This window comes from Coturnix japonica, chromosome 10 (assembly GCF_001577835.2).
Source record: "Coturnix japonica isolate 7356 chromosome 10, Coturnix japonica 2.1, whole genome shotgun sequence".
Classification (NCBI taxonomy): domain Eukaryota; kingdom Metazoa; phylum Chordata; class Aves; order Galliformes; family Phasianidae; genus Coturnix; species Coturnix japonica.
In genome coordinates this window covers 511,098-650,599 of record NC_029525.1, presented here as the reverse complement: position 1 = coordinate 650,599, position 139,502 = coordinate 511,098, and the positions used below count along the sequence as shown (strand labels likewise).

At 51.9% G+C, this 139,502-nt stretch overlaps 5 protein-coding genes across 15 annotated transcripts in view; 3 read left to right on the top strand and 2 right to left on the bottom strand.

The window, feature by feature from the left end:
• Positions 1-21,651, bottom strand: part of CSNK1G1 (casein kinase 1 gamma 1) — an 82,455-nt gene extending 60,804 nt beyond the window's left edge. For 2 of the 6 annotated variants that reach the window (XM_015872326.2, XM_015872329.2), the window contains exons 1-2: positions 21,518-21,650; positions 4,947-5,054 (exon numbers count right to left, since the gene is read on the bottom strand). The gene's annotated coding sequence lies outside the window, so the exon portion shown is untranslated. Of the gene's footprint in view, positions 1-4,946; positions 5,055-21,517 lie in introns of all 6 variants that reach the window. The other 4 variants (XM_015872331.2, XM_015872332.2, XM_015872330.2 and 1 more) reach the window with 3 other exon arrangements.
• A 2,981-nt stretch (positions 21,652-24,632) lies between these two features.
• TRIP4 (thyroid hormone receptor interactor 4) lies at positions 24,633-51,673 on the top strand. 4 transcript variants are annotated; one of them, XM_015872322.2, is made up of 13 exons: positions 24,633-24,766; positions 25,468-25,634; positions 25,863-25,999; positions 27,624-27,851; positions 28,724-28,802; positions 30,592-30,721; positions 30,916-31,131; positions 31,589-31,715; positions 32,482-32,669; positions 33,571-33,695; positions 34,441-34,532; positions 47,313-47,415; positions 51,481-51,673. In XM_015872322.2, the coding sequence occupies exons 1-13, from the start codon at positions 24,681-24,683 to the stop codon at positions 51,546-51,548; spliced, it is 1,746 nt and encodes a 581-aa protein (XP_015727808.1). In that variant the 5' UTR covers positions 24,633-24,680; the 3' UTR covers positions 51,549-51,673. The 4 variants fall into 4 exon arrangements, with proteins under 4 accessions (XP_015727808.1, XP_015727809.1, XP_015727810.1 ...); XM_032446957.1 differs by having other exon boundaries at positions 24,652-24,709; XM_015872323.2 differs by lacking the exon at positions 47,313-47,415.
• A 389-nt stretch (positions 51,674-52,062) lies between these two features.
• Positions 52,063-87,708, top strand: ZNF609 (zinc finger protein 609). 3 transcript variants are annotated; one of them, XM_032446956.1, is made up of 10 exons: positions 52,063-52,196; positions 59,868-60,734; positions 76,504-76,729; positions 81,767-81,854; positions 82,005-84,360; positions 84,633-84,999; positions 85,220-85,395; positions 85,867-86,083; positions 86,168-86,237; positions 86,311-87,708. In XM_032446956.1, exons 2-10 carry the CDS (start codon positions 59,985-59,987, stop codon positions 86,315-86,317), a joined length of 4,257 nt encoding a protein of 1,418 aa, XP_032302847.1. In that variant the 5' UTR covers positions 52,063-52,196; positions 59,868-59,984; the 3' UTR covers positions 86,318-87,708. The 3 variants fall into 3 exon arrangements, with proteins under 3 accessions (XP_032302847.1, XP_015727802.1, XP_015727801.1); XM_015872315.2 differs by having other exon boundaries at positions 52,084-52,196; positions 59,871-60,734; XM_015872316.2 differs by having other exon boundaries at positions 86,168-87,708.
• An 887-nt stretch (positions 87,709-88,595) lies between these two features.
• On the bottom strand, positions 88,596-98,154 carry OAZ2 (ornithine decarboxylase antizyme 2). The gene is given in 6 exon segments (XM_015872341.2): positions 88,596-89,398; positions 90,404-90,489; positions 91,910-92,085; positions 95,512-95,592; positions 95,594-95,669; positions 98,071-98,154. Coding segments are annotated over 6 exon segments (573 nt in total). The 5' UTR covers positions 98,091-98,154; the 3' UTR covers positions 88,596-89,264.
• An 18,027-nt stretch (positions 98,155-116,181) lies between these two features.
• Positions 116,182-136,852, top strand: RBPMS2 (RNA binding protein, mRNA processing factor 2). Its single transcript, XM_015872339.2, has 8 exons — positions 116,182-116,483; positions 123,897-123,974; positions 124,631-124,669; positions 125,193-125,255; positions 125,692-125,842; positions 126,023-126,171; positions 135,342-135,411; positions 135,636-136,852. Exons 1-7 carry the CDS (start codon positions 116,424-116,426, stop codon positions 135,402-135,404), a joined length of 603 nt encoding a protein of 200 aa, XP_015727825.1. The 5' UTR covers positions 116,182-116,423; the 3' UTR covers positions 135,405-135,411; positions 135,636-136,852.
• The last annotated feature ends 2,650 nt before the right edge of the window (positions 136,853-139,502 follow it).

Below are 139,502 nucleotides of genomic sequence, written 5' to 3'. Positions count from 1 at the left end.
TCTGCTGAGCAGATACATATTGTATCAGTTAATTAGCTTCACTTTTCCCAGTAGCTTTTCCCCCTCCCAACACAAGCAAAATCAGCAAGACCAAGTATCCCTGCACTGTCTGAAAACAGCTTTCACAGATCTATTTATGCCAGCACAACTACTGAGTTTGGGTGCGAGTCAAAGCTCCATATGCACCATTTCTGGTTTTGTTCTTATAGTAGCTCAGATACACAGTAACATGTTTAATATTCAGCAAGCTGCAAGTTCTGGAGCACAGTGGGAAGGTTCAAGGTGATGAGAAAAACTTCTGAAGCCTCCCAAGTGAAATAATGAAGCATTCACCTCCAGGTAAATGTTTTCCACAACCGCTCTCAGACAGACATCAGTTTACATCCATAACGCTTTCTGTTTGGTTCATACTGTTCCTAGTGACTAACTGCAGGTGAATCCCCAAGCAGCTCCCCAAAATCTCTTAAGCCTGAAACATGTCTCCAAATCAGAGCACCTCTAGAATGCTCCATCCCCAAGCACACAGCAGCCCAGAGTGCAACAACCTCAGCATTTTAACAGCAAAGTCAGAAGCTGGAATTAAGCAGAAGGCAGTAAGTCCAGCCCTGAACAGCCACGGGTTGAGGTCAGGACTGTTCAATTAGAAGCTGAGCTGCAACACCCTGCCCATGAGCAGGACAGACAGACAGACAGCTTCCCAAGCAATGGGCAGCACCGAGGGCCAACATTCCCAAGTTTGGTGGCGGCTTTCCATCAGGCTCCTGCTGAACCCCACTGAGAGGATAAAAACAAACAGCAGAGTTGCAGGGGGCTGCTATCATTCTGTCCAGCAAACTATCAGACTGCTGTTCCACTAAATAAACGGTTGGGAAGCTTGCAGACAATTGGACATGATGATTCCTCTAACAGCTCAAAACAAACGCACGTTCTCAAGGTTTGCTTCCCTGTTTGCTAATTTTCAGTACCTCTCTTTGTATCCTGTATAACAGCAGCATGCCAAGAACATAAAGGCTTTCATTTGTGTTAACTGTAGCACCAATAGCTCTCACTAAAACTGTAGCCACATCTTCCACACTCACTTGTTTTTGAAACACCAGGATGTAGCACAGCCTCCCTCCCCTTCCCACCAGGACAGGAAACTCTCAACTTCAATTATTTAGTTGATATTTCAATTCAACATAGTATTTCAATTATGAAAGCTTCAGTTAGTAAGCAAACCCCTCATCCTGTCGTTATCACCCATAACACACTGGGACATTCTCTTCACCCACCAAAGAAAGTGAGGCAGGATTTAGTTTCCCATACAAGTGGATCTGCCTCCTGCTGGGTTGACCACAATTACGTACGAAGTCACGGTTACATACAGCTGACAACAACCATTCACAGCAGGATCAGCACAGCAGATCAACCAGACTCAGCCCACACGGTGCTAATTGCCCAAGTGATGTTAATCTTCATTAGATAGCTTGATGCCCCTCCTCCAGCCTTAAAACAGCACATTTATGGAAGCATTAGCAACCACAGAAAAGGCAGCATAGCACAGAAAAATAAGGATCCATCCTTGCTCAAATGAAGCAGCAAGGCTTGCACCAGATTCTTAGCGCACAAATGGAAACCATGCTGACATACAATTGTTCCACCCCCATGTTCGCCTTCACACATTTCTTACAGGTCAGTTTGAAAGAATTAAGTCTTGTTTGGCTCAACATCCGGTGGCTGTTGCTAGAGGAAACAGACTGCAACACTTGAGCAAAAATAATGAGTTACATAAAACCCAGACTGCACGAGCAAGAGCAAGGGTTCTGCCAGCCTATGAATTTCAAATGTTACAGAAAACAGAGCTTAATTTCTGGGTTGGAATACAATGAAGTTAACCGGCCTGCATTACAACATAAAAATTCAAAAGCAACAAACGTTCAAGTTTTTATGAGTTGATGGAAATACAATCATGCTGTAATTAACCTTCTAGCCAGTAGCTGCTCCAATGATGTTCCATAAGCAGCTCTGCTAGGGACAGGTGAACTGCAGCTGCAGAGAGCACCAGCTCAGCTCCAGGCATTTCAAGACACAGATTATGCCTGATTAAGACTCTGATCAACTCAGACCCCAGAAGAGTTAAAAATGTTGTTAAATATGTCATTAAAAATTTAAGATTAGCCACCTCCATATGTAGCAGAAGAATATTTTACCTGTACCACTCCAAGCATCTTTTTGGTCACTGTTCCTCTTTCCTCTGGGTTTATCAGATCCTGCACCCAGCACCCAACAGATCAACTGCACACTGCTCAACTGCTGGCTCACTGCTGAGAAGGAACCCTAATGGCAGCGCTATTCGAGTACCCAAGACCAACCCAAAGCCTCCTATGATTACAGACCTTTAGTACAGACCTCACATATCAGAGAGTCCCACAACAGTAGATGCAGCATTCCTGAGAACATCTCAAACAGCGTAACTCTAATATACTCTAATATACTGGAATAGCACTTCACACGATGTACCTTTCTACAAATAGATACTGCTGTTCTTTGAGGAAAGTTTCAGCACTTAAATAATCCAGAAGCTTGATGGATGACTAATATAACTAGAAAGCTTCTTGTACAGAAGGATATTTTAGCTACCACACATCATCAGGACAACTCCATGTGCAGCCATAGAACAGCAGAGGCACCCAGAGCTTTCACTGCCATCTCCCAAGGTAAGACTGGGAGGGTAACATCAAGGGTAAGATTTTGGATCCAGATGGATTTTTGAATGGAGATGTGTGCTCTACAATCCACACTGAATGCTCAGACAGTACAGTATGTCCAGCACTGCTCCATCACATACCAGCACATGCTGGATCTACTGCCATGCAGAAAAGCACTCACTGAGTAGAGCAGAGATTAAACATTAACAACCCTTTAATCCAGGAACTTCCCCATTAAAACGGCTTCTGCTGCTCTTGTTCATCCATGCCATCCAGGAAAGATGTGCTCCTGAAGCCAGACTTCCCAAACGGGACATGGCAGGTTTGCTCAGAACACTGGGGGAAAACACAGTAGATTCAGTGGCTGCTCTCTTGTATGGCTTAGTAAGCCTGTTTTCATAGTACAGATGAGCAAGCAGAAGAGCCTGGCATAGTTTTCACAGGGACTGGGAAGAAGTCAGGCTGCTTTGGGATTCTGAGACAGAGATCTTACAGATGAAGACACAAGTACAGTGCTGGCTTGCAAAGGAATATGGGGGAATGGAGTCATGAAATGGGAAAACCAGAGGTAGCTTAAAAGTTAAAGTACACAAAAAAGATGGGATGCAGGAAAGGAACACAAGTGTAGGCAGCTTGGGAGCAAAATCGTGGCTGAGGTCAGCAGCACTTAATGTCTTGGAACTGCTAAGGCTGGAGCTTGACCCTTGAGGTCCCTTCCAACCCAAACCATTCTTTGATTCTATGATAAGGAGTTTCAGTAATACATCAGCAACTAAAAAAACCATGCACTTGGATCACCTTGCTGACTGATTTAGTGCTCCCATTGTCTAGCAGTCTATGTCAGAAATATGCATCTTTGTGCCAGTGGTGAAATAGAAAGCAAGTAAGGGAGAAAAAAGTTAAGCACTGTGAGCTGGGCAGAAGCTTCTGTCAAGTGGAAACACACGATATGATCCCAAACCCATGGAAATAGTTTCATCTGATAGAAACCTTCCCAAGATCCCAGTCTTCATACAGACAGAGAAGAAAAAGAAGGCAGTGACTTGTCACGGCAGCAACCTTCATCAGCACCACATCAAAAAAGTCTGCTTCAGACTTCAACAGCTTATCTTCAAGACAAAACAATACAAAAAGAATGAAGCGAAGTCAGATGCCTACAATCTCTGCTGCATCCATATTAAGATGATAGAGAGCAGTTCAGGCTGATGCTTAACCGAACACTTTTCACACTACTAACAGCATACTTACTACTGGCACAAAAAAAAAAATAAAATAATCAAACAAAACTGAAAACCAATTCTTCCTCTGGTCTGGAAGTTACCAACAGCAAACTGCCATCCTTCCATTGTTTCTTCCACTCTCCCACTGAAACTACCAAAAGTCAAAGGTTCACAGGGCTGCGTACAAAATTTAAAATGCAAATTACAATTCAGAGCATTTGTTTTCTGAAGTCATTCTGTCCAGGAGTAGAAACAGCACTCCAAAAGGATGAGACAAAACTCTAAACAGAAGCAAACTGTGTGCCACCCCTGCAGTACTCCTTACCAACATCCCTGGAAACATGTGCCAAGCAGAGTGACCTGCACTGCTCTCTCCAAGTCATCACCTTCATCCACCTAAATGTGCCTTTTGGTTTGGTTTATTTTGGTCACTAATGCCTGGTTAATGAAATCAAGGCATCTGTCCATGCCAAAGCCAAACACAAACCTTTGCTTTCTCTTCTCTCTTCAGGAGAGGAAAATTCTCAACACCTTCAGTTTTGAGTTTTCTGCTTGTCTCAGAGGCGAGCCCTAACAGAACAGGCAACCCACTTCATATCCTACTTGTCACACTGGAACAAATGCTCCCTTACAGAGCACATCAGCCTGATACCCCATTACTAAAGTTAAAGCACATTTTGAGAAGCTTCATCTCTTCATGAAAACTTTGGGACGACTTATCCTGCCCAGTTTCCTTGCTGAAGACACTCATATTTGGCACCATGGCAAATACCCAATGTTTCAGCTCAACACACACTTCCAAAAATGAAGCCAGGTAAAGTAGATCAGAGATACAAGCTCACAGATATTTCAGGTTAAAAAAAAAATGCTGGCAAAACTGAGAGAAAAATATAACAGAAATAAAAATGGAACAACTTGCAACTTGAATGCAACAACAGTCTCCTGGCATCTCTCCATAGACTCACCAGATACTTTTTAGGAGCAAAGATAAGAACGGCACACTAAGACCCCCCAGAATACAAAGCCCTGTGGTACTCACCACACGTTTTGTGACTCACTTCTTGTGTTTGTTATCTGACATCACAGGGTAGTGAGTGCTGGGGCATAGGAGCAGCACAGCAGCTAGCCAGTCATATCTGTAGCGAAACTGGAAGGCAAGAGAAAGCATTTTAGAAAGTTGAAATGTGACACTAAAACTAAATGTAACAGCTACAACTCAAACTTCTAACCAGACAAAAGAGCCAGCACCACTGCATTTTCACAACTACTAAAGCAGGGGTAGAAGATTAAGGGTACACACTGCCCTCTCCAACTGTTTGTTCTTCAACTACTGACCCCTGTCTCACAGCCACAGCAGAAGATACCTATCACTTGTCCCAGCACATCAGCCAGGAGAGTATTTTTTGCTGTCTCCATTGTGAAGAACAAATACGCCAAAGTCATCACTGAGCACCCAAGAGGCACTGCTTTGACTCGAGCACACTAGATTTTGCTCTACCTCTTATAAACTTCTTGTCAGTTCAGCCCAAGTCACACACACATTCTTCCAGTGTCACTCCTCAATTCTATACAAGAAGCTATGAGGATTGCTCAACGGCAAAGTCTCACAGCATGCACCATTAGTAATCCTCACCTACAATTACCAGTACCAATTGTGAATGAAGCCAGGCACCTGCTCTACAGCTTCTGCACTCAGTCATTCCATTCTTCTAATATGAAAAGGCATCATGTTAAGCATGACTCCTAATATGATGCTTATTAGGAAGCACTTCAGGGAAACTTCAGTTCTACCCCACGTTCAAGTTTTAAGAGCTTTGACCAGGTCAAACGTTAGAGCAAGGAAGAACTGGCCAAACTTGTCCCAAAACAAGCCCTACGAGAACTAGAAAACTGCCAAGTTCTCTGTATAGAGCAAGAAGGGACTGCAGCTTCAGTGAGTACTTGGGTAAAGGGTAGGAGCATCCCATTCACAAGGCAGCCCCTGTTTTTCAATGCCAGGCACACAGGGAAGCTTGCTCCTCTGCCACCCTGAACGTAGTTTAGTTAAACTTCAGAGGAAGACAGAAATACACATACAAATTCCTGTGAGGGATCTCTGACCAAAGACTGATTTGACAACTTCACCTTAATGCCAACTTTCATTAAGAAAGAAAAAGGAAGCCGGTCTGTTCCTAGAGTAAATAGATCATTTCACACTCTGCTAATCTAGAGGTTAGCTATTACCCATGTTCTGCTGAAAAACAACATTGGCACATATGAAAGAGTCAAAGTGTAACACAAGAAAATCCCCAGAGTATCTCTGCAACTTCCTGCAGGCAAGGGCCTATCCCAAGAACCCATCCCCACCTTGTGCAAGACATTTGCTGCCAGACCTTTCAACCAGCACAGCAAACACCACTCCTCCCAACCTCACACAGCAGCACCTCACCAGAGGCGCTCCAGCCTCATAAGAGCATCCCAAGCTCACAAGGCAGAGCCCATTGTCCAACCTGGCAGCTGACGATGCTGGGCTGCTCACCCAGAAATCCCACCTGGCAGCAAGGCAGCTCCAGCAAAGCAGAGGGAAACTCAAGGTAAGAGAAGGACCCAGTGCATGACTGCAGCATGTGGCAGATTTGGACTAGAAACCAGGAACCCTGTTTGGCATGGTATGAAATACCTACCACTTGTGGGACAAACAGCAATGGTTACAAGTGAGAATATGCGGTCAGCCCGGTTGGAGCACAAGTTTATCGTGGTAGCCACATTCAGAAAGCCTCAAATTATGCAGAACGCAGTGCAGCACACCTGCTACAGAAAGAAGGGATGAGGATGAAAGAGGCTGTCCTAAGCCACAAGACAGACCCCTTCCAGTTTTTGACAGGTAATTAAGCTTTTGTATGTTTAATTAGTACCTCCAGACACTTGGTGAGTTTCCTGTGACATCTTGATGGCACTCACTGGGCTTGGAGATGTACACATTGAACTCCAAACCTCGGGTTTACAGGATCATGCAGGGGGAAATAGTCTACAAGGATGCCCCAGTTCCCACTGTGCCACCCTGCTCAGGAATATCTCTATTTTACAGTGCCAAAAACAGAAGGACTGGAATACAGAAGCTGTCAGCCTTGCAAGGCATTCTTCCCCATTACTTTACAAGAGAAGTGCAGCTGAGAAGCCAGCCTTCCTGTTTCAGGTTCCCAGGCAGGACCAACATCCCTAAAGGCACCTCAGCAATGGATATTTGTATCTTAACACAGAGCCAGATCCTTCCTTTCCTTATTGGGTCTTGGGGAACTGAGGCAGTGGGAACCAAGAGAGATGATTTCAAAAGCTTTGCATTAGAAAATTCACAGGTGCTGCTCAGCTCCCAGAGGACACCACTTCCATCACAGCATGAAGGTGATGCTACAAAACCTTTCCCTATGGGGCTCACAGGTGATACGCACATAGTTTTGGGATCTTTGTACTTCATCTCATTGCTATTTTATTACCAGTTAGCAGCATAAGCCTCTGGATAATGCTGGAGGAAAAAAAAAAAAAAAAAAAAAAAAAAAAAGAAAAAAAAGAACTTAAGGTTTGAGCTTTATGTGTTTAATGTACGGGAGCAATATAAAAATTCCAAACTAATGGATGCTATCCCACTTTGAAGTCTTTGAGCCAGCCAATACTCAAAGAGGGGTCAAAAAGCTTACATTGGTATTAGATGATGGAACAAACCTTAAGAGCAAGAACAACATTCACATCAAGCTTCAGTGGGGAGAAATTGGACTGGGGGCACACACAGCCAGACCTGAAAAATCACCCATCAGACCTGGAGCAATGTGCATTTGGGTCAGCACATTTTCATTCAAAATGAGGTCTCTGCAGATCAGTTCTGGTGAGCAGGGAGGTCTTTGCAGGAGACATCAACACTACTGAGCAGCTTTGGCATAGAAACCTGCAGCACTTCTATTCCGAGCCCAACATGTTAGTGTTCACAAGTTTTATCTAGAGAAAGGCTGGCCTCCCCTCCTAGGAGACATCACGTTTCTACCAACAGAAACACATGAGCAATCTCGAGGTACACACCACGTTCTGGCTGGATTCTTTGCTTATTTGTTTTTAAAACACCACTCCGTATTCCATTCTCTTCCACTGCAGACCTTTAACCAAAGCTATTGAAGCAATTAGAACAGTGAAGATAAGTTCTCTGAACTCTAATAGTTTCAGAACTCCAGGGCAGTCTTGTCCCTAAAGACTCCACCTTCAGCAATGAGAGGAGAGCCAGCAGATGCCCAGGAAAGGGAAAGAAAAGGAAAAGCACATGTAGCATCTTTGGTTTTTATCCCTGGGTCTTTCCAAGCCAGTGTGGGCTTCTGGCCATTCAGCAGTGCTCAGTACGGCCTTCTCATGGGCTTGCCCAACTCCTCTGACCTTGCAGAAGCCTTTGGTAGCCCTAAGCTACAGCTCTGCTCCTGATCCTGCCTGCAGTTACCTCCAGCCAAAGCTCCCACCTCCATGTGGCAGCACAGCTCCCTCCTCCCACCTCCAGCCCTGAGCACCTCACCTACATGACCTGACCTAACCCAACGCTGCCCTTTAAGCTCAGTAAAGACAAACACTTCTTGTCAGAAGGGAAACCAAAGACTCAATTTGATTGCAGAGAATAAATAAGCAGCAATCAGGGAATAAACATGCAGGACTGTTTGCTAATTACCAGTAGATATTAAAACTATGCCTAGTAGCTGTAACAGCAGAAGAGACCCAAACAACACGTTGAGGCCATCTGCCCTTGAAACACGGAAAGCAGCTGCATCAGAAAGAAAAGCCTTACCTCACCAGGTAATCTGCAAGTTTTTCACCAGGAATAAATACTTACAAGCAATACCTGGAGGAGAGCTGGGCACACAGCTCAGTGCCTTAACAACTGCGCTTGCAGCAGAGCTCCTGTGTGCATTCAGTAATTTGCAAATTCCTCTCTGAATACACCCCAAAGCTGACATCTACATTTATTCTGCTCAACTGGAGAATAAAAACCCAGCTTTTATTCTGGTGCTGTACTTGGGCAGCACTCTGAACAGTATTTATTGTCTGACACCTATGAAAAAATAAGTGAAAAAAAACCCCACACTGCTGCTTGCAAAGCTTTGTAAATACCATTTAACATCTTTCAATTCCCCTAACTCGCATGAGTAGCCCACACATTGCCATACATTGTGGCAGAGCACAGCAAATGGGTCTCCATTGCAGTCTTCCCTTTATAAAAGCAGAAGAGCAACCCGAACTTTGTGCTGTACCCCAGCGTGCCAAACTGGGACCTCTGCACACAGACAGAGCCTGCAGAAAGCTCAGCCTGCACACACTCCTACCAGCCCATGCAAAAAGGAAACCAGTGTTTTGTTAGCAGCGAAGCGCTGAAGACTCCAAAAGCAATGCCAACAGTCTTTGTAATGAAAGAGAACATAATGATGCTTCAAATGAGACAAGATCCAAAAAGCTAGAAAAAAACAAGTGGACGCATTCAGATAGTGCTGCTCACGGCACAAGAATTTAACAAAATAGAATTCTTCAAACTCTGAATCATTCAGAGTCCTGCTTCTCCTAAGTTTCATTAGACAAGGTTTTCACCACCCGTACCCATGGGGTGTTCCCTAAAAGGAGCCAGGCTGCATGTTTTCAGTGGTAATGATTCACCTGGTGTTTCATGGCTCAATGACACATCAGCCCGAGTGGACAACGACATTGTAGCTTCACTGAGGACGCTCCAACATAATTGTGATTTATCCTTGGCAAAACGTAACCTGCTCAATACAGCCTCCAGAGCTGGAAGATCAAAGTGGGAAAGCTCAACCCCAGCAATTGCTGACTTCTCACTTGCAGACCATTCAGCCTTCTCCCCACACAGCTGCAGACATCACACAAGCAACAGGAGCCTGTAAGACACCGCATGGCTCAGGGAGAAACAGACACACATCCTAATGCAAAGCATTTGCTTTTTAGCTGGTGCTACAGAGACAGCTAGCTTGACAGCCCTGTTCTGATAACAGAAACATTAGAGCAACAGGTGAGAAGGTAGAACAGGGCCACCCTCGTATGTAAGGATGCAAAACGAGCACACCCTGCCTCCTCCTTTGCTTCCCCCAAGACAGGAATGGAGCTCCCCAATGTGACCATGCTGACTCCTGGCCTGGTGCAATGCAAGTTCAACGAGATGGGCTGGAACACAGCACACATCTTGATTAAACAAATTGTAGCTATGTTGGTTTATACTCATGAGTGGGATTTTAAATTTGAGTTATCAAATCAGGCGTTCAGGAACGCTGCAATGATAGTCTCAGATGCCTCTACTCACTCCACGTCATCATCTGAAACACCCAGTACCGGGATCACATTCTATACTGCACCATCATCACAATGCACTTTGCTCACCTTTTGGATTTCTTCCTCTCCAAGGGGTCCCCTTATGGTCTACACAGTTGAGACTTAAAGAGTTGAGAGCACCTGTACGAGGAACATTTTCACTCCTAGTCTCTTCTGGAAGAAGCAAAGTCCTCTGAAGTTTGAAAGAAGTTATCCCAAAAGAGATATAAAATTAAAAATTATAAATGTCCATCTCATCCAAGGAGTTTCCTTGTGAGATGCCTTCAATAGGAACCTGACAATGAGTTTCTTTAGTTCACAAGTTCTGTAATAGATAATAGTAACCAGCCATCCAAGACCAGTAAGTCATCCAACTTACTGCTGTGATAATTTGCTCAGCAATCTCACACTTGATACACAAGTTTACTGACTCCTTTATACTCCAGATGCTCATCAGCACAGGGATGCCTTGAGCCTGATCACCAGTCAGTAACCCACATACATCTATTTGGGGTCTATTTGGTTATCAGGTTCAGGCTGATAACTCTGCAGAGCAGAAAGTCTGTCACACACATCTAACACATATGGCCCTCTGCAGAGAAGGGGTGATGCTTTCCAGGAGAAGCCTCCATCCATCCGCATTTCTGCTGCTCCTCAAGAGCTCCCTTTCAACAGGCTTTAGGTGCTTCTCTTTATCCCTCCTGGTTCCCTTCCTCCCCATGTCCCAACCTTTTAGAAGATGCTAACAAGCTGGTTAACAATAACTAGCCAGAAAGATTTTACTATTAACACACACATGTTAAACTCCGTTATCTCCTGCAATAGTTGTGGTAGTTTAAAGAAAATTGCCTGAGAACGTTAAGAGTCAAGGAGAATCAATACATATGCACTCTAGAAGTTGAGAGGCGCTTGCAGGCTGAACTTGCAGAAGGATGAAATGATATCTTCCAAGAAAATCCAGAATGTGCTGTCCATGAAACACAGCAATCCCAAGCGAAAACTCCTGCTGGTTTCCCTTATCAGCCACATTTGTGAAAGTCTACCTCATTATGGCAACAGGAGAAAAACATCTCAACAATACTCGGAGAGCTGAGTGCTGGGTCAGAGGCAGAGGAGCTCACAAACAGGTTTGACAGGCAGCAGGAGCAGTGCAGGGAAAGGCAGGACCCAGACCTCACCTCCTGGCCACACACTTCCAACCACAGCCTTGCAAGCGTTTAACACTTCGCTGTGGGATATCACTGTCTAGAAAGAATGAAGCTTCTAGCTTTTGTGTTTAGGTGCAAAGCTTCAACAACAGCTGCTCACACGACCTAAAAACTCCTCTGCATGTTTTCACAGGAAAATGCATGGCTTGATAAATCAATCTCTGATTAAATCAGATCAAGATTTTTAGTAGACATGGTTCAGCAAGCTAGAAACCCATGAAAGCAGTCCTCAGTTTGACAGCCATGCCATAAACACACACAAAACCAGCACTGCTGATGCTCTGCTGGCTGGAACTCACGTAATTACTATGACAGAGGACATAACGAGGTGCATGCCTTACTCCTTATTGCACAGCCTAGGCCCTGGGCTATTAGCAGTCCAGTGCCTGCAGAGGAACTGCTGCTCACCATCCCACACAAGGAGAGCTGAAGGGAAGCATTATGATCACCTCCTCCCACTTTCTACATGGAATACAATTTTCCCATTTAAAGTGACTGAACTTAATGTTCAATTACCTTATTTGTCCCCTGTTTCTATTTTTTTCCCTACTATTTGTTTTAATTTGCCTCGTTTCAGTTTCTACTCACTCCATCTTAAAATGCCTTTACACATTAACCATTAAATGTTGTGTGACGAATCTCCTCTGACCACACGTGGCACAGCAGAGCTGGAGGTATGTGCGGCATGCTGAGCCCTCCCCTCCAGGTATCTGCAGCCCAAGCAGCCACAGTTCTGTTTAGGAAATCCCATCTCCTCAGTATTTCCAAAAGAAGAGCTCATGAGATGGAATACATGAATACCCACATCACAGAATCCTCTGCTGGTACCTTGCCACCATTCACAATGATCGCAGATGCCATAGGAACAGCTCCAGCATCTGGAACCACCGGATTAAGCATGTTAGCATGATATGCCTGCTGCATCCTAATAGCATTTGTTCTGTAGACCTGCTGACCACAGCTTTCTCTAATCGCTTACTGAAACTCATTCAGCACTATTCAGTGACTCTAGCACTTCATCAGATTCATGCTTCAGCCCCCAAAGAATTCAAACAACCACGTGTGTTACCTGTAGCAAGCAAGAGACCACCTGCAATGACCAAGTTATCTGGAGTACAGATCAATTCTTCAAGTCTGACCAGCAAGCCATGGCCATGCTATACAGTAAGGGGTTTCCCCACATCCCTATGAAGAGTTTATTCCACAAGCTAAAAGCCACCCCACTCACTGCACTCCTGAACACAAGGAAGGACAGCAGACACCCAAACGTCCCCCCATTCAGCTCCCAGCATGCTGCCAGCTGCAGGAAAGTTTGATGTTTCTGAGGGATGGCAGACAGACTCCTAAAGGTTGATAACACATTAAAGGTGTAAGTAGTGGGCTCCAGGATCCAATAAAAGCTTCTTACTGCACTCACAGGAGTATTTGTCTAATTTAAAAGCACAAAAAATGTGACCATGTAGGATAAGGCAAACAGTGCATGGAGCTGGACAGCTCTGGCATGTTTTGTCGCATGGATTTACTTCCTTGTACTCCCTGATAGCATCTGTACAAAGTAGAGTTTTTCTCCAGCTTCTAGGAGGTGAATTTAACCTCCCCTAGAAGAAAACTATTGCCATTCACACAGTTAAGAGATTACACCTGCATGAAGAAACTTTGCTTCAGCTTCCACTTTCAACCCACAGTCTTCAGTATAGCCATCACCAAGCCACGCTCACCTCCAAGCAATCCCCACTACGTACCAGGTCAGCTCCTGTCAAAGCCCCAGTACCAAGGATCGCTGCACACCAGCAGATCACTGGTAGGCCTGCTGAGCTGCAGCCAGGCCAGGAATTACTGCCAGCACAGCACTGAAAGCATCAGCCGATTATCCAACACAGAAAACCTTTCAGCGTCACTGATCCCCCAAAGCTCTGCCCATCCCAGAAATGCAGCCTTTACATTCTGATTTAGATATCTAGAGATGAGCTGGAGAAGCCCTTGTAACACAAGGTCATACCTAGCTTGCCGGAAGACTAAATTTAGCCCTGTGTGCTTCAAGTAATTCTATTAGTTATGGAAAGAAAAGATAGTAGTGTTGAGCATTGGTCCAAGGGTAAAGCCTTGGGAAGAGTTGACTCCATTTAATTGCAAATGATCCCAAAGCTACCAGCAGGGTGCCCCAACTCAATTCAGCAGAAGAGGGACAGTTAAATACTACATAAAATCAGCACTGCCGCTCTATTTAAGGCAGGTTTGCTCAAGTGGTGTAAACTATTACTACATCCAGTTTTAGCGTGTAAGACAGGAGAGCAAGGAGGTTTAACAGATGGGCTTTCAGCAGAAATGTATTTTAGAACACCTCCTTAGCAGGCATATTTCCGACTCTAACACTACAACCACAACGTGCCATGGAAGAGCTGATCTGCCAGAACACAGGGATTACTCAAACTTTTGTCAGTGTTACCAGAGAGTGACTGAACGGTTTGCAAAGACAGGCTCCAGTTTACCCAATGCTGTCACAAAAAACAGCTTTGTAACAGTTACTAATTTTCAAAGCCATAAAGATGGGGGTGACTCATTCACCAGCACGAGGTGTGTTGGGTCTCAGGATCAGAATCAGTACCGCTGCACTCAGCTGAGGTTCCAAATCCAGGATCGCTACAAGCATTCAAGAGACTCTACATGTGAAAAAGAGAATTTGGTTTGAAGATAGCACTGGGGAACATCTACAATACCTGCACCAGCCCTGCCAGCTTCACAGACCCTGCAGGACATCTGAGCATTAGCTCAATGGCACTTAACGACAAAAGCAGGATGAATGAGCACAGAGCTTCTTGCAGTAGATGCAGAGGATCCACAGTCCAACACAGACCCCAGGAGGCTCAGAAAGCAGCTGGCAGCACAGGAGGCTGCCCCAGCACCCAGCCCTCCTCTGGGCACTGCTCCTCACACCTGAGCCAGCCCCTGAGGCATCCTGGCCAGCAGGGATCCCCACAACCAGCCCTAGCTCACACTGTTCCTGTCAAAGCCCTGTATCTGCACAGACCAGAAGGAACAGAACAAGTGCTTCCAGAACAACATGCCCCAAGTCATAGATCTTGACAAGTGAAGGCATTCTGGCACATGTAGTAACTGCTAGCATTGAGAAATGATTAAGAAAAACAACCAACAGAGCAGCAGGGCTGTATCCAGTAAGTCTAGACAAAGGACTGTGTATTGGTTTCCAGCCTAAAACCAGTTTTGGATCGCAACCACTGAATAATATAAATCTCAGCACAGATACTCCTGCAGCAGCAGCAGAACGCAGCCTAACTATGATTTACCATCACTGGTGTTGCATCCATCATGAGTGAAACTGAAGCCTTGGTGCCGCCAACACTGCACAGAGCTTTTTCAGAATGAGAAACCTGTCAAAACCTTTCCAAACAGAGGACGGCTGGGAAGCACTATCAGATGCCTGAGAGGCTGCAGTCCTGATCTCAGCTGCAGAATGATCACCTAGGGAAGCCAAGGACCTGAAAGCCATCCAAACTGGCAGCAGCTATGCCAGCCAAGGTAATCCAAAATGAGACTGCAAACAAGCAGCCCTTGGTATGGGAAAGAACCTGGTGGGAGCACACTGAGCATTTTGGAAGGCACTTTGAAAGCATCCAGGCTGCTCAGGTTAAGAGCTGCCACAATCCCTCCCTTCCAATGCACACAGGCACAGTGTTACCTGCAGCTTCAGCCCTCCCATGAGCACTCTGCTGAAAAGCAACAGCAGGAACAAGCCTCCATCATCACCCCGAAGGTGAGACCTTTGAAGTCTAACAGCCTTGAAAAGAGACAGCTACAAAGTGTGCAGTCTCTGCCTCATTAAAATAAGATGTTACAGGTTAATAAGTTTCCATTTGTTCACTCAAGCTTGTTCTTTCAAGATCTAGGAAATAAAACAAAGCTGTAGAAGCAAGCCTTGTGCATTACAAGGACAGTTAGAAAGTACCTGAGGACAGCCAGAGCCGCTCCACCAGGGCTGCTGCAGCACTCGGGATGAAGGACCTGGAAACGTTCAGCTCAGTTGTTTCAGTTTATTTGCCAGAACTGTCTCTTGCAGTGGAACGACTTTATAAGCCATATTGCACAGGACTTCCTCTCATTTGTTGTTTTTAACAGACCTAAATAAGCAGAAGTCAAGCCTACACAAAGATTTTTGACTCACAAGGAACCAAACCTGAAGACCTAGCAAGGCCTGAGACCCCACGACTGCTACACTCCGGAAACTCACCCAGAAAAACCTCCCACAGGAAAACAGCTCCATTCCTGTCCCCCTCCTTGACACAAGCAAGACTAGATAGATGCAAACAGATTTCCCTTTCCCCCCCATCCTGCAGTATGAGAAAGAGAAAGAAAGAGACTGGATTAAATCAAACCCTCTGATTTATACTCGGAAATGAACATGCAGCAGCCAGCAAACAAGCAGAGCTCAGGTTGTTATTTCTGCAAACAAGATGTTACCCTAATTACAGGTGTAAGAAAGATTAGTGCTTAAGTGGAAACTCACAGTTTTCAGCCTCATAAGCTAGAAAGATTTACCTAAGATGATTTAAAACGTGATTTGAGCTCCACAGCAAGTTGCTAAGATGGAGGCTATTGTGTTTTGTAAGATGAATAGCTTCAAGAAGCACGTTTCAGGCTGGTTGGCTTCACGGAGCTCAAAAGCAGGTTTCTCCTACCACTTCCATAGCTCTGGCACTAGGAATTACAATTCCTTGTGAACCAGGGGTGGGGGGAGGGGAAGGGAGTACTCAACAAAAAGCTGCTATTCCAGAGTTTTCTTAACAAGCCTCAAACTCATCAAACTTTATCAATATACATTAAAAGACATATATGGGACAGCAACTACTCAGGATAGTTAACAAGCCATGGGCTCCTCTCTAACACAGCATGTGCTACACAACCAGCCGTGAGAAACAACAGGAATGTGACAGCCTCAGAGAAAGGACAGCAGGTTCAGGACCACAAAGAAAAGTTTGTTTCTTTGTAAACAGCTGCAGTTTTCCCAGTCTAAAGGAATGTCATAATATAATCATAAGAGGGAAAAAAGAGGAGCAGCAGGATAGTAAAGGCAGACAGAAAACAGTTTTTCTAGCTCACAACAGAATATCTCCAATTCCTGCATTAGGAACAAACCCATGTCGTTCAGTCATCTTCCACAAAGCACAAACTGACAGGCTAATCTTCTGGGTAGGACGGCTGTCAGCTCTTCAGGCTATTAAGTTATTATCCAGAAGAGATTTGCTCACAGACGAGCAAACCAAACCAGAAGACTCAGACAGGTAAGAGACACCTATCCATTCGGGAAAGTGAGCTGCTCTAAGTAGGTTTTAAAGGAATAACATAGGAAACAGCAAGAGAAAAACTGAGGTGACCTCACACTGATTTGTGCCAGTTGTGATAACTGCTTTATTTCCACAAGCAGTCTGGTTTTCTGAATCAGAAATTCAAAAGACATCTAGTAAAGACTTAGAATATCTCCTCTATCTTTAAAAGATAGGGAACTTTACGTGGAACTTTATGATTGAGGAGGAACCAAGTCTAAGATTTTACCTATCCTGCAGCCTGTGCTTTCTGCACCCCAAAGCCCTCAGTCTTCTCAGCTCTCTACAGCTCAAGCTGCCATCACTTCCACACTGCCACCAACCTCACCTGGCCCCAGAGGCTGTTTGCTCAGCCATCCCCTCCTCGTGCAGGGACACACTCCTAAGTAACACCAGGCAAGAGCTGCAGGCTGTGGTCCAAGTGAGTGCTGCTGACAGATGAGGAGGGGAAGTTTCTGGGGGCTGAGAATGAGAAGCTGATGACCAACAGCTCCGTGACAGCATTTCAAAGAGCTGCTCCCACACTCGGGCTCCAACTCATTGGGAACTGAGAATGAAGAACTGGAAGCCTGTACAAGAATGAGGGGTCTGATTCAATCAGAACAGCACTCAGAACAGGCACTTGAAATAGAGATTAAAGACTCCTCTGACACTTCAGCATGAGAGCAGGGAGAAGAACATGTGTCCCAGGATCATGTGGCTTTTGGGGGAAGAGAAGCTGATTCATAAAATCTCATCTCCTCAAGAATATCTTACATGGATGGCAAGGGGGAGAAATACAGAAACCAAAGCAAAAAGAAAGAAAATTAATATGGGTGAAATAAGATGGAAAGCCAAAACTGAGGCACATGTTCCTACATAAACGCTGGAGAAACTCTTTAAATGCCTGTTTTCTAAGCGATGATGTGGGCGTAGCACATATTCAAACCACAGGGAAGGGCAGAGGAGTAAATGGGATACTCGGTGTTCAAGCACTGAATGTCTGGAAGATCCAAGGCCCTGAAAGTTTTCAGGTGGCACCACGTGAGCAACCCAAGCCCAGTGTATTATGAAGAAGGGAATCACAACTCCAGGCTCAAACCAGAACAGCGTGGCCTCAGCCACGCCAGCAACAACAGCAGCTGACCTGTGCTGACCAGGGGTTGGACAAGCAGGGAGCGTGGCATTAAACTGAGCCTCCACTCAAACCACTGAGTGTTGTGTCAACATGCAACACCAGAACCAGTTCTTAAACATCATGAGGCAACTCCTCCCCAGCAGCACAAAGGAGCGGTTGCAGTGCCTCATTTTACTTCCAACAGCAAGAAACTGAGTACGAGCTACCACAGTGAGACCTAACCATGCTGAAGAATAAGAGAATCCAAGGCACCACATTGTACCAGAGCAGGATGAGGACGTTCCCTGCATAGCTTCTTGCTCAAAGCTGTGCTGGGTACCCAAAAGGTGCTTGCAGCAGTTTTTAAAGGAGTTATATAGAGGTATCTAAGCCAGACAGCCACATTAGGCAAGTCCTAAGGAACAGACTAAGCGAATACTGGGCTAATTCTATTTTATCAAACGAAGTCAAGTCTCAGGAGTAGTTGGAGGTTGGTTTGATTTAATTTAGTCCTTTTGAAGGAGCACATGAACGAGAGGCAGCTGATACACTCCATTGAAAACAAGAAACCAACAAGTACACTGAATAACAAGATCCTTCACCAACAGTCTGCGGGGAACAAAGCTGTCACAAGATTAAAGGAAAAATCCTTCACACACTTAAGTAACCAGTAAAAAAAAATACACGTAAGAAACAGAAGAAAAGCATCACCAGTCATCAATGTAGCAGAGGGACTCACCACTGCATTCTGCTCTGCTCCACTCTATTGAACTGTGCAATACTGAGATGACAACATTTGCTATCCTGAATAATTTAACATTATCAGTAAATAAGGGCAGTGACTCTAAGGAACTGCAGCAAAACCTCGAGACACAAGTAGGTGATACAAGCAAAGTACGGCACATCAGAAATGACAAACTCTAAACACCAGACAGAGCTCAAGCCAATGCCCATGAACAGGACTTCAGCAGTGTATGCCCCCAAAAAGGAGCTTCCTAAGACTATCAATACCATGGAAAATGCAAAGAAGCAATTGGTTCCAAATCTATTCCTTGCTACTTTCTTTTTTGGACATCCTGTTGTTTTCTGTCCCTTCCTTGTATGTGGGCTATGCAAGCAGTAGTCTCCAGGCTTAGCGTCCCTTGAGCACCATAATGATTCGAGTGAGTGGGCAGATCCCTGGAAGGGCACAGGATTTAAGCGTTATTACACCCAGCATGGGAAGGTCATAAAATGTTGGAATGAGAAAAACAGAGCAGTATTTCCTCAAAACTGCCATATTTGTGTGCTCCTACCCCAGGCATCTGTTGCTGCTTACCAGTAAGCAGGATGCTGGGCCGAATGGATCACTGTACGTCACCTGAAGGCCCTTCGTATGGCATTATATAGGAGTACACATGTAACCTGAAGACATGTGGCATCTGGTTTCTTCTGAAAAGGTGGGAATTCAGGAGACATCCACCAAAAATAAAAGGCAGTGAGTCTAAAACAGCCACAAGTTTCTGCCATCAGCCTCAACCAGCTCATAGCTCCTCCTGTAATGCTCTTCCTGTCAATCCACATCATCTTTACCAGAACATCCAGCAGCAACTTCAGCTTGAAAAGCTGAATTGGTGGCAGTACAGAGAATTGGAACAGCACAGAAACTCCCATGGAAGAGAAATACAGATGGCATGGAGCAAGGCAAGGCCATCAACTTCAGTCTTTGCAAAAAGCTGTTTGAGGAACTGGAAGCTTTTAATGCAATTGAACAAGAGACTGGATATTAGCTTTCTGCAAGCCACCAACCTGAGGGAGCAGTGAAAGGCAATGGCATGAAGGAACTCTCCATGACACTGTGCAGCATCCCCAGGAGACCTGCTTAGGTCAGTCACGTCTGGGGGGTTAGTTTAAGCAAACACGTGCACAGCAGAGATGGGCAGATAACCTGAAAAACAGCAACCATGGGGCTCAGAGAGAAGCCAAGAACAAAGCACACTCTGAAAGCACCAGAGAAGAGGTGGTGTTGGCACAAAAACAGATGGCTACATATTGGCTGCAAATAAGGTTGCAGTAAGAACCTGAAGCAAGGTCTCACTCATCAGCGTAACAGTGGCTTTCCACACAGAGCAGCACAGCAAGCAACCCCAAAGAGGGTAAAGCAGCAGGAACTTCAGGCAAACAGCTGGAAAGACACTTTTAGGGATTCCTCTTGAGCTTCTGCAGGCCTTAACACAGCAGCTCCTCCCAAAAAGAAGCGACAAGAAAAGGTTCTAAGGGGGGCTTCATTGAGTCCAGAAAATGGAATCTCATGGCAGACAGCATTGGAAGAAACATCTGTATCTAAACAGAGTAGCTACTTAATGCAAGGCACAAGTGGAAGGCAGCGATTTTATCAAGCTGATAGTGTAGTATTTCACCAGAGTCAGCAGGATTTCTGCCAAAGGTTTCTATATCACCCATACCAGGGTACCACCACACTGCGAGCAGCAACTTCAACACCAAGAACAGACATTCCTGGCTATTTCTCAGTCTTTCAAAGTACACTTTGTTTTTATGAGCCGCACTAAAACAGAATTACCTTTTCTAAGCACCACACCACTTACATTTGAGACCTTTTGCCATCAGTTTGCACTTCTCCTGGGGTCACCCTTCCTGCACAACACCTTTTGACAACCTTTCTAATCAGTGGCATTTCTGGAGGACTCCCAGCTGTTTGCACAGAGCAAATCCACAGCAAATCCAGCTACAACACCCAGACCCACTGACACCACCGGCACTCTGCTTCCAGGAGAGCCCCGCCACCAAAACACTGCATCCAGTGAGGAACCCTCTGCACGAAGGCAATCTGTCCCTGCTCACCGTTCAAAGGAGCTCTTTTTGTGTTTGGAATGTGTCTGTAGGAAAGTGCCGATAATATACGATAAGAGCTTCTACACGGGAACAATGCTCCCTCTTCTCCGCTTGCCCACCAGCCTCGGCAGGCAGCCGGAGGTACCGACAGGGGATTACAATAAAAAAGCAACTTCGGTTGCTCCAGAGATGGGAGACTGATGCAAATCGAAGGCAGCAGCTGGAGCACAGAGCGCGGAAGGACTCGAGGAGCAGCAGCTGGCTGCCCATATGCGTTAGGTCACCGATATCAGAATAATTCAGGCCTGAGCTCACACCCGCGGCACCGGTGGAAGCCGAGAACGAGGATGATGCCCCCGGCGCTGGGGGAGCAGCGCTACGGCCGAGCAAAGGGCTGAGCGCCCACAAAGCCCCGCAAAGAGGAGGAGGGGGTCGGAGCTCGGCACCGCAGGGTGGGAGCAAGTCCCCCGGGCAGCCCCGCGCCGAACGCGGCCAATTCCCCGGGCAGCGGGGGACACAAAGGAGCCGAAGCGCCGCACGGAGCCCGGGTCGCCGCTCCGCCAGGAAACGCGGCCCGGCCCCGCCCGCGAGCAGCCCTTCATCACGGGGACAACGGAGCCCCGGGGACAGCCGCCCGCGGGCCCCGCTCCCGGTGAGGCGGCTCCGAGCACGGACGCACGCACCCACCCACCCACCCACCCACACACACTCAGGGCGACTCCGCGACGAGCCCCGGCCCCAAAGCGGCCAGACGCGGCACGGCCGAACCCCGAGGCCCCGAACCCCCGGCCCCGGGCCCGGGCCCGGGCCCTACCTGGCTGCGCCGCGCTGGGCTGAGCTGAGCTGGGCTGGGCCGGGCAGGCCCCGCCGCTGCTCCTCCCTCCGCCGCGCTCGACGGGGAGGGCGCCGACCCGGAAGCGCTCGGTAAAGCCCCGCCCCTCCCCGGGCACCGCCCTATGGCGAGAGAGCGGCGCCGCCGCACGGCTGCACTTCCGGGTGGCGGCGGCGGCGGGCTCGCCTTGGCAACCGCGTTGGTTGCTATGCGGAAGCGGGGCCGGCGGCGGAGCGGGGTGTGGGAGGAGGGGACGGAGCGGAGCGCGATGACCGCTCATAGAGCCGCGTTACCGTTCGGTGCTCGCTTTTTTAAAGCACGAGGCCCCAGCGCCGCCCGTACCGGGGCTCACCGCCCTCGCACCGAATTTCCCGAGCGCCCCGACCCGCCCGTGTCACGGCCCAGCCCGGCGGCTCCGGCACAGGGCAGCGGGAACGGCCCGTTCTGGGACTGACATGACAACGTGGCACAGCGCCGTCCCACATCCCACACCCAGCACCTCTAAGGAGCTGTTATTTGTGCCGAAGCCTTTCCCTGCACGGAGGCTCCGATGACAGCAGGGCAAAGCCGGGTCAGCGGCACCGCGCAGCGCCCGGTACCTGCAAGTGCTGACACCTATTGTCAGCGGGGGGAATTTCTCCTCTTTGTCTTTGTGGGTGTTTGTAAGCGCTCTGAGGAGCTGAGACCAGTTAAAAAGGCTGCAGTGTGTTCATATGGACCACAATATGGGATTATCATCAAATCACGACTTACAGGACATGCAGATGTGGGATCAGGAAAGCCAAGGCGCAGGCAGAACTGAACTTGGCGAGGGATGTGAAAAACAATAAGAAAACCTTCTACAGGTACATTGGCCAGAAGAGACAGGCCAAAATGGGTCGTACCTACTCTGGTAAATTTAAAAGGAGAAATTGCTCAACAGATGAAGAGAAAGCTGAAGGTGCTGAATGAGTTCTTCACCTCGGTCTTCACTGGTGGCCAGGATTCTAGTCTTTTTCACGTCCCTAAGTCTTGCACCCCCATACCTCCATGTGGGGACCAAGGAGGTAAATCCCTCCCCACTGTAATGAGTGTAGAGCAAGTCCCGAGAGTGCCTCCTTAGACTGAATGAGTATAAGTCTATGGCCAGATGGTGTGCATCCCAGGGTCCTGAAGGAGCTGGCTGAGGTGGTTGCTGAGCCGCTCTCCATCATATTTGAGAAGTCGTGGCTGTCAGTGAGGTCCCGGATGATTGGAGGAAGGGTCACGTCACTCCCATTTACAAGAAGGGGAGCAGGGACGACCCGGGTAACTACAGGCCGGTGAGTCTCACCTCTGTGCCTGGAAGATTATGGAACAGATCCTCCTGACAACATGCTTGATCGCGAATAAGAGAACAAGCATGTGATCCGAGACAGCCAGCATTGGCTTCACCAGGGGAAGGTCCATGCTTAACTAATCTTGTGGCCTTCTATGATGGAGTGACGGCGTTGGTGGATGAAGGGAAGGCGACCGATGTCATTTACCTGGACCTGAGCAAAGGCTTTGATATGGTCCCCCATCACATCCTCATCTCCAAATTGGAGGGAGGTGGATTTGATGGGTGGACAACTAGATGGATAAGCAATTGGTTGAAAGGCCGCAGACAGAGGGTGGTGGTCAATGGCTCTATGTCCGGTGGAGGCCGGTAACGAGCGGCGTCCCCTCAAGGGTCTGTCTTGGACCGGTGCTCTTTAACATCTTTATTAATGACATCGATGAGGGAATGGAGTGCACCCTCAAGCAAGTTTGCTGATGACCACCAAGCTGAGTGGTGCGGTCGATATGGTGAGGAACGGATGCCATTCAGAGGGACCTTGACAGGCTGGAAAGCGGGCTTCGGGTGAACCTAATGAGGTTCAACACGGCAAAGTGCAAGGTTTTGCACTTGGGCCGGAAGAACCCCCAGGCACCTGTACAGGCTGGGAGGAGTTGGTCCTTGAGAGCAGCTCGCAGAGAAAGACTAGGGGTCCTGATAGATGAGAAACTTAACATGAGCCAGCAGTGCGCTCTGGCAGCCCGGAAAGCAAAATGGGATCCTGGGCTCCATCAGGAGAGGGGTGGTCAGCCAGGGATAGGGAGGTGATCGTCCCTCTTACTCTCTGCTCTTGAGGCCACCATCTGGAGTACTGTGTCCAGGTGTGGAGCCTGCTCCTACAAAAAAGACATGGAGATTTGGAAAGGGTCCCAGAGGAGGGCCAGCACTAAGATGATTCAGGGGCTGGAGCACCTCCCCTATAGAGAGACGAGCGCTGAGGAGCTGGTTTGTTCAGCCTGGACAGACAAGAGCAAGGGGCGGAAAGCTGACCTCATTGCGACGCCTTTCACCATACCGTGAAAAGGGAAACGTTATTCCAGAAAAGAGGGGAGTAGACTTCTCGAAAGGGCTGATTAACAGCACGACTAGGGCGAAATGGTTTGTAGACTTGAAGGGAGGGAAGATTTAGGTTGGTGTTAGGGGAAAGTTCTTTGACTAGAAGGAGCTGGTTAGGTCCTGGACAGGCCTGGCCCAATGAGGTTGTTGAGCGGCATGACCCATCGATCACTTAGGCGGTGTTCAAGACCAGGTTGGACAGGGCCCTGGGCAACCTGGTCTAGTAAATGTGTATGTTTGGTGGCCCTGCCAGGCAGGGGGGTTGGAACTACATGATCCTTGAGGTCCCTTCCAACCCGGGTAATTCTGTGAGAAGGAGCCGCAGGAACCTGAAACTGCAATGCAGCATGCTGTATGTTAGCGCTGCAGGAGCAATAACAAACCAGAGGTGAAGTTTTCAGAGCACACTGCTGCTCTCAGTGCCCACAAGGCGCAGGAGCCGCGCAGCCCCATCCCGCCGCTACTCGGCTCCTCACAGCTCGGGGCTGCACCGAGCCGTGCTGCCCTTCTCCGTTACTTCGTATAAAAGAGGATGCGTCTATGCGATGTTTGTGTACGGGATACACGTACACCGGCTGCGTTTTTCGGAACAAAGCCCTGAGGGAGTGACCCGTCCCAGAGCCGGGGAGAATCGAACCGCGAGCAGCTGTGTGAGGGCAGCGCCGCTCGGCCCTTCACCCCGCGGAACGGGAGCGCCGGGGCCGCGTTTCCGGGGGACGTTGGTGCGCCGCCATTTCCCGTCCCCGCTGGAAGATGGCGGTGCCCGTCGCGCTGCTGGACTGGTGCGTGCGGCGCCTGCGCGGAGACTTCGGGCTGGACGTTGGCGAGGAGGTCGTGCGGTGAGCCTGCCCGCCGGCACGGGCCGCCCTGCATCCCGTTCTGTCCCGGTTCCCTGGTCCTCCTGTCCCTCGTCCCTCCTGAGGGTCCCCATTCCCCTCATGGCCTCCTCACGTCCCTTCCTGTGGTTCTGACTCCTCGTTCGCATCCTCTATATGAACAGACGGGGAATCCTGCGTTTAGAGCTGTGTGACCCAGCACGGCAGCTGGCGTTAGGAAGGGTTTAGGGAACCCGACATCTGTCTCTTCTCGGGGGACTTTGATGGCTCTGTGGCACTGCTGTGCTTTGGGCTGCCCTTGATTTTGGCACTGAGCACGGTGTGTGTTAAGAAGAGCACACTGTGGGCTCTGTGGTTAAGCAGGAACTTCTCTGTTGGCTTAGGGTTAGGGATTTTTTACATAACGCAACACAAACGGCATCCTGCTGATCATTTTTTACTATTATTATGGGGCAGTGGGGTTGTCACTTAGTCCAGAGTGGAGGAAAAAAGTCAGTTTGTCTTCCTTCATTATTGGTTTAACTGAAACAGCCACAAGGGGTTTCCTCATGCATCTGTTTAAGCATTTATCTTAGAAAACCTTACTATAAACTCCACAAAAACCTGATCTGAAGAGGGGAGATAAGTTCTACTAGTTCTCTGTGTGATCAGGCCATTGGAGTCCCGACAACAAAAGCCACTTCTCTCCATCCTCCCTCCTGCAGCTACATCCTGTCAATAACCAGTGAGGATGAGATCCGTGAGTACGTGGTCGATCTCCTGCAGGGCACCGAGGGGAGGAAGGGGAGGTTTGTGGAAGAGTTGCTGTCTCGATGGCAGCAGTCGTCACAGCCAGCTGCTGAGCCCTTACCAGCCTATCAGAAAAAGGATGGTGAGTGCTATGGGGAGGGAGGAGTTAAATGTTAAGTAAACTCATCTTGATTGTTCTGCTTGTAGAAAATCATTTACCATTAGTGCCTATGGGTGGTCCTGTCTCTGTACATTGTGACTCAATGTAGCCAATTTCTATTCCCCAAGCGGATGCGGGAGTTCAGGGGCATCCCATTGATCCCATTGCTGCTTGTTCTGAGTCTTTCTTTGTGCTTACATGCTCTTGCAGAGACTTCAGAGGCACCTCGTGCTGGAGACCAAGCAAAAAAGGGGAAACGCAAAGGAAGGAATAAACAGGAAACACCTGCATATGTGGAGCCCAGCACACATGTGGAGGAAGTAAAAACACCCCTTGATTTAGCCAAGGTGGGTGCATCTGGTACATGAGCAGTGACTGCATGGTTATGTGTCGTGGTGGCTGTTTCTGTGTTGCCACTCCATTTGAAGCTGAATGCAGGCAGTTCTCACTCTGTATACAGGAGTCTTTTCCTGCCATGGGGCGAAAAATATTCTTGGGGACAGTGATAGTGAAGGTTTGAAGTCTGTGGCACTAAGGAATGTGGGCAAAGCATCGCATTGTGCTTGAAACATGTCAACTTATCCTACTCATAGTTCAGGCGGGCAGTGATGAAGTTGCTCAGAGAAGCCTAAGAACTATGAAAAGTGGTTTCAGGGGTTTAAGGCATTTAGTTGAATGAGCAGGAGCTCAAATGATTTTTTTGTTCTATACCTTCAAGGGGCGTGGGGGACATGGAGCAGGCCCTGGAAAGCACAAGCAATGAATAAATGGCTCAGAGGCTGGTGTCAAACCAGAAACTTTGGGTTCTTTGATCATGGGGCAGTTTACTCAGCCCCTGGCCTGCTGTCCATCCATGGAACCCACCTATCTCAAAGGGGGCAACAAATCCTAGCGCAGGAGCTAGCAGGGCTTATCAAAAGAGCTTTAAACTGGCTACGATGGGGAAAGGGGACGAAACAGAGCTTACAAGAGATGAGCCTGGAGTAACAGTGCTTGAGCTATGGGTGAGGCGGATGACTTGGCTAAAGTGCATGTACACACAACATGGGCAACAAGCAGGAGGAGCTGGAAGTGACAGTGAGTCAGGTGAGCTATGACCTAATTGTTGTTACTGAAACATGGTGGGACTGCTCCCATGACTGGAGTGCTGTGATAGATGGTTACAAGCTCTTCAGAAGCAATAGACAAGGAAGGAAAGGTGGTGGTTTAGCCATTTATATTATGGACTGTTTTGATATTGAAGAGCTCGGGGTTGGGAATGATAAAGTTGAGTGTCTGTGGGTAAGGATCAGGGGGAAGGCCTGCAGGGGCAACATCTTGTTGGGGGTCTGTTACAGACCTCCTAATCAGGATGAAGAGATGGATGAGGCATTCTACAAGCAGCTTGTGGAAGTTGCATGTTCACCAGCACTCGTTCTCTTGGGAGACTTCAACTTCCCTGATATATGTTGGTAATATAATACAGCGCAGAGAAAGCAGTTCAAGAGGTTTCCAGAGTGTGTGGAAGATAGCTTACTTATGCAGCTGGTACAAGATCCTACCAGGGGTGGTGCCCTGTACTCCTGTCTGGAGTCTGTTGTGCTGACTTTCAAAGCATCCGGTTTTGAGTACTGTCAGAGTAATGTTAACAGCGAAAAACTTGAACGTTCAGAACATGGAAAAGCTCTGCATGTGTGCAGGACTGACAGCGCACCTGCCATCTAGACACAAGTGATTTCAACTTGCAGAGGCAGCAAAGAGATCAAATGGGTTTGCAGCATCCTCATGTCCTTGCTCTGTTGAGATGTCTCGGGTTGTTTCTGATAGGTCTAAGCTTCTCCTTCAGTTGTTTTGATTTAGACCTGGTGAAATTTAATTCTGATTAGGTGGAATAGAGATTATCTGAGTCTTCTCAGCCTGGTCAAGTATGAGTGTTTTCCCTTTGCTGCTAGTATTACAGTGTGAACACTGTTTCTTTATTTTTTTTCTCAGGCACAGGAGAACAGCACTACAAGCAGCAGCAATTCCTATAAGAAAAAGACCAAATATGTCAGCCTGTACACCAAAGAAGGGCAAGACAGGCTGGCTGTCCTGATCCCTGGCCGTCATGCCTGCGAATGCTTGGGCCAGAAACACAAGCTTATCAACAACTGCTTGGTCTGTGGACGCATTGTGTGTGAGCAGGAAGGCTCTGGACCCTGCTTGTTTTGTGGTTCACTGGTTAGTAGTGAGGTGTTGTTTTTTTATTTGCCATTCTTACATAGAATCATATTTTGCTCGGGGCTTTAAATGTGCTGAATTAGCTTCTTGTCTCGGATCAAAGCTCCCTAAGCAAAGTGCCCCAAGAGCCAGAGCTGTGCAAGAAAAAACCTGTGGCATCTGCTGCCAGGGGAAGAACTTTTATGGCTTCAAGTCACTTTTGTGTTTTTGTGAAGAGAGCAGAGAGGTTTCCCTCATAATTTGCATCACTTTGGAGCTTACCTGCTTTATGACTGACTCTTAGGGCTGTTCCTGCATTGGATCAGTGTCCAAAATGTGTACCAGGCTTCAGCCTTGTCCTGGGCACAGCCCAGCTTGGCCTATAAGAGACAGGAGAGAGGACAGGGCCAGCATCATTTGGGATCTCCTTTTTTATGTCCTGCATTTGGTTGAAAGGGCACCTTTTGGAGAAAGGGCAAGCTAAAGACTATAGATTCAGTAAAGTTAACCTCCACAGAGAGAGGATATTGGTTGGATGTAGAAAATGTTTGAAATCAGGTTGGCTGCAGTTTTCAAAGATTTCTTTATCTCCATATGATCAGCCCAGAACAGGACTGTGAGTTAAGCATTGTTCATCTGCTCAGGAAACTTCTGAGTGCGTCTTGTCCTCTGTGAGGGCTCAGCAGTGTGTCTGCCCACAGAACCAGGCTGTACAGCTCGCACAGATTGTTGTTAGTTGAGAACAAGCTGTCAGGATTCTCCCCATGTAGATAACACAGAAGTAATAAAGGTATGGGCAATCCTGGCCATTTTAAGCAGCTCACCTTGAGCTGCTGTCCCAGGCTCTGAAGCCGGTTGGCCACACAGTGTCCTTAGCCTTTGTATCCACTTAGGTGTGCACTAAAGAAGAGCAGGACATTCTTCAGCGGGACTCAAACAAGAGCCAGAAGCTGCTGAAGAAGCTCATGGCAGGTTAGTATCATTTCATATCTTAAAGTAATAAATCCAGCCCATTTTGCTTTGTCTCACTGTGCTGCCCGTTGTGCTTGCTTTGACTTTGTGTAGAAGCAAGTGCATGCTTATCTTGCTGTATATGTTGTTTAAGTCATGATTATAATGAATTGTTGGCAAAGTCTAAGGGAAATTCTTTCTTATGAGCTGGTGTGTGAATGTTTCTCTGAGATGCAGATTGCCAGGGCAGTTGATGGATTACTTTTGCTTCAGATTTCCCTGTGACACTTGCCCTCATTGCTGCATGGTGTCTGTGGTGGGCATTACAAAGGTGGCTGAGAAGCCAGCATGCCGTATACCCTCAGCAAGCACTCAGTGACATTTCTGGACATCAGTGGTGGTGATAAGTGCAAGTGTCAAATGGCAGCTTATAATGTCCTTACCCAGAGGCCTGAGGGCCGCTTGTCAGGCATTCCTGAATCAATCATCTGAACTGGATCGCCACAGCAGTCCTTGAAAATTAGGATAAGTCCTGGGTGGAATGTGTGCTGTGAAGATGAAGGGCTGCTATCTGATTTACCGGGGCTAGAGAGGTGTTGGTTAAAATTTTCTAATGGTTTCTCTCATCTAACACTTATCTTGGGAGCTAAAAATAAGAATGGAGACAAGGAGAACACAAGGAAATAATACCCAGTCTCCCAGTGAAGACCTGTGCATTATGGGGATGTTTCTCTGAGTTGAATTGGAATATAGCCAAGGTCACAGTGTTCTTGGTTGAAAAATAAACTTTGCTGAGGAACCGGGGAAGTATTTACTCTGGGTCTTGGTGTCAACATCTGACTAGAGCTGCTGATGTGCAGGAGGTCCTGTAAGTCCTCAGGAACAATAGCTGGTCAGAGTCAGCCTGTTTATAATCTTCCTGGAGAGATCCCATTGCACTTCAGGATCCTGTTTTCTTACCTGTTTTATTGGGCTTCTGTCTCTGCTGGGTCTCGCTTTGTGTGTTGTCTGCGTAGGTGAAGGCTGAAATGTGAGTGACTGTCTCAGGAGGGGAAAAAAATGTGGATTGGCTGCTACAGGGAAATAAAGGCTTTTCTGTTTCCCTGAAATAAAGGCATTATGCTGTGTGTTGTCCTCTGTGAAATACATTGGCTCGTTCCATTGTTGCTGTGAGGCAAACATTTTCTCCTTTTGTTTCGTTGGTTGGGTTTTGGCCTCTAGCCAGAAATGGTAAGAAATAAGAGATTATTGCTGGTAATATATTTTTGTTTCTCTTTCTGTCTAACAACAGCTGGTGTCACAAACCTGCTGAGGTGTGCTGTGTGTGGGGAGATTTAGGTTGTGAGAAGCTTGTTCAGCAGCAGACACGAGGCTTGCTCTGTGCAAAACTAGCAATTGTCATCCATGGCTTGTGACTAGAGGCTCTTTGTAGTGGTGACAATGCTTAGGAGATAATTTGGCATTTAGGAGGACCCTCAAGGCCTGCACTGACAATGGGCAGAGCTTGGACTGTTCAAATGATTGCAAAAGGCCAAAGGAAAATCAAAGACCAAGACTTTGTCTCTTAAACACTGCCTAGACATTGTCACTTAAGTTTTAAATGCTTTCTCCTCCTGGGAGGAGGAACTCTGGGAAAGAGACTGGAGTTGGTCAGAAGTTGGTTTCAATAGGTGGTGATGTCGATTCAAGGTATTTCTTTTCACTCCAGGAACTGCATTTATTTTAGGGGCATGTCTGTAGCCAGCCCCACTGAGACTGGGCTTTAAACAACCAGGCTTTCCCTGAGGCTGTAATTTATTTTCTATCTCAGGTGCTGAAAGTTCAGGGAATTTGGATGCCATAAGCAAAGACCTACTGCCTCGGCAAGAAGCTAGACTGAAAGCAGGCCTGGAGATGGCTGTGAAACACAAAGACAAGCTGTTGGAGTTTGACAGGACGAGGTAAGTACCAGCTGTGAGAACTGAAGTTTGGTGTTTTCATTCATTAGAACAAGAATTAAATCCTCCAGTGTGTCCTGTTGGGATGTCCTTGCTTTGTATCCCTGAGAGCAGAAGGGAGCAGGAAGGAAGGGAAGTTTGGGGCACACGGTGCTGTTCTGGCTGAGTCTTTTACCATTGTGGTTATTTCTCACCAGCGTGCGTCGAACCCAGGTCATTGACGACGAATCGGATTATTTTGCAACGGACTCCAACCAGTGGCTCTCTAAGCAACGGAGGGAGGCCCTACAGAAGAGAGAGCAGGAACTGCAGGAGCTGCGCCACACCTCCCGCCTTGCCAAAAAAATCACCATAGACTTTGCTGGAAGGCAGATCCTGGAGGAGGACGGTAGGATGGCTGAATACCACAGCAAGTAAGTGAGAGCAGGGAGGAGACAGTTGCTACAGGTGAATCTGGAAGAGTAAGTGTAAGGACAGCTGTGCAAGCTGTTCTCTTGAAGGGAACCTCTATTTGTAGGATGCAGTCCCACATTACCTGCAGGGTCTTTTGGCTTGTGACATATAATCTTTCAGTGCAGACCCGCTGAGATCCCTGCCTAAGCCTGACTGTGTGAGACTTGCAGAGCTAACGCACCTCCTAGACATAAATCTTCCCTGTAAAGTTGTCACAGAAGAACTATTTCACCAGAACCAATTAATCTTGGCTTCCAACCTGGGAGAGTTTCTGCTCCATTGAAATTAAAGCCAAGAAATCATCTAGCTTAGGGAAGGTGGTTAAAAGAAAAAGAAAGACTTGGGTTAGAGGTGTTTGTGCAGGGATGTTGCCAGAGGGAAAGAAGGAATTCTCATGCCTCACGTTTGTCCTTGCAGACTGGATGAAAGTATTGAAGCTATTACCTGTGGCACGCTGAACAAGCCATCTGCCAGCCCAGAAGCAACGATGACTTTGAGTTCTGATGTTTTAGTGAATCCCAATCTTCTTCAGCCTGCTCCTTTGGTCAGTATGAGTTGAGTTGTGTTGAATGAGATGAACTGATTTAGAGCAGAATTCTGACTAACTTGGGGAGAGCTGTGCTTAAGAACTAAGAATTCTAGTGTCCCTGTAGTAGTGTTTCATTCCTCCCCTGTCTCAGAGATCCCTGTTTGCCATCTGAGTTGGAGATGGAGAAGGTTTGCCAGTTCCCTGCTCTTGGCCCTGCTCTCAGGAGGTTTGATTTATTTGGATTGTAGTCTCCTGCCACCTCTTCAGGAATTTGGAAGAATTTCTCTGAGTCAGCCTAAGGCTGTGTTGCTTTTCAGCTCTATTAATGAAGCCTTTTCTGCCAGCTTTCCTGATCTCAATGGGCATAATCTCTAGCGTCTAATTCTACTTTAATCATGATACAATTGGTGTGTGCTAAGCATTTTGGAAGCAGGATGATTACCAGTTTTGAGTGTTGACAGCTGTGAATATGCTTTGAAAATTGTATTTCCCTATGAATACTTTAAAACACCAGCATGCAGTTTTATTCTTTAAATCTGTAGTTCAGCTGTGGTGCACAGAAAGGAAAAGCCACACAGCGTGGATTCACTCTGCCTTTCCTACTACTGAAGTACGGTGTGCAAGTGCAGCATTCTCTTTGCAGGGAAGGATGAATGATCCCAGTAAGAGTAATATAACACTATCGTTAAGTGAAGGAAAGCTCTAAGTAGGATTTATACTTTGATATATATTGCTACTAGAGAGGTTCTAACCTTTTTCTTGTTTCTTTTGAACACTGAAGTGGGTGGACCAAACTGGCTTGCTTCCACACAGGAGAGCTACCCATTCTATGGGTGCTGGAGAAGAGTTTGGCTCAGAGCGGAACAGGCTGCGGATTCAGGACCGAGAGTTACAGGAAATCTCAGATGATGGTTGGTGCCTCAGCATGCACCAGCCTTGGGCTTCCTTGCTCATAAGAGGAATCAAAAGGTAAAATGTTGGAGAAGCCCAGTGAATCCATTTCTCATGAAAATAGCTAAACTGGAAGGTTCAGGCTATGGAGAGGTGCTGACATTTCTCTGTGCTATAGTCAGGGCATACCTTTCTGGATTGTGAAAGGTAAATAGGCTGAAAATGTTCTTCTGGTCTTTTTGTCTGTGATAAAGAAGCCAGTAGTGGTAGCAGGCTTTGTTTAAACTAAACCAAACCAAAAAAACACCTCCCTATACCTTGTATGTAACTTCTCCTCTGGCCTAGGAGTCAGGTTCCAAAGAGAAGCTCCTTCAGCCCAGCATCCCTGGTGTGTTAACTCATCTTTCCTGCCTTTAATATAGAATGAGGAATCATCTTTAACCTTTATTCTTTCCTTCAAATAATGTTTTGTGTTAGAGAGCAAAGCTTTCTTTCTCCCAAGCTGAAGATGCTGTACATTTCAGCATGCCCTGAATTCTGCACTGAGGTGGTCTGGGCTGCTTTGGTACAGGTGCAGCATTGGTGCTTGATGGCCATGCTGAAATCCACAGCTAAGGACTGCTCTGTACTGGTCTATGGTCATTTGTTACTCCCTAGATCGTATGCTCAAATGAGCCAACTTTGGAGCTCATAAGTGAATTATTCAAGCAGATTGACCTGCACACTTCCAAAGTTTTATTTACAGGAAATTGATGTCCTTTTGTGCTGTTACTCTGTAGAAGCGAAGATCTGCTTTGCTGGTAGCATTATTTCTTGCCATTCTCAGATTTTCTCTGTAGTTCTGACACGTTGCTTGAGGTTTATGTAGTCAGGGCGAAGTTTAGCAACAGGAATTACCTAGAGAAACATCGGGTTGAAAGTCAGTCTGTGTGGGAATTCTCTTGAAATCTAAGTCCTAAATTCTCCTTTGTTCTCCTAGGGTGGAGGGCAGGACCTGGTACTCCTCTCATAGAGGGCGGTTGTGGATTGCAGCTACTGCCAAAAGACCTTCCCCTCAGGAGATCTCTGAACTGGAGAACACCTATAGAATGCTGCTTCGGAAAGGTGAACTTCTCTCCTTGGATCTTTGTACACTGAGCCACATAATGAGCAGTGTCAGAAAGCCCTCTCTGCTGAGCAGTTAATACTGCTTCACTTTTTTACTTTCTGTTCTTGAAATTCTTTGTGCATTTTGTAACTGAATGGGTATGGTGGCAGACTTTCACTCCATCCTTTGGCTGCTCAAATACTCCAAGCACAAACACTGGCCAATTGTGCCTGACTTCCCTGATCAGTTTTGACAGCAAAGGACTGGGCTCTAGCAACAAGATACCAAGGGTGTGTTTGTGTGTGTGTGTGAAGTTGCTTGTGCTGCCGTCTGCTCACAGGGATGTTGAAAGCTTTTTGTGTATACTGACCTGGAGGGAATCAAGATGGAAAAGGTGCAGGTGACCCCATAAATGTTCTTTTGTGGGTAGGCGAATGCTGGTGGGTGCCCTGCTGTTTGTGCAGTGTTGCTGCAGATCGCCCAAGTGAAATGTCATGTGCAGGAATGTCACGCAAGCTGAGGATGTGTAGGGAGAGCAATGTACAACCTTTATCATTTGCAATACACGCATGCTTTATGCCAGTGTGCTCTTTCCCTTCTGAAAATGGAAAAAAAGAACTTCAAAATGTTAAAATTGCTTTGTTTTCTTCTGCCTTAGAAAGTACAGGTGTGTTGAGGGAGGGAGGAATACCTGGGGACTGAGAGATCCTAGCAGTGTGTGTGGAGATGGGGGCTGCCTCAAATCTTTTTCTTTCGATGCAGATGTGGAATTTCCGAGTGATTATCCCTCAGGGTGCCTCCTGGGCTGTGTGGACATAACTGACTGTTTATCACAAGAGCAATTTAATGAGCAGGTGAGTGCAGTAAAACCTTTACAAGCCTCGTTTTCTGGAAAACTTTTTCAAGTAGCGTAACTCGCTTTTCTGAGATACTCTAGGGAAGATATTAGATGAAGAATTTCAAGTGTGATGAGAGAAGATGCTTCTACCATGCAGTTCTGTGTGGCTAAGCAAGATAAACTGCTTCATCAATGGTGGGCTATAAGGATTAAACCTATGGTCAGCCTCTCTGGCTCAGTTGAAATTAGTTTCTCACATACCATGAAACTCTTTTCAATAAGGATGCATTGCTGTTTAATTAAACTAACGCAGGCTTGAGAGATCGTGCTGCAAAGGCTCCTGACAGCTGTTGCTTCCCTTGTGTGGACAGATGTGCAACAGAAGACCGTGGGTGTTGTGTTTCTGGTTTTTATCCTTATTTGGCAAATTCAGAGATTTAATATCACCTGAATACGACTTATTCTAAAGCACTGATTGTTTCTCTTAAGCACGAGGTGCTGACAGAATTACTCAATGTTTTTCCAACCAGGAAGTATACCTACATTGGTCTTTCTATCTCAGAGAGTACTTTACTTAAAGCATTTTTGACTGATCTGATAACTCTCTATGATCAAATGGTTAGAGATTTTCCATTCAGCAAGGCTGTCATTGGAGACTCCTACAACATGCGTATATGCCAAACATGTCTGGGTAGAACTGTTAGGGTTAAAAACAGGTTGGACTATTGCACTCAAAATTCAGTGACAGTTGGCTCATAATCTCTCTGGAGACCGAATACAGGTGTTGGTGCTCAGGATTTTTTCCACAAGCTTCTCCTTTTTAATGAGGTTGGATCAGAGACCTCCTGAAGGCTGATTCTGTTCAATGATGCTGTGACTGACTCCGTGCCCCAGACCTGGAGCAGCTGCTTTCCTCAGGGTGTGTTTTATTAATCTACCAAGTCTGCACTTAGCACTAAGCACAGTAGGCTTGTTCTCAGTGCTGTCTGTTCATTCCACTGCCCCATGTACAGCTGGGTTTGATCTAATAGGATCTGCCACAACTCAACAAGTTCACTTGATAGTGAACAAGACAGACTTTTGAGACAGAGGAGAAGAATACACCAGACTGATGAGTGCCTTCTAGCCCACAAAGAGTTGGAGAGGCATCAGTGGCTGATGGCAGTTTCTCATAAAGTGTTTTTCTGGCCTTCCCGTACCCTTGAGGTTTTTAGCAAGCAGAAGTTACGAGATAGATGCCTGGAAACCACAGCTGAAGAGAGCACTTCTGGTTGTTTTTGGTCAGGGTCAGTTCTCTCAGGAAAGGGGAAAGGTTAGAGTATGAGCAGCAGAGGGAGCTTTGGGACAGGAATACAGCAGTCTGCGGGCGCTTTTGGCCTTTGTGTAGGAGCAAATCTGGGCAGAGTGTAGAGGAAGAAATTCTGGGGTCAGTGTAGGATTTTTTTTTGTTTTTCCTATATCGTGCATCATCATCCATGATTCCACTTCTTCCACTGTGGGCATGTTCTTTAGGTGTTGGTAAAATGGCTGCTACAGCTTCTAAAAATCTTGAATTCAAGATGTTTGTAACTAGTTTTTAATCTTCCCACAGCGAAACTTCACAGTAGAGAATAGTCTCTGTAAATTACTCTCGGTTTGCTGACAACACTTGGCTGCAGAGACACCAGGAAAAGAGTAGCATATTCCAGGAATGTTGTTATCACACCTATAGGCAAGAGATTTTCTTCTCTCCTTGGTGCCACAAAGCTATAGCAGATGTGGGTTTATATCTCTCTGGCTTTTGCTGCTCCTACATCACAAAGTTTTGATAATTCCTAATTTGTTATCTTCTTACGGTGTTTTTGTCAATCTTTTTACCCAGGCTCAGTGTATGCAGTGTTCATTTCTCTAGCTTGTAAGACTGAATTCGGAGATCTGAGCATCCTTCTGAAGTTGGATGATGAGAAAATGTGAGCGGTTTTGGACTAGCTTGAGCTGCAAGTGCATCTGGAAGAAGCTGAGATTAATTTAATTGCAAATGCTAGCAAGACAAGGATGCGTGTAGCACCAGCTCAGAAATCCAGGTTGCGTCTTGCTGGGAGCAGGAAATCCCTGTTGATCGCACTGGTGATTCAGCCCAGGTTTATCAGCAAGCAGCCCCAAAGCCACTTGTCAGCAGTGTAATCCAGCGATTACTTGGTGTACACGGTCTCCTTCTAGCTTCAGGGGGAGCAGAAAAGGCCAATGCTATTATCTCCCCACTTAAGGCACACAAAAAAACACAGGCAATTTTCTAAAGAGCCTCAGTGTGTTAGCAGGTAAGGCAATGTGATGCTGCCACAGAGACCTCTCAGAGACAAAGCCACTGCAGAGCTCCTTTCAAGCACTGTGCTCAGGCTCAGATTTTTCCTCTTCCCCAACTTTTATTAGAAGCTTCTGCGTTTTCCAGAAGAAATAATTTCACAAGCACGGAGCAAGCTGTGTTTGTGGGTTGTACCCACCAGCTGAAGATGAAATAGTTCCCTGTGGTGCTCATTGCTGTTTGATGCTGACCCTGCGTTTTCCAGCAGCCACAGGAGTTGGTTTTGACTCTTGTGACCATCCTTTCCACTAGGCAAGGGAGGCTCTTGCTGATACATCCCTCCTGTGATTTTTCTGATACTTCTCTGTCTTTTGATGCTATCATCCGCTCCCTGTTCAGCGCAGATCTAATTTCCTAGCTGTTTGCATCCTCTGTTAGGTTGTTAATGAAGATGTTGGTGGCACCATGCTGGTATTTTTCTGTTGTTATCTTCATTTAATTTATATGTATTTTTACACCTGAGTTCAAAAAGCAAAATCAAACTGTGGTGCTTTCACCATCAAAGTCGGAGCAAATCCCTGCCCCAAGTGCTTGCCTTATTGTTAGGGACTGGTTACTTATCCATGCTATTACAGGGCATGCAGGTCTGGCCTTGCATGTAACCCCTTCACGGGGGTCAGCCCTGCAACCTGCAGTGTTTGAAGGTGGCTTGGTTTGCTGAAGTGGTTTGTAGGTCTGCAAGGCTGTGTAAGAAGCGATGACAGGACGAGATGTTGCACGCAGTATCTGGCAGAGGAGGATGTTTGCTGAGGAGAGATGTGCTTGTTATTGAAGTCAGCATCACGCCAGATGACATCGACCTAATCCCAGCTATGCTGCTTATGGTTCAATAAGTTCCTCTGGGACTCATTCCCACGTGGGAAATAAGGCAGTGCTTTCCTCTCAGAGGTGATGTACACCTAATTTCATCACTCAGATCTTTTGATAGAAGCGGCTCTAGGAGCTGAATTACTGTTGGGCAGGAAAGTCCACCCAAGGCACTCGGTGAAGCTCGCTTTGCTCACAGGGGAGTGAAGCAAAAGCTGCTTTCTGTGTGGCTCTTAAATCCCAGTGTTTCTAGCAGTACTTCAGGCATCCTGCACCTCCTTGGAGTGCCTTCTGGACTCATTTCCTCCTGCTGATGGCAGCCACCCAAAAAGCACTGGTTCAGATCAGAATGATTCCTTTGTTATGATTCTGGTGCTGGAGGTGACCTGTAAACTTTTCCCCTGTCAAGGTCTGAGCCTTGATGACTGCGTTTCCTTGCTGCAGGCTGACATCACCAACACCTCAGGCAGAGCAAGGAGCTGCCTTTCTTTTCCTGCATTAGGTGCTGGTGACTTCAGCGCTGGTAACTGAGGAAACATGGGATGGTGCGGGCAGGGCTTGGCAGGAGCCTAAAGCAAGCAGAGAACTATTTACATTTATGCTGTTTTAATGCGTTCTGAAGTCCATGTTCATTTTGCTAACGACTTTGATCAGAGAGACTGTTACTTTAACTGGAAAAAGAACATTTCCGCTGCTGCTATTTTAGTCGTTGATAGGTGTGTTTGGACTTATTTTAAATGCGAGTACACACTGATACTGATACCTAGTGGTAGCTATAATCTCGGATTGAAATATCAGGTAATTATGTTTGACAGGAGTAAAGTGTTTATTTTTCATTTCTAGGTGATCGCTTAGTGTCCTAAATCTGCACAAGGGAACGTGTCTAAGCTATTTCTGTGCCGTGAGATTGCAGCTATCATTTAAATAGGTTTCTTTTTTCCCCCTCAGGAAATTTACGGTTAATCTCTTGTCCTCCTCTTGGCTCCCCAGTGGAAATAACAGCAAAAAACAAAGAGAGAATTGGGCACTAAGCGTACAGGACGTGATTTAATTTCTACTGTAGGAATGAAGGAGGGAGGTAGAAAATTTCTGTGTTTAGAATCCGGAGAGTGCCTTCTCAGATAATCTGCAAATAAAGGAACAATAACATGCTAGTGGTGTTTTTCCAAGAAATAAGTTAATGGGAAGGAGGAACATAAACACGTATGTTGAAGTGTACTTCGAAGAACATTATGAATATATAGAGATTTAAGTGTGACTTTCCTTGAGGACCTTCGTAAAGGTTTCCTAGCACAAACTGCAGGTGAGACAGAGGCTCTTTTTTGCAGCGGTGTAGCTGTCCCATGCACATGGCCGGAGACTCCTTTGCCTACTCTCACCAAAGAGATGCTTCTGGTTCCCAAGGTTTGGTTATCACGCCTCTACAAATGAATGAATTTAACAGGGTTTCAGGTTTTGTGGACTAGGTCAGGTTAGTGCAAAAGGAAAGATGTCTAGGTGGCTGTTATTGACTGTAACCAGCAGAAAGGCCTTGAGTTCTCCTAAGCTGAATTTGTCATTCACATGAAGCCTGATGCAAGATCCAATTACCATTAAGTGTTAGTCTGGTTTGCAGGGACTACAGGTGATGCGTGTCTTTATTCAGTTCCTCCCTGTACTTCCTCTGGACACAAAACACCTCTGCTTCTTGGCTGTAGAAGCAGAGTAGGCACGCAGCTGGTTTGGATTATTGACGGTAAGAGATGGGGGAGTTTTTCTGTATGTGAAGTGCTTTGGATTTCATCAGAAGCTGTTCTGTTGCTCCAGCTGCCTTGCATAAGCCAGCAGGTTTACTGAGGCCACTGCTCACTCTGTTAAGATGAAGGAGAGATTGTCACTTGATGATGATTAATTTAGGAATGCATTAACATGCCAAAGAAATCGAATGATAGAGGCTAGCTTGCCCTCTCTTCTGGTTTCGTGGACCCTAGGGAAAAAGAGCGAAGCCAAGGCTGAAGCATATGACTTAATTAATGATGACTGTGGACTTAGCCTCTGCTACCATTTCAACAAACTAGTCAGCGATCTGGGAATTTGTGCCTTTCAGATGCGGTCACTGATACTTGCCTTCTTCTTGGTGGTTGGGTTTTATTAATCCTGAAACTGAGGCTTAGATAACACTGACCTCAAGCCAGGTTCCCTGTGCCCTGGCTTCCCAGCTGTGGCTCAGCTGGGTTGAGCCGTGACTGTGCTTTAGATAGTGATCCTAAACAGGGCACTGCCAGCTACAAAACACAGCCGAGAGCCCAAAGACTTGACTTGCTTCAGTTTTGACTGGCACAGCATCGATTTCACAGCCCCATACAGATTGGTCACTCAGCTGCAAATCCTGGTTCTGCTGTGAGAAATAGCCCGATGCTTCAGTGACCAGATCAATGGCACCAGCAGCCTGGCGGCAGCAGCGAGAATCACAATGGGGAGCAGCAGCTGCTGGAAGGAAGCAGGGTAGGGATGCGATGTCTGAGCTGTGCTGAGCTGCGTTCACCATAGTTGGGTTTAATCTTCTTCACATGCTGAGCTCAGCTGTACCAGTCTTTAAATCAGAGGTTCAAAGCAAGAAGTAAGGACTTCGTGGAGCTGATTGAAAATGCCTGGCTGCATCTAGCAGGGTGCAGGTGCTCTGAGCAGAAGCAGGTGCCCTGTTTTCTCCTCGTCTCCCCATTGCCTCTCCTCCCCACTGCCGTGCTTTTGTCTGACAGCTCAAGCGCTGGGGCTGCATTGCAGCTGAGGTTAGCCCTGCCTCCACGCTCCCTTGACACTGGAGTATGAAATGGTTCTTTCAGCTGAGCCTGTTACATTACTGAATATTTTTCCAAGTTCCCCTGTTTTCCCTGGTGCTTGTCAGGCATTCTGTAAACATCTTGGGTCCTTCTCATGCTGCTCATAGGTTTACCATGGGCGGGATCCGAGCCACAGAAGGGTGTTGGTGGCTGTGGGTTCTGTGTCACAGGCTGATTCTGGCCGTGATGTGCCCAGCCTCCACTGCTGTGGCTCAATGATTCTAAATCGAGCGCACTAGAATGAACTTCAGTATTACATCTACGTTTCAAAGTCCTGTTGTTGCTTGCTACGTTTTAATTGCTTCCTCCCCTGCCCCTTGAATCAAAGTACAGCTCGTGGAGCAGAACCACAACTTGAGGCATGGAACACTGGAGGATTCAGACCGTCTGGAGGAGGATCCCATGGTGATACCAGCCTGCTGCCTGCGCGTCTGGTTGCCTACTGGCCAAGCATGTGAGGAGCAGAACAGGCAACAACCGGCAGGCATGGCTGTGGGGAGAAGGGAAAAGGAAGGCAGGCTGGCTAGCAAAATTCCTTGTGTGTTCTCATGGAGGGAGCCAATGCCAGCACATTATCTGCCAGCAGCAGATGTAAGCTCTCAAAAACAGCAGGGAGGATGTTGACTGCAACAATGCATCAAGGCTGCGGTTTGTAACCTCAATAGTAAGGCAGTTAACTTTTTTTTTTTTAACAAAGACATTTTGATTGCCAAATCCATAACCATTAGCAGCTGTGGTTTTGAGCTGTTCCTTCCTCACACGTTGCAGTCTAGACCTGACAGGCTTTCAAACAAAAGTTTGGCTGCTGGCTTTTGTTTTTGTTTTTTACTAAACAGCTTTTTTTCCTTTTGCCTCTTGTGTTGGTTTGCATTGTGGCTATGGATCTCTTTTCTAAGCCAGCCTTCCTGGGGCGGCTCCTCTGTGCTGACGTGGTGGTCTTTGACCAAGAGCTGCAAGTAGAGCTCCTTGCTCGCCTGTTTGCTGCAGCACGGGATGTTTCTGCCTCAGGCTAGAAAATTCGGTATTTCTAGAGTTTGGATCTGCTTTGGGATTTCTGTTTAGGAAAATGTTTGTCATGGGCCAGAATCCTGTTTGGCCTGTGCTGAGGCGCAGAGAATGGGTGCTTAAAAGAAGAGGGCTGAACACTTGCTCAGAGTTGGAAGAATGATGCAAGACAGCGTTGGGAGGGAGATCAAGGCTCAGTGTGAAGCTCTTGGTGTTCTGAGAGCACTTTGTGAGGCCAGCAGCCAGGAAGAGATCGTACAGAGCAGCCCAAACCTGCGTTGCCTGGCTCGGGCAATGGTTCCTGTTGCCAGTCAGTGCCGTCTTTGCTGCGCAAACGTGCCCTGGAGCGCTTCAGAATGAAGGCTGGGCTGGGAAGATTGGCTTGATAATCCTCAAAAGCAAACGTCCATGTAACGAGGCAGTGGAGACTGCTGCTGTCAGAACGACAGATGGGGAAAAGATGCTTCAGCATGCCCGTCCTTGGAAGAGCGATGAGGAAGGAAGGACGCTGCTTGGGCGTGGAGGCTGACTGACTGAAGCCTGGTCCTCCATGCAGCGAGAAAGAAGGGATTTTTCTTCGTGCTGTGAACTAACTCCTACTTGCTGCACCATCACGGGACCATTAGCCGGTCCTTTTTGTCCGCAGTTGTACCTGAGCCTCTCTTTTGCAATAGCAGGAGCTGGGGTTATTGCCAGTGGTGTGCAGGCTGCACTCGGTGGACTGGCAGTGGCACAGCCAGCTCTGTGTCTTTGCCCTCGTTTTTGAGAGCTCCATTTCTCCTGTGTCCCACATGCACATGGGGCTGGTGACCACGCTGCAAGTGCTGCCATAACCGTCCTCATTTGGCTGCCACAGCCCCGTTGCTTGCCAGAAACTACTGACTTTCTTTTCTCTTTTTGCAAACCGCTAAAGAAACATTTTCTAGCTGAATGGTGAGCAATTTCCCTCAGGAGAGGAGGAGAAAATGGCTGTTTAGTAGTTAATTACCTGTTATGTTAGTCTGACAGCTATGAAGCTTATGAGGCATGAAAGAAGAGTGGATCTGCCTTTCCCACCAATCGAGGGCAGTAAGTTGTGTGAAGGCCAGCAGAGCTCAGGATCCTCCCCGCGCTGTCCTGGGCAGCGCTTCACCTCCTGCACCTCCCGCTTCCTCGCACGCCTGCAGCCAGGCTGCTGCGAGCAGCTCTTGGAGCCCAGTGCATGTTTCTGCCTGCTGGGGATGGCTGATTTATGGCCCTGCTTACAGCAGCCCTGCTCTTTCAGAGGGACACCATCTCTGCCAAGATTTTTTTCTTTTACTTTTTTTTTTTTTTCCCCCCTGAATGTGTTTTACGGTGAGGAATAACTGAGCGCTCTTGCCAACACATGGGCTCTGCTTGCTTTTATTCTTTCCAGACAGCTTTGCTTTCCAGTGCTGCCTCTTTTATTTTGAAGCTCTTGGAGAGCAGCGGGGAGGCGAAGGCCGGGCTGTGACTGGTGTCCTGAACCAGCACTGGGCTCCAAGGAGGGACGCTAGGAAAATGATCTGACCCTTTCCACCGCTGACCCCACACAACGCCTCCCCCCCACGGCATGACCTCCACACAGAGCCCTGTCTGGATTGGTTCCCCCAGCCCTAAGATGGAGCGGACGGCGGCTGCCCGGCAGGACTAGAGGATCCAGCGTGCAATGCTCTGCCGAGGCCGGGCTGCCTGCAGGGATGAGTGGGGGAGAGTGGGCTGCACTGCAGGGCTCCGGGCTGCAGGCAGGCAGGGGAAAAAGGAAAACAAATGCCGGGGCAATTTCCACTCTGTATTTTTAGCCTTCGATCTCTTGTTTGTTTCCTTCAGCTCGTGTGTCTGGAGGCTTTAATAAGACTGCGAGAGGAGCTTGAAAGGTCACCATGAAGCTTCTGGGGAATGGTTTTGCTCTGCGCTTTGTGCCGCACAGAACCTCTGCTCCGTCGCACATGGCGTCTTTGTTCCTCCGCTGGGTCCCTCGGAGCAGAGCTCGGCTCCTTAGCGACGGGTTTGCATGTTTCCCTTTGGTACTTTCCGTCCCCTTTGCTTGGAGCAGATGCATCTTGTCGCAGAGGGTGAATGTCTGGCCCAAGGGCAGCGCGGTGGGTTCCCAAGGAAACAGTGGCTGTCCCACTTCACTCATTGTTTGCAGTGGGAGCCCTGGAAAGAACAGGGATGAGGGGAAAACAGGGATATCACCTTGAGAATCAGCCAGCAGCGCCTCAGCATGCCTGCGTGGCCCCACATCCAGCCACAGGCTTCACCTTCATTAAGGAGAAAATAGTTCCCTTGGCAGATTGGCGGGGGGAAAACGCTGCAGAGGGTGTTCTTAATGCTGGAGAGGATGGGATTGTTTCCGTGCTGACTCTGAGCAACTGCTTTGCTCTTGGCTGTGGGCTGTGGAGCAGAGAGGCCTGCTGCTATTTCTGGCTGTGACAAGCTGGTGATGGGAGATGAGGGACGGTGAAAGCAAAGTGTAGGGAACATTCATTAGCAATTATCCCTGCCTGCAGCCTGATTGGGGTGGCTGCTGGGGACATCTGATAGCCACTTAATGTGTGTTCAAAGCACCAGCTTCACAGAGAGGGCGGGTGCTGGCGAATTGGTGGCTGGCTTTCACAGGAGCCCAGTGCGGCTCTGCCTTCCAGCTTGTGCTCAGATGCTCCATTTAACCTCCAGCTCTCTGTGCTGTTAAGCTGCCTGGAGACCTCCTTTTTTTTCTCCTTTTTTTTCCCTCCTCCCCCCCTCCTCTCTGCTAATCTCTTCACAGCTCGGCTCTTACAAACCTGTTAGCAGCAAATTGAAGCCTGGCCAGCGTGCTTGCAGGGACGATGGGAGCTTACATCTGCTTGCTGCTGGGGTGAGCGCGGAGGGGAGCACAGCAGTTGTGTGACGCAGCCATGCGCAGAGCAGAGCAGACGTGGGGGCTTGAAGCAGCAGTTGGCAAACTGCAGCCCGTGATGCCCACTGCCTTCCGAGCAGCCATCTTGCAAGCCTGGTACAGAGTGGCAGAAGGGCTGGAAGGAGACCAGATTGGTTTTTTGCACTGCAGTTACATTGTGCAGCCCCTTTCTTCAGAGCTTTATGGCTCATCTGTGGACGTAGGGGGTGGGTTGAGGGACAAGCTGGCTTCCAGACTCACTTGGAGCTCATTCTAGCCACCTTTCCTTAAACGCTGAATCAATTCCCAAGGGAAACCCAAAGCCCTGGAGTACTAACACCCATCTTATTTACACCCCTAAGATTAAAATGGTGACTGCAGTTGGAACTGGGGTTTGGGGAACATTCCCCCATCAGGCTCCCAGTTGGGTTGAAATCTTGGTCTCTTGAATTGAAGCAGTGTGGTTTGCCCTCTCTCTTCACCCTGGAGATTTATCTAAAGAAAAAAAAACAACTGTTGCAGGCCCTCTTTAGTGGTCTCTCTCCTCTCTCTTGCACAGCAGACCTGGTCTTTGGCCTTTTCCTACACTCTTGCATTTGCTGAAGTGCTGAAGGGCGGTGGTTGCACTCTGTGGGGTATAGTAGTTGGGAGCAAATTTTTTCTCAGCCTCGTCAGCTTATTGATTGCAGAGTGCCTCGGCTGACCTCTGGCAGTCCTAAGCAGAAGCACTGACCCCTCAGCTGCTGGTCTAGAAAAGCTGCAGACAGTCGATAAAAACAGTAGGATGGAAACGCTGATGCCTTAGGGAAGTGTTTTAGGGAGAGGTTATTGTTTGAGGAGGAAATTGGGTGGGAAGAATTGCATAAAACTGAACAGAAGGAGAACTTTCTCAGAGCAGCCGAGGATCATAAATGTCATTAAAAGCCTTCCAAAGTGCCAATGGCACTTTGAGAAATGAGGTTTTTACTCATTAGGCACTTGGGCAACTGTGGAAAATTGAACGGAGACAAATGTAAGCATTTCCCATCTTGATGCCCATGTCTGTGATCAGAACAGAAGTCAAGCGGGTTGTTACTGATAGGAGAGGATGGTGTGGGAGAATCTGGGGGTAGGTGCAGTAGGAAACCCAAAGTCGCATCCTGGTGGGGGGCTCCTTCCCTGCTTCCTGGTCTGAGATGCCAGAGGAAGGACTGAGGATTTAAAATGCAGGGCACTGACACTGCACAGATTTGGCGTGTGTACAGAAACGTACCCTGGGAGAGGAGATGAAAGGCTGTGGTGTGGAAACATAAACCCAACCCACATCTGTGGCCTCCATCTCAGCCTTGGGATTGGGCTGAGCTTTTCAAGCTGAAGATTTGATCCTGGCTTTGGGTGAGATCTGTCAGTGGAGAAACAAGCTTGGCTGCTGTTGATGCCTGTTAGGGGATATTTCCTGTGAGATGTCAGAGGAGCACTGTAGCATTCAGGTCCACCTAGGAGAGGTTTGGGAAGACCTTTGTGGTCTCGGACACACAACCTGAATGAATGGAGGCCAAACCAAGTGTCATAAAGCAGGGGCACATCACTTCTGTCATCAGACGGTTAGGATGGTGGCTTTGGCCCTGCAGATTTATTCTATGGTCGTCAGAGGCCCTGGGAAAGTCCAGTCCCTGGTTATGGAAAGCTGAGTAGTCACAGGTACGATAGCCTGGCTTTATTGCTCTCGCTAGCACTTCACACTCACCAGGCATTGGCTCAGGGTATTCATATTGGTGCTTTGTAACCTTCTGCAATCCTCCCTCCCTGCAGATGGGAAATGAAAATCCTTGGCATCAGCACAAAGTGGTGGAAGCAAGTCCAGTAATGTGGCTTAGGGGAAAAAAAATAAAAGGAAGAAACTTGTCCAGTGCCAGATCAGCGCAGCAGGGCATCTGCAGGCCTCACAGCTGAGCGTGGCTCTTTCTCTCCCAGCACAGGTGTTGCACAGAGCAGCTAAGTGCACATACATCTCTTGCTCAGCAAACGTGGCCCATGCTGTTGTAAAATGAGGGGGCTGGAAACGCTTTCCAGTTGATCCACTCCTGGTGTCAGGCTTCTGTAAATCTCCCTTAACTGCTGGCAGTGCTGCCAAACCCTGCTGCGACGTAGGAAAAGTGGGTTGCTCCCTGCTCTGCTCTCCGTGCCCAGCTGTTGAGGACACATCCAAACCCATCTTGGCAGATCGGCCAGAGAGGGAGAGCTTTTCAAACATTCTGCCTAGAAGTCATTTGTTAGGAACAAATGGGGGATTTGCCAGGATACACTGCTCCATCTGGTCTGGCATCCTGTCCCATGCATATAGCAGCCTCGATGGATCTGCTTGAGGAAAGCAAGGGGAGAAAAAATAAGGCATTTTTCCCATGGAAGGGAAACCGCTTCCGCTGTGTGTTTGAACAGGCTTATCCTGGGCTGCAGCTCCTGTGCTGCCCTGTTCCTCCACTCAGCACACACCTGCCAGCACTAGGCCTGCAGCGCCTCGAGGACCTGAAGGGAGAGTTGGTATTTACATTTGTTTTTAGTTGTGCACAGAGTGGGGTTGAGCTGCATCCAAACAGCATTTCCATGTGCTTCCCGCACTGAGCATTATTTCTTTTCTTTACACCACGGTTAACAAGAGGAGCACTCTGTGTTTATCCTCTCCCTGTAAAATTCCTCGGTGCTTTCATTGCAATGAAATCTCTCAGTAGACTGAAGTTTCTGTCATGGGGCAGCCAGCTTTTCTAAGCCATCTACCTCACTTGTCCCAAGCTGTGTAAGGGCATCGAGGCAGAGCTGTTTCTGTACCAGCGAAACTCTGTTTTACGCCTCCTCAGTAATGGTTTGCTTGAAGTGTTTCCTTTTGTGCCGCTCCTCACTGTTGAGATCTTTTCACACCCACTGCAGTTTGTCTGACTGTTTTGTGCATGTGTCTGTGTTTCACAGTATCCGGATTTGATCCAGGAATCTGGGTCTCCATTTGTCTTTATCTGCACTAATCCCCAGGAGATGGTTGTGAAGTTTCCCATCAAAGGAAAGCCCAAAATCTGTAAGTAGTAAAGTTTCCACAGATGCCCTCCTTGGCCTTTCTTGCCTGCTCTTCTCACCACCCCTACTTGCCTTTGCCATATGAGTTCACAACCTTTGCCCTGTGCTCTTTGATCTGTAGGTGTTTGTTTAATGATTTAAATACATCTGTAATATTTTTGTCTTTGGTTCCCCTTTCCCCAGATGTTGCTTCCTTCCAAATACATGCCTCTTCCTGCCTCTGCAAACACTTGGGAATCATGGTGCTCATGTGCTCTGAGGAAACACATGTCTGCAGCTGATCTGCTTCTGGCACGAGTGCTTGCAGGCTGGGCTGGGACATGAGGCAGGAGTCAGAGAATCGCAGAATGGCTTGGCTGGGAAGGGACCCTAAAGCCCACCCAGTTATAACTCTCTGCTGTGAGCTGGCTGTCCCCCACCACATCAGTCTACCCATGGCTCCAACCAGCACCTCCAGGGTCTTGAGCACCTCCAGGGATGGGATCTCTTGGCAGCAGTGGGCGCTTCACCACCCTCTATGTAAAAAATTTCCTCCTAGCATCTAACCTAAATCTTCCCTCTTTTACTTTAAAGCCATTCTCCTTTTCTGTCATTATCTGCCTGTGTAAAATGTCGCTCTCCCTCCTGTTTATAATCTCCCCTCAAGTCCTGGCAGGCCGCACTGAGGTCTCCCTGCAGCCTTCTCTTCTCCAGGCTGAACACCCCCAGCTCCTCAGCCCGTCTCCATACAGAGGTGCTGCAGCCCTCGGAGCATCTCCGTGCCCTCCTCTGGCCCCGCTCCAGCAGCTCCAAACCCTTCCTGTGCTGGGACCCCAGGTCTGGGCACAGTGAGGGCAGAGCAGAGGGGGCAGTGTCCTCCCTGCCCGCTGCCAGCCCTCTGTTGGTGCAGCACAGGATGCCATTGGACCTTCCAAATGGACACTGCTGCTTGTGTGTGGCTTTTCATCCAACAGAACCACCAAGTCTTTCCCTGCAGTGCTGCTCTCAAGGAGTTCTCCCATCTGTATTCATACCTGGGATTGCCCCGACCCAAGTGCAGCACCCCCACTTGGTCTTTTTGAACCTCATTGGGTTCATGTAGTCCCACTGTGTGAGCCTACCCAAGTTCCTGTGAATGGCATCCCCTCCTTCTGTCCTATCAACTGCAGCACTCAGCTCAGTGCCATCAGCAAACTAATGAGGGTGCACTCAGTCCCACTGCCAAAGTTTGTCCTCACAAGACGAGCATCTTGCGATGATGTTCAGGATGGCCCATGCTGGCTGCTTGCTTTCCTGTCGGCAGGAGTGACCTGAAGCAGCCAGGGCTGTAGGTCCAGATGGACGTGTGACTGCAGGCCAGTAGGGATGGGGTGTCCTGGAAGAGCTGGTGGTGAAGCACTGCAGCATCTGCCTGCACTCTGCTTGCCAACGTTGTTCGTCCCTTTTATGAGCCACCAGCCCTCCGCAGGCTGCCAGTTATTCCTGCTCACTGCTGTAAAAAGAATGGAGGATGGATGCAGCAGCTGGGGAGTCTGCAGTCAGCTCTGTCCTTATTAGCAACCTCCTCACCACACAGCCTGGGGAAGGCACCGAACATGCTTTCAGGGGATGTGAAAAATTAATTTGACAGGCTAAAAGCAGCATAAGCAGAAATAGTCTTGGCTGTTTGTTTAGCGGAGCTGATGGCTGGCTTTCCTTTCTCATTTGCAGCGTGCTTCTCTGGGAGTAGTTATGTAGCGGCACTGGAGCAGCAGGGTTTCTCAGGACTTGTTAATAAGGCCTTTTGAAGCCCAGCGTGGTTTTCTGTGTTGTTTTCAAGGGTTTTCTCCCCCCTTCTCTGCTCAGGTTCTCCCTCAGCTGTGTTCTCTCCCTGGGCATTTGGCAAATACCCGTCGTGTGCTGAGCAGGCAGAGGGGCAAAGCAATGTGGTTTATCATCCAGCCTTTATAGCAGCATCCTGGAGGAGTGTTCAGCCAATGGCAGCAAGCAGTTCTTGCTGATCTGCAGCTGCAGAGCTCATGCGAGGTCTTGGATCTTGCTGGTGGCACTGTCCTTCCACCAGGGACAGGTCTTTCCCAACGTGCTGATGAGCACTCAGGGCCACGTCCTCCTTTCTGTACGGTTTTTTTTAGCCTCTCTCTGCTCCCGTTCAGCCTCCCTGTGCCCTGTCCCTGACACATCTGCCTCTGCGCAGCCTTGGTCAGGGCACCGCCTGACCCCCCCTCTGTCACATCGTCTCCTTTGTGTTGTGACAGTTTCCTGCTTGGAGCAGGATGGCTCTAACAGCCTGGAAGGAAGCTGGCTGTGCTGGCGGCTGCTCACTCCCACTGCCTGCCCTGCCCTCCTCCTCACCAGCTCTGCCACGGGAGCACAGGAGCTGCATGTCCCCTGCAGGCTGTGTGCGGCATGCTGGGTCGCTCATATGAGCCTTGTGCTGGATGGGAAAGGAGCAGGGAAGCCGTCGCCCTCTTGTTGTGGTGGCACACTATTTTAGGAGGCTATTTTTCCAGCTTTGCATCCCATGCAGTCTGAAGTGCAGCTCACATCCCCACCTGAGCTCATCTTGAAGCCCGGATCGACCGTGACAAAATGCCAGTTTGTCTTGTTGGGAAGCCAAGCCGGAGCAGCTTTTCTTGCCAGATAACAGCATGGACCTCACCGCAATGACATCTGAATGATTCTCCATTGCAAATTAGTCATTTCTAGCAGCCCGGGGAAGGAAAAAAAGAAACAGAGCTCAATTTACTGCCAGGGTTATTGTTTGCATGGCAGGGATGGGCATAGTGTTTGTGTCACGTTTGTGACCGTGGCTTTCCCCAAACATATCCCTGCTTAGTGTCACTGTGTGAGGACAAAGCTCAGCTGTGGCTCTTGTGGGAGATCTCCTTGCAGCTGGGCACGGCTTCCCAGAGCCCCCATTGAGCAACACAGAGGTGAGAAGGGGGGAGAGGGGATGCATCACGGTGCTGCCAGTGAGATGAGAGAGAGTCCTTAAATCACTGAGCGTAAAGAGAAGGAGACCCTGGGGCTGTTGCCTTATTTTTAGCCTTTTCTTAAAGGTTACCCATGTGATGTTTTATCTTTGCCAGCTGATAGAGCAGAGGACCTTGCTGCTCACTTCTGGGGCCTGGGAGGAGCGGGCAGTCACACTAAGAATAACGCTAACAGCCCCGGATGTGACACAGCTTTGGCAGAGCACAGAGCACTGTGAAATCAGCCCTTCTTTCCTGCCAAATCCCCCCGGTTTGGTGACTTAAGGGTTGGTGTGTCGCTTCTGGCTAGTCTGGCTGTGCCCACAGGGTGCCCGGTGTGCTGCTGGGTGCTGGTGGCAGCTGCACAGAGGAGCTGTGCCCATGCCCTGTATCCTCAGCATTGCTCTGAGATGTCTAGTCCCTGCTCCCACTTTTGACCCCATATGTGAACCCTTGTTCACATGCTTTGTATTTTTTGCACCAACTGAGATCAAGGCTGACCTGGGAGCTGAAGGAGGGGGATGATTCAGGGAAGTTGTGATGGAACAAGGGGTTTTGTAACCCCCTGCTTTTGGAAAAGCCCCTCTTGGAGTCATCTTTGAGCTGCAGTGAGAAGTTTGCTCAGTTTGGTGCCAGCTGACAGTGGGAGCAGCTCGGAGCCTGGTGCATCGCATCCCCTGATCCCTGCTGACCACACTGCGGCTGGGTTTGGGTATGTGCAGGAGGCTGTTAGGGCCGGGCAGCACATTGCCCACCCAGCCTGCCCACATTTTGGCTTTCCCATAGGAATTGCCCCCGTGTGCAGTGTGAGCTGTGTCTGCTGGCCGGCACACGCCGCGCTGAGCAGCCATGGCTCCCCAGCAGCAGTGCTGGATGACTATTAGCTTTGCTCTGCACGGGAGCCCCCGAGCCCCCCCATGTCGGTGCGGTGGCTGCGCAGGGAAGCCATGGCGGCTGGGAACGCCTGGCTCCTCAAGCACGATAATTGAATGTGACAGCAACACACTAACGAGGAGACCTCGCTGCCTCCAGCTGATTTGCATTGCAAATAGCATTTAAAAATAAAGAATGATGAGGGTTGCTTGTTTCTTTATTTTTTTCCTGTCTCTTTACAGGGAAGCTGGACTCAAAGATCCACCAGGGAGCGAAGAAGGGGTTAATGAAGCAGAAAGCCGCGGCGTGACCGGGCCCGTGGAGCGATGGCGCGGCGGGAGCAATGCGGGCAGCACCCGGTGCACGCGGACACGGCGTCGTCGCGCGGTGCCGCGTCTGTCCGCGGGCAGCATTAAAGCGATGCGTCCCAGCCCATCTCTGCTGTGTGTGGCCAAAGCGCGGTCCCCGATCACGCGCCCTGTCTGCCCATGGAGAAGATGGATCTCCCCATCTCTGCCCCCAGCCGGTCCCCGTGCTGCTCCGTGCCCGGCTGCCCGCAGCCCGTGTGCGGTGCCGGCTCCTCGCGAGCGGCTTCATCCCGCCGTCCCATCCCGTTCCCCCGTCGGACTGCGGAGCCGATCCCGCGCTCCGGCCCCGCGTTTTCCCTCCGCCGCCGCTCCGCTCCGCGCTCCGGGCTCCGCCTTTTGCGTGGCGCCGGCTCCGGGCTGCCGCGTCCCCGCGGAGCCGAGCTTGGCCGAGCGGAGCCGAGCGGAGCCGAGTGGCCGTGCCCCGCGCCGCCCGCCCCGCCCCGCCCCGCCCCGCCCCGCCAGGCGGATACCGGCGCGGCCTGCGCGAGCGGCCCAGGCGGCATGGCGGGCCCGGCGGGCGGGCCGTAGCTGCCCGCGGCCCACCCGGCCCCATGGAGGAGACCTAGGGCCGCCGGGGCGCGAGAGAGCGGGTGAGTGCCGGGGGAGCCCCGGGCGGCGCGGCGGGCACGGAGGAGAAGGGGAGGGGGGGGGGGGGGGGGGGGGCGAGCACCGGGCCCCCCGTGCGGGTACCGGGTCGGGGCCTCTGTTCTCCCGGCGGAGCCCGTTGGGGCCGCCCCCCACCCCCTCCTGCCCCCTCGCTGCCGCTTCCCCCTCTCCCTCCCCCCTCTGGAACGTTAAGGCCGGGACCCCCGCGGCCGTTGTGGCTCCGAACCGCCCCTCGGCGGCCGTTGGTGCCCGGACCCCTTGGCCGCCCCCCGCCCCCAATCCCGTTCCCAACGATTCCCGCCCCCCCGCCGCCTCCCGCGTGACCCCGCGTTCCGCCGTTCGGCCCCCGGCGGGGGGGGGTGGTGGTTCTGTCGGGCCGGGGGTTGCGGTTCGGTTCGGTTCGGCCCCGCGTTTCCCCGCCGTTCGCAGCGCCGCACTGGGCCGCTCCCGCGGCGCTGCCCGCTCCCTCCATTGTGTACACGGGAAGGTCACCGGTTCAGGCCCCGTCTGTCACGCCGCCCCCCCCCGCCCCCCCCGCTCCCCTCCCCGCGGGGCCGTGTGGCGGCGGGCGGTGCTCGCGGCCTTCCTCCCCCCCTCCCCCGTTCCCCCCGTGCTGCGGGGCCTGCGGGGCCGCTCGGCGCTTTGTGCGTGTCTCCGCCGTCGGACTGCGCCGCACATTTCTGCTCTTTGTTGGCAGCTCGCGGCCGCGCGCGGCGCTGGGAGAACCGCTGTGCTCCCATTGATCTGAGCCGGGACTTCGGCGCGGGGGGCTGCCCACGGAGCCCCGTCCCCTTCACGCCCCGCTCCCGTGGAGGCTCGTTCGGCCCCGTCCGCCTGCGGCGCGATGCGGCGCTTGGGCAGAGGCGGCCCCGCGTCAGAGCCGGCCGGGAGCGGGTCGCTGATGGAGCGAGGTACCGTGACCTGTAACGGAGCGTGGACACGGCTTTTGGGCTCGGCCTCTGCCCCCGGACCCCTCGGCTCTATGAAAGGCGTTTAGTCGCGAAGGAAAGGCTCTATGGGCGGAAGAGTGACCCAGGGACGCGTGCTGTATTGGAGCCGGTAGCGTCCCGGGGCTCAGCGGTGGTACCGGCAGCTCCTTCCTATTGCCTGGCACCTTCCCCCAGTGGAGACGTGTCTCCTGAGCGGGACCTTTCTCTGCTTCCCCGTGGTGGTGGGAGGAAGATCCACTCCACATCGCGTTGCTCTTGGCCTCCAGCAGGCGTTCCCACGCGCGGCCCTGCTCTGATTCGGATTAAGGCGCTGCTGATGCAACGCGGGTGCCAGATGTAAGGCGCTAAGCCTCTTTGTCCCCTTTATCCAGAACCTTATGTAAAGAGGATGGTATTTATGGTTCTGGGTGCATCGTTTCGGGGCTGCGTGATGGCACGTGCTCAGATGCTCTTATACAGCGGGTAAAGGAAACGTGGACTTTAGGGACTGCAGGGCATGGGGCAGTTCCCCACTGAGCTCCAGCTGAGGTTGGTGCTTGTTTGCACACAAAGCCATCTCCGTGACTTTGGGTTGAGTGGGAGATGAAGCTGCCCTTGGAGCTGTTTGTGCTTTGGGAAGGTACCACCCGGAGAGGTGGCCCGTGTGAGTTGGTTCTCCTTTGGCACTCGTTGTGATGCTCTATGGGCACCCTGTGCAGTGATCCATCACCCTGCAGGACTGTGCTTCCATGAGGTGGCTGCAGCGATGGGCTCTGCTGGTCCCATGGTCAGGATGGGATGGAAACTCACACCGTGACTTCAGCTCCCCTGGGGTGTTTTTGTGTTGAACGTAGCATTTCTTTGAAGGAAATGCCCATCTCGCTGCCGGTGAAAAATCTGTTTGCTAATTGCAGCCAAGATGTTGTTTTGCTTTTGCTGCAGCGGAGCATCCCTTATGTGCTTAGAAATGTTGGCCGTACCTGAGCGCTAGGTGTGCAGGCAGAGCATGGGTCAGTGCAGGGAGATCTTACAATGTTAAACTCCTGATCTCTGCGCTTTGTTTCCGTCTTTATGGAATAAGAAACAAAAAGGAGAGAGAGCGTTGTGCCTTTACGCAGCGGGTACGGGCAGGCTTTGCAGCGTGGGATTTAGTGTTGAGCTGCTATGGGCCGCTTGGCCTTGTGATGTCTGTGTGCTGTGCTCCATCAGGTGTGATGTCACTTTGTGCCGGGATGGTGATGTATCCATACAAAACAAGGCCGTTGGGGGACCGTTTCCATAGACGTGATGTCCCCTTCCTCAGCTCGGATGGAACAGAACCTTGTGGTGCTGCAGAGCAGTGGGAGCCAGGGCTCAGTGCTGGGCTGGGGGTCTCCATCTTCCTGCAGGATGGTGCCTCTTTGGGCAGGCTCTGCTCCTCGGCCTGGAGTCTTGCTCTGTGTTTTTCTGGCATAGCCATTCCTTCTCTTTGTGCCCATTGCCACAAGTAATTAAAACTGGACTACAGTTGGAAAATAGGCCAAGTGCACTTTGATGCATGATTCTTGTGTGTGTTTTTTTTCTCGTGTTCCATTACATGCTGGCTAATTCACAAAACTCGGTCATTTGCAATGGGCCATTAGTGTGAATTAGCAACTTTCTGATGTATATCATAGCATTGCAAATGGGCTTTATTAATCTGTGAAACACACCTATTTATTATCCCTCCCGTAAGAAAGAAAGCAAAAGGTGGGGGGGGGGAGGGGGAGGAGGAGGAGGGGAAGGTAGGAAAGAAGTGCTGTTGGGATTTGTTGCTCCAGTCCTCAGCGTGCTGCTGTTTGTCACTGCTTCCTTCTGCTTCCTCCTGTGCTTCGCAGCCTGGCTGGCTTTCTCCAAAGTGTTCCCAGGCTGGTGCCTTGACAGCAAGAGGGATTGCAGCTGTACCTCCAGTCTTCTGCTGCAAATGAAGCCTCCGCTCCTCTTGCCAAGGTGTCCTAATTGCTTATTGAGTGAGGGAAATTAACAGCGTTAATAGGAGAAGTGGTGGCTCCTTCATTTGGTGTTCTTTGTGCTCTGAAGGCTGAGATGTGTGAGCCCTGGGGTAGCTCCAGGCGCTCTCTGGTGGGCGAGGACAGGCTGCCCATTCTACATGGGGCTTTGTGAGGGTGTAGCCAGACTGGTTTGCAGTCCACACGGCCGCCTTGGTTGCAGTTTCCTAATGGAGAGGGAGAACCAACCCCCAGGTTTGTCCCATATGTCCCTACGGGCAGCATCACGATGCGCTGCTCAGTGCCAGGCTTTGCTCAGATGTCCCTTCTCCAGTGTCTGATGGTATTTTTGGCAGTGGTATGGCTGCCTGGGTTTGGTGGGAGCAAACTGGGGGGCACAGCAGTGCAACTGTGCTGAGTCTGGGGTGTTTCCAAGCTCATTCTGGCTGGATGGTGGTTGCAGGGGTGTGGACGGTGCTGTGGTTCTTGTTGGTTTTGAACCACCGTGTTCAGGCTGCCCAGAGCTGTGGGTGCCCCATCCCCAGAGGTACCAAGGCTGTGGATGGGCCCTGGGCAGCCTGAGCTGGGAGTGAGCAGGCTATGGCAGGGCTGGGAGCTGAGCTCAGTGGTCTCTGTGGTCCCTTCCAACCTGGGCCATTTTGTGATTCTGTCCCTGGTGTGAGAGCTGAGCTCATAAGGATGGAGCTGGCTGCCTTGTTCCCTGTCCTCTCCTCATGGTTAGGTTTCTCAGCTCCTCTTTCCCAGTGCAGCCTCATGTTGGGGGCAGCTGGTGCTGCATGGATGTGAGTCCTGCTGGTGAAACTCAGATTTTGAGTTCTGTGAGGTGGGACCTGTGGCTGGGCTTAAGGACAACAGTTCTGGCTATTGGGCTGCATCCATCCCCATGATGGGGTGATGGAAAGGCCAGGAAGAACATTCATCTGTTGTCCTACATGGGAAGGAGAGGAAGTGATGCTGGGTGCCTTCATGTGGCTCTGCAGGCATCAATAGCATTTTGTCCTGGTCACAGGTTTGTGCTCTTATAGTATGAAGCTCTTAGATTTCTCTGCATGTTGGTGGAAGAAACCAGAGTGGTGCTTGGTTTGGTACAGGGTTGGCAGCTGGGAAACAACGCAATGAAGTAATTGTGGATCTGAAGGTGTGTGTGCTCAGGGCAAACCAGAAACGGTGCCTTTGGTGCTGACGCGTCTGAAAGCCATTTGAGGATGAAAGAAGAGTTGTTCCCGTTTTTCCCATCGCACGACAGGAGGGGAGGCCTGAGACATTTCCTCCCCTTCCTTTCCTCTCTCTGTGTGCCTCACCGTGACATCGCAGCCGGTGACGCGGGGCTGTTGGTGCTGAGCGGCACGTGGAGCTCGGGGCTCTGTGCTCGGTGCTTCCTTTGGGAGCGTTGGGCTTTGTCAGCCACCCACTGGGCTCCTCCCCAGCTCTGCTGTGTGCTGGAGCAGAATCAGCATCAGAGAGGAGAAGCGCTGAGTTTTGGCTAACGCAGCAAAACCTGCTCTTCAAATCCCATGCCATGTGCCTGTATCTTGTTGTATCTATGGGATCCTTCTAGTAATTGAAGTTGTGCCTTGCTGGAGGGCTGTGTTTTGGGGTTACGAGCAGGTAGGAGGGTGTATGTGAGCACGAGTTCTGGTCTGAAGCACAGCTTTATGCAGATGGTGTGTGTTACATCTGTGTGTTTGGAGGTGGGTGGGTGTTGTGGTGGATAGATCCACTAAACTGCTCTGCAGTCCCACGGACATTGGGCTTCCCCCAGCAATGCCAGCACATGGCTCAGCCCTGGTGCTGCCCGGTGCCGGGTTCACCCCTTGTGTCACAGCTCCGCCAGCCCAAACTTGGAGTCCTGACGTAAGTTTGTGGAGCACTGGCAGTGCTGCAGTGCATGCTGGAAGATGTAGTCTCTCCAGGGTGCACCTCCATATTAAACGAGGAGGGTTTGGCTCCATTTTATTCAAATGGGGCTCAGCCTGCTGCCTCCTGGCAGCGCGCCCGCGCCATCCCGCTGCAGCCGGGAGCCGCCGGAGTTGTGCCGGTGCCCGTTGGGACCGCGGCTGCTCCGTGTTGCTGGGTGTGCCTGGTGACTGCGCGGGGTGCGAGCGCACAGCCCTGTGCCCTGGGTGGCACTTAGCAGGGTGTCATGGCCAGGCGCCTTTGTCTGCTACGCCTCCAGTGATGAACAGGGGAGAGCGAGCCCTCCTCCCTGCCGGATTTCTGGAGCTGAAAGCAGCAATTGAGTGAGGAAGCTCCTTTGTGCAGATCTCTCCGTCTCCTCCTGTGTGTGCCAGCTGGCTCTCATTCAACATTTCTCTTTTTTTTTTTCTTTCCTTTTTATTTTTTTTCCCTTTTTCCCTCCCCCGGCTCTGGAGCGAGGGGGCGGGGAGAGAGGGAACGTCTTCAAAAGAAAGCTGCAGAAAAAAGACACGGAGTTACTTTGCAAAAATCCAACCCAAACAAGCCCAGCCGGGGAATTACGAGCACCGCGGCCCTGGGAAGGGGAGCGCGTCCCCTCAGAGCCTGCTTCGCTTGTAAAATGAAACAAAAAGGATCTGTTGCTGGGGTGGTGTGAAGAAGGGGCTGGGGGCACGTCTCATGCTGAGCCCCTCGGGTCCCTGTGCCTTTCTGTCCTCTTTGCCTCTCCTCCTTCCTGAAAGTTACGCAGAGTTGGTCTTGTTTGGGAGCCATTGGAGGCTGCTCCCGGAGTGCGTGGGGTTGAGCCAACCCCCCTCCATTGGGGCAGTACTTCCTCTGGCATCCCACCGTCCCTCCCCAGGTTCCAGTTCCATGGTGCAGGTGCAGGGCTCAGGGCTCGTCCAGGCTCAGTTGTGCTGCAACACAAAGGGCTGGGGCTCGTGCTGCTTCCCGGCTCTGCTGGGTGCTTTTTGAAGTGCTCTGTTTGAATAGTTTCCTCTAGGTGTGTTTGCAGTTGGCTGCTTGCTCCCAAAGTGAACTTTCAGGTTTGTCTCTAATATGCTGGCTCCTTCCCAGTGCGGAGATGTGGATTGGAGAGGTCTCGGCACCTAATGGAGCTGAATTATTCATGTCTGGTGCTGCGTGTGCGCAGCATTCCCAAGCAGAAAGCTGTCTCCTTGTCGGATCTGTGCACCAGGACTGCTCTTAAAATGCTGTGCTGGCAGGGCTCCAGCCAACCAGTGAGCACGTGCTGCTCGTGTTGCATGGGGATCCATCCGGTGATGGCGGGAGGTGAGTGGCGGTGTCAGGAGGAGGGTATGGGGGCCTGGACAACATTTAGGGCTGTGGGAACCGTTTTACCCCCTTGTGTCTGGGTTGGCTTGCAGGGAACCACCCTGCACTACATTCTGGAGCTGTGGGCTGGGATGCACTGCTCCTTCCCTGCTCCTCTTTGCAGTGCTTTCAGCACCCAGCCCATTCCAGTTGGTTCTGTTTGAGCTCTTCCCTGCCTGGCAGGGCCTGGGCTGCCTCCTCCATTGGCTGCTCCTGTTCTTCCTTGTGTTTGCTGAACCTGTTTGCTCCGCTGGACCTGTGGGCTCCCTCTGCCTTTTGTTATGGGAGGTATCAGCAGCCATTGTTGCTCACTGCTGCTGTATGCATAGCTCCAGTTCTAAGTCCTCATCTGCTGCCTGTATTTTCGGTATTTCACCATGGGATGGAGCATTAGGGTGCTGCAGGGCCAGGTGTGCTGCCGTGCCCCCAGTCTGCACAGGACATGGGACGGCAGCTCCAGCATGGGCTGCATGTTGGCTGCAGGGTGCAGAGTGGGATGCTCCAGCTGTGTGTACAGGAAGGTGGGCAGGAGGAGGAGGAAGCTGAGAGCAGTGCGTGGGGAGGCTTGGGGCGGCCGTCAGCATGCACAGAGCTCCTGATTCGGCACTTTCTGCCGCTGAAATGAGAGGTCAGTGCTTTTCATTTCCAGCCTGCACGCTCGCCCCTGGCTCCTGGGGTTCAGGCTCTCTGTAATGACCTGTCAGAGAGTGGATTATTGGCTGTGTGGAGCCAGGGATGCTGTGGGGAGCAGATGGAAAATGGTCTGGCTGCGGCAGCCTGTCTGATGAAAGAATCCTTGGCATTTTTACAGTGTTTGCATCTCTGGAAGCGCACCATGAAGCTGCTTTCCAGGCTCCTGCATGCTGGGGTTAGAAGAAATTGGTGTGTGCATGCATGGGTTTGTGGTTTTTGTTTTTTTTTTCCCCCCCTTGTTTCTCTTGAAGTCACCTGTTTTTGAAGTACTGCTTGTCAACAGCAGCAGGCCTTGGGCCCAGCAGAGCTGGAGAGGGGCCTCATCCATTCGGGGCTCAGGGCTTCCACCCAGCTCTGCAGCTGCACGGCCAGGCTGCATTGCTGCGGTGCCGCTCAGTGCCATCCCGCGTGGCCTGGAGCTGGGATTTATTTCCCAGGGAGGCACTGAGCCCCGTGTCTGGCAGCGGGGCAGCCCCCAGCCGTGGGTGGCATCAGCGGGAGAGGAATCAATCCTCCATCCCAGGGCTGCGCTCAATAATTCAGAGGGAAATGGCGAGCGGGGAATGTGTGAGTAATGTCTTGTTGGAGCTGGGAGCTGTGACCTGCCAGGGCCTCGCATTGATCGAGGGACCGCTGCCAGATGGCAGCTGCTGCTGCAGGGACGTGAGGACGGGAGAGGGGACTCGTACCCTGCCATGAGCTGGAGCATGTGGTGACGGTGGGGTGAGAGCTGGGTGCGGCTGCCCCTCTGTGCCATCCCTCCGCGTCTAACTTCTCTCTCTGCTCTCCCTTCCAGCAGCGATGCCGTCACCTGGGCAGACCCCGAGCGCCGGCAGCCTGAGGACGTAGCGCTGCAGACCCGGGGCAGGAGGCAGGGAAGAGCCTTGAACCGTGAGGGGCCGTTAACTCTAAGATGTCCTTGAGCAGCGGAGCTTCCGGAGGGAAAGGAATTGATGCGAACCCGGTAGAGACGTACGACAGTGGGGATGAATGGGACATTGGCGTAGGGAATCTCATCATTGATCTGGACGCTGATTTGGAGAAGGATCAGCAGAAATTGGAAATGTCGGGCTCTAAGGAGGTGGGGCTCCCAGCGCCCAACGCGGTGGCGACCCTACCCGACAACATCAAGTTTGTGAGCCCGGTGCCGGGCCCACAGGGCAAGGAGGGCAAATCCAAGTCGAAAAGGAGCAAGAGTGGCAAGGACAGTGGCAAACCGGCCCCGGGCAGTTCCATGTTCACGGCCGGTGAGGGAGCTGGGGGCAAGAAGGAGGCTCAAGGACGCTCTGGGGACGGCGTGAGTTCAGGGGGTTTGGGACCTGCTGTAACCCCCAAGGGCTCGGAGAAGTCGGCCAAGGCGTCTCGCAGCGTGGCCGGCTCCAAGAAGGACAAGGAGGGCGGTTCGTCCAAAAGCAAGAAGGAAAGGAGTGAGGGTGCAGGGGCTCTGATGGAGAAGGAACCTGGTGTGCTGCAGCCCTTGGCCCTGGCTGTGAGGGTGGGACAGTACGATGGTGGCCAAGGGTCAGAGCCTGCTGCTGCCACAGAGCAGCTTGGGAGTATAGCTATTGACACAGGAGCTGCGCTCAACCCCCTGGGTGTTAAGTCGGAGCTGGAGGATGGGGAAGGAGAGTGCCGGCAGCTGAAAAAGGTCAAATCGGAGAAGGTAAGGAAGGGTTCAGGCTGTGGGTGGAGGGCTGGCAGTGCCAGAGGTTGCTCTGCTCTGTGACATGCTGCTGCGTGTGGTGAAGGAGCAGGGCTGGCTCCCATCAACTTCCCTGGTCCCTGTGGCCCTGCAGGAGGAGCCCAGAGGGTGATGCATAGCTCTCTGCCTCCTCCAGCTCCTGGCACAGTGGGCACTATGGGCTTCCAGCCTGTTGTCAGCCACAGCAGCCTTGCTGTGTGTGTCAGAGCTCCCTGTGTTCCCCAAGGACTTCTTTTCCCTTGCATCATTTGCTGAGGAAGAGACCTTAATGTGCTGCTAAGCGTGGGGCTGACGGGATCCTCCTCTCATGGCCTGCCAGTGGCCGTGGGCTTTGTCCAGCTTGCAGCAACAGTCAGCCCATGCCCTCTATCCTGCTGTGGATGGTTGTCATGCATTTCTCCTCTGCTGCTGTGTGGCACTGGTGCTGTGGCTGGGCAGGAGCAGCGTATGTATGTACCCTGCAATTCAATTCTGAGATCCCCGTGGGTTGCACTGTTGGAGCATTCCTGGTCTTTCTGAGTGCCTGAGCAGTGGTTTGGGCACCTTCGGGTGCACGGCTTTGTGTGCTGGTGCCCACCAAAGCCCCTTTGTGCCAGTGTCACCGTGCTTCTGGACTACGCAGATGCATGGGATTGGATTTCTGCCCGACAACATGGAAGCTGATGCATCTCCCCTCTGGTTCTGATGTGGGGACTTTGGACACTGGAAGGGGGAAGATGGGGAGGGGGATGGGGAGAACTGCTGATGTCAGCAAGAGTGGGGAAATGTCTGCAAAAGAGTGTAGAGCTACAAAAATACAGACAGCTGGAGGAGAGAGCAAGGAATGGAGTGAGTGGCTCCAGGGTAGGTCAGGGAAAAAGGCCTGTGGGGTCATCAGCTGAAGCCTGTGAAATGAAGGAGTGGTGTGGAAAAGGTGTGTTGTTTCCATGTCCTTTCCGGCACCAGAACCCAGGTGAATGATGCTGGGAAGAGGAGCAAATTCTTTTGTATGATGCATTTGAATGGCTGCAAAAAGTTGTGGATGCTGCATGTTGGGCTTGTGGAGGAAAAGCTTGTTGGGTGCTTGTGTGGCCTCTTTATCTTGAGGTGGTTTCCATCTGAGGAGGGAGGGGAAGAATGAGGGGTAGGGATCCCCTGCATGCAGCCACCTCTTGCCGAGCTCCCCTACCCTCCTTTAGCTCAATCTGTGAGTCCCTGCCGCGTCCTCAGCAGAGATACCGGGAGCAGGAAGGGGGCTCAGTTCCTGCAGGGAGCCTCGTGCTGGGCCTTGCACACAGCCCAGTGCTGAGGTGCAGCATTTGAGGGGAGCAGCGGTGCTGGGCAGCCAGGGGATGTTAAGCATTAAACAAAAGAGCCTCCCAGCTCTTGGCTGCTGCTCCGGCTTTGTTTTGATTGAGAGCTTGTTCAGCAGGAGGAGGGTGGGTTTTTCTTTCTTTTTTTTCCCCCCTGATGATTGTCCAGATGTGATGCTGCTGCAAACAAGGAAAAGGCAAACAGAAGCTGCTGAAAGCTCTGTTCTGCACAAAATCCTCCCTATATCACGTGTACTGCAGTTCCGGACAGCAAGGGCTTGTTTGTTCCCCTGCAAATGCCATCGCTGTGTTTTCATCCCATGTTCTGTTTCCTGAAGTCAGCGAAGCTTTGCACTGAGCACACTAGTGCTGATCTGAGGGTGAGGGGACATGGGAAGGGGATCCAAACTGTGCCATTGCTCTGCTTTGTCTTTGCCCTGACACTCATCCTCTTGTTTGTCCTCTTTGCTAGCAGATGGCACAGCAGGTTCACAGTGCTTGGAGCTTCCAGCTCTATGCGCCATTTTTGATATTAGGTTTTGATATTTCCTCCTCTGTGGGCAGCTCTTTTGCTGTGATGCAGAATTATTTGGGCAGCTTCTCTGCCTGAAGCTTGGAGCAGCCCTTGGAGCCATTATGCCCATCTGTACCCCGCTGAGGTCTTGGTGCATGTCCTGCTGCAGGTAGGGGCTGGAGTCCCACGTTTCCTTTTGGGAAGGTGCTGCTGCTTGATGCCTGTCTCTGGAGTACCAGCAGAGGTTTGGTTTCATTGCTGCCTCTCTGACAGCACTCGGCATTGGCAGTACAGTGGCATTATTACATGTGCCTTCCATGCTTGCAAAAAAAAAAAGCCCACAATGGCCTTCTTACCCCAAAGATTATTGTTTTTCTTGGCTCACTGCTGTACCATGCAGGGGTTCAGCGTAGCTTGGGCTGCTCTGTGCAGCCAACCCCAGCATGGTGAGGATGAATGGGCTCGAGATGGTGGATTTGCAAGCACGTGTGGCCAGGCAGGGATGAGGCATTGTGTGCCTGCCCCAGTCTTGTGCTTCAGCATCAGACTGACCCCAGTGCCATGGGTGGTGGTGATGAGTAGTGGCCGTTGTGGCTTTGCTCTTCTCAGAGCTGAAGCAAAAAACACCCCTTAAAAGGAAACGTCCAGGTGCTTTTCAGGCACTGTGGAGCCGTCTGTGTCCATCTGCTGCAGTTCCTCTGTTTTCACTAGGGTTTTAGGGCACGCAGGGTGTCCAAACCCAATGCTGTGAGCTGCTTGAGGCTGAGGCTTCCCACCCTTGCTCCAGCTTTTTCTAGGGATCGGCAGCTTTGGCAGCCCCAGCCGGGGCCGAGCCAAGGGCAGCCAGGGAGCACACAGCGGCAGCTGCCGGCTCTTCTCGCCGCAGTTTCCTTTCTCCAGCCATGCTTGAGTAAGCTGCCTTCGGAGCTGCTGACAGGGCTGCCTTTGGAGGCCTTGGAAATTACACTGCTCATTTCCTTATCGTCCCCTGACCCGCAGTGCAGAGCCTTCTGCTGCAGGAACAAGGCGAGGAGGGGCACGCAGCCAACATGTGTCAAGAGCTACAAAGGAGGAAATTGGACTTGTTCACTTAAAACCATGGGGTTAGGCTCTGAGTTTTGGCTCCTGCTGAGAGGTTATTTATATGTGTGTGCTTTTTGTTTTTTTTCCTTTCTGAAGGCTGCTTGCAGTCTGGGAGCTTCGGCTGATCCCACCTCACCGTACATTGTAGCAGAGCAGGGGAAATCGTGTCTCCTCCTGCTGGTTTTCCCACCAGGCACAGCTGAAGGGCTGGTTTCAGGCTGCGTTAGCTTCCACACACAGCTCGTTTGCATCACCAGGTCCAATTTAAGAGCTGATTTGCAGTGCAGCCCCATCTCCATCGCACGGTGCAATTCCCCCCTGGTGCTCTGGCAGCAAAGGCCGGTGGCTCCCTGTCAAGGACACAGTGGCACGAGCACTGCTGAGCAACCCGCTCCTGTTCGCCAAGCACGAGAGTGGAATGACAATGCAAGGAATGAGGAAAATGCAGGAGGGGGAACTGCTCCTTGTTGAGGGACTTTGCACCGGGCGCACAGCGCTTCCTTGGCTGGGAGAAGCCATAAATGCATGGCGGTGTGTGCTCTGTGGTTCCCCAGCCTCGCTGTGATCAGAGATGTGGCCACCACATGCCCCAGCACACTCACCCACCTGCCTGGCGTCTCCTCCAAAGGAGACTCCTTGGCAGATGGTGGCTGCTTTAGATGGGTCAGATTGTGAGGCTAACTGGCTTTGGTGGATTCTCTTGTGTCTGTTGCCTTGCTTCCAGGCTGACGGTAGCTGCTTATTAGCCTAATGACCCCTGCTGCACAGCACCATTTATCTGGCTGAGCAAGATTTCTTTAAAGGAAGATTTGCCGGCGTCTCCAGTGCCATGTAGCCCCGAAGGCTTCAAAACCACGAGCTGCTCTCGCAGCCCTTCTGGGGAGCTGATGCACGGGGAGTGTGCCAGAAATAATCCACTAATGAGCAAATCTGCCGCTCCACCTGGCAGCCTGCTGTGCTCAGTGCTCTGCTGGCCCTCCCTGTGCCTTTCCAGGCTGCCTTAGTGGGCACCGCCACCTTTCCCAGCTTGCTTCATCCTCTTTCTGGTCACCGTGCTGTGCTATGGGCGCTTTGGGCTTGGAGCTTGAGCTCATCCGTAAGCACAGCCTCAGAGCTTCCCCATAACACGGCGGCCCATGGGCGCACAGCAGCCAGCTGGCTGGGCTCTGAAAGGATGGGGAGGTGTTGGCAGCCTGCTGATGTGCTGCTGCTGATGGAAGTGTCTGCTGGAGATATTGCCGTCCCTGTTACTCAGCCCAGCCCAGGGGCCGTGCAGGGAGCTCAGGGGTGACAATAAACACGTTGGGGCTGGGTTGTGTGCAGGCACACTGTGCTTGGGGGAGCCACTACCACGCATGGTGGGATGCGTGCCAGGTGCTGCAGGTGGAGCTGCAGCTCCAAATGGTGGTTAGGCTTTTTGTGTCTGTCTGTGTGTGTTTCTTCTTTTCTTTTTTTTCCCCTTCCCTGAGCCAGAAAGCAATCTAGTTCCAGGAAGCTTGCTCCCCAATTAGCCATGTAAATGCCGGGCTGTGATTTTTCCCAGGTGCTGTGCAAACGAGCGCTGTTCCCAGAGTCCCCTTTCGCCTCCATTCCAGCTTCCAGTGGGGAGCAGCCCTGCTCATCCCCCTCACTGCAGTGAGCTGAGCTCAAAGGGGGTCTTGGTGGAAGAGGACAATGTAGAGCCAAGGCTGGAGGCTGAGCAGGTCCCTTCTGAAGGCTGAAAAGGATCCAGTGAGGGGAGCATGGCGTTGTGCCACCAGGCTCTTTGAGGTGGTAACCAAGTGATCAGTGAGACCTGTGTATCTGTAGGATGCCTTGTAGGGAGAGCAACATGGCTGAGCTTTGAGCGCTGTTTGCTGTTCTGTGGCTTGGAAGGGAGGAAAGCAAATGTGTTTATGTGTATATATATCTATATACTACAGCCGTTTGCTAACAGGAAGGCTTTTTTTTTTTTTTTTTCCCTTAGCATTAACATTTCAAGGCACAGGAACTCTTTAGATATTTGGTATTTTATGGTCTTTCAGGCTGGCTATTAATACTGCACTTTGTGTACAAGGGTGAAGGGAGCTGGTAGGGCTGGGCCTTTGCAAGAATGCCTTTGAGTGTCCTATTGGAGGGGAAAACGCTACAGCCACCCACTGCCTCTGCTCTTCCTGGCTCTGCCCTGCAACAAGAGAAGGGGGGTCTTCCCATGCTGGAGAACCTGAAGGGTGAGGACTCAGATCCGCATGTTGTTGAGCCTTCCTGCAGGTGGATTTGGTGTTCTCCAAGGGTGCTTGTGGAATTAAAAATGGGGTCTGGTGGCAGTGGTGCCTCAGCACATATGGAGGGTGGGGTGGAGAGGGCAGGTGCTGGATTTTCTAGTTTGAATGAAGGCTGTTTTGGGTTTCCCACTGCAGTGCTTCCATAGCCAGCCTGCAGGAGCCCTTGGGTTGAAGAAGGAGAAGATGGAGAAAGGTGTCATGCTGTCGACATTTCAAATGCAGCACTGAAGTGGTGCCCATAGTGATGGTGCAGCATGAAACATACCCACACCGACAGTGATCCGAGCATCGTGCGAACAGGGCTATTAAAACCCAACCTCCTCTGGGAGCTGATGGTCTGATACGGAAGATGGGAAGAGAATTGCTTTCAATTTCCCATTGATCCTAACGAGCCTGTGTGGGAGACCGAGATGGCCCAGCTGCGTCGGTGGCTATTAACGCTGGCACTCAGTGCCGCGTTCAGGACTTCTTTACTTCTCAGTTCTAGGAAATGGAATCAAGAGAAAACCACTTAGGAGGATTTTAATCAGAACTTGGCAGAGGAATTTAAGGAAAGCGGAGAAATTTGACGAACCCGCTTTGCACTGAGGCTGCTGATGAATGGAAAGGGCAAAAATAGGGGAGCGTGTGGGTGGCTTGGGTTTCTTGTGGCCCGTTTAATCGGATCGTGTTAGTGCTTCTGGATGAGGAGAACAAGAAAATAAGCCTACTTCAAAGTGCTGGAGGCTTGCTGAAAGCTGCAGTCCTCTGGGAGCAGCTGATGAAAGTTGTCCCAGATCTACTGGAGATGGCCAGCGCTGGCCTGGGTGGAGAAGATTGCTTAATTTACAGTAATCATTGCTGTAGCGGTTGCACAGATTGGATTTGTTTGAGAATCTGTTGGTAGCAGTGGGAAATGCTGGTGGGGGTGGGAAATGTCGTGTGAGATTCAGAGCGTCGGAGGATGGCTTTTGGTGATGGGTTTGGTGTGATGGGAGCTTTGTCTCAGCCCTGTAAGCTTGAGTTCCCCATAATGTCCTCTCATCCAAGAGCTGAAGGGAGCAAGAACTCTTCTGATAAACCTGCCAAGAATAATATTTGCTTGGGACAAAGCACTGCTCTCAGGACTTCCTCTTGTAGAAGAGTTATGGGTGAGTGAAGCAGGCAGCTGTATGAAGGCCCCTGGGCTCCCAGGGGTTACGTGTCCATGGGTTCTCAGTGCGTTGGTGGGTGCTGAGGAGGCAGCGGGATGCAGCTCGTCCTTGAAGTGTTGTGTGAAAAGCCATCTGAGCAGTAGGTTGGTTCTTGGCACCTGGGAGAAGCAGCGTAAAGCTGAGCGCAGCAGCCTCGACTCTGCCCCTTTCATTGTGTTCCTGCTGGCAGTGTTTTTCCCCACACATCACACATCCCTGTGCTGTGACTTTGTTTGACAACTCCTGCGCAAAGACAAGGAGCTCTGCTCCTCCCCCAGTGAGACATATAGGTATATACACAGCATGTGTTCTCCAAAGTTGTGCACACGGGAAGCAAAATATGTTTGTGATGCCATATGCATTGTGGGGACAGAGCTGGCTCTGCTGGAGGAAGCACAACAAGCTCTCCTGACATGTGCTGGCATTGCACTGCACTCTGCTTCTCCTGATGGACACCGCTTCGCTTCTATTTGCAGTCAACCAAAGCAATCCATTTTTAAGGTGCTGTGGGGAAAAGGATGCTTGTAGGACTTAACTCTGAACCCCTTGGCTGGAGGTATGTGTGTCCCGTCGAACCTCGGGGTGGGAGCATCCCATCTGTTTTGGCTGGGATACTCTGATTCTGTGGGTATTGATCCCATGGACAGTTCTGTGGGATAGGGAGCCTGGCCCAGTAGTGTCACTGGGGGACCCAGCTGGCATTTGGCCCAGCAGACTTGGAGGGAGGGAGCTGCCTTTTGGTCCAGGCCAAGAATTTGTAGGCCTGATGGATCTGTCCTGGTGCCGGGCTGCAGCACAGCTCCATCCTGGATTTATTGCTGTTGGCACGCACCCGGCCAGCTTCTGCAGCTCATGCCTTCCTGGGCGGAGGGACAAACGCTGTTTGTTTTTTCTGGACTGAAATGGAAATCTCAGTGTTATGTTGCTCATTTGTTTTGTTTTGTGTTTTCCTATTCTTTCCTTTTAAAGTCCAGTTGTGCAGGTCTTCATGCTCTGTCTTGCAGCCTGGTGGTGTTTTGCTGGGCAGAAGATGGCTGCTAGAGCAGAGCTTGTAGAGGAGCTGCTTTTTTGCAGTGCTGGGTGACTTGTGTGTGCAACCCAGGGAAGTTCAGCTTTGCTCTGGAAGGTGATGCAGGTCCTTTCCCTTGTGTCTCAGCCTGTTTTCAAAGACCTTTGGATGGGCACCACCTGATGCGTGGTGATGGAGGTGGTGGTGTTCAGTGCAGAGACATTGCAATGGAGATTGTCTGATAAGGGAAGCAGACCAGCTGGAACACTCCTCTAGCCCTTGCAGGTAGGTCTCCCACTGAAGCCATACACCTGCAAGCAGCTGTGTTGGAATGCAGACATCTCCTTGAAAATGGGAAATGTCTCTTTGCAGTTTGGGCTCGGGTGCAGGAGCTGTTCCATGTGGCCATCGGGGCTTTGCAGGAGGCGTCCTGGTGCATCCTCCCACACTGATGCTTGAGGGTTTGTGCAGCCATGTGGGGAACTGGGTCAGGGAATGATCCAATTAAAAGCTACACCGAGCAGCAAAAAAAAAAAAAAAAGCTGGTTTTAAGCAGGCGGCCTCCTTAGGCTGACCAAATGTGTTGGTAAGAGAGCTCTGGGCTGGGGAAGGGGTGATGGATGGAGCGTGGTGGAATGGTTTCTTGCAGCAGTGATGCCACCAGTTCTGTGTTGGTAGGCAGTCTCAAGGAGAACAAACCAATACCTGCTGATGTTCCAGAGCCTTCCTTTGCCTCCTGGAGAGCCCAGCCTGGCTCCCTGCACTGCTCTCTCAAGGTTCCTTGCCACATTTTGGGAGGCTGCTTCCCTGAGGGCTGTGGGCGCAGGAGGGGAATGCAGCACCGCACCCATGCCCATCCTCACTGCCTGGGGCTGGAGGGGGGGGGGGGTTGCCTTTGGTAATCCTGCCTAATCCTTTAATCTGTATCAACACTGATAGGTATTAAAGCAGCAGATAAGATTCAGCCCATGGTTTGCAGCTCAGCGATCTCCCCACCCTCTTGCGGCTAAATCTGTGCTGGCGATGCCTTCTTTAAGGGGACCGTGCCTGTTTGCCTGGTGGCCATGATGGCCTGAGCAGCTGGATTAGCCAGAGCACGTCCTTGTCTCTGGGCTCCAGCTTGCCAGACAAGCCCATCGATTGGCTGCATCTGTTTGAGCCCTGTGGTGCTCAGTGACAGACATTTTGTGATGAAGGAAGCCCTCCAGTTGCATGTCCCACTGCCTGGAGCAGATCTGCCTCCTGCCATTTTCTCTTGCGGGTCCTGCTGAGTGAGCCTGATTTGGCAATAAATGCTTAGTGTTTGGGCACCTGAATGAGCTGGGCTCCATCCCAGCATGCAGGTGAGACCCTGGACCTGGCTCTGCTTAGGCATTCCCTGTATCTTCTGGCACCAGATGAGGGTTGTTAACACTGGGAAGAGTAGCTTCCAGTTGAGTTTCCTGCACAAAGCAGTCTGTTCCTGTGGTCTGGCTCATCCCCTTTTCCCCATCCTCCTCCAGCTTCTCCCCATGTGCATGGGATTGCTCCGAGTTTGCCACTACTTCTCTCATCAGCAAAGCCATGGTTAATCCTTCCCTTAAATCCTTTAAGCTGTCAGCAAACAAACCCCTTCTTAAACTTCTAGCACGCAAGCCCTGCTGGGACAAAGCCCAGCTCCCAAAGCCAAGCTTTTATTTCTCTTCCCACATCCTTGAGCTCCTGCTCCCATTTTCTTCCAGTGCCAGGGCCTGATGCCGTGGGTGGCTCGACTGCAGCATGACCTGCGGTGCTGGATCTAGGGTGTGAAAATTCAGGTTCCTAATTACCTAATGGCAGGTTCCCGGTGTGCCATGTCGTTTGAAGTCACAGGTGAAGATTTGTTATTTAGATGGAGGTCAGCTGAGGCTGCTGTCTTTCCAGGAGCCTTACAGAGCTTTTGTTGGCATTGCTTCTGCACCGCCTGTGTTGGACACTGCAGGCTGGAACTCTGGGATTTGTGCCTTGGGCGTGCTTGGCTGTCTGTACACAATCCCTCAACTCTTTCCTCATTGGTTTTGCTATGAGTGACAGCGATGATGATGTGTTGACTGTTTGGGTCCTCCAGCCTATTGATGCGATCCGAACCCAAGGTGGTACTGTTCTTTCAGTCCGTATTTCTGTAGGTGATTAGGATGGATGTGCTGGTTATGGTGTACCCTGCTTTGAGGAGCTCTGAACATCCACCCTCAGAAGATGGGCATTCTCTAAGGTACTTGGCAGAACCCAAGGGAGTAACAACCAGCGAGCTCTTCTGAAACTCTCAGCCTTCCTTCCTTCCTTGACTTTCTTTTCTGTGTAATTAGGTTTCTCTCTTTTCAAACTCTGGATGAAATACACTTTGCAAGCGCGAAGATTTGCGTTACACTTGCTCTCCAGGGTTGTCAAACAAGCACCACAAACCTTTCTCCCCGCTCCTGATCCAAAAGAGGCAGAAAGGCTCCAGTGCTTCCTATGGAATGCAAAATGGCACTGTGTGCCAAGCACTCACATCTGAGGATTCCTTAGTGGAAGAGAAGCAAGAAGAAAGGTTAACAGAGCGTTGGCACCCAGGAAAGCTCACGTCCTTCCCTCTCAAATCGCTCCTGCTCACTGCTCTCCATTGCTCTTTGAGGAGCATGAGGGAGGATCAGCCTCCAGGCGCTGCGTGCTTTAACACGGCCTGCTGCGCTTGCTCACCTTCCACGGGCAAGTGAAGGCTTGAGCAAAAGCTGCCTGCTGGCGTCCAAGGGTTTGTATTTTCTTATTGCAAACAAGCTGGGTGATCTCGGCCAGGCTGCTGGCACTGCGTCTTGCAGCATATGACAGATAATCGGGCTGGCTCACCGCCCGTGCAAGAGGCGAGGCTCCTGTCGATATGCGACCTGGAATGGCACGTCGTCCACATAAATCACTGCTTCACTGCAGTGATTCCCTTCTACACAGTTTGGCGTGCTGTGACCTGGTGCAATCTCCAGGATGCCCCAGTCTCCACAGGCTGTGACTGCTGGGTGAAAGGTGCCCATCATTTGGCTGCGCTGCTCAGGTGTTTGCATCTCATTGGAGATGGTCAGGGTGGCTTCTGACATCCTGGCTTGCACTTCCCAGGACAGCAGTCCCTGCTTGTCCATAGTGGTGGTGCATCCCTGAGCCAGCGCTCTGCAGTGACTGCTTTGTGACGGCAGCGAGCCACATCAGTGCTCTGGGAGCAGGGCACAGTGCATGTAAATGGTGCTGCTCTCCTCAGAGAAAGAGTAAATTGTTTCCCCCTGCTTGCTTTGTGCCTTTCTGTCTCCTGCCCTGCTCCTCCTCTTCCTCCCCACCATTAATTGCTTAGCGATTGCTGATGCAATTAAAACAAGATGTGGCTGCAGCCTTCATGCTCCGGAGAATTCTCCAGCCTCTTAGCTCTCTCTTTTTGCCCCTGTGCAAAAACATAGTGACACTCTGGCAGGCACCATGGCATCTCCTTTTGCATCTGCTTGATGAAAGCTGCCACCCTGCCCACCCCAGGGAATCCTGCTGACCCACTGATCCCAGACAGAACCCCGCTTCCTAGCCCCAGTCGGTGCTGTAAGCAAGAACCCTACCCACACACCCAGTGTTTCCTGCTGCTGATAGCTGGAACCTCAATCAGTGGATTCAGCTATACATGTTTATGGATGGCTGAGGTTGGCAGGGTGGTGACACAGGGGTACAGATGCTGTCTCTGTGTTTTCAGGGGGAGGATCTTGAGGTAGGATGGGTTTCCTGCAGGGATTTGGAGGCAGAAATGTTTATTTTTTCCTCTTCAGTCCAAAGCCAGGAGTCTGTCCTCTAAATAATAGTGAATCCTCTCTTTGGGCATTGGCAGCATCCAGCTGTGGCAGTGCGATTTTAGGAGGGTACCTGCTGTCCCAGTTCTATTGGATTTGTATTTCTGGTTCCCCCACATCTAAAGAAGGAGAATTTGGAACAAAATCCCAGTTTAGGAGCCAAAGGTTGTGGTGTGATGTAGGACCGTGGGGACATGGTGCCATAGGGACCCTACATGATAAGGGCAGAAGTGACCAGAAGGGTTGGGTTGAACAATGTGGGGTGCCCAACCTGCACTCCAGTACTGAACCTGTTGTGTTTTTTGGGAGGAACTGTCCCTTGCAGCTCGGTGTGTGGCATGGGGAGCCCTGGGCAGCGTAGCGGGCGCTTTCTCTAACAGCACTTTTGCTTTATTTTTAGGGATGCTAGCTGAAAATTTTGCTCAAGCATAACCCAGGCTGCTGTTTTGCCCTAAGCACTGGGCTTCGTTCCATGGCAAAAACTTGCTAGCTGAGATTTGGTGACGTCTATCTCTGTGTGCAGGCTGAGAACTGCAAGGCCAGAGTGTAGAAACCTTCCTGGGGTTGGAGGAAAGCCCCGGGGCTGGGTGGTGTCAGCGTCCCCCTGCTCTCACCCCTTGGGATTTCAGATCCCTTTTGGATCTCAGCTCCAAGCTCGCTGCAGTTCAGAGCTGATGTAGCAGCCACTTGAGGACGCTTTTCTGCCCTGCTTGGATGTGCAGCAGGGAAGGTGTTGGTCCCTTCTCTGATGCAGGGTATGTGGGGTGCTGTCTCCCTGCTGGCACGTACTGTGGGCTTTGACTGGCTCTTTGACTGGCTCCTCGCTGCCTCCCCGCCTGCAATCTCCCCATCAGCCATCAGACAGAGCTGGCTTTGTGACTGCAAACCACGAGCATCTCTCCTGGCAACTCGAGCAAAACCTACAAAGAAGAGGAGATAAGAGCCAAGCGGGCAGCTTCCTAAACGTGCAGCCTGCGAGGGCTAAGACGTGGCAATCATACCAAAACAGGTCTTTAATATTAAAGAGATGGAAGGAAGATGTCTCCTCTTGCCTGAGGGATAAATAGATCTGAAACTCCTTCTAGACTTTGCTGCTTATCGCATCTGAAATATGTCTCTCTCACCCTGGAATGGAGCCTCTCCAGGAGCCCTGAACAACCAAGCGTGTGCAGTGCTTTTGCTTTCTGCATCTCTGCACCCAGCAGATGGGTTTGCTGCATTTCTCCTACATCCCTGGCTGGGGCACCCTGGGGCTGAGGCAGGTGAGGGTGCTGGGTGTGCTGAGCCATTCCTGTTCTTGGTGCCCAGCTTCTGCAGTCGTACAGCAAAGCCATTCCCAGATTCTGAGCTCTGCCTCCTCTGGTTGTCCTATAAATGCTGCAGCTTTCCAAAGAGAAAAACTTTGAATACACAGGACTTTGTGCTTGCAGGAGCATCATTAATTAATAAAACAGCTTAATAATTAATGCTCCTGGCTTGCGCACTGCTCTGTGTGCTGCATGGCTGTGCCATGGTGCGAGCTGCTGGGGGCTGAGTATGGGGATCGGGAGTTAGGGAGGAAAATTTGGGGTGAATATGGAAGAAAGGTGAACGAAGCACATGGAGCTGTGCTGTTTTCCAGCTGACTGCCTGCCCCTGGCACCTCGTGTCAGCTGTGCACTGTGTTCTGTGGGTGCTCATGGTGATGGAGGTGTTGAGTTCTCCCCACCTCCAAAGGATGGTGTGAGAACAGCACATCCTTCTGACCTCCCTGAGGCAGCAGAGCTCAGAAGTCTCCTCTGAGAAGGATGGGCCCTGCAGGAGTTCTCAGCTGGTTTGTTCCAATGCATTGAGGATGTGCAGATTTGGGTTTTGGGGCAGGCTTTGGCAGAGCTGTTTGGAGCCCTGTGTCCTTCAGCTGGGTTTTATGGTGTCTGTTGTCATGCTTTCAAGGAGCTGCAGCATTGAGGTCTTTCAGACTTGCATCCTCCCACCAGGAGATCGATGTCTGGGGTTTCTCCTTCCCCATTCCTCCTCATACACCTGTCCCTACCACTGCTCTTTTCTGCTCCTGGAATGGGTGACCGGGTGCCAGTACATCTGTCCTGGGCACTGTCAGTGCTTTGATCAAAGGCACACTGACCCCCAAGTGCTGCCAGCACTGAGATCAGCCCAGCTACTCCTTGTCATGATGTCATGCAGCACAGAGTGGGGGCATCTGGGGGTTGTGCTGCCAGGTTTGGAGGTACCCTCTGAAGCTGCCAGGTGGAGCTGCCTGTGGTTATCCCACCCCAGGGAGGTGGCATTTGCACTGTGTGCCGTGGGATGGTGACTGAGCCGGGCGCTATCAGAGCTCCTAAACACAAGGCTTTTGGCACACCCGTTGGCTTTCATCGCTCAGAATTTCACACCCGGATGACTTGGATTATTGGGAGTGAGCGAGAAAATTCATAGCTGCTAGTCCTGGCGTGACTGTGCCTGAAGCAAGGTGCTTTAGAGGTTGGCATCAGTCAGAGCGGCGATATGGCCGTGCTGCCCTCTCCTCCCTTAGCGTCCCCATGCAGACAATGTAATGGCAGAGCTGCCGTTCCCAGGCACTGCCGCTGCTCGCCAGCCTTGGCTGCGTTCCACCTCTGTCCTCAGAGCACGTTCCTCGTGATGGGAAAACCTCCGTGTGGACACAAAGGGCTTTCAGTAGGGAGCTCACTGCAGAGGAAGCGGCATGGGAAATATCGTCCTGCCTAGCTCCTGCTGGAGGGCACGCGCACTGCCTCTGCATCCTACAGCTCATGGCGGGGAGCAGAATTAAACGCCCTTATGCTGCAGTGGGAGCTTGGGTCCCACATCTCTAATGGCAGAAGCACCAGCCCCATAAGGAAGGTCACAGTGGTACCGGGGCCTCTCTGTGTGTTATTTCACACAGTGGACCCCACAGGGGCTTGACTCTGTGCTACCCCACACTGGTACCTGCTGCCCTCAGCCTCCAGCAGGCTTGTCCCCTCATCCCAATGAACCAGGAGGAGGGAAGGCTGCAGCACCAGGCGATAAGAGATGTGCAGTGGGGGAAATCTGGGGGCCAATTGGCCCACTTATTCCTCCAGCTCAGCCATATCCCCCTGCCCAGCTCCCCATGCTCCTTTTTGCTCCTGAGCTCTTGGTGGGAGCTGATGAGCCACCCTTTTTCCTGATGGCTGATAAATGAGGCTGTGTTTGTTCCAGTGCAGGGTGAAATATGAAATCCCATAAAGCCTCCTCGCTTATTAGAGAGATCGCAGCGAGCTGCTTATTATGCACTGTGGCGTAATGCAGATTACAAATGTGACCGAGCAATAATTAGCAGAGCTGGAACTGTAATTAAACGCTCCTGTGCTGCACTGTGGTTTCTGTTGCAAAGTGGAAGGAAGCTGAACAGTTTCAAAACCTACAGGTGCCCTTCCTCTCCTCTCTATGCACAAACAAGCAGCCCAAAGCCAAGCATCCCTCCTGCTCCTCACCACGGCTTTCTTTGCAGGGGACTTGCTCAGATTCTGAACATTTGGAGTGTGGTTGCAGTTTACTTCCTTGAGCCCCCCCAAGACCCAGCTGCCTTCTTGGAGCTTCTCATCCCTGTAGTCACTGAGACATGCAGGCTGGGCTTAGGGGGCCGAGCTGCCTGCAGGTGAGGTCTCTATACCTAAAACCTCCGGGCATCCCACAGAACATGTGCTGGTGGGGTGCCGGATGCTTTGTCAGATGCTTTGCAGCTCATGGCAAACATCTTTGCTTGAGTGTATGAGATGCACCAGTGTGCAGTAGTGTGTGGGACAGGGAGTTGCAAGGTGTGAGCTCCTGGTGCAGGACGTTTTGATGCAGGGCTGGATGTTCCAGAGACGTTCAGCTGATTGAAACTGAAACTCAGGGCAGCACTCGGTGAGGATTCTCAGCCTGCTTCTGTTTTGAGTCTGCTCAGTGCCTTATCAAGATCGTAAAATACTGTGCGAGAGGAGATGAGCAGCCAGCCCCAAAGCACTGCAGATCAGTGTGGCGGTTATGCCTGGCATGTCAGGCTCTTGGCTTTCCAAGCCCAGCTCTTTGTGTGACATAAATGAGGAGGGTGAAATGGTTGGTGTTTGGACTCTGGAGCTGATATTTGGAGAAGAGGGATATGGTTCGAATGTGTGTCTTGGGATTGTCAGGGGGTGTATGTGGGAGGTGGAGGATGTTGGCTTTCATGGGACCACACAGAGCCTGCTGCTCGTTGGGCCTGTCCTGCCAGTCCAGCAAAGGCCTGTAATTTTTTTCTAATGAGCAATCAGGTCCAGAGCCATGGGATGCCTGCACAGCAGGGCAGTAGCCAGGAGGCATGCTGACCCGGCCTGATGGCACCGGCAGAAGTGGTTGGGGAAGTAACTTGGCACCCGCTTCTGCAGATCCCTCCTGCAGAGGGACCTGCCCCCCTCCAAAGCTTTAGAGTGCGGTGTGGGTACAGGCATGCCAGGGTGGGAGAGGCCAACAAGGTCCTGTCCTCTGATGGGAGCTGAACCATCTGGAAGGTGCTTGAGGCTCTCCAAAGCACGGCTACCTGTCGGTACTTGTTGTGATCAAAACACTTCTCCTTCCTCACAGATGGAATCTCCGGTCTCCACGCCCGCTGTGCTGCCCTTGCACCTCCTTGTCCCTGTGGTCAACAACGACATCTCGTCGCCGTGCGAGCAGATCATGGTACGCACCCGCTCCGTCGGTGTGAACACCTGTGATGTGGCACTGGCCACTGAGCCTGAATGCCTGGGGCCTTGTGAGCCCGGCACCAGCGTCAACCTGGAGGGCATCGTCTGGCAGGAGACAGAGGATGGTAAGTGGCAGCTTTCTGCTCTCAGCACTCCTGCTCAAAGAGCTGTGGTGATCCTTTTCTTTCCGTGTCCCTGTGTCTTGGCACTTGCAGGGCTTTGTGCTGCAGTTTGGGTGGTCAGGACAGAGTTGCTGTGTGGGAGCAGCTCGCGGGCTGCGCGGCATTGGGAATGGCAGGCCAAAACTTGCGTCAGCCCGCGCTGCGTTAGCCTGTCGCCCAGACAGTGGGCGAAAATCTCAGCTGCCATTTCCCTGCCTTTCTGCAAGATGGAACTTGCTCCTGGAGGTGCCAGAGGAGAGGCCACACCAGCCTAAATGGGAACTCAACAGAATTGACTTCATTTCTGCTTGGCAGCCTGCAGGTCTGTCACAAAAGCGCTCAAACCCTGGGAGGCAGCAGCAATCTCCTGCTGGATTAAAAAACCCCAGCGGAGCTTTCAAAATAGACTCGACAGGAGATCAGGATCTCGTCTCTCCTGCCAAGCCAATCGAACCTTTTTCCGCTGGAGCTCGTCTCATCTGCGCACAGCTTGCTTTGCTTTCCCAGCCCCTTTGATGGGTTTGAGTTGCTGTTGGGGCTCTGCCAAGTAACACAGGGATGAATAGGTGGCTCAGCAGAGCACAGCAAGCGCTGGAACCCAGCCTTCCCTCCAGCCTCTTTGGGGACATGGGAGGGTTCTGCTTCTGGAGGCCTGACGTGAACTCCTCATGGTTGTGTCTGTCTTCAGCTGAGCCTGGGGGTGCAGAGGTGGTAGAAGACAGGGCACATGGAGCTGTGTGGGACCTCCCACCCTCCTGTGTTCCCGTCTGCTGGTTGTGGAAAAATCCATCTGAATGGAGCCAGCAGGGAGCAGCGCATGTGCTTTCTGCCGCTCCCGAGGCAGGAGGATGTCATGTGCTGTAAAATCAGGCCCAGGGGACCCTTGTCTTGGCTGGTAGGGACACAGCCGTGTGTGGCAATGCTTGGGATGCAGCTGCTGCTCTTCTTGCCCCAGGGCTGCATGGGAAAGCTCGCAGGGAGAACAGTGCATGGCGGCAGCACCACCAGGGTTGGGTACTGAATTACTCCATTGGCCCCAGGCTGCAGTCTGTGATACTCCAGGGGCGCGGGGTTTCTGTCAAACCCCCAGGGGTGGTGGCGATGAGAAATGGACCTTCCATTAATAATTTGGAGGATGGGAATGAGAAAGGTGCATGCTGCTGCATGTGCAAGGAGAAACAAACACCCCAACATGACGGGAGGCAGAGGAGCCGACAGACCCCTTGCTTAGCCAGGGGGGGTCAAAGCACAAGCAGTGAGCTCTTCTCACTCACAGGATGGGCGAGTGCTGATGGCCGCATGGGGCTCCAGTCCTCCAAGGAAGCAGCCCTGCTGCTGCTTTCCCACCTTGCTCCAGCCAAGTTCCACAACCTGTCTGCCTGTCCGTCTGCATCACCCCTCAATGTGCAGTTCTGTCTCCAGCCCCTGCCTCAGAGGTGCGCTGCCGTTCCTGCGGCTGCCTATTTTTAGTCGGCAGTAATTCAATGAACTTGTGCAAAGATCCTTCTCTGCCTGCCTCTGCTGCTTGCTGCTTGGCTCCTGCTGTCAGGAGCGATGGCTTTTGCAGCAAGCCCTGCGCTCCTGTCACGCAAAATACAAATCTCACCATTTTCTCCGGTTGCTTCCAGTTTGCCACATCTGTTGGCCCCCGTAGCAGCAGTGCACCGCCTGCTCAGCTCTGTGCACCTGGAGGCTCGGGGTGTAGGCAGCTCACTGGTGCCCTGCCTGGCATCTCGCTCCCATGGGTGGTGCTGGCTTGGGGGCCATGCTGGAGCATGGCTGAAGTCCATCCCCGGCAGCCCCGGAGCAGGGGGAAGATTTGGATTCATCCCCTTCCAGTGGCCTTGCCTTGCAGCTGAGGATGTGAAGCCTTGCTTGGAAGGGCTTGGTTACACAGGGAAAGGCAGCGTGGCTCCCTTTTTGTTGAAAATGCTCTTAGGGTTGTCCTCATGGCCGGGAAATTGGGGTGAAGGCATCATAAAGCCAGTGCCCACCAGTGATCCTGCGCCCTGAGAAGAAGGACAAGTGGAGCCATCCCAACTGCAGTGGTGCTCCCACCAGTCTCATGGCATTCTCCTGCCTTGGCTGGCACATCCCACTGTCACACCCAGCTTCCTCCTCTGTCCCCAGCAGCAGCCACCACTTCTCTGTGCTGTCCCACCGCCACAATGGTGACACCTCCACTTATCTTCACTGAGCCCATCTTGTGCAGGGAACGTGCTTTGTTAAATGTCTTTCTCGGGAGCAGCTGCCTTGGCAGTTTCCCTAATTCTGTTAGGTGTGATTTCGATCTGCAGGAACTATTAACTGATCTGATTATACAGGAGAGCATCACTCCGCTTGCAGCCTCATTAGCTCCCAGCTCTCCTCCATCCTGCTTGCCGGTGTCACCAGTGGGGTGGCACGTCCTTGCTGCTCTCACCCAGAGCAGTGACTGGACCTGAACCACATAATGGTGCTGTTTGCAACCCCAACAAGCCAGTGTTTGGGATTCAGAGCCTTGGAGCATCGAGCAGTATGGCACGGCACAGTGGAAACCACCAGGCAAGGGACATCCTCTCTTGGGTGCTGCTGTCCTGATGCATCCCAGCTGGGGAAGCAGCAGCCCTGGGAGCAAGGCAGCTGCTCACGCGCTGGCGTAGAGGAGAGGGGCTTTATCATGCATAATTTCCTGGTACTTCCCGCAGCGCGGCTGCTTTGGATCTAATATTGGCTGGCAGGATGCTTGACAGTACAGGGAGGCAGGGAGCTCGAGCAGAGCTAATGCACTGCTTATCACTCTCAAAGCACTGTTTATTTCAGCATCTGTCAGCTTTGTATGAAGGCTGTTTTATCAACAGGTGAGCAATATTCTGCTCCAGACAGGACTGTTGCTGGTGTTGAACTGCCTGAGGCGCAAATATCGCTGCCCTAGGTGATAGCAGCTGGGCTCCCGCCCTAGCCACCATGCCTGGATTAGAGGGCTTGTATACAGGGAGGCTCTTGAACTGCAGTCTGCTGTGCCGTGCTTTGTGGGAGCACACTTGGTGTCAGTTCCTCTTCCTCCCTTCTCCAGGAGGATGCATTTAGCGGACAAATCCCATTCCATGGTTTGTGGCAGACTGTTCTTGGTGGGAATGTGACTGGATATCATCCCGTTGCCTTGCAGAGTGCTCCTGCACCCGCAGATTAACAGCAAAGTAGCAGGGCTCTCCTCAGCTGTTCTGTCTAGCGTGGCAATGTGTAGATGGCAGCATCTCTGTGGGGCTGGGGATGCTCTGCTTGCCACGAAGCCGCTTGTTCAGCCCTTGAACATCAGAGGCAGAAGGAGTTGAAGCCGTCTGAGCCCTTATGGGAGAGCCAGCAGGGCCAGGAGCTGAGCACTGCTCTAATTAGGGAGTTAATGGGCTGGCTGCACTGGAAATTAAACCTTCCTCGCACGCAAAGCTTCAGCCTGGATCTGTCCCAGCAGACAGATACCCCATTGCGGTGCCCAGCTCCTGTCTCCTCATACTGATTTCTGGAGGAAGACAGCCCAACTGCCCCAAAAAGGGGGCTTGGCCAGCAGAGTGGTCTGCCCCACCACGCTCACCTCTTTGTCTGCATGCACTCTTGCAGGGTTTCCTCTCCTTGCAGCACCTTGCATCCAAACCACTGCTGTCTTCCTCAGGAGCAGCCTGGCAGCATCACCCTCCATTCATCCTCCTCTCTGTGCCCTGATGCAGCAACATCAGCATGTGGTACTTCCCCATGAAAGCAGGTGGGGTTGGCTGCATAGTGCTGCAGCTCCAGCCCTCCCAGGGAGCACAGAAAGCACCATGCTCGGCTGCCTGGCGCAGAGCTCATTGCCTCCAAGGGCTTTTCCAGACAGGGACAGAGGCTAAGGGACTGCTTGGACACTGGTGACACATTGCCCTCCAATGCTGAGCACAGGGCATCGCTGCCCGCCCTCACGTCCCAGAGCACCCGCAGGGGACAGCGGGTGAAAAAAGCTGCTTAGCATCCATCCCCATGCTTTAAATTGTCCTGGGTTATTGGCAGCGGATTAGGAGAGGATTTGGGATGATTGGTTGCAGCAGGTTAAATATAGGCTGGAGCATGGCGGAGGGCTTGCTGCTGTGCAGGGAGAAAGGAACAGCCCGCGCCAGCTCTCTGTCTTTCATCTCTTGGGGGCCACAGCTCCGTGAGTGTCTCTCCATTTCCGACATTATCCTTCTAAAGCCTGCAGCTGGCTGCTGGCACCTTCTGAGCGAGGCCGCGGCCTGAGATTTACAAATGTGCTTCAGGCACAGCTGTTGTGGGCTCCCTGGGCTCCATCCATCTTCCAGGGCTGTGTGGCCATATATCTAGCTGCACTCATCTGCCCTTGGAAATGAGATTTCTATCTCCCAAGTTTTACCTTGCTCAGATAAATGCACTCAGCGCGATGGACTCTGCTCCTGGTCAGATTAGTTATGCAGTAATCAGAGCACTCCATCGCTGGAAGGAAATACCCACTTGAGTTTCACTCTGCTAATGGCCTCAGAGTATGTAGAGCAGTCTCTTGGTTATGGAAGCTCTTGCAGTTTGCAGAAGGCACTAGCATTGGGTAGGCTTTCCAGCCAGGAGCGGGTTGGGCCTTCCTGCTTGCAGCAATGAGATGCTGCAGAAGACCCCAAGAAAGAAGCACAGGAGCCAAGCAAAGCAGCAGATGAAGCTTTCCCCAAAGAAAGCCCCAGCCCCCATCACCACCACCTCCCTCCCCCCCCTCCCGAGCCTGCATGGTGTGGACGCCGGGCTCAGCTTGCCATCTAGTGGCAATCACGTCCCCTCCATGGGGATGTGGGGTTTGCAGCCATAGCAAGGGCTTTGTGACACTCACTCTGTGCAAGTTGCTTTCCATACTGCAGGCTCTCAAGATGCCCTGGGAGCCTTCTGTCCACCCCAGAGCATGAGACATAAATGCCCCTTCCCCTGTTGCTCAGTGCCTCGGGAAAGGAGGGAGTGAACCCACCCGTGTGATCCTGTCCCCTTGCCTTGCAGGTATGTTGGTGGTCAACGTGACCTGGAGGAACAAGACATATGTGGGGACGCTGCTGGACTGCACACAGCATGACTGGGCACCTCCCCGGTAAGCACAGGGCTGGGTTGGGCAGCACCGGGGCTCCCAGCCCACCTTGCCCATGCACAGGGCTCAAACCCGCACATGGAAGCACGACAGGGCCGTCACACAGTGACCCCCCCAGTCCTCCACAGTAACCCCCAGTCCTCCTCTCTGCAGGTTCTGCGACTCTCCCACCAGCGACTTGGAGATGCGCAATGGCCGGGGTAGAGGTAAGCGCATGCGTCCCAACAGCAACACACCCGTGAACGAGACCGCCGCTACCTCGGACAGCAAAGGGACCAGCAACAGCAGCAAGACCCGGGCAGGAGCCAACAGTAAAGGGCGCCGTGGGAGCCAGAACTCCTCGGACCACCGCACGCCGCCCAGCGGCACGGCGGAAGACGTGAAGGCCAGTCCCTCGTCCGTCACCAAGCGGAAGAGCAAACCCCTCTCCGACATGGAGCTCAACTCCAGCTCGGAGGACTCCAAGGGCAGCAAACGCATCCGCACGAACTCGATGGGCTCTGCAGCTGTGCCCCCCACCGCAGTCAAGGTGGAGCCAGCTGTCCTCGACCGCAACTGCCCCTCTCCCATCCTCATCGACTGTCCCCACCCCAACTGTAACAAGAAGTACAAGCACATCAATGGGCTGAAGTATCACCAGGCCCACGCGCACACGGATGATGACAGCAAGCTGGAGGCTGATGTGGACAGCGAGTATGGCGAGGAGCCCTCCTTGCACACCGACGTCGGGAGCTGCAATGGTGCCACTGTGTCACAGAAGGGCTCGCTTTCACCCGCACGCTCAGCCACCCCCAAGGTCCGCTTAATGGAGCCCCACAGTCCCTCCCCATCCAGCAAGTTCAGCACCAAGGTCCCCTGCAAGAAGAAGCTGGCAGGGGAAGGAGACACTGACCCCGGTGCCCTGTCCAATGATGGCTCTGAGGATGGTCCCTCGGTGGCTGACGAAACGAGCAATGACGGCTTTGACACACTGGAGAAGAGGTGTGTGGACAAGGACAAGTCCAAGAAGGCATCTGGTGCTAAGCAGGAGAAGATGCCTTCCAAAAGCTTGAAGTCTGCCAGACCCATTGCTCCCGCTGTTCCCCCACAGCCTATTTACACCTTCCAGACAGCCACCCTCACTGCAGCCAGCCCCGGCTCCTCCGCGGGCCTCACCACCACGGTGGTCCAGACCATGCCGAGCAGCCCCCAGCTCAAACCCATCCAGCCCAAACCTACAGTGATGGGCGAGCCCTTCGCAGTCAACCCTGCCCTCACCCCTTCCAAGGAGAAGAAGAAGAAGGACAAGAAGAAGAAGGAGCCCAAGGAGGTAGAAAACCCTCTGACTCCTGGGAAGGTGTGCAGGGCAGAGGAAGGGAAGAGCCCATTCCGAGGGGAAACGAGTGATCTTGGGACGAAAAGCGAGGGACTGCTGAATGGTTCCTCTGACCCACATCAGAGTCGGCTTGCCAGCATCAAGGCTGAGGCAGATAAAATCTACAGCTTCACTGACAACGCCCCAAGCCCCTCCATCGGTGGTGCCAGCAGGCTGGAAAATGCCAACCCCGCACAACCCATGACCCCACTGCATGTCGTCACCCAGAATGGGGCAGAGGCGAGCTCAGTGAAAACCAACAGCCCGGCCTACTCGGACATCTCCGATGCCGGGGAGGATGGCGAGGGCAAGTTGGAGAGCGTGAAGACTAAGGATCCGGAGCAGCTTGTCAAGGATGGAGCCAAAAAAGCTCTTTTCCCCCCACAATCGCAGAGCAAGGAGTCTCCCTATTACCAAGGCTTTGAAACCTACTATTCCCCTGGCTACCCTCAGGCAAGCCCGGGGCCCTTGAACCCCAGCAGCCAGGCCGCGGCTGAGACACAAGCCTTGAAGCTGAAGAAGGATGAGGAGCAGGAGAACCCAGAGGTGAAGGTGAAGAGCGAGGGCATCGAAGAGAAGAAGGCAGAGCTGGGCAGCTCCAGCCAGCAGCCCTCTGTCATCCAGCAGCGTCCCAACATGTACATGCAGTCCCTCTACTACAACCAGTACGCCTACGTGCCACCTTACGGCTACAATGAGCAGGGCTACCATGCTCACCTGCTGAGCACCAACCCTGCCTACCGGCAGCAATACGAAGAGCAGCAGAAGCAGAGGCAGAGCCTGGAACAGCAGCAGCAGCAGAGAGGGCTGGAGAAGAAGGCAGAGCTCGGCATGAAGGAGAGGGAAGCAGCTCTCAAGGAGGAGTGGAAGCAAAAGCCACCCATGCCCCCAACGCTTACCAAGGCCCCCAGCCTCACCGACCTCGTCAAGTCGGGGCTGAGCAAGGCCAAGGATCAGGGAGGTGCTGACATGGCCAAATCCGTCATCATCCCCAAGCTAGAGGACTCGTCCAAGCTGCCAGGCAGCCAGGTGGCAGAGGGGCTGAAGGTGAAGCTGAGCGAGGCCGGCCACCTTGGCAAGGAGTCTGCAGAGACAAAGGGTAGCTCCGAGTGCGGCCGGCAAGCGGAGGTGGACCCTGTGCTCTGGTACAGACAGGTAATGTCAGCCCATTGGCCTCTTGGTGGGCTTTCCCCATGGGTTTTCCGGGGCTGTCCCTGCAGAAAACGCGTGTTGTCCTCTGATCCAGGGCTTGTTCCCATCGTGAAGGGATTCCATGATTTTCCATGTTGGCTGGGGACCAGCGAGGGGAACGTGGAGAGTGTGTGGGGGGGTGATGGCTGTGCTGCTCTCTTCCCAGTCCCCAGTGGTGTGGGGACAGACAGGGCTGGGGGGAGGTAGCTGTCCTGACATTGGTGTGCTTCTCACAGGAAGCAGAGCCCCGAATGTGGACCTATGTTTACCCAGCAAAGTACTCTGACATCAAGACGGAGGATGAGCGGTGGAAGGAGGAGCGGGACCGAAAATTGAAGGAAGAAAGAAATCGAAGCAAAGAAGTGGTGTCCAAGGAGGACGGGAAAGAGAGCACCAGCTCCGAGTGCAAACTGACCCCCACTGAGGAGGCTCGCATGGTGGGGAAGGACCCCAGGCCCAGTGTCCATGTCCCCGTGTCCTCCCCCCTCACGCAGCACCAGTCCTACATCCCCTACATGCACGGCTACTCCTACAGCCAGTCGTACGACCCCAACCACCCCAGCTACCGGGCCATGCCCACCGTCATGATGCAGAACTACCCAGGTAGGAAGCCATGGCCATCCCAGGGGCAGCCGTGCCTGTCCCAGCCCAGTCCTGTGGTGATAGTGGTGGTCACGCTCCAGGATCCAGCGGGTGGGCACAGGGGAGTGACGGCTGGACTCTCAGTGCCGCTCTGCTGGGACATGCACTGCAATGTGGCCTCAGCTCGGTGCAGAGCGGCACCTCTCCTCCCTGTGCCCTGACTGCTGCCTTTCCCCTGCAGGCTCGTACCTTCCCTCCAGCTATTCCTTCTCACCCTATGGGAGTAAGGCATCCGGGAGCGATGACAGCGACAAGTCCCGTGCCAGCCCCAGCATCGGCTGTAAGTCCAGCTCTGAATCCAAGGCCCTGGACATCCTGCAGCAGCACGCCAGCCACTACAAGAGCAAATCGCCCACGGTGAGAGTCAGCAGCTTAGCCCAGCTCGCAGGAGCTTCCAGAAAGTGCCTGCAGCCTGGAGGAGCTCCTGCTGTAGGAGGTCTACGGCTGTAGGATAATCCCACAACATAGAAATTTTTGGGGTGGATGAGCCAAACCTTCATGCAGGGCTGCTCCAGGGAGGCACTCTGCCCTGCAGCTGGTGGGTGGAAGGGCAGGAAGCAAGGGCTGTTTGCATCCTGCGGCAGTGTAGGGCTTCCAGGCAGCTCCTCTCTGAGTGGAGAACTGGGGGGCTGCTCTGAGGTAGGGAGGAGCTGCTGGGCCGAGACCTGCTGGTGGCTTTCTCCATCCTTCCCTTGCTCTGCTCAGTGCTGAGGGCTCCCTGTAAGTGAGACAGGGGGACACTGTGCCATCAGGGCAGCCCTGGTAGAGGGAAATTGTGTGTGCTGGGGTACTCCTGTCCCTCAGTGCCTGCTGCTTTTTCCCCCGCAGATAAGTGAGAAGACAGCTCAGGAGAGGGACCGCAGCGGCTGCGGGGTGGTAGGGGGCAGTGGGAGCTGCAGCAGCATTGGAGGAGCTGGCAGTGGGGAGAGGAGTGCGGAGCGACCCCGGACCTCGCCATCTCAGCGCCTGCTCTCCACACACCACCACCACCACCACCTCGGGTACTCGCTGCTGCCGGCGCAGTACAATCTGCCCTATGCAACAGGTGAGAGACCTGCGGGCCCCAGGGAGTGCTGGGCAGCGCGAACCCCACTCTCGGCCTGGCTGCTGACGTCCCCTTTCCCTGCAGGTCTGTCCTCCACGGCCATCGTGGCCAGCCAGCAGGGCTCCGCGCCCTCTCTCTACCCGCCACCCCGCAGGTGAGGATGGTAACGCTGCCGTGGGGCACTGGGCTCAGCCCCTGGGCGCAGGCTGACCGCTTGGTTCTGGCAGGACGTGACGCCGGGAGCAGGCTGCACAGCAGGCATGTGACAGGCTCACATGGGGACGCGCCAGAGATTCCTGTAGACATCAGTTGAATGGTGTTGATTGTTCTGCTGGACGTTCTGCCGCCATCTGAGGCCAACTCTGTTCTCTTCCCCCCGTCGGACACAAACTGAGCCCCACAGCCCTTTGGTGAGCAGCGAGCCAGCACCTGCGGAAGTATTTATTCTCCTGGGCTCCGGCACTCAGGATGGGAGCGGATCGCCCACCTGGTGCATATGAAGAGGAAACGGAAGCACTGAGGTCCCTGGATGAATTTGTGGCCTCACCATGGGGTTGAGCAGCACGGGGCATGGGGCGGAGGGGCTGATGCTGCCTCCCACCCCCGTGGGGCTGTGGCCGGGCCGAGCCCTGCCCTACAGCAGTCTCAGGGAGCTGTGCGAGGTGAGCAGCGGGGCGGCCACAGCCGTGGGGTCAGGCGGCCTCGGTGCCTCCGTCGGCCACAGCTCCCCCCTGCGCCTCTCACGGCCCCTCATCCCGGGCTGGGCAGCAGGACCCCAACCACCCGCCCTGCTGCCGGGGTCTCTCCCCAGTGCCTTGTGGCGGCCCGGCCCCACGGCTTCCCCCTGGGCTCCAAGCTGCGCCCCTGGGGGTGCTGCTCCCCTTGCACCCTCCCTTCTCCCATCAGCTTCCCTGGGCCACGTGCAGGGGCTCAGCAAGGAACAAGCACACTTAGGCTCTGCCCAGAGGCACGAGGCTGCTGCTGCCGCTCCCTGCGCCCGAGGACAGGGGCTTTCTGGTCCTCTGCCTGCTGCCCCCGGCCAGTGCTACCTCGGCCCCACTGTATCCCCCCGGGCCGGGGCCGCAGTGCCGTCTCCGCTGTGCGTGCGCGGGGCACCCCCGGCCCCAGGGCCACTGTACCGGGATGCTCTGTACATACTGTAAAAAGCAATTGTTTGAAAGCTGTTGTTTTTGGGTTTTGTTTTCTTCCCTCCCCCTGCTCCCCCACCTTTCCCAGCCTGAGGGATGCCTGGCAGCACGGCACTCCCTGACGCCTCCTAGGCTGGCTCGTCGCTCTTCTAGTGGTTGCCCCACGAGGCAGCAGGGCTGGGGCGCTGCGGGATCACCCCATGGCCAGGGCCGCCCCAGTAGGGTCAGTGACCGCAGGCGGAGCAGAGTGGGGCTGAGCCGTTGGTGTTGATAGCTCTCGTTTCCATTGGAGTTGCTGTGTTGGGTTTCATTTTCAGTCTTCCTGATTCTGCCCTTCTGTAAAGTGTACATTATTACCAAGTTCCTTGTTTTTTATATATATATATATAAATATATATATATACAAACTGTACTCTTCTCGCCTTTGTACATTTGGGCAAGGAGAGAGAATAAATCTTTTTAAGAGACAATCACAAACCTGTGAGGGTGGCTTCTTCTTCCCATCCCCGCTCCCCTGCACTGTGGGGATGGGGGTGGGGGATCCCTGGGCAGCCCCTGGTGCCCAACACGGGGCAGTGACCCGGCCCTCTGCCATTTAAAGCCCTGGAAATGCACTTAGAGGGATAACTGATTAGAGACTCTCCAGGAAGGTCAGCTGCTAAAAGGCAACAGGTATAATTGAGCCTTTAATGGGCAGCCGTTATGTAAAGGGATGGGTGTGTTACTGAGCCTGGCCTGCAGGGAGGGAGCATGGCTGTTCCCCCACCCAGCAGGGTGAAGCCATCACTGAGGGACTTGCAAAGGGATGGCAGCCCCCCATGTCGTGCCCCTTGATCACATCTGTCCTGCTTCCATTGCACTGGAAGGGAAGGAGGGCAAAGAGACACTAAAACAGAGATGATCTATTCACACCAGCTCGTATCCCAGCCCCACCTCTACCCCCTTAGAAAACACCGAGCACAATGACAGAACGGCTCAGCTTCTGCCCTTATGGAATCCTTCACAGCACAGTGAGAGGGCACACAACCCTCACGGACATTTCCACATGCAGAATCCGGGCCAGAGGCTGCCAGCAACGTGCCCATGGGCACAGTGCATCCCTACACCTTGCACACAGCCTGGCACGCAGCAGGGCAGCTCAGTGATGAGAGCAGAGGTGTGATGGAGAGGAAAGCACTTCACCCTGGGCACCGCTGCTCCCCAGGCAGCACTTGGGCAGGACAGGTGTGAGCACAGCCCACCACCATCACTACCTGCAAAAGGGATGCAGCCCTTGGATGGTGCTCCTAGCACTCCTCAGGCCTGCAGGAACCGCTGCAGAGCAAGGCAGGCTCTGCTCTTGCAAATAAGCAGCCTCAGATTGGTGAAGTTCATCTGAATGCCCCTTTTATTGAACGCGGTGACAGTGCAGTGGTAAAAATGAACAGAGTAAGACTGCTTAAACAAAAGCTGGAAGAGGAAAGAAAGCCAGGTGGTTTGTCTTTAAAAAGGAAAACTAAACAAACAGTTAAAACAGCCCCACAGCAGAGATGCAGAGGGGTTTTAATGTAGTGTTAAAGGTTAACTCACGCCTCTAACCCCCAAACATGCCTCACTTTTAGGAGTCTGAGTGAAAACCAAGAGGTGGTCGGTCAGATGAGCACACACCACACATCAGGTGATGGGGACAGACCAACACTGATGGGGAGAAGTCGAGTTGATGATGCTGCACCTACTGCTGTGCTCCCCATGCGGCCCTGCACGAGGTGCCTCTGGGCAGCACAGCACACAGCCGCGTGGCAGGAGCTCCTATGCCAGTTGATAAACATCTTCCATTTACTAGTTGTTGATTACATGTGTGTATATATAGTTCTCTAGGCAACACATTTCAATGAGATAGTCAACTCTGAGGATACACAGGCCAATCTAACAATGAGAAATGCAGTTTCAGTCCATCAGAAGCTTGTTTTCCCTTTCCTCAAGAAAGGAGATGTAACCCTCTCTCTCTCTCCCCTCAAAAGCATTTTCAGGTCACGCTCGGGTCCCCAGTGCTGCTATTCTTCATCAGAGGAAGAGTTCTGATCCAGCGGGTACACCATGAACATCACGTCCGGCCGCGATGGGACAGAGGGGTGACCAGGCCTCACGATCTCAAAGCCCAAGAAACTGAAGGTCTTCAGGAGCGGTGCTACAAAGAGAAGGAGATGCGTTACCACCAGGAGCCATCCCCTGCACCCGCCTTGCCCTGGGAGCTGCAAACACCCTTCCTAAGCACAGTGGGGATCTGCAGTCATCCTGCAGCACGCTGATGCTTTTCAATCTGTATTTATTTGGGGGCTGCAGCTCTGCTCAGGACAGCCATCCCCAGACAGTCCACGGTACCCTCTGGCCATCAGCCTCCAGGCACAGCCAGGTTTAACAGCAACACCCCGTGTCTTGTTAATTTAAAAACAAGAACCCAGCATCAGGTGTCTCCTCCACTACAGAGGTGACCCACGCAGCCACTGCTGGCAAAATGCAAGAGCTCTTCAGTTGAAAATTATTCTTGGCATCCTAACATGGCTCCTAACATCTTCCTGGGCTCAGCGTGGCTTAGCTGTAATGCGTGCTCTGCTTTGGGGAGCACAGCGCAGCTTGTGATGCAGCAGAGTAAAATTAGAATTAAGGCTTGAATTACTCCTGCCACAGCTGTCTGCTTGGTTACGAGCCCGTGTGTAGTGAGATGTGAAGTGACACATCCAGAGCCCCGGACCTCATCACAAATCTCCTCCAACTCCCATGCTCTAATCGCTCACCCAACACATCTATCTTTAGATCCTAAAGCAGCCCCCTTAAGCCATAAGCATCTCCCATCAAGGCAGGATTACCTGCAGGCCTAGGAAGGGCAAAAGGGCTGGGAGATCTTTAAAAAGCAGAAGGGCATCAGGGCAACGAGCTACCAAGGTTCATGTCCTGACTATTAACCTCTTCAAAGCACGGAGGCTGGTGTCAAATACCTTCATTCCTCTCCCAAGAAGAAGGCTTAACTTTCTGGGCAAGGAAATACTTCCAAAAGAAAAAGAAAGAGCAGCACACGCAGGGACTCCAGCAGGAGGAAGCATCCCCTGAACTCCAGGACATGCCATGTTTCTGCATGGGTTCAGCACTGCTTTACATCTAAGGAGAACATTTCATAGCAAGGCCGAGCTCTCACCTCTATCTTCTCTGCTTTTTCTGAAGCAAATAAAGACATAGTTGACTTTCATTTTTTCCTCAGCAAATTCCAGCAGTGCTGATAACCTGCCAAGGAGCAAGAAGACAAAAGAACATCAGCGATAGGAAGTCCTGTCCTGAGGAAGCCACTGAGCACCATCCGTGGTTTGGATGCTGTCAGGCACAAGGATGACTTGTTTACAGATGTCTCTCCCAGCGAACAATGGGTGCTGAAACAATGGATTTCCTGCCTTCGTGTCCCAGTCCCCAGCACCCACCCACATGCAGCCCCAGCAGCGCTGCACCAAAGCCTTGGGAGGTGGGGAGCTGAGCATGGCAGCTGTGTGCGTCCATTCCCTCTGCTGGCAGAACACACGACCCGTAATGCATAGAGCTGTTTCCTGAACACATCATCAAGCTGGCACAGCCGAGGAGCTGCACGGCAGAACCCCGCTTCCTTCCTCTCCCCAATTATTTGCCCTCTGCTGGGGGGCGCGGAGCAGCACTGAGCCCCAGAGCATCCTGCTGCCATTTGTGAATTTGCTCGAATGGAGATCTAATTAAACATCAGTCAGCGAGACCGGAGCATGCTGAGGGAGATTAAATTTGCAAGGATTTTGTTAATATGGTAATGAACTACTTTAATTATAGCCTCTACTCTGCTGTTTTACCTAGCTAAAAATACGCCTGTGGAACCATGCCTGAAGCCGTGATGAGTGGGGAGGGTGAAGGCCCCCAAGAACCAGGGGGGCTGACCGCAGGAATCACACAGACATTCACCCAGACTCACAGCCCAGGCTGCGGCAGCAGGAACAGCACAAGCTGAGGGTGTCCCATGGGGGTTCTGCTATAATACGCTGGTCTCATTTGCTGATGAAGCCCATCTTGAAGTTCAGAAGGACTTTGGAGGGCTCTGCACAGGGATCCACCAAAGCCACATCTACATCCCCCAGCAGAGAGCTCCGGTGATGTGCTTGGCAGGGAGCAGCTGCTCTGGAAGCTGCACTTAGACAAACTTCCCGGAGCAGAGCTGTCTGGACACAACACAGCCCTGTTCTGCCAGCAAAGAAAAATCAGAGGCTCTGGCAGAGAGTGCTGCGTGGCAGCAGCCCAACAGCAGAACCACCTACTGATGAGAAGGAGCACAGCAATATAATGGAGTTTTTCCCCCCCCAGAAGAGAGGAAAATACTTGCCAAGTGAAGCTCGCTAATTGGCCAGCGGAATAAAACACTGCACTAAGTAGGCAAGGAATCGCTCTACTCATTTCTTATTCCTTGCTTATTTTTCATTAGCGCAGGGTATCCAAAAACAGTAACCCATCCTGAATGGCCACCAAGGGGAAGGAAATATCCTCCTGCTGGTCTCCCATATACACATCTCCAAAGACAAGGTTAAGGTTGCACTATAGGTGTAAAACCAGGGAACAGAGCTGCTGTATGTACAGCTCACCTCCCCACACACATAAGCAAAACACCACAGAATCAGCTCTGGGACCCCAAACGTACCCTTCTTTGCTTCCATCAGCTAATAACCCGTCAGGGATTTCCACAAAGAGGCTCTGATTTGAAAGCACTGCATCCCAGGAGGAGGTCTTCACCTCTGTGACTCTGTACTGGAAGTGGACAACGTGAGGCTTCCCTTCGTGCACTGGGACATCTTGACTAACAGTGATCTTCTCATCCTGCACACGGGAGGGAGGAGAGCTCATGAAATGCACTGTAGGGTACAGACACACCATGATGAGCGTTCAGGCCTTGGAGCAGTGCTCTAAATGCATGTCCGTGTGAGCACGGTTCTGCATAGTCACTCAAACCTGGGCAGCAAGGGGACATTCCAATGTTGGAGGGTGACTCATAAGTGATCCCTGAAACCTGAACCAACATGTTAGAACAGCATCTGCCGCTGCAGTCTGACCACTTTTGTCACCCTGCTCCCCAGCACAGTCTCTTTGTTTAAGGGATGACCACAAATTGCTTCCCCAGATCCTGCTGCCAGCTGGTACAGCAGTGGATTAAGGGAGGAAAAGACAGCACAGAGAGAATCCCAAACCAGACAGAAGCTACATGGATTGAAGATCATGGCAAGGTCTTTTCCAGAGACCACAGATATATGCATACCCCATAACACAGCTCTAAGCAGGATGCCAAGCATGCAGCCTGCCTCAAATTCAGCTGAGCAGTTCCTAGAAAACAATTCTGTGGTTAAGTGCCATTCCTTCTGACAGTTCTTGTATGCAGCAGGCTGGCCCAATAATAACTTCCACATTTAGCTGCAAAAAGCCCCAGTGAAACGACCGAAGAAATTCATTACATCTCAGAGTAACACTGTCAACTGCAGCTGAATTGTTGTATCATGGCAACAGAGCCTTATGAGCTCCGAGATGCAGGAAGAGCACCTCAGCCTCTTATATTTAATTAATATCTTCCACCCATGCAGCTCTGACCATAATGCCCATACTCGAGGTCAGGGGATGTTTCCTCAATGGTGCAAGTGCTGCAGAAGAAGTGGCTGAGCAAGAAGAGAGTTTCCAGGCTCTTCCACCTTATTTCCCACTGTTTTAACCCCATCACCACACATCTAAGCAGCCAAACCCCACTGGTTTCACTGCTGTGCCAAGAAAGAAGCTGCTGAGCATGTTAATGCCGGTGACATTGGCTGTGCATGTAAATCAGGAACTGCCACTGGTCAGCAGAGCAGAGGAAGCTGCTGTTTGTTTCAAGTGCACAAAGCTGCGTGCTGAAAAACAAGTTTACACTTGGTCAGAATAAATATCCTGCAGGAAATAAACTTAATGGCTGAGCATGAAACACGTCTGTGGGTTCTGCGACGGTTTTAAGCCAAGTGCACCAAGAAGCCGACCTACCAAGGTTATGCACATCTCCCAGCAGGGACTTCACAGGAGCCTTCTGCAGTTTTTCCTGTGCACAAAAAGCCTCTTCATTTTGGAAGAGATCTCTCAAGTATGAAAAGCTTGCAGATGCTTTTCTCATACTTTACAAAAACAAGAAGAGAAGGAAATTGAGAATAGCAGGGGAGGGGGGTGGCACATGCACTGCTTTGTGTGGGAAGCTCTGCAAAGCCTGCAGCAGCAAGGAAGGGCTCCCAGAGCCCCACAGCCCTTCCGCAAACAGAAGTCAGGCACTTTCAAAGCCTCCTCCAAGCTATGAACCTAGCAAGGTTTCCCATTCACATGGATTAACAGAACTAGTTCCCCTGGTTCTGTGGGAGCTGCATTTATACAGCCCGTCTCAGGAGAGTGGTATTTTATTCCTGTGTATCAGAATAGTGACATCCTGAGGATAGAAGCTGTTCCTGGGAAGCAGTAGCCCACAGTTCTTATGAACACGCTCGAAGCAAAATCCTGTTTGTGCAACAAGCATCTAGTTTTTGCTCACTGCAAAATGCCCCACCACTCTGCCTGCTATCCCCAGCTGCCTGCTCTGCAACCCCAGGCTCCTTTTCAGCTGCTCAGAGCTGCAAGGACCAGCTCCCACTTGGCTACAATTCACCAAGTGCAAGATTTTCCATCCCAGTTGCACTCCTCAAGCATCCCAAGCAGGAATGGGAGGAAATCCTGGGTGCTGGCAGGACAGGGAGGAAGGACATTAGGTCTTTTTGTGTTAAGTCTCTGAATGCAATAACACCAACAGCTATATAGTGAGCCATGCTGCTTAATTTATAATGCTGCTGCGTACAAGCGCTGTGCTGCAGACTCAGGAAGGAGAAAGGCTCATTCAGAAAGGTCATCCCTTCAGCTAGAACAGCTGATACAGCTGGAAAAAGGGCTTAAGCTTTTGGGTCCAGACGCCTTTCCATGTCACACTGCAGCACCACTGACTTGAGCATGCAGCAGAGAGGAGCAGGCTCCCAGTGACCCACATCTGAAGTGGGACTTTAAATTGCTCTAAACAGTTTAAAAACACAACCTCATCCACTCTGGGATGTGCTCTGTTAAGGAAAGGGCCGGTTCTCAAAGATTCTGGTAGCAAACTGGGTTTGGCCAGTGTATGGGAAATTGGTAATCACAGCCTTAAGCTCTGATTAATCAGCTGAGGCAAGTGTTGGGTCAGCTGTGGGAGCACAGGTGAGAGTAATTCAGCTGGTGGAGCTTGACTCCACCTCCTCTAGACCTCATTTAAGGGCTGACCACCACTAAGGCAGCATCTCTTGGAGATTGCCTCAGCATTTCCCAGTGAAGGCATCCATATTGGTGAGTCTTTCCTTATAAATAACCTTTTGAATATCTGTTACCATCTTTGTATCGTTCCACCTTACAGCCAGCAGAACAGTGAGCATTCTCTAGTGAATTTCCAGCTGAGACTGTGTAGCTGTGACCTGAAAGGACCTGCATCATTTCATCATATGAAGTCTGCTTGCCTCCCACAGGGTAATTAAAATCAAGACTAACACCTATGACAACACTGCTGTCTGAGCTGCTGAATTTGCAAGCATAGCATAAATGTAAGCAACTTCATCCAACAGCACTTTACAGCTTGGTCTGTGGAAAACAGCCCTCATCCCAGAAGATGAGAGATGCATGCCACTGTAATGTAACAGAGAAGATGCACAAGCATTGGTTATTCCACCAGAGTCAGATGGAAGCCAAAAAGATCCCTTACAATGCAAGCCACAGAATGAGAAAGACACAGCAGCCCTAAGCAACTCTGCAAAAACACTGTGATCCTCCTGTCCCCACATACAGGAACACTGAGGCCTGGACAGTGTTACCTTCTGGAGCAGGGCACAAGAAGGAGCTTACCAACCCTTCTCCCTCTGCATTTCACCTTTCTGCTTCCCATTTCCTCTCTCTGCACAATGTTTGAGAAGTTGCTTCACGTGCTGCTAACGCTGGCTCTGCAGGCAGCAGCTGAAACAACCCCTAAGAATGGGGCTTGCCAGCTATTGACTGCACACCTCTGATAAAAGTTTATTAAGAAACCAGTAATACTTAAGCAAGACAGAGCTGCTGGCAGGGTTGCTGGAAAAAAATAAACTGTTTCCCCCAAAACTGTTTATCTCAAAATTATTTGTGTTTATTCCCAGGAGGAAGCAAGCAGAGCTGTAATGCAGAATATGGGTCATTATTTGTATATCAGATGTTGCTCACCTTATAAATCAGAGCTGAAAGAGAAGGATCCCTGCTACCCCCTCGCCCACCGGGGATCTTCGACAGTGGGTGAGGGGCATCAGGAGCACCACAGAGGCCCTGGAACAATGTGCCTGCAGCACTGCAGCTGGGGACAGTTACTCAAAGGTAAAATACTACTGCAAGAGAAAAAGAGAACAGCAGTTAGTAGGGATCAGGTTTTCAATGCTCCAGCTCCCAACCCCAAGGCACTCGTGCTCCTGCTCCCCCGTGCCACAGGAGGGGCACCCATGGACCTTCCACACCTGCAGGTCTGCACTGAGCCACTTTGCTGCCCACACACTGTGGAGCTTTGCTGAAGGGCTTTGATAGCCACGAACCCTGAGAGAGTGCTGAGCAACCCCTTGCTAATAAGGGACAGCTGGAAGGCTGCCAGGAGCAGATGGCTGAAACGCATGACAAGATGAGCACACATTTTCTATAGACAAATATCTACAAATAGATCAACTGGGCTCAGAAGGAGGAGGTTTAAAGTTTCACGTTTTCGAAGCAGGGAGAGTGAAAGGGCTGGTACTTCAGACACCTCCAACATAGTGTACAACACCCCATCACACAAGTGTCCCTCAGCCCGATTCTATCTGCCATTACACCTCACAGACTTCATCCTGAAATTGGTTTTGATGAGCTTAACACAAGTGGAAGAAGTTCTTCTTGCAGTCTCAAAGTTTGCTTGCAACTCCTGCTTGTGGTCCTTCAGGATCACTTGATGCACAGGCTTTACCACCTAGTCTAGCTTTCAGCACATTCATAAAAGCAAGTTATTCTGCTTCTGGAGCATTATATCCTTTATCAGCAGCATAAAAAGCCCTTTGCCAAGTCACAGGGCAGCAGCAGCATTCCTGTAATCAAGCCTGCAAAGACAGCAGCCCTTGCCCAGCACCACCATGATGGAGCATGCCAGCACAGAGCTGTATGAACACCACCCCATCACAGCTTCCCAAAAAACAGAGCAAGGCTGCAAGGACAGGCTCCATTCAAGCATCCCCAGCTGGCTGCCTGTGCTGGAGCTTCTCAGGTGAGCTGTTACTTCACACTCCATCCCTGCTCCATGAGCTCAGCACCCAGGGAGTGCTGTGCCACAGCACCTGGATGGCTTGAGCAGTGTGCAGGGAACAAAGCGCACACCAGCAGGTTGGAAACAACCAAAACACTTGGGGGTGCCAAAAATAACTAGCCGGTGTCGTAACTGCATTCACAAAAGTCCTGGCTATCTACCCCATACCAAAACAATCTCATTGCAGAAAACAGAAGTGTTCTTCCTCCGTGTATTTCCTCCTTCAGCTCTGTTAGATGGTATTCTACTGCAGTATTCCCATGTGGCTGTGGCCTACAGCAGATGCTGCTTGCAGGACAGGCTGCTGAACCCACCAGAAGAGCCATGAGGTTTCGCATTGAAGATGTCTGAGGACAGAATCTCTCACACACACGCCTGGTTGCGCTCTGTGTTAATACAGTCCCTCAGCACAGCGTGACTGTGGCCATCAATGGACCAGTGTGTATTCAGTAGTAGTAGATGTGGAGAGGCATGACAAAGCACTTTGCTGTGCCATTCCCCACCCCCAGAAAGCTGCTGGCAGCTTTGTTTTTCCCTTCCCTCCTCCCTCACCCCCCAGTTAACAATGTACTATTGATAGCTCTCTCCAACTTGTGGCCAATGCATCGAGAATCTGGATAATGAACTGCAGTTGTGGGGGGAAAAAAAATAAGAGAGAGGCAGCGGCTTTCATGCAAAACGGCTCCAGCCACTTCCCAGTTCTGCTTCCTCTGGCACATGCAGGATCCCCTTATTCCAGGGCTGAGCCTCCGGGCCTGGCCTCACTCAACCTGCACAGCAGCCCTAACAGCGGCACCAAGGAAAGGACCTTCTTCCCAACGCAGCCATCCCACGAAGAACTTCACATCGCAGCCTGACAAAGCCTCTTCCACTGACATAACCGATGTAGAACACAAACAGGCACAGCGCTGCCATCCGCTGCAGCCTCTTCTTGCTGTTGGAGCCGCTGGAGCAGGAGGCGCTGAGCCCTCCCGGCTGCTCTCGCTGGACGATGCACGGAGCTCCGCGCTCACGCCGTGGCTGAGGCCGGAGCGCGGCAGCCGCTGTGTGTCCCATCGCAGCAGCCCCGCTCAGCTGGCAGCCGCAGCCCGCCGGCACCTCCAGGCCCCGCAGCGCAGGGTCGGGCCGCTTGGTTCTGTTGCACTGAAGAGCGGTACCGGGTGTCGTCCCCGCACATCCCCGCTAACAGCGCGGGGCCTCCCGCACCGCCAGCCCCGTGCCGACCTCCCGGGGCCCAGGGAGCACGGAGAGCCCCGCTGAGAGCACGGAGAGCCCCGTTAACCAAGGACAGCCGAGCGCCGGGCCCTGCAGCGGGGGCCGCCCGGCCAACGCCTCCCGCCCACCTCAGCCGAGGGAAGGCCGCAGCCCGCGGGGCCCACCCCGCCGGAGCTCCTCGGGCCCGACACCCTCCTGCGGCAGCCCACAGCTCCTCGAGGAGCGCGCGGGGGCCCGGCGGGGCCGCGCACCTGTCCTGGGTGTTTATCATCCTCGGCTCCCTCCGGCTGCGCTCTCCCAGCTCCGCTCCGCTCCGCACCTCCTCCCTCCTCCGCCGCCGCGCTCCGACTGACCGCGCCGCGCCGCGCCCCCCTCCCCCGAGCGCTTGGCCCCGCCCCCTCACGTGGCCACGCCCCTTCTTGCCCACGCCCCGTCCGTGCGCGCAGTGCACGCCGGGAACATACACCGACCCAAACAAAGGCGGCGCGGCCCTGTTGCGCATGCGCGCTGCACTCCTGCTCTTAGCGCTGCGCATGGCGGGTCTGGGCCGCGGGGACACGGGGCGGGATGAGCTCCGGGATGAGCTCCGGGATGAGCTCCGGGGGTGGGATCAGCTCTGTGGGTCTGACCCACAGCCCCCCTTGTACGTGATAATGGTGCTTTAGAGGCGGTCAGGGGACCTACTGACTCGTAGCACAGATCAGCAGGAGCCAGAAGGACATACGGACCCATAACTCAGGTGTATGGAAACCAGGACATGAAGACCCATAGTTAGATGAGTAGGAGCCAGAAGGCCCTGCAGGCTCCTAACGCGGATAAGTAGGAGCCAAAAAGACCTACAAACCTGTAACCTAGATATATAGAAACCAGGATCTACAGACCCATAGTTAGATGAGTAGGAGCCAGGAGGACAAACAGGCTCCTAACATGGATAAGTAGGAGCCAAAAAGACCTACAACCCCATCACCTAGATATATAGCAACCGGATAGATCTACAGACCCATAACCCTGATAAGTAGGAGCCAGCACAAGAGAAAGGGAGTGTGGCCATGAGCACACACAGCTGCTCCTTGCAGGGCTGTGCAGGCCCTTGTGCTGAGCAGTGGGACACGCAGCCTGCAGTGCTGTGGGATGCGATGGGTTCATCCCGCTGCTATAGATGCTCTTCAGCCGCTGGGAGCTGAGCTGCAGCACATCTAGGGAGGCCTCACCCCTCCTTGCCCTCTCCCATGCTGTGTGTCCCTGTCCCTGTGCTCACAGCCTGCAGGCTCTGCTGCTTTGGGGCCTTCCTGATTCCCAGTGCTTGTGTTGCTTTGGCAGGAAGTGACCAGCTGTTGTGCAGAGCATTGGCCTCCAGCCAGAGCCCGAGTTCAAATACAGCACAGCTAATGGCCTTTCCCCCTTCCTCCGTGCTTAAAGCCGTGCTCACAGCCATCATTCTATTTATAATACCCAGGAAAAGCAAGCTGAGACTTTCCCACAGTGCCGGCCTCGCAGGCGATTGTTGTTCGGGAAGCTGGAATGTACACGATATTATTTTTGAATCCCCCGGGAAGGGTTTTATTGCGTGTCCCCATCTGTGCCAAGGAACGCTGTGCTGAGTGCGAGGTCTCCTGCTGCAGCCCGGGGCTCTGAGAAGCTTTGTGAGATGCTTTGGGTGTCTCTGGACATGTTCTTTCCTGGCCTGGGAACACTTCTTGTGCTGCAACCACCATGAGATAGGACTGGTACCTCAGACCAGCTTTGCTGTTGGCCATGCCAGTTTTAGGATTCATCATCCCAAATTTCAGGTGATTACATCTGAAGACCTTGTGTGTTTAAGGGCCTGGCAGCCTCATGGTGCTGCCTGGGGTGGAGACCAGGTGAGGAGGAGATGACAGGAGGACAACTGCTTGGTCACAGCCTTCCTGAACATGGGACTGACAGCAGAGATGCTACCCAGGTGTTCAGGGCTGAGGAGGACAGCAGAGTCCCCATGGGAAGGGACCATCTCTCAAACGTTTGCTCTGCATTATTCCTTGTCACCTATCCTGGCCATAAGTTCATGTGAGAAATGGCCGTAAGCACATTCCCCCCTCTGTCTGGCTCCATGGCAATGCTGTCATCAGCCCTCCTGCTGCCCTTGCAGCCATGCAGGCCACAGATAAGGAAACCCATGCTGCTGCAGAGACAGTTGCACTAGGGAAGCTGTAGCCTTTCCCTCTGCCTGCTCCCATAGTGAGTACTGCGTGATTTTCCCTTGGCTGTGCCCCCACCATTGCAACCAGAACCTCAGAGCCCTTAGTACCATGTAGCTGGCTGTGTCGGAGGGGTGCTGCTTCACGGAAAACATTTAGGATCGGAGCTTTGAAATTAAAGATAGGAAAAGGTCTGTAGCTTTCCAAGGAATTAATACCCTTTAGTTATTTAAAGTAGTCTAGAAATGTGCCATTCGGGATTTTCTAGAGCTGAGAACGTATCTGGCAATACAATTACATCTTCAGCTGCAGCCTTTTCACCCTGCTCTTGTGACTGCTCTTTTTCTATGTTAGGATCTTGTTTTGCTAAGGAGAAAAGAAATACCAAATGGAAGGCTGCCAAGAAATGTTGTTTTCATGCCACTCAGGCTGCCAGTTTGGCCTTCCTGGGCTGACACGTATTGCATTACCAGTGCTGCAGCACCAGCAGCATTCCTGACACCTGGTTTTGGCTTCCCATGTTTTTGGCTGAGCTGTGGATGTGCTCAGGAAAGCCAGTCAGTCCTGCAGGGCTGTGAGGCTGGAATCGTATCTCAGAGCTGTCGTGTGATTGTCCATCTTGGGGATGGGCTTTAATGGTTGAAGCAAGCCACAATGATATAGTTTTCTACTGTTCCTTCATATTTCCGTCGCAATTAGTACTGTGTCCAGGTATGGAGCCCTCAGTACAAGAAAGACAGTGAGCTGTTGGAGAGGGTCCAGAGGAGGGCCATGAAGATGATCAGGGGCTGGAGCACCTCCCCTATGAGGACAGGCTGAGGGAGCCGGGCTTGTTCAGCCTGGAGAAAAGAAGGCTGTGGGGTGACCTCACTGCAGCCTTTCAGTACCTGAAGGGAACCTATAATCAGGAGAGGTCTAAACTCTTTGAAAGGGCTGATAATAGTAGGACAAGGGGAAATGGTTTTAAGTTGAAAGAGGGAAGATTTAGGTTGGATGTTAGGGGGAGGTTCTTTACTAGGAGAGTGGTGAGGCCCTGGAACAGGCTGCCCAGACACGTTGTGGATGCCCCATCCCTGGAGGTGTTCAAGACCAGGTTGGACGGGGCCCTGGGCAACCTGATCTAGTAAAGGTGTATGTTTGGTGGCCCTGCCAGGCAGGGGGGTTGGAACTACATGATCCTTGAGGTCCCTTCCAGCCCGGGTCACTCTGTGATTCTGTGTGTGTGAATGAGTTGGTTCCCTGGCAGACCTGCCTGGAGCTGGGTGTCATTGCTGAGGCACGCTGCTGCCATCCACTCTGTTTTTTAGTGACCTCTGTCAGAATTCGTTACTTAGCCATTAAGTGGTGTCAGTGCAGAGTTCATGCATGAGCTAAGTTGAAAATCTGCTACGTGTGAATTAGTGATGAGAGAGAAGCAGGTCAAGGAACATGTTGTTTCAGAGCACACTGAGCTTCAAGCTTAGCAGAGGTGATACTGGTGCATCCAAGATCTTGAGCAAGCAGAAAAAAGAACATGGGCAGGGGCTGAGAGCTGGTGGTAAGACATGGCAGCCAATCCATCAGTCCTGTGTGGTTCTGCATGTCACCAATGAGCAGTGTGCTCTGAAGATGCTCTAGACCAGCCCCCAAGCCTTTGCAGGCATCAGAGAGGGCTCTGCTTGCATCAGTGGGATGGTCATGGGGTGAGGTGCTGCTGCAAAAGACACATGAATCCCCGGCAACACTGCACAGTGTCAGGATGGGTTGCCTTGCAGAAGCAGGCAGTGTTTTACCTCAAATACTGGAAAAAGATACCTCCTGTGTCCATGTTCACTTGGCATAGCACCACCTGGAAATGAGATGTGATGGAAAAAATAAGCCACAAAGAACAAAGCCTGCAGCAAAGGCAGGAGTGTGTGAGAGGTTCAGGCATGTGGCTCCCAGCTTGTGGCTGCATCAGCTCGCTTCCCCTGGTCAGAATAAAGACATCTGTGTTTCTCTGCCTCTGTTTGCTGTGATGGGAGGATGCTCACAGCTTCTTTTCTGCGTCATCTTGGCCTCCCTGTTCCTCTATGCCCAGAGCCCTTTTCTTTGGCTGCTTGTGAAGTCGGTTCATGCTGTGGGATATAGCCAAGCCCTCCCAGTGCAGGCTCTGATGAGTGGCACCAAGTGCCGAAAATCAGCCCTGGGGAGATATCTGAGGGCAAATTGCTGGTAAAGAGAGAGGAGTGCTTTGCTGGAGGGACCTGCCTGGGGAAAAGGAGGCCTTTTGGCAGTTAAATATTGTGTTTAAAACATAAAAGCAGGAACATGCTTCCCGGTGTGCAGACAAACACAAGCTGTGCCTTGTTTTGTGGCACACTGATGGGTGCAAAGGAAATGCTGTGGCTGATAGAAAGCCAAAGGGCTGGTGGATGTGACATGGAAAGCAGAAGGGCTGTGAGGAGGTGCCTTGCTCTGACACGCTGCACATCTGAATCCTGCGAGGTCTTTGTATTGATTTTTGTAAAAGCCCTTTCAATTACTTTTGCAATGAGCTCATTCTTTCTGGCACACTTCCTCTCCCTTGTTCATTTGAAACAGGCTTTGTCACGCCTCTCCTCAGCCCTTTGCATGTGAGCTGGGAATAAGCAGCTCTGTTGCTGTGCTCAGGGATAAGCAGGCACTTTTGGGGCATCTTGGCTGCTTTTTGGCACTGTGTGATGGTGGGTTAAATGGAGCTGGAGGTGTTTCTGATAGAGCTGTCTGAAGTCAGCCAAAATACTGCTGGCGTGCCCTGCACCAGCACAGCCAGGCTCACTCAGGAGCTGCCTTTTCTTCTGTCTTGGTGTTTGGGTTTCAGGCACGTTGTGAAGTGATGCTGGAGGCTTTGCCTTGGCTGCTGGCTGGGCAGCCTGGTGGTCCAGGAGCATGGATTCTCTCCAGGTTACAAAGCTCCTGCTTGCTGAAGCTGCTAGAAACAAAGAGCTGAGGAGCTCACAGACCTGTCCAGGCAAAACACCTTCTCTGTTTGCTCTAATAATACTGTCTTTCTCAATTCTACACCTTCATAACAATGTGTCTGGGCCTGTTTTAATCCACTGGATCACTTGGAGGCTACAGCTGAGGTCTGGTATCCAGATGTTTCCCAAACCTGATCTTGCCTCTGTCCCATCCTGGAAGAGGCAGCACCATTCCTCTTTCTCATGTTGCCTGCACACATTTGGGCTTAGGATCGTTCCTACAGACCCCAAACCTCATGCTCCTATTTGGCTCTCCCATGGCTTCTGCTCTTGCATTGTGTTCCCATTCCCATATGGTCGGATTCATAAAGCTGATGTTTCTGTGGCCCCACAGGAATTTTCAGGCTCAGTGGAACCGCTCAGGGTTCCCCGTTGAGGCTGGCTGTGTGTTCACCCTCCAGATTGCTTGGGAATTAAGGCAAAGAGAAGAACACTGTCCTGCAAAGCCACGTGCCTTGCTTGCAGCCTGGGAGCTGAGGCATGGCTTCTGACTTTGCTCTGCAGTCCCTGCATCTCAACCACAACCCAGGACACTGATCAACCTGAAGCTGCTGGTTTTCTTGTGGTGGCCTTCTGTATGTGTTCCAACTGCTCTGTGGATATTTTCAGTGTGAGTATCAATGGGCACAGGTGCTTGTCTCCTAGAATTTTCTTCTTTAAGGTTTAATGGATATTTTGCCAAGAGCTGGAGGTCGATTGTTTATTCATGCTATGGATTGCTAAGCTGCTTGATGCAGTAGAAACGTGCAGCCCTTTCTATTGGCTGTCTCAAAGCCACCTATTTCACTTCAGTAGTGTTTCAAAGTTGCTGCATTCTCTGGTGTTTTTTTGTGTTTTTTTAAGGTGTTATTTAAATTCCTCATTTAAAATTGCATTCTTTATTTGAAACAGACCCAGAGATCTCTGTTGGGTGTGCAGAGAGGAAGAAACCTCTTGTCTTGGAGTCGCCATCCCTGGCAGTGTTCAAGAAGCGTCTAGATAGGGAGCTAGGAGACATGGTTTAGGGGTTTCCTGTAGGTATGGTAAAGGGAGGACAGCTGGACTAGATGATCTTATAGGTCCTTTCTAACCTTATGGTTCTATGATTCTATGATTCTATGATTCTGGAGGAGTAAATTCTGTATTTCTTCTGTAGGCTCCTTTTAAGGTAGATGATGAGTTGCTCTGGGTTTTCATCCTGCAGGGAAGACCATGGGCCCTTTTTGGGGCTCTCAGCGTGCATAACAAGCTGTAGTGTGTGTAAAACTGTGGGAGACATGAACATGCATGGAAAGGTTTTGTGGGAAGACTTCCACCTGCTGACAGCGCTCTGCCCAATGAAGCCCAGGGCACTGCTCCCTCCTTTGTCCCAAGGGCCATTTCTGCTTCCAAATGGGTGCCCTAGCACAGTTGTTCTCCCCCAAATACAGGACTTCCCATTCCTCTTTTGTCAGCTCTGTGATGTTACTGTTGCCCATTTCTCCCTTTTTTGCCCTGTAGAGATGCCCATGGGTGTCTAGGATGGTGCTGGGTGCTCTCTTGCCCACATCCTCCCGACATGCAGCTCCTGCCTTGTAGTGTGTGAGCGCTCTCCCTGGCGGGTTCTCTGCAGGGGTGTGTGCTGCACATTGTTTTTCAGCATTGTTAGGAGAGCAGTGGGAATCTGGTGTGGATTTCTTAGCTTGGAACACATTCAGATGCCAAAACTTTTCATGCTGATTACCTAGCAGTTCTCCTTGTTCCAGGGAAGTGTTGTTTGAACAAAGCTTCACGTGAAGAATGGAGAGAGGAAATAAAAGTAGGGGGAAGCAGGAAAAGGGCCTCTCCGGGCTCTGCATGGCTTTGCTCACAACTAAGGACTCCAACACCTTTGTGCTGCAGGTGCATCAGGCACCAACATGGAAACCAAAAGCCTCTTCCTCAAGAGCCCACATCTGCAGTTATTTCCAGTACCGTGCCCTTGTGCTACTCTGCATCCTGCAGTGCTTAGAGCTCCAACTGCAGACACTGAGAAAACCCGAGCTTGGGAAAAATCTAATTATTTCCTAAGGAAGAACTTCAGGAAATGCCCATCAAACAGCTGTGCAGGGAATTCCTGAGCAGGTTTCCTTTGCTTCTTTGAAATTCTGATCAAAGCTTAGTGAGATACCTGCACAGAGGAATTTCCCAAGCAGGGCACTGAAAGCTTCACACCGCAATGTCTGCACGATGCTGGAGCTCCCACATGTGCTTAGTGTTTGGATAGCATTTTTAGACCTGCTGGAACCTGTGGGATGAAGTAATGTGGGGCACTGTGTGCCATTGAAAGGACTTGTGAAGTTACTCCAAGGGGCAGCTGTCACTTGGATCCTTCAGATCCCAGCTTCCTCCTGTCTCTGGGTGCATGGATGGCAGCAGTGTTGGGAGGGACCAGCAGCACCAACATCCACCTCCTGGTGTGACCCCAGGGAGTGACTTTGGGACAGGGCCAACATAGGGGACCTGCCAGGTGAAGGGGTGGATTTGAAGGGAGTGGCAAAATATCCTCCTTGTTTTTTCCTTTTTTAATGATTCAAGCCTATTCTGAACACTAAAACTTAAAAAAAATATTTGGGAAAATATTAAAGTGCCCCTTTTGGATCAGTGGGATTTTGTTTGTTTGCTTGTTTTTGAGGGGAGCTATTTACAAAGTCCTTCCCAAAATATCTGCTGGGAACTGCTGGTGCCCCCACCCCACCATAGGAGCCCTGGGCTGGGAACACAGAACACAGCAGTGCCTGCTGCTGGGGAGGCCATGAACCAGCCTGTGCATCTCACAGCCTATAACATCTTTCCAAACCAGCCCCTTGCAGCCCTTCCTGCCTCTTCAAACTGCACAAATCTCCATCCAGAGCGAACCTTGGAGCTGCCCTGCTTCACTCGCCCGTTCGCTTTTGTCCTTGCATTGCATCTCCCCGCAGCGGTCTGCCGACGCCTCGCTGCTGCAGGCTGAGAGCAGCGTGGATTTCCTCCCAGCGTGACGGTGGGGGTCACTCTTTCACAACGAGCGCTTTCTTCCCGGCTCGATCAGCTCGGCCCCGCGTCCCGCTGAAGCCCAACCGGGATTTCAGCTTTTGGGACTGCCTGCCCTGGAAAAAGTTAGCAACATCTTTGATAGCGGAAGTGTGCCGCAATTAGCTGCTTCTTGTGGGTTCAGAAGTTTGCTCAAACACTCTGTGAGCCGCCTGGATTTCTCTGAGTCTGGATCTGAGTTGGGATCTGTTCACCCTGTAGCACTGTGGATCCATCCCCTTGCCTCCCACTGTGGCCATTGTCACTGTCCCCTCCTGGGCCCCCCAAAGCCGAGGGATGGCTGGCTGCTGCCTCCCTAGCTCTCTCCCCATCCTTTCACTCATCTCGGCTCCTTCCATTGTGCCCTCCACCTCATAACACTTTCTTGCTGCAGCCCAGCCCAGCCAGGAAGGGAATTTGGTGCTGCTGCACTGTCAGCTCAGCCTTGGGGTCACCCTAGGACCAGCCTTGGTCCCATCCCTGGCAGATGAAGGGATGGAGTCAGTGGGTCAGAGCATCCTTGGGGGTCCGGCTCTGCTGTTATCTCATGTGATAGCCACCACAGGGCAGGCGAAACCATGTGGGAACTTCCTGGCCCCATGGAGGAGGTGGAAGGGAATTGGGGAGCCATCAGTGATGGGAACCAATAGCAGAACGAGGGGTCTGTGTGACGCCTGATGTATTTTCCTGTGCTGCATGTCATGTCAGACCCGGGTATCCCATCCTCTGCGTTCTGAGCAAACCTACCTGCGCTTTGTTTCCCGCACCAGGTGAAGAGTTGCAGTGTTATCCATTAACAAGAGTTAGTCTCGTAACCATAGCACTTGGCTAAATATTGCTCGAGGCCACAAACCTGGGCCTCGGGTCCCCCTTTACTGCAGCATCTTGGGGGCAAGCAGGACTGTGTGGGTCCTGGATGGATTCATAGGGGTGACTGAGCCCCATTGTGAGGGCTTGGAGGCTGCAGCACTGTGATCACTTTGGGACTTGAGACTCCTTCAGAGCTGAATGATGTTGGTTTTTGGGGATGTTGCAGCACAACCTGGGGGAGCCCATAGCGCAGGGGACACACAGACACCCTGGTTGTTCCCATTTTTCCTGCCTGCTGCTGGCAAAGCCGCCCTTCCTGCTGCCTGGCTGAGTGGCCCAAACCAGACCCCATTTAATTCAGCAAGTCATGAATTCATAATGCTTATTTACCACGCAGGGCCATGAATATTTGATGGCTCACCGAGGAAAAGCAGAGGGGCTGGCATGGAGCATGGCTGTACCAAAACAGGGATGGAAGGATGCAACATCCCCCCACTGAGCCCTGCAAAGCTGGATGGGCAGGGGCTGCAGCGCTGGGCCAGCAGCTGGAAGATGTCAGCTCGAGGGAGCCAGGCGCAGAGGGGGAACTGCAGACTGGAAGGGACGGAGGGGAATTCTGAGAGCGCGGGGGGCTCAGGCATCTCCAAGCTGTTGCAGCTGCCTGAGCCTGATGGGATGCGACGGCTCCAGCCAAGTGTGCGGCCGCACTTGGGCTTGTCCTCAGCATCCTCATCCCCATCGTGAGTGACGTGGCCCAAGGATGCTCCAGCTGCCCCCACCACACAGATAAGGTGGCCCTGAGCCAGCAGGGCTGTGATGGCACCCACTCCTCGAGTGACGCGTGGCTCCTCCTGCAATGCTAACACAAGCCAGGCCAGCCCAAGTGACAGGAAAACCCTTTTAGGGTAGCAAGGACCCTACTGGCTGGTGCTTTTATCTGTCCCTGGGGAATGCAGTGGCTGCACTGACAGCCATGCTGCCTGCCCCAGATTTTGCTGTTGGGGCCCCAAACCCATGGGATCACACCAGACCTGGAAGAGAAGCTGTGGGGATCTTCCCTGCGGGGGTGACCCAAAGGACTTACAGCCCCCTTTTGGCTACAGGAATGGGGACAGCACAGAGCTGGCTGGACCACAGTGGAAATTAAAGCCATTCTGGGGAGCAGAGAGAACATTCCATGCTGTCTGAGGGACATGAGGGTGCTAGCCCATGTTGGGGTGCAGCACCTCAGTGCTCACAGCCCTTTGCATGCCCTCCTCCCTTCTCAGTGGGGACGTGACTCTGTTCATGCTGGTGGAGCTTAGGGGATCTGGGAGCATGGCAGGCTCAAACATCTCTACTGTGATTTATGACTGCAAATGTTGAGGAGCCTCCTGCAAAGGCCCACACTTCACTTCCTCCTGGTGGAGCAAGGACAGAGCAGATTGAGGCAACCTCAGCAGGGTGACAGTGCAGCAGAAGAGGGAGAGAGGTCAAATGGGGCCAGTCTCAGTGCTCACCACAGAGCTCTGAGTTCCCCAGACTGGGTGCATGCAGCACCAGGATGTGTCCCAGTGCCTGTTCACACACTGGTGCTGTGTCCCTTTGGCCCTCTCCCCAGCTGCAGTATTTCAGAAGGAGCAAGGTATCAGGGGTCAGGCACAAAGGCAGCTTTGGCTTCCCTCGACTGAGTGTGATGCTGCTTGTTGTTCTAATCAATTCATCAGTGGTTTTGACCAAATAAGTCAAGAGCATGGAGAGATCACTGAGAGGTCCCTCGCCCCACACTGCCCTGCCTGGGCCAGGGATGGGAGCCATGTCCCCTCTGCTCAGCGCTGGGGATGGGGACAAACGAGGCTGTGCCCAGTACTTGCCTTGCCCCACTGAAGTGAGGGCTCTTCCTCCACCTCCTTGCTCCAGGAGTTAAAACCTTCCCTCCGCCCTGGCGCTGCCGATGGAAAGTTTATATATAGCCTTTTGTTTTTGCCAGCATCCCCCTTGAGTTTAAATAGCTCTGCCCCGTCCCTGCTGGTGACCCCGGATGTATTTATAGAGAGCTATCATGTTGGTGCTCTGCACTGAGCAAACCCAGCTCATGCCATGCTCCCACAGCAGCGGCCTTTGCATGGAGACCTGGAGGGCAGGAGGGAGGCAGCTGGGGGTCACTGCTTGGGGGCTGCTAGCTGCAGCAGTGCCAGGCAGTGGGGCTTCCTTGACAGTGGGCACGGAGGGGCTGCTCTGGCATATTCTGCTGTGTGCATTGCCATCATTAGGCTCCAGGATGCGTGCTGCCAGCTGCATTTCTCTCAGGGCTGCCATTTCATGTGCCCCCTTCTCTCCTTGTGAATTACATTGGGGAAACCTGCCGTGGGTGTGAGCAGCACCCAAGGGTTAACCAGGAGCCCGCTGCCACCTCTCCCCCACAGCTCCCCCATTGGTGCCCGGCTCCACTCTCACCCCGGAGGTCTGCACCGCTGCCGGCCTCCCTCCCATCTCAGCTCTTGACTATTTAAGGCAAATCTCCTCTCTGGACTTTAAACAAAACCCGGCTCCTCTCGCTCTCCTTGTTTTAAATAACTCGCCTGGCGTAAACATAATGAGGCATGAGCCTATAAATCAGTGGTTCCCAGGGCTTGCCTGGCAGGGCGCGTGCGTGCAGGGGGCTCGCTGGACCCCTGAGCTCTGGGGCTCAGCCAGGAGCTTTTAGGGTTCCTTGGGGTGTAGGAGGAGAGATTACAGGGCTCCAGGGTGGGGAGGGGGTTGCATGTGGGAGCTGATGAAATTATGGGGTTGCCAGCATTAGGGTAGGAAAACAAAAGTTGCAAAACAGCTTCCAGCATTGCCCCTCACTTGTGCTGAGGCTGGAATTTTCCAGGCCATATCCCCTTCCTGAAGATGGATTATTCCTGGGAAGCTGACATGGAAGCACTTACGTGTGGGAGGAAGGGGAAATGGCGAGGTTGGAGCTGATGGGGAACCATGGATTGGGAGCCACCAGAGGGGTGGTGGGGATCTGTTACAAACACAGACCTTGGAAGCGCTCACAGCATCAGTGATGCAACGAGTGTTTGCAGGAATGTGGGATGTGGGGAAATGCCTGGAGCTCAGGCACCAGTGCAGCATGCAGCTTGGGGTCGGTCCCATCAGCTGAAGTGCTCAGTGCTCAGTGTTTACATGCTGTGGTCAAAGCAGAGCAGAAGTAATTGCAGCTCATCCTAGGAACCATCCCATGATATAACTCTGTTTTCTGCGGTTTCCAAGCTGTGCCAAGCATTAATCGTGAGCTGAGCTCCTTCATGCTGGATGTCCAATATACCAACATAAGCGGGTTCATCTAAACAGTCCAGTTTAAACAAGTCTGGCATTTCTGGGATGAAGGATTGGAAAGATGGATGGCTTTGGTTTGCTGCCAAAGCTTGAAACACTGAGGGGAGAGATTTGGGGTGTTCTGGGGACAGAGACAGGGACATTCCCTGATCCTGTTTGGAACACCTTAGCTTTGGCTGAGCCATGAAGCCCTCAAAAGCCCTGTAGGCTTGGCAAAGCCATGGCGAGCATCTTCTGCACGGGGATGGCAATAGGACTTATGGGAAGGTGCTGCCATAGCATTGGATTTCCTGACTCTGGGACGCCACCTACTCCAGCAGGATCAGTAGAGCAGCTTCTTCTGAGGTGGTGATGCTTCACTTAGATCTCATCCTCACCTGATTCACTAATCCCTCATTATCCACATGACAGAGGAGCAGTAAACAGCCCTTGAATGGGAGCGTAGGTTCTAGGAGGAGGGCACGGCTCTGCACAGGGAATGGCAGGCTGGAGTTGTGAGGCCAAAGCAACCAAGAGTCCTGCATGTGCTTGGTGGGCTGCTATCTCCCCCGGGACGGGGTATAGAAAGTAGAGCCTGATGACTGAAGTGTCCTCAGCGATGCTCAGCATTTCCCAGCCCAACAAGACCTTACAGAACAACAGCAAGGAGGAACAAAGCTGCAAGGAGGCTCCTCCTCTAACCTGGAGGCCACCAGGGGCATGTACATTGAGTTCAGGGATCCCACAGGAGCACCAAGAATCCCAAGGAAGGACATAATAAACAGAAAAGAGCAGATAAAGGGCTTTTCTGGGCTAGTGACCGCTGCTGAGAAAGCACTGCATCCAGGCTGGAGAAGCGGCCATCCTGCATGTCCCATGCCTTGAACCATGGAGCACTGTGGTGCCTGGGGAGCTGAGCAATGCTGCGTGTGCTGGGGCTGCTCGCTTGGGTTTTTGGCCATCTGTTTTTCAAGTCGGAAGGTCGTGTGTACATTGGCTGTGTTGCCAAGGATTCATCCACAACAAGTCCTTTTGTTTTGTTTTCCAAGGTCTCCAGCACATAGAAGGGCTGGACGTTAATTCCTTGCGTGAACATGGGCTTTCTTTTCTTCTTGGAAGATCTCTGGTGGTGCTTTCAGGGATGTTCAGCGAACATATCTCATGGCCCTTCTTGACTTGTAGCTGCTTAACGGCATATTCTGGGAGCACTTCATCCTTCTGTATGCACCATGATGTCTGTTGGTTGAAGGTGATGTAAGAGGATGGAGGACTGGAACTGATGGCTGGAGTCAGAACTGCTGCTGGGACTTGCTCCATCCACTGCAATCTCCAGGGCAGGGAGGGATACCGATACTGATATTCAGAGGCGTCCCAGCATGGTGACACCCAGCACACTCCAACAGATGAGGACAGCGAGACACAGCATGACCTCCCAATGGCTCTGCTTGAGCCCTATCCTGTCCCTCTGCTCCACATGAGCTGGAAGTGGCACAAGTGCCAGAGCTGGGTGCAGGGAGGGCTATCTCAGGGATCTTTCATAAGTAACCATAGAAAAGATTCCCGTTGCTTTATTCACCCATAATTAATATGACAGTGCAAGCAATACATTATTAACCTAACAGTATAGCAGCGTGTTGTTACTGTGCTGCACAAGCCTGGAACTATGCTGACTTTTTTTTTCTTTTCCCTGTGTATTTCATCTTCAAGGCAAAAAAAGGGGAAAAAAAGGGGGAGAAAAAGAAGAGCTTTGGGGCGGACTAAAGCCAGGTGAACTTCCTGGGCAAATAAACTGTAAAAGCCACGCAGCGTTTTGCACCACGGGATTGCAGGCGTGCTGCATCTGCAGTCCATCAGGGAGAAGCCTGCGGGCTTGTTGTTCGCACTCCCGGCTCCGAGAAGGCGCTTCTGTTTGGTGCATTTTTTATTCAGATTTCCTAAACTCGAGCTCTCCTCGCCCCTTTTTGGTCCGAATCCCACTGGGCGGCTTTGGGACGTCACGGGGCGCGGCAAGCAGGGAACGGCCCCAGCTCTCCGCTCCGGCAGCGCTGCCAGGAGCAGCTCCGAAATGCCCATAAAAGCCGCTTTGCAGCGATCTGGTGCGTCTGAGCAAGCATTTGCACACACCTCCGAGCCCCTGTCTTACTCGGTTAGCTTCAGCGCGTCTCCTGGGGCAAGGCAGAGCTGGAGAAGATGGGCAATGACGTGCGGGAAGGAATTAAAGTTTGAAAGCGCTCGGAGTAGCAGCTGCAGGCATGTGATGTCGGATGAGCCCCGGTGTCTCCCCGTTGTGCTTTATGGGACACCCCAAATCCTGTGCTGTTGGAGCTGTCTGCATCCCATCTTTTGGTGCCCGGCTCCCCTCAAATCCCAGCCATCCTTGGTGCTGATTTTCCTCTTTAATAGCTCCCCAGAGTCACTGGGATGCTGCAGAGGGGAGCTCAATACCTTCACCTTGTTGACACCAAGCGCCCTGAGCTCTGCCTTTGTATATCCTTCTGTTGTTCTGGAGACCGTGTGTCGTGTACAGTGTCCTCAGATCCAACAGGATTTGGGTTTCTGAAGAGACAAAGCACTTCTGCTCGTTGGCTTAGTGATTCTGGGTGCTTTGGGCCTCAGTTTTCCCATCTGTAAAATGGGAGCTGCTCTTCAGCTTTGTCACCACTGCCTGGGGACAGAGAGGTGGAAACAGCTGCGGGACTGGGGTGAGAGCTGTGAGATGGGAATGGGGGGTGGAGAAACCACAGGGGAGTCACCAAGGATCTGGGCTGGGGTAGTCTGGCCAAACAGAGGTCCAAAGGTGTCCATTAGCACTTACAGCTCCTAGACTACTAGAAACACGGTGGAGCTACATATTCTTTGGTAATGGTAGATGAAATAAGGTGATATTGTGGTCACAGATGGTGGCTTGGCATGGCTGGGCTGGGTGTTAGGGAAGGCTTCTTCCCTGCAGGAAGGTGGGAACCTGGAGAGGTGGTGGGGCTTCATGCCTGGGGGTTCTTGAGCCAGGACTGGCCTGATCCAGCACTGCTGACAGTCCTACTGTGAGCAAGTTGTTGGTTGGAGGCTCTGCCCACTAACACCATATCATGCTGTAATGGATCTCCAGATGTTTGGATGCCGATTCATACTGAAAACAGCAACTCAGCCCCAAAGTGTACTGCAGCTGTTGGTCAGAAAGGTCTCTGAGACCTGATTTAAGGTCCTGTAAACTGCCATTGGTGACTCCAGCAGAGGTTTTAAAGATGTGAGACTTCCCATACAAGAGTGGGAGGAGGAGAAATCAGTGTTGGTGGTGAGCAGAGGAAAACCCATATTGTGCCTGGAGGATGCAGACTTTCCCATCACCATCCCTCAAACACTTCTGGAAACAACATGGGAACGTCCTCTATGCTCTGGGACAAGTGCCAAGGCTCAGCTTCCAGATAAGCAGTGAGAAACAGCAAAACAGCACAGCACCTCCTCCAGAGTGCAGCCTATATAGGCTTGGGGCTAGCAGGGATGCAAGCCAGCCCCTGTGACAGCCCTATGATCCCCCAAAGGAAACTCGGCCTCTCTACCGGCTGGTAGATGTGCTTTTGTCTTGCAGGCCCTTTTGGGTGCTGTCAGTGCATGCAGCAAGCCAAGTGGGGTTTGTACCAACACAGGAGACGGGAAGACAGATAAAAATGTTTGGAGAGAGGACCTCCATCTGCTGACAGTGCTCTGCTCAGTGCAGCCCAGGACACTGCTCACTCCTTTGTCCCAAGGGCACATTTCTGGCCCATCATCACCTCGGTGCCCCCATAACCCCCAGGGCCATTTCTGCTTCCAGCTGGATGCCCAGCATGGCCTTGGGGGTTGTTCCTCCCCAGCTGCAGGACTGTGTGCTTCTTGCTGAACTTCATCAGGTTTCACCTTGATTTCTCAGCTGATTGCAACCTGTTTTTCACTAAAAGGACTTAAGCAATACCTACCCAGGACCTGATCAGTGGCTTTGAACACCTGACAGCCTTCACTCCCAAACCAGGCTGCAGAGGAGGATGCTGTCAGGTGGGAGATGCTTTGGGGTAAAGAGTGCCGCTGTGAAGACATACTGCATGGAGAAACTTGTTCTGAACCAGGCTCACCCTCTCAGATGCTGCAGCTAAAGCCGCGCACCTTCATGTGGAAGTGGGGACTGCAAAAGAACCCAAAGAAAAGCCCTCAGCCCTCTCCTGTTTCATTGACTCCCACCCCATTGTGTCCTCTGCTTGCTGTGGGCTCCATGTCTTCCTGACAGCCTCACACTGCATTGCTGGAGGCTGAGAAACCCTCGTCCCACTGTGGCCCTGTGGCTGGGGTCAGGCTGGGGGCTCCCCTCTGAGTTTGCCAGGGTTGAGGCGTATTTCTGGTGTGTAAGATGTCCAGAAAATCCAGCCTTCCTGCCCCCTGTAGAACAACATTTAAAATAAGGTATTTGGTTTCTTAGTTAAAAAGTGCTTTTTCTTTTTCCCTTCCCTGAGGACAACAACCTGGCAGGGACTGGGCTCTCTGGCTTAGCAGCTCGTTATGCAGCCTTAGAAAAACAGCTGCCTTGCCACCATCCGTATAAGAGCCCAATGTGCAAATCCTCTGTGCAGTGCATACATGGCCGCAGCTGCTGCAGCCCCAGCCTAGATAGCAAAGAAATGCAATGTCAATGCTCCCACTGCACTATACCTCCTGTGAAGACATGGTCAAGCTTTGTTTAATTTTGGGATCCACCTTAGTGCTGGTGCTGGATCCACAGCTCCTTGGTCATGCCGGGGTGGCTGAGTTCAGGGCAGTTTGTTCTCAGTGTGAGCAGGTGGAGAAGCAGATTGGGACAGGGCTTGAGTAGGGCACCAAAACCCAGGTGTGAGCAGAGGAGTCAGCTGTGATTGCACCCAGCCTCACTCACTTTGTGATATGCATGTGGACAAAACATCCCTGGCCTACAGCATTTGTCCTGCTCATGGACTGAGTTCCTTTCCGAAGGAAAGTTCAGCTCTGCTGGGGCTGCATGGTCTGAAGAGGAAGGAATGGGGTCACGGTGGGGGGATGTCCATGGGGGATGGGTGAAGGAGGAGATGCGTGTGACCCACAGTATCCCCACAAGGACAGACCCTGAGCTGGAGAGAGAAGGGAGGTGATGGTCACCAAAGACCCCCAGGGTGGTCAAGGGACAGAAGCAGCTTCCCTATTAGGAGAAGCTGAGAGCTACGACTTTAGCATGGAAGAGAGGAAGCAAAGGGCTGGGGGCACACATTGCCTTTCCAGTTTGGAGTGGCAGTGGGACCACGAGGGGAACGTAGAGCTGATGTTTTCCTCCTCATTCACTCAATCCTGGGGCTGATCAGGTAGACAGCACTGCGTATGGTACCAGCTCAGATCACTCTGACTACTTCACTGGAGTGGGGGCAGCCCAGGGACCTGCGTGGACATGGAGAAGGGCAGAAGGTGGACACAGGGCTGCTCTTGCGGAAGGACTTGGGCTGCTCTCCCAGGGAATGAGGGGCTGCTGCCTTGGGGGGCGTGGGGATGCTGTTTTGAGGGATATGGGGATGCTGCTCACAAAGATATGGGGACAACGTCCTGTGGGATGAAGGGATACTTCTCTGAAGGGTATGGGGATAACGTCCTGGGGGATGAAGGGTTGATGTTTTGGATGACATGGGGCTTCTGCCCCACGGAACCCACATCCTGAGCCCCAAGGGCTGCGGTGCGGCGTTCCGCAGGGGGTTTCGGGATCGCTGCCGCAGGGCTGTTGGGCTGCAGCCCTGATGTTCCTGCAGCCCTCGGAGGAGCCCGCAGGAATCGCCCCCTGCTCTGGTCTCGCTTGTCCCTTTAAGAAAGTTGAAGCCTGGAAGTTCACCAAAGTTGAGAAAGTTTTTCGTGGAAAAGGAGGAAGAAAAAAAAAAAAGGCAAAAAAACCAAAAACAAAAACCCCAAAGGCGCAACATAAAAAACCCCCCAAACCCACCAGTACAAACACCAAACCCAGCCCCACATCCCCTCACCCCCCCGCGGGGGCGGGGCGGGCCGGGCCGGGATTGGCGGCGGGCGGCCCGGGGGCGGCTCCGGGCGGGTGGGGCGGGGGCGGGCGGGTCCCGGCCCCGCTGCTCCGTGCGCGGCGGCGGCGGCACCGGGAGCGGCACCGGGAGCGGCAGAGCCCCGCAGCTGCGGCTCGTTGCGCTCCGCTCCGCCCGGTTCTTAACGGCGGAGCCGACCCCCCCCTCCCGGGACACCGCATGTGAGCTGGGAGGGCAGCCCCGCACCGCGCACCGGCACCGCACGGCACCCGCTCCCCGCTCGGAGCTGCTGTTGCACTCCCCTTCACACACCTTCCCCCCCCGGCCCCCCACCATGAGTAACCTCAATAAGGACACCGAGCACACCAACGGCGGAGGAAACGTCGAGGAGGAGGTGGGAGCTCGTGGAACGCGTTAGGAAACACGTTTTGGAGCTTGGAGAGCCCGGTGTCGGGGCTGGAGTGCCGGCTTTGGGGTCCCGGCAGCAGGAACCTCGAGCACCGAGGACCCTGGGTCCAGGGAACCGGTGGCATTGGGGCTCTGGAGTGCCGGGAACCCGGGGCATGAGGGCTTGGGAGTCCTAAGAGTGGGGATGTGGAGCGCTGAGGACCTGAGTGTTCCAGCGTCTTGAGAGCTGCAGTGCTGGAGACTTGTGATGTTGAGGCTCTGGGGCTGTGGGAGCGATGACCCCAGGCACTGGGAGCTGGGACTTTAGGGGCTCCAGAGCTCTGTCAGTGGGGACCCAAAGCACCGGAGACTCAGGGCAGTGAGGTTCAGGAGCACTGGGGACTTGGGGCCTTGGGGTTTGGAGCTTGCAGGAGCAGTGACCTGGGATACCCTGGCTTCAGAGCACAGGGGATCAGGAGTGCAAGGGCTGTGGCACTGGAGACCCGAAGTGAGTGGGGTTGGGAGGCTGATGTGTCTTTGGGCTGCAGAGCTGAGGTCCAGCTGTAAGAGCTGGAGGGCTTGGATGTCAGGGATCCAGGGCTGCAGTACGGTGTGCATTGGGGTTATCTAAGGCTGGGAGTCTCTGACTGCTGGCTGCAGTGTGGTGAGCGCTGGGTGGTCCTGTAGTCTTGTGGGTCAAGGACCTTGTTCCCCTGAGGTTGGAGTGACCAGGCTCTGACATCCAGATGCCAATATAGGTGATACGGGCGAACTGTAATGATGGCAACTGTACCAGCAACCTCGGTGGGGCCGGTGGGGCTGGGAGCTGCCCTAGCAGCTATCCCCATCTCTTGGATGGTCATCATGAGACAGACCCCATGATGGGAGGGCTCCCGAGTGTCCCTGTGCTGCTGCCTGTGGAACCATCCCATGCCCCTTGGTGGGGTGGTGGTGGTGCAGCAGGGTCACCTGCCCTCCTCCATCTTGGAGGAGAATACAGTGTTTTGCTGCAGTCCTCTGCATCTGGCCCAGGGGAGCAGGAGATGCTCAGCCCCCTCCCCTTGCCCTCCTCCAGCGCGCCGTGCGCTCACGCCGCCGCAACATGGCGCCCAGGCTGGCTGCCTGCCGCCCACCGGGGCCATACAGTCCCTGTGCTCCAGCTGCACTGGGGTCAGCATGCCCTCTGTCCTGGGGACCTGTCTAATGGGGTGGAAGGGATGGGCAGGTGTTGGCTGCGGGGTTCCTTCTGCTGTGCTGAGTGAAGCTGGGGTGACGCGATGTCACACCGCTGGGAATGTGTCCCACCTCAGTGGGTGGCACTGGGGGAACGGTGGGTGCTGGGGGCCACATGCTGTGTTCTGGGGGCAGGGGTGCTCAGCAGTGGGGGTTCCATGGGCTGTGTGTGCAGAGAGCTTGCTGCTGTGAGCTCCAGTTATCCGCTGGCCTGCAGTAGTGCTGCGCCCTTCTGGGGCTTGGGCTGTTTAGAGAGAGCGTCTTCTCCAGCATGATGCTCATTACTTGGAACATGGGGCTCAGGGAGCGGGGATGGTTGAGTGACAGAGGTGTCCCCTGCTCTGCACTGCACACAGATTGGCTCAGCTTAACTTCTTAGATGTTCTGCACAGTGGTGGCTGGGGATGCTTGGAGGTGATGCTGGGACTGGTGTGGTGTCCCCATCCTGGCACTGGTTGGGGTTCTGTGGTGACCCTCTGCAGGACCCTTCACAGGGCTGTTTTACAGAGCTAAGCAGGAGCTGTGCTTCTCTGCTGAGGATCCTGATGGTGGCATGGAGACTGGGAATAACCTCATGTTCAGGGGACTCTGCCATGCTGTAGCCAACCCAAATTCAAGCTCTCACCCAGAGCTCCCATTGCTGGGTGTCAGTTCAGTCCCCGTGAGCAGTAATTACGTTTAATTACTGAGCTGAACCGCTCAACCCCAATATAAGCAGAAAGGGTGTGCTGGGATGTCTTCCCAAGCTGTACAGAGAATAGCACCAGATCCTGGAGCTGTAAAGACCTCTTCTGTTTTTCACCCCCCCCCCCCCTCTCCGTGAGCCTACTTTGCTGCTTCCCAGAAGGGCACCATGTGCCCCAGATATGGCCATCCAAAGCTCCCAAATTGAGCCTTTCCCTTTATCTAATCTTCAAGCCCCCACATCTCACAGCCCCTTCCTGCCCGGTGACATGCTGAGCACAGGAATGCCTCTTACTCCTCTCTGGGTCGCTAATGGGAATGTTAAACAAACAAGGCTGACTGTCAGCCCCTGCTGTTCCTCACTAGACACCTCCCCAAAGCTGATCCCTCCCCACTTCTGCTATCTTCTGTTTAGTTTTCCAGGCAGCCGCCGATCTGTGTGACAGCACCCATCCCAAGGGGCACTGCTGGGTGCTCTGCACCCTCCTTGCTTTCTACAGCAGCCCAAGAAGCTTGCTTGCTTGCCACGCACCTTGTGGGTCTGTCCTGTTGATGCAGAGGTGTTGTTTCTGCTCTGGTTGGGATTTGGAAGCCTGATGTTAAACCTTCCTCCCCCAGAAGGACACTGGAAAGGTCCTGGGAACTGCTATGTTCCCAGGCTTCCTCTATCAATGGGCTGCTCTTACCAGGGGGGAGGGTTGTTGCAGTCTGTCTCCTGGTGGCCCTGTAAATATGCCCTATGGAATGGCTTTCTTCTTCCTTGCTTGTTCAAATCTACGTTTCTTAGACTCAAATCTGCGCTGCTTTGAGTATTGATACCCCAGCTGGTCTCCGTGACGTGAGAACTGTTCTTCCTTCTTGCCTGCTGGTCTAGTAAACAAGACCTGGGTTTGGAAGCAAGTTTCTCTCCTTGGCTACCCACAGGAGCTGTAGAACAGAGATTTCCATAATGGAGAATGGTTTTAAGTGGTGCATAGGTCTGAAGGCCCCAAATCTAAGGCTTCCTTGCCAAGATGGGTGAAATAGAAAGGATGCTACTAGAGCATCTGGAATGAAGCTCTAAGAGCTCCCGGTGTTGGAATTGGCATTGCATGAAGCCAAGCGTAACTCTTTGCATCAGGTAGAGAAGACTTTGAAAGCAAGAAGATATTTTGGGGATTGTAGGTCTTTAAGTCATGAAGATTGAGCAGTGGGATCATGGAGCTTCTGCATGTCCTGGCTCCGAGTGCCCAGAATAAAGGCTTCAGCTCAAAGCCTTCCCAGGGCATGAGTGTGCTCACCACCTTCTCTATAGGAGTGCTGTGCCCTAACTGGGAGCAAGGAGCCTTTTCCTGTCTGGGTATTGACCTCTGCCGTGTGCCCTGTAGGAACAGATGTTGTCACTGCGGTAGAACACAGAGACAGGGTGTAGGTGTGAGACTTTTGCTTGCCTTTGTGGGTCAAAGCTGTTGTTCTGGAGCTTGGTTCCCCATGCTCCCCTTGGGGGATGATGGGCTTACATCTGCCCTGCCCCTGTCCTCTGGGCTGTATTGTGTGCATGGGAAGAGTGCCATATGGTGCAGAGGAGGATCAGGGCTTGGTGCTGCTTAGAGTTGGTGTTTAGGGTCTGTTTTTGTGTAGCACTTTGTTGTAGTTCTGGCTTGCCTGGAACTGGTCTAATGCAATGGTGGTTCAATCTTGTGGTTGCTTGGCATCCTACCAGTGTCCCTAAAGGTATAATTGGAAGTGATGCTCATAACTGGTGCTACAGCACAGAGCTGCTGTGAACTTTCAGCTTGCTGTCACTTAGCTTGTGACCTTGGATGCAGATGAGGACCCAAAAGGGTGGCATACCTGGAGAGGGTCCTGCATCCAGACCCGCATCCTATGCTCAGGGCAGAATTGGTAGGTTGGAACTCATCTCCCGCCAGAACAACTGCTGTGGAGCTGCCCCACTAGGATAAAAGCTACCAAAGCTTCCTCTGCCCCAACCATGTCCTATTCTTGCATGCTGCCTTGTTGTGCCAGGGCTTATCGGTGACCATGTGCTTCCTGCTGCTTCAGGCAGCTGTTGGTACCTCTCCCCCCTTCCCCCTTTGCTCAAGCTTCTTCCTGCTCTGACCACAGGAGTGAGAGCCCTGTAGCCCATCTGGAGTAGCCTCATGGGGTTTTCAGCTCTGGCAGTGGCGTTCCTGAGCCTTTCCCTCTTTGCAGCCACATTTTGCACGCTTGGCTCCCCGCCTTTCACATCCATGCCTTATAAGTCCCGGCTCCCGGGGCTGTCTGCAGCCTTGCTGCATTCCAGCAGCCTCGTGTCAAGTGGCTGCGTCCCGAGAGCTCCAATCTTTGGGGCGCTGCATACACAGGCAGAGTGCTGATAGGATGTGATTCTGTACTGTGAGGGCTACAGGGTGGCAGGACCCTTTGGGGACAGGTAGTGGACCTGGCTGTCTGCAGCAGGGGCTGCATTTGGGACCTGATTGACTTTGTGGGGTCTCAGCTTTGTGAGAGCAGGGAGGTAGGAAATGGATGTCAAAGCTGCGTCCTACAGAAGGGGAGGCTGTGCCTTTCTCACTTGTGGGAGGATTCGGAGCCATCTCTTGACGAAAGCCTGGAGACCTCCCAGAGTAGCCTTGCAGGAGATGTGTGCTTGTGCCTTTGCATTTTTGACATAACTTGACCCTTGCTGGGCTGCAGGGCAGTATCTGCTTGCTCTTAAGACTCCCCTTCAAGCTTATTTGAAGCAAACATGGCCGGGAGATGTGGACCTGTAGTTTTGATTCTGAGAACCTGGCTGTGCTCATACCAGATATCTCTTCTGGGGCAAGCAGCAGTGTAAGAAAGGATTTAGAGCCACTGCGGATCTCAGCACTAATGGCTTCATCCTTGTCCGTCTCTGCTCCTGTGTGGGAAGCTATGCTGGGATCCTCCCTCTTCAAGCGATGGCCTAGATGGTCCTGTCTGCCCTGGCACAAATCCTGTTTTCCATGGCTCTCCTCCATCTCTGCTGGGTGTTTGCATCAGGGACATCCCCAGAGGGGGCTGGGACAGGGAGGGGAATATATAAGTCATCTATATAACCTTTTTTCTTTCTTTTTTTTTGTCCTTTGGCTTTTCTAGCTGCCTCTGTGGGGAAGCTGAATGTTTAAGCGGATCTGGTGCTGGGTGGAAGGGAATGAAAGTGGGGCAAGTTGATGAAGGTGAAAGGGTGTGTGAGTTGGTTCTGGTGGCCTCTCAAGGGTTTAAGGTTCTTGGAGAGCCCCGTTGACGTTAACCCACTGGAAGATGCTTTCCCAAATCCCTGTTTCTCTCCTGTAATTGCTCTTTTTGGATGTAGGAGGTTGGCCCAAGGTCCCACCTCCTCTCCTAACAAGTTTTTTGAATCAGGACCTTCCTTAGTCTGTCTGGTGATCCTTGGGCGCATATTGTTTGGAGATCCTTACTGGTGGCACTGGGGATTGCCTGGGCTTTCTTGGGGTGATGCGCATCCTTGCCAGCTGCTGTGGGTTGACTGGAATCCCCATTTCTAGATCAGTGTGTTGTGACAAACTGTACCTGGAGGCCAGGGAAAGCTTTTAAGCTTTGGAGTCGTGTCTCCTGATCCTGTCCAGCATTAGGGGCTTGTTCCCTCTGACAAAGAGCTTTCATGGGCACCTGCATTGCTCTGTTCAGGCTGTTGTAAGGGCCTTGGATAGCTGACTTGCTCCCTCCCCAAGCAACTGCGTGTCTTCCATTCTGTCATGCCTGTCGCAAGGACTTACTGAGCTGCACATCACGGGACCATTTAGAGACCCAACAGGGATGCAGATTTCTATCTGCTCGGAAGAAACATCCATTTCTGGGGTCTGAGCGCACTCAAATCCTGAAATATTGAAAAGGGATGGTGCTTTCACGTGGCTCAGGCACATGTGCCATTGCACTCCATGCAGCATTTCCCTGCAAGAAATGGCTGTGTGTCTTCTGGGAATGCGCGGCAGCTGCTCCATATAGCCCATGCTGAAGCCTGAAGTTATCAAGGTGATGTTGGCTTCTGGCTGCCACTGCTCGCTCTGCTTGGGCATGAGATGGTTCTGGAGCGATGCACTGTAGCATGAAATGAGGTGCTGGGCATGGTGGGGAGAACATGGGGAGAGAATAAGGATGCCACAACAGAAACATTTGTGCTTCTTCTCACTTGAGTGGGAAAAGAGATTTAATGAGGTGTCAGGTGCAACCCGCTTCTTCTAAGGAAGGGGAGATGGCCAAGCAAGGCTAAAGTGTGGGTTCAAAATGCGTATGCCATGGAAGTGTGATAGGGATGTGGGCTGGAAGTGGGCCAGGAGATGGGTTCCGTGCTCTTGGTCCTGGTGTGTGTCCTTTCTAAATGTATCTGGCGTGGTTTGGTGCCAGTGGGTATTTGGGTGTTGGTGCTGTCCTTCCATACTTGCAGTGTTCCATAGGCAGGTTTGGGGTTAGTTCAGAGGAAGGCATGCCCAGGTGACTTGAAAGCAAGGAACAAATATTTCCATCTTGTTCCTATAGCCTTTTTTCCCCATCTTCTCATGCTTCCTACTCCTGGTCAAGCTGAACTCATTTTCTTCCGGTCCTTTTCAATGACTGGTGTCTCGGTTGCCTCTATAGCACATAACTTCCTATTCTAGCTCTATGCTGACTTACAAGAAATCTTGGCAGCTTCATCATGCTGCTTCCTATAGAAGTAGGCTGGCAGCCAGCATCTCCCAGTGCAGCTCAGCAGTGTTCTTTTAGCCTTTAGCACTGGTTTGCATTTCTGGCTATTTGTGTGCATTCTTCCACTACCTGTTGAAGTTGTCTTCTGGTGCTACGTTTGTGCTTCTGCAAAGGCATTTAGTTTTGTTGTATGACTTCTGTGGCTTGGAAGAGCAGTTGCATCCTTGGACTTGGTTTGGTGTGGTTTGAGAGTGACTTATGAAGGATGTGATGTGTGTTGGGGAAGGAGCTGGGATGGATAATAAGTCATCCTTGTGGTGATGATCTGGGGGTTCTGAAGTCAAAGATACTTGTGTAGTTATGAGACTCTGAAAGCTGAGGGCTATCTTCTGATTTAGTGGCTGAACTGAGGTACCAGGATGGGCTATGGATAAGTGATCAAGCACTTCATATCTCTAGAGGGAGTTAGAGAGATAGCTGAGGTTGCCTCTTCTGGAGCTGTGATGTGTCAAACTTCCCTTTAGAGCTTTGATAGCATATGGTCATCTAGCAGACTTCAAGTCTTTGGCATCATGGTCTATTAAAAGACCTAGGGCTGCCCTATTCAACCCAAGCCCTTCTCCTAGAGCCTGAATCTTTTCTGAAGTTCTAAATCCCACTGTGGGAAGGAGAAAAGGCCTGACTGCATCTTAACCAGGGCAACACTCCTTTAACACAAGGAAATGTTAGTGCCTGCAAGGCCACCATTGGTTCAGGATGTCCTAATCCCTATTGCACCTTGCTTCTGGACTGTGCTGTACTCCCACCACAGTACTAAGTGTCTCCTTTCAGTAGACCTCATTGACCTCTTTCCTAGGTACGGACACTGTTTGTCAGTGGCCTTCCTGTGGACATCAAACCCAGAGAGCTCTACCTACTCTTCCGACCATTCAAGGTAAGAAAGTCTTTGTGTTTTGTCTCTAGTGGGAAGGATGCTCTCTTGTGGCAAAGCTCTCTGATGGAGGGAAGCAAGAATGAAGTGAGGAGTTAAGCCTTCTGTTAAAGCTCTGGGGACCCTGGGAGGTCTGGTCCTAATGTCCTGGAAGTCTTTCTGCAGTATACAGCATGTGTTGAGAGGAGGTTGATTTTGAGTGTTTAGGTAAACTTCATGTAGCTGGACTAGGAGACATGTTGTACTGATTAAATAATGTGATGCACATAAGTCAACCTGCTTTTTCTAGTTGTGGTGCAGGAAGAGGGCATGGGTGGATCATCAAAATGAGCTTCTTCCCAGGAGCCCTTGAGTACCCTGCTCAAGTGGGGAACACATCTTTTAACAGCTTGGCAAAGAGCTGGATTTCTTCCCAGGGAGGCAGAATAGACCAGTTGAGATGAGATGCCTTCTCTGCTTTGTGGCTGTCTTTTCTTTAGGTGGGAAAGAGAAAACTGGCACCCTTGGAGATGGGTTAATAGATCTCCCTCTGCTGCAAAGCCTGTCTTGTGTTGTAGGGTTTGGTGCTGCAGGAGCTCCTGGAGCTGTTGCATCATGGCCAAGTTTTAGCTTGGCCCCTTCAGGAACCTGATGCTGTCTTGCTTTCTTCCCTTCTCTAGGGTTATGAAGGGTCACTGATCAAACTTACATCAAAGCAGGTACCTTTTTTTTTTTTTCCTCTAGTACTTGGGTATTTCTCCCTCTCGCTCAATGGGAAGAGTGGACAGATGCCATTTCACTGTGTTCAGCATCATGTAGTCACCGGGGTTCAGCTCATTGCCCCTGTCCTGGTGGCTGGAAACTCTCAGTATGTGCTGGATGTCTCCTTGTTGCCTGTAACTGTCTGGGGCTATGGGGGCTGAATGAGGACAGGTGCTTCAGCCCTGCACCAGAGTCCCCTAGTCTGAATCTAGCAGCAGATCTCCTTGTGGGTGAGGGGCACCGTTGCCAGAGGCTACCAGGGTGCAAAGTGCCTGCTATGTAGGATTGACAAAATTCTGGTGTACTGGGAGGGGACAGAGCAGGAGTTAACAATCCAAGGCCCTTTAAGCTCTGCTTGAAGGTTCAGTGCAACTTTGACCTCTTCTGCTTGCTGTAAGCTATCTGGGACAGAAAGGGTGGCAGGTTGGGTAGTGGATCTGGAAGGTATTTCCAAAGTGAAATCAGTGTTGTTTCTTGTAGCCGGTTGGTTTTGTGACGTTTGACAGCCGGGCTGGTGCTGAAGCAGCAAAGAATGCCTTAAATGTGAGTATTGGAGGAACTGGGGGCCATACATGGTGATGTCACTTGGTTTGGAGCATGAGCAATGCTTGGCTTGTCCCTAGCATAGGAAGAGCCAAGGAGTCCCAGCTGTACCCTCAAACATGGATGGTAGTCAGCTAGTCATGTAATTTCCCAACAGCCATGCAGGAGAGCTGGCTGTATGTAAGGGTGCCATAAGTCTGGGCAGGTCCTTGTCCTGGGCTCTGCACATAATGAGCAAAGCAGTGCCCCTCAACATGGAAGCAGTGGGTCCTAGGCCAGCTAAATGGGGAAACACAAGCATGAGGTGACACCCTGGGTATGTGACTGCAGGGTGATGGCCCTTGTTCCCCTGTTTGGCTTTGCTATGTGAATAGCTGTAGGCAGTGCTAGGAAAGGAAGCCTCTCTGAGAGAGTCCTTTGCTTTCTTCTGTCACAGGGCATCCGCTTTGACCCAGAGAACCCTCAGACCTTGCGGTTAGAGTTTGCTAAAGCCAACACCAAGATGGCCAAGAGCAAGCTGATGGCCACGCCAAACCCCACCAATATCCACCCTGCCCTGGGCGCACACTTCATTGCACGGGACCCCTGTGAGTATGCTGGGACTCAGCTTGAGGGCCAGACTGGGAGGTATCTGGTGGGGTGCAGAGCAGAGATGTTCTACCTTAAACCTCAGAGTTTTAGCTTGGGGTGGAAAATGCAGACCCTGTCCCTGAAAGCAGGCTGTTGCTTCAGCTCTGAGCTTGCTGTACCCTTGTCTCCTTGTCTAGATGACCTGACTGGAGCGGCTCTAATCCCGGCGTCCCCAGAAGCATGGGCTCCCTACCCACTGTACACCACGGAGCTCACCCCTGCCATCCCCCATGCCGCCTTCACGTACCCAGCAGCTGCTGCTGCGGCTGCTGCGCTTCACGCTCAGGTGAGTCTCTCCCTGCAACCCCTGCCAAGAGCTGCACTCTCTCCTTCCCCTGGTACTTCCTCCCTCGGGTCTCCACTCGGCTGGTTCTCCCCCATGCTCTGCACCTTGCTCCTGGGCAGAGCTCTTCCCACTGCTCCAGGCCTTGAGTGGGCTGCAAGGCAGGTGGTGGAGCTGCTGGGTATGGAATAAATGGGTGACATGAGTGTAGTTGGGACTCTGCTGCTCCCCCACCCTGCAGGCCCAGCTTGCCTCTTGGGCTGGGGGAAGAGGAGGGTTGAGATGAGTGCTCAGCTTTTGGCATTGGTTCCCATTGCCAGAGAAGCTTCTTTTGTGCCTGCAGGGAGGATATGCTACGTGCCAGCAAGTATAACTATGAAACATCCTCCTTGAAGCAAAGGTGTTGGACCCCATGGTGCAGCACAGCCACTTGCTATAGGCTATGGGGGTGCTGGTGGTGCATCCCACTGCCTGCTGTCCCAGGGGCTGTGCTTCCTGACAGCTGGAGGTGTAGGGATACCTCTACTCATGCTAGGAGTTCTAGTACTTAAAAGCATGATTTTCTTCTGAAGCCGCAAGCCCCTGCTGAGCATAACTACCCCTGAGATGACAGAAATGCAAAAAGAAAGCTGAAGTACAGGTTATGTCTGAATTCCATGTGAAGGTGCTTGTTTTGGAACACTTGTGTAGGAGAACATACCCTGCTTGATGTCACCAGGGGCTCGGCCTGTTTCAGTCTCTGCTCCCATAGTAGTGCTGGGGGGCCAGGGCAGTGGGGCTCTGGGCTTTGTTCCCAGAGCATCAGGACTTAACTGCTGCCCCACTGAGCAGGGTGTTTGGTTCTTCTCTTTCCTGCTTAGCCTGGGAGGAAGAAGAACAATGTCCCATCACCTTACCCACTTGGCTAACAGTTGATTTGTCCCTTCAGCCTATTCTTGCTCCTGCAAGTGTTTTGACTGTAGCTTAATGGCTTCAAGCCAAGCTTGTGTCCAAATGCAGTGTGAAGGAGATGCGAGCTTCTAGTCTGCACAGACTTGTTCTCTGCTGCTTTTGTCCCACTGGTGACATCGCATTGGGCTGATGCTCCTGCAGGGTAGACAGGAGGCATGTGGGGCTCAGGACAGGATCAGGCACTGGCCTGGTCTTCTAGGTAGGCTGATAGGCTGATCCTTCACTGGGCTGCTTCCAGTTTGAGAGTTGTGTGTATTGACGTTCTCCAGGAGTTAGTGATGGTGCCCACAGCTACAGGAGCATCTGACTGTGCAGGAGATCGGATATCTGTCCTTCCCTTATGTAGGGTGGTGGAGCCATGGGCTGTTGCTGCCCCTAGTAGTAAGAGCCAGGAATGCCCTCTCCATCCTGGCTGGGACGACTGAGGAGTGTGGAACCACTGTGGTTCTACACTCAAAGTGACTGTACTGGGACCCAGAGTAGCAGGGGCAGGCACCGGAACTTTATGGTGTGTAGGGTGGGAAAAAGAAAAACTTCTCTCCCAGGATAAAAGGAAGCCTTCAGTCAGATTCTCTCCATCTGGGTTTTTAGTTTAAGCCCTCCAGCTGGCAAGCTGCTTGTGCTGGACAGGCAGCTTAACTCTCAGAGGACCTGGAGCCTGGAGAGAGACTCCAGGGAAATCCTGGGAGGACATGGGATACCCTGCCCAAGAAGGTCCCTAATGGATGATGCTCCCATAAGTTCTGGGGAGTTAGTGTGGCCCTTCTGAGCTGTGGCCATGCTGAAGATGGGTGGCTGGGCAGTTACAGCTGCTCCTTGCTGTACTGTGCTTGAGTTGGCAGTGATTTCACAGGGAGACATTCTGGTGCAGCGTGCATTACCAATAAAGTTTTATGGGGTTAAACATTACTCAGGATGGCAGTTCTGTTCTGCCTGATCTCTAGGCTGGAGGCCTTTTCCTCGCAGAGCTGAGGCAGGGTGGAGTTAAGGCAGTACGAGGTGACTTTTGCTCTCAAACTGGGCTAAAAGCTGTAACCTTGGTTTTGGTGTGCTGAGCCCTTGTTCTCACTGGTATGGCTTGGTGGTGTGGTGGACATGTGGGCTGTTCTTCAGGACAGCAGCCGCTCCTCCTCCTGGGATTGCTCTTGGCTGGAGGATGTTCACAGGGATGGCTGGGGCAGCGCTATGAGCCATCTGCCCTGCAGGGAGCGTGTAGTTGGAGGTGGTAGCTGAACAGAGAGCTTGGTGCAAAAGCTTGAAACTTGAAGCACTCATCCTCTCACAGCTCTGTGCTCGAGCCAGGTAGAAAGTAGGTGAGTAGGTGTCTGCCATGCTGGATGGCTGGCAAGAGATGGCAGGAGGCTGCCCTGGCCTTGGCTCAGGTGCCAGGAGGTCTCGGTGAGCTGCTGGCAGAAAAGGATGACTGCTGTTCTGGCACTGCTGAGCCACTGTGCCACCGAGGTTGGGACCCTCCAGGCACCAGGCTGCCATAGGTGTGACTGTGGTATGAGCCTGCACTGCTAGAAGCCTCTCTGTATGGGGATTCCACTGACTTTAAGACTGTCCCATGTGCCTTCCCTCCCTCCCACCTTCTCTCAAATCCCTCCTTTGATGTCCCTAGTGAACTCCAGCCATGATGCCAGCGCAGGCTAGCCCTGAAGCTCAGAGCTGTCCCTGGAGATGGGACACCCTAGTGATGCCTTATTGCAGCTAGTGGAGTGGCTGTGCTACAGCTCCATTCCTAGAAGTGTTAAGCATGATGGCAGCCCCGTCTGGAAAGACTGGTAAGGTAACCATCTCTCCTCCAAGGTGCACCATGGGATTTGCAAGCTTCTGCCCATCTCTGTAGCCCATATTTCCTTGCCCACCCAGTGCATGGGCCTCACGCTACCCACCCACCAGAGCCTGGAGAATGAGATACCAGGCCTTCTTTCTAACCCACATTTCCAACTTGGCAGCACATGACATGGCGCACACAGCATGGCACCATCTTACATCAACTCCTCCCAGCTGAGCCAGGCTTGGCCAGGTCCTGCTGGCGGGAGGGGAGCAGCCTGGTTGAGCTGGGGCAGGGATGGCCCTGCCACTTGGTGTGACAGAAACCTGGTTTCTCCCCATCCACAACCCTTCAAGGGTGTCCAGAAATACACCTTGACCTCACTCCTAGCACACTATGGGGGAAGTGAGTGATGTGATAGTGATAGCACACAACTAAATTCTACCGGGCACGTTTAGACAACAGCACTTGGCGGTCACTTTATTCCAGAATTGCATATCGGGACAGACCATGCCCTTAGTCATGGGTCTGAACTCACCTCTTTCTCTCTAGTTACTGGAAATGGAGCAAGTTCCTATCTGGAGCTTGTCTACTCTTTGCAGCCTGAAACCGCAGGCAGGACACAGCTCTTGTGAGCTGTACTGAAGGGCATCTGACTGGGGATGGAAGGTTTCCTGTAGGAAACCAGGAGTTTGGGAAGAGGGAATGTGGAAGAATGGTTGCGTGTTCAGCTCTAAGTGAAGCAATTGAGGCTGGGATCACTTCTCCTTGTAGTGTGGGTAGTGATGCTGGGGCGAGAGGTCATCAAAGATGGGGGCCTGGGTCTGCCTTTTTCCTTGGAAGACTCTGGGGTGCACAGATGTGTGAGTTTGGAAGAGAGGGAATTGGTACAAAGACGGAAACAAGGATAACAGCTTGTCTTGATCTCTTTAGACCTTCATGAGATGTTTCAACTAGCATCTGTGTGATCAAGTTGGGCTGTGTTGTGTCTCTGCTGTGAAACCGTGTGTTCTGGAGCATCTCTAAGCCAGGCTTCGGGTGTGCAGTAGGAGACAGTGGGGTTCCTATCATACTATCAGTGCACCTCTGTAAAGAGATGCTTTCAAGGTGTCTCTGCACCTGAGGGCTGCACTTTCTTTGGCAGCTGGGATAGAGGAATGGATGAAACTGGTGGTAGTCACTACATGGTGCGTGTAGGAGACCAGGCTGAGTAGCCAGGACCCAGAAGGCTGTGACTGATGCTCCCAAGGCAGGGAGCAGATCATAGAAGGAAAGCTTCCAGCTGCCCATCTGGGTGGGTTGGCTGCCCAAGGTGCTCTCAGAGCCTTCAGACTGTTGCCAGCAGTAGAAACATGGTTTGAGGGCTTTGCTGGGGATGGTGAGGGTAGGATTCTGAATCTGGGATCAGCCCAAGGGAGTAGAATCAAGCTCTGCTGCATGGCAAAGGCTGGCAGGACCCAAAGGCTTCTCAACACCTATCTGAGGCAGAGCCCATCGATGGAAGGGGAGGTCAGTGCTCTGCTTAATCTCTAACCTTTCCTTCTGGTGAGCTGCCTGAGCTTCCTTGAGACAAGCTGGGTGTCATGTGTTGTAGTGCTGGACATAAGGCTGGTGCTGATAGCTGTGACCTGCTGCTGGCCTTAAATGACTGGGAGCACAGGGTGTGCTCAGATGCACGTTCCTCCTCAAGAACCTGCCTCCTGTTGGGATGGGATCAGCTGGGTGCTGCTAATGGGCAGTTTTGAAGCAGTGGACACCCCAATGACCTGTAGGACCATGAGGATCCTACCTCTGTGTAGCACTGAGTTTTGGCACAGCCTTGGGATCCTTATCTGCAAGATCTTCTGTATTTCACATTGTGGTGGCTGACAGACCTCCCTGAGGTGGGAGTCTGGAAGCAGCAGATGTGTGTTGTTGTAACTTGTTCCTGTTCCCTGGGGCTGTCACACAGGGCTCACCAAGATGATTTTTTCAGGGCATATGTCCTTAGAAGTGTGAAGCATTCTCAAAGACTTCTATGGCTGTGGTGTTTACCTAAGCTCCAGTGGCATAGTGCTAGCACAGGCTGACTAAGTTCAGGCTCTCCACAAGTTCTCGTTAGCAGAAAACAGTAGATATGAGATGCTCTCTGCTTCTTGGGGAGCACCCATTCTCCCAGCATCACTGGATGAGTGACCTGGACCAAGATGCCATCAACAGTGACTCCCCAGCTTGCAAGCTGAGGCCTGCGAGCTGAGCATCTCCATGAGCTGCCTTGAAGCCGAACAGTTCAAGGCACTGGATGCTTCCTGAAGCTCCCCTTCTATGAAATGAGAGTGGATCCTATCTTCTTCTGCATGCTTATGGCATAGGATGTGCTGCTCTCTTGCTGGCTAGGGAGTGTTTGCTTCAACTCAACTGAGATTTCCTTGGTGCTGGGCTGCTTAGGTCTTGCACGTTGTGTTAGGGTTTGCCTGCTTATCACCTCAGCTCAGGGCCATGCAAGCAGGAGGTGTGAGTGAGGTGCCTACTGTTGGAACTGGGTACACGTATCTGTGGTGGTGTCTTCCTGTCTGACCTATCCTGTGGGCCGTGCTGCCATCAGCTGTTTCCAGCTCTGGAATGTGCTGCTGGGGTCCTACCAGCCCCCAGAAACACAGGGAAGGGCTGCTTTGTCCTGTTATGTGTAGGGAGGGCTTTCTGGCAGCAGGGAGGTGGCAGGAGCTCCATACAGAAGGCAAGCAACAGAAATGCTAGTTGACATGGGACTCCTTTCCAGCTGTGAGTTAATACAGCTCTAGAAGCAATGATGTGTCTTTCAGTAAAAGCCTCTCTTGCTCTGCTTACCCATTCCAGTGTTGGATGGCCCCATCCACTCTTTCTCAGCTCCCGTCCATGATGGTTGTATTGGCTGACCTGCTGCCTTGTGGTCCTCTAGAGAAAGCCCTACAGATCCTCCTGCTTAGCTGCTCTCCTTCCAGGCAGCTCTGAGAGCCATCTGCTCCCAGTGCCTGGGAAAAGCAAGGCATTTTGAGGGATGTGAAGATAATAATAGAAAACAGAGCCTTGACAATGCCAGTTACTTAAAGAGCGTGTTTTCTTGGCTAGATGATTCCATTCTTCAGAAGGAGAATGGGATTTCTGTTGGCAAACAGAGGTGCTAGAAGCTCTGGAGCACACATCTGGGGCAGAAGGTGGCTCAGACCCTGTGAGAAGGAGAGAAGAGCCTGCAGGTCCGGGGACATGGCTGGAGGCTGGGCTGGATGCACGTGCCCTGCTGCCTTGCCTGCTCACGCCAAGGGCCGAGTGCGTGGGATGGCGGCTGCTGCTGGGTTAAGTGCGTGGCCTTGTGAAGGAAGGGGGAGTTTCCTGTTGCTGTAGGGCAGGAGGAAACTGCTTCCAGCTGTCAAGGGGAGGGGTGCTGGATGGGGAGATGTGGTGATGTGGCTGTGCTGAGCAAGCACCTCCCAGCTGTAGGGTTTGGATAGCTGGGATCCGGCAGCTCTGCGTAGCTGATGGCAGGGCTCTTCCTGTGGGAAGCATCACAAGAAAGATCTCAGCCCTCCAGTTCTACCTTGGGGTTGTTCGGTTTGTGGCTTCTCAGGTCTTGTCCTGGAGGCAGGAGGATGCAGCTGTCACAGGCAGCTGTGTTTTCTGGGAGGTGTGACCTTGGTGTCCCTTCCAGCTCCTGGCAGGAGGCTGCTGTCTCAAGGTCCTGGCACTTGCTATCTGTTTTCATTATGAAGACTGGCCTTTCTGCCAAGTGACAGAGCTCTCCTTCTTCCAGGGGCAAAGGAAGTAGGATTAGAACAGGGATGTGTCTAGCTTGGAGTATAGTGCTGAGGCTATCACTGGCTCTGGATAAATGAGCTTTCAGCTCTGTTTCCCCTGAACACCTGTGGATGTCCTTTGGAGGTCTTATGCAGGACTACAGGATTGCTGGGTGACTTTGCAGCAGGACTATTACTGCATGTGTGACCCAGTGTGCTACAGAGCAGTGTGCAAGTTGCTTAGAGAACAGCCACCCATCGTTCCCTGGCATTGCCAGCTGCTATCTCAACCCAGAGTGGCCTTCTTGGTGGCTTACATTTGAAGGGACCTTAAGGAGCATCTAGTTCCAGCACTCTCCCACCACTGCTGTGGGCTGTTTCCCCTCAGCCCAGGCTGCCTAGGGCACCTCCAAGGATAGGACACACACAGCTCTGGGAAGCATTGCCAGCACATCACTGCCTCTGGATTAACAATTTCTTCCTCACATCTCACCTCAGTATCCTCTCTGTTAGTTTAAAGTCTTTCCCCCTTGTCCTATCTATCACTACCTGCCTGTGTACGAAGTTGCTTTCCCTCCTGCTTACAGTCTCCCTATAAATACTGGCAGGCCGCACTGAGGTCTCCCTGCAGCCTTCTCTTCTCCAGGCTGAACACCCCCAGCTCCTCAGCCCGTCTCCATACAGAGGTGCTGCAGCCCTCGGAGCATCTCCGTGCCCTCCTCTGGCCCCGCTCCAGCAGCTCCACACCCTTCCTGTGCTGGGACCCCAGGTCTGGACGCAGTACTGCAGGTGGGGCATCATGAGGGCAGAGCAGAGGGGGCAGTCCCCTTCCTGCCCTTTACCAGCCCTCTGTTGGTGCAGCACAGGATGCCACTGGACCTTCCAGCACACTGCTGTCTCGTGTGTGGCTTTTCATCTACCAGAACTGCTAAGTCCTTCTCTGCAGTGCTGCTCTCAGGGAGTTCTGTCTGTCCTCATATCTGGGCTTGCTCCAACCCAAGTGCAGCACCCTGTGTTTGGCTTTATTGAACCTCATTGGGTTCATCTGATCCCACTCTGTGAGCCCACGCAGGTCCCTCTGGCTGGCATCCCTCCCTTCTGTTGTACCAGCTGCAGCACTCAGCTCAGTGCCATCAGCAGGCTGGTGAGGGTGCACTCAATGCCATCATATGTGTCATTGATGAAGATGTTGAACAGCACCAGACCTGAGATGGACCACTTGGCGGCACCACTCGTCACTAACTGGCTGCAACCATCCAACCTATTCCTTATCCACTGAATGGGCCAGCCATGAAACCTGTCTCTCTCTAACTTAGAAATAAGGATGTGGGGCAGGACCATGCCAAATGCCATGTACAAGTCCAGATAGATGACATCAGTTGCCTTTTCTTTGTCCACCAATGATGTCTTGCTGTCACAACAAGCCACCATATAGGTCAGACTTGACCTGCCCCTGGTGAAGACATGCTGGCTGTGTGGGATCACCTATTCTGCTTGCACGTACCTTAATGTTTCTTCCAGAAGGATTTGTTCCTTGATCTTCCCAGGCACAGAGGTGAAGCTCACTGGCATGTAGCTCCCCAGATCGTTCTTATAACTAGGAATGATTCCCCTTTTCAATGGGGACTTCACTTGACAGCAGTATTTTCTCAGATATGATGGAGAGCAGCCTGTCATGTCTACTGTCTGCTTACAGCCTGTGGCAAGGCCAGATGTTGATCATTGGTGACATGACAATACTGTGTGGCCACCTACGAGTTGGATGAACCATGAAGCTTCTGCTACCAAAGCATCCGTCTTAGCAGCTGTGGCTCTCTCTTCACTCCAAAGAGGCTTGCACTCAAGAAAACCTTGCTCACAGTCCCTGGACAGTGCTTGCTTTGGTTACTGTACCAATACCTACTTGTTGGTTCCTTCCTTGTTGCACAGCAGCCCTGGGTGGTAGACCTGCTTGCTGGTTTGTAACTCTGCTGCTTGTCTCTGCAGCATGATTTGCCCAGAACCTCTTCTGATGGCTGGGTTAGTTTTTTAGAAAGCATTATTGGGTCTTTTTTGTGTTGAAGGAGGTAGGTTTTACTTGAGTGAAGTGGAAGAGTTCTGGTTTAAGTGTGTGAGCTTGTGACATCTTCTTTGTTGGCCAAGGGTAGACTTGTCACCATGTAGCAGTGATGGCTGCCTGGTGTGAGCCTCCTCTGCCCTGCCTGAGCCTTAATGGGGGGAAAACTGTAAATATGGGATGTTTGGGAGAACATGAGTGTGGCTGGGGTAGCAGTCCCTCTTTCTGCACACCTCCAAAGTGACGTGCTTCACACACAGCTTGGATGGTGTTGCTCAATGTATGGTAGTGAGTTGGGTCTGAATTTGGATGCTGTCTGCTGGTTATGGAACATACTTGGGATATTGAGACAAGCCCTGGGATGGGAAGCTGGCTCCCTTCAAGTGTGTGGGATCTTTCTGCCTTCCTTAAGGGAGAACCTGCCCAGGTCCTAGTGCCTGGTGACCCTCAGTCTGTACGTTCATGAGCCACCAGTGCAGGGCTGGGTGGTGCCAGCACTTAGGGCACTACTTCAGGGTACATCCTGGTGCCTCCTTTCCAGTACTGGAGCCATCTCTGTTCATAGGTGGCTTAAAGGAGCTGGGCTCTAGTTAAATAATCCTGGATCACGGACCTCTGGCGTGGCTTTCTTTTTTTCCAGATGCGCTGGTACCCTCCTTCTGAAGCTACCCAGCAAGGATGGAAGTCTCGTCAGTTTTGTTAGTTTGTTAGTAAGTAACTAATTACTCCTGGAGCCTTGTCTTATCTGTCCTTGGGCTCCCTGAGCTCCTGCGGGGGTGAAGGATGGGAGCCGTTACCCACCCCGTACACCCCATGTAGGATAAGGTTGGCTTTGGCTGATGGGCAGTGGGGTCACATCCACCCTGGTGGATGCAGGGAGAGCAGGGTGAGCTGCAGATCCTACCAGCTCTTCTCACCGTCCTCTTTCCCGCAGCGTCTCTCCTGGGCTCGTGTTCCTCCTCTCTGCCTCTCCGTGGAGGGACATGCCAGGGATGATGGCTCCCACCTCTCGCTTTGGTTTGCGGCCAGCGGACAAAGTGCCCGGCCCCGGCGCATCCCCTCTTCTGGACTGTGAAGCTGCCGCATGCCACCTCCATCCCTCCATCCATCTGTCCATGCTGAGCTTCACCATCCGTCCGCGCCGACACCCAGTGGGGGCTCGGTCCTGGGCTCGGCTGAAGGAAATGAAAGGCAAATCGGGTTTTGCATGTTTTCTGGCATGAATTAAAACACTTAACTTGTGTATGTGTGAGTGTAAGTTTGTTTGTTCTAGCGTTTGTGTAACCGTTAGCAACAGGTCCTACGGACTGATCCATCGAGGTTTTCATCTTGCGTCGGTGAAGACTTGGCTCTGAGAAATACGCACTGTCCTCGCCTCACCCCTTCCCCACCTCTGCCCTCCCCCTTCCCAGTACAACCAGAAGAATCTGAAAAATGTTTTTTCTTTCTTTCCCCCCCCCCCCCCCCCTTTCCTCCAAGTACGATGCACTGGGTTTCTGTTTCTATCCATCCTCTGGTTTAAGATCAGGGTTATTATATTTCTTTTTTCAGACTTCTATATATAGAAAGGCTGCAAGCTATCTAACCTCTTTTTTGTTGTTGTTTTTTTGGTTTTTTTTTTTTGTTGTTGTTTTCTTCTTTTTCCACATCCTTCTGATTGGAGAGCATCCAGTCCTGCCAAATAATCAGCCATCCTTATGGGAATACCGAACAAAAAGAGAAAAAAAAAAGTATGAGTATTTTTGTACCATGTGTAATAAGGAAATATTTATGCATCATAAAGAATTTCTTGTGTGTTTGTGTGCAATTAATTATTATTATTATTATTATTATTATTAAAAGAGAAATTGTAATCCTGTAAGATAAGTTAATGTTTAGTTAAAAGCTTGAAAAGAGAAGGGTTGTCTTCTGTACTAATGATTCAGTCAGGCATCGTAAATGAGAAATTGTGCAATTTTTGTTTTAGCATCTTATTGCTTGGTATTGAAGTGCTTTAAGTATTATATGACCATGGCTGTCTTCGCTTGTATTAAAAGATTTGAGAATAAGTTGCTCTATACTTGCTGATCCTATGAGAATGTGAAACTGGATAATATATGAAATGCAACAAAAGGAAAAAAATATATATACCCGGAGGCTGCTGTGACTCTTTCTGATGCTGTGTGCTGTGTTCTTGTGGGGCTGGGGGTAGGATGGGTCACCCCCCTGAGGAGGATGTGGGGCTTTTTGCCAGGAAGGCTCTCTGCTTTTTGCCCCCCTCCCCCGGGCTTGGGGTGGCCTCACGTCTGTGCCAGCGCTGTTCTTTGTGCAGCAGAGATGTCCATAGAAGGCAAAACATGCTGGAGCTGTGCTGTGGCCCAGCTCTTTCGTGGCTGTGTGAGTGTGAGCGGATGCTGTGCCCTTATCTCCACATGCCCATGAACCCCAGCACAGGGCCCTTGGGTGCTGCAGTCCCATTGGGGTAGTGTTCTGGGCACAGCTGAGGTGAGGGTGTGGGATCACCCTGAATTCCTTATGGCTGGGATGGGAGCTGGTGTGGGGTACAGCAGTGGGGCTGTGGGCCCCCTCCTGGTTCCTGCTTGCTGTTCACCAGAGCAGAAACACCTCTGAGAGCATCCGCAGTGATGGGAGTGTGTGAGGCTTTAAATTATAGAGGAGACTTTTTTCGTTGTTAAGAAGAAAAAAACCACACACACACAAAAAAGAGGCCTTTAGCACATGCATTAACATGGGCAGGTGATGAATAATTGATGCTCAGCTCTATTAAGCTTTTACACCGGGAGCGGGCGCAGTGGAGCTGAAGTAGGTCATGTCTGCACTGAGGGCTCCTGCTGTTCCCAAAAACCACTGTGGGCAGCTGTGGTGTAAGGGGTGCAGAGCTACAGTCCTGCCTTGACCCTGCCAAGGGCTCATCATCACCATGCAAAGAGGCCCCTGGGGGCAGGGAGCAGCCATGGGTGATGTACCTATGTATCTATATGTCTATATTAAATGTATATCCAGTCATCCATATCTACCAATAGATCTGTTTATCTGTCTGTATATACGTATGTCTCTCCATGTAGGTGTCTGTAGATATATCTATTTCTAGTGGTACATGTGTAAATATACAGATATCTATGTACATGTCTATATCTATATCTAGATGTCTGTAGATGCATAGATAGATATGGATCCCAGCCCCTGTTTGGACCGGTTGGGCAAGCAGCAAGCAAGGGAAGCCAGTGGGAAGCCCAGGTACAAAACTCAGTTCTTACTTGAAATGGGAGCTGTAAGCCAGGAGACCAAGTGCTTAACGCTGTGTTCCCCCAGGACCAGCTGGAGCATGGAGATCATATGAGAGCAGAGAGAGAGCAGGGCATCCCATAGAGGCAAGGCTCTCTTGGACCCACACATACCTTTGCTGGCTATGGAGGATGCCCAGGTGCTGCTCAGCAGTGCAGGTTGCAGAATCCGGGACCTTCATCCTATCCTTGTGGATGAAAGTGACCCAGACGGCTTCTGCAGACGATTAAAATGGCTCCTGCAAAGCCCAGCAGCTTCCACCTGCTGGTCTGTGGCAGCAGTGCAGGCAGAAGGGCCTCTGCTACGGCCTCGTCTCCCCAGAGCATCCCTTCTCTCTCAGGCTGAAGGTGCGATCTCAGGTTGGACGACAATTGTTGTGCATCTCTGAGGAGAGGATGGGTGGCTCCAACTGGAGCTTTGTGTTGCTTCTTCCAGTCTTTGCAGAAAGACCTTTCCCAGGCGGCTGCCCACAAAGCCAAACCCCATAGGAGTTTATAGTGATCAGACCTCAGCAGATCCCCGATTTGCTATTCCCCCCCAACCTCTTCAACCAACTATTCCCCCCCAACTTCTGAAATGATTCCCCAAATCCACCTTAAGGCACTTGGAAACAGCAACCCAATGTCCCAGAGAGGGAGTGCAGAAAGGCACAGGAGACATATAAAAGACACAGGTGTAACCCAGGTGTGTAGGGACAATTGCACCCTGCACAACTGGTGAAAGTTATTATACGGGGAACTACCTCAGATCAGAATCTTGGGAAATAGAAGCTGCTCTGAATGAAGGCTCATTGCAGTGTGCTTTGAGACGGGCTGCACAGTACAGTGGGAAAGCCAGGAGGTGGCATCCAAGACCTGAGCACAAAGATCCAGGGTGGTTTTCCAAGCAGCAGCTTAGGAGGAGGCTGCAGACGGGGATTGCAGATGAAACACATCTGGATTTTGCTATGCACCTTTCTCTTCAGCGGGATGTAAATAAATGTAAAGTGTAGGCACTTCAGTCAAAGTCATTCTGTGTTAATAGAGGGATATCCTGTCTTTTCATCAGCTATAGCTTCCCCACAGAAAAACTCCACTGCATCTCAATGGGCTTCCAGCAACCAAGGATGAGGAGTGTGATGCTAACCATCCTAATATGGTGCAGGTGGGGAAGCCACCAACCTACACCAGTGCTGGGATGAGGCAGCAGATGGCACTAGGAAACCATCTCAAGAACTGAGTGGCTCAGGATGCCTGGACGGATAGGGAGCTATCTTTGGAACTGTAGAATCATAGAATCATAGGTTTGGAAAAGACCTCTAAGATCATCTAGGGGTCATCCACCCACCACCAACACTGCCCACTAACCATGTCCCTCAGTGCCGCATCTGCATCTTTCTTGAACACTTGCAGGGATGGTGACTCCACCACCTCCCTGGGCAGCCTGTGCAAATATCAGCCCAGTACAGACCTTAGGAGACTCCCTATTCCCTACACTCTCTGGGCACAGCAGACTGACTCTAAAGCTTTATCTGTTT

Excerpts from the sequence above, each read along its gene's own strand:
- TRIP4 (XM_015872322.2), top strand. The coding sequence starts at position 24,681 with ATGGCGGTGCCCGTCGCGCTGCTGGACTGGTGCGTGCGGCGCCTGCGC. Across the intron at positions 27,852-28,723 it reads GCTTGTTTTGTGGTTCACTG|GTGTGCACTAAAGAAGAGCA; the intron begins GTTAGTAGTGAG and ends GTATCCACTTAG. Across the intron at positions 31,716-32,481 it reads TTCTTCAGCCTGCTCCTTTG|TGGGTGGACCAAACTGGCTT; the intron begins GTCAGTATGAGT and ends TGAACACTGAAG.
- ZNF609 (XM_032446956.1), top strand. The coding sequence starts at position 59,985 with ATGTCCTTGAGCAGCGGAGCTTCCGGAGGGAAAGGAATTGATGCGAAC. Across the intron at positions 76,730-81,766 it reads CTGGCAGGAGACAGAGGATG|GTATGTTGGTGGTCAACGTG; the intron begins GTAAGTGGCAGC and ends CTTGCCTTGCAG. Across the intron at positions 81,855-82,004 it reads CATGACTGGGCACCTCCCCG|GTTCTGCGACTCTCCCACCA; the intron begins GTAAGCACAGGG and ends TCCTCTCTGCAG.
- RBPMS2 (XM_015872339.2), top strand. The coding sequence starts at position 116,424 with ATGAGTAACCTCAATAAGGACACCGAGCACACCAACGGCGGAGGAAAC. Across the intron at positions 116,484-123,896 it reads GAGGAAACGTCGAGGAGGAG|GTACGGACACTGTTTGTCAG; the intron begins GTGGGAGCTCGT and ends CCTCTTTCCTAG. Across the intron at positions 123,975-124,630 it reads TACTCTTCCGACCATTCAAG|GGTTATGAAGGGTCACTGAT; the intron begins GTAAGAAAGTCT and ends TCCCTTCTCTAG.